Here is a 111,440-nt window from a genome sequence, read left to right as displayed (position 1 = left end):
CCTACCCACCCTTACTCTTAAGCAGCATCTACTAGACTGCATCCTAAACTGGACCACTGAATAAAAAAACCCTGCTACCCGAAGGGCTTAGTGCTAGTCCATGAGATAAGCTTCCTGAGAATTCCCTACCCTCAGCCCCCAACAGGGGTCAGTGTGTTAGCTTTTACTTCCAGTACATCACCACAACAAGCAGCATCTGAGAAAGCTACTGCTTAGAAGCTATCTACAACCAAGAAACACATACAGAAATAGGGCCCCCCAAAAGCACCCAGAAATGAAGCCAAACAATCATACACAACACATATCACAGTCATACCATCAAGAAAAAAAAAGAATAAAAAAATTAAAAATCCTCATCCAAACAATACCAAATTCAAAAATAAGAAGCAACAGCTTCCTCAGATGAGAAGGAATCAGTGCAAGAACTCCAATGTACTCGGAGTATTTACACACTTCCAAAGGATTGTACTAGTTCCTAGCAATGGATCCTAGCCAGACTGAAATGTCAGAAATGACAGACAAGAATTCCAAATACATATTGCAAGGAAACTCAATGAGATCCAAGAAAAAATTGAAGTCCAATGCAAAGAAACCAGAAAAACAATACAGAATATGAAAGACAAGAAAACTATATTAAGAAAAAAACAAATACAACGTCTATAATTGAAAAATTCACTAAAGGAATTTCAAAACACATTGAAAGCTTTAATAATAGACTACAAAAGCAGAAGAATGAATTTCAGAGCTTGAAGGTTGGTCTTTCAAATTCACCTAGTCAGACAAAAATAAAGAAAAAATAATTTTTAAAAATGAACAAAGCTTTTGAGAATTATGAGGTTATGTAAAGCGATCAAGCCTATGACTTATTGGCATTCTGGAGAGAGAAAAAGAAAAAGTAAGCAACCTGGAAAACATATTTGAAGGAATAATTCAGGAAAGAATTTTCCTAGTCTTACTAGAGAGATTGATATTGAGATACAAGAAATTCAGACAACTTCTGCAAGATACTACACAAGATAACCATTGCAAAGCATACAGTCATCAGACTTTCCAAGATCAATGTGAAAGAAAAAATCTTAAAGGCAGCTGAAGAAAAGGACCAAATTATCTCTAAAGGAAATCCCATCAGACTAACAGCAAACTTCTCAACCAAAATCTTACAAGTCAGAAGAGACTGGGGCCTATTTTTAGCCACCTAAAAGAAAAAAAAAAAAAGTGCTTGTCAAAGTTTCATACTCTGCCAAACTAAGCTTCATAAATGAAGGAGAAATAGTTTTTCCCAGACAGAGAAATGCTAAGGGAATTCATTAACACCAGACAGGCTCTAAATAAATGTCCAAAGGCGTTCTAAACATGGATGGTACTTGCTACCATAAAAGCACATGTAATTACAAAGCTCATAGACCCTATAAAGCAGTACATAATTGGGGCTACAAAGCAACTAGCTTAACACTATGACAAAAATAACACCTCACACATGAATATTAACCTTGAATGTAAATGGCCTAAAAGCTCCACTTAACAGGCATAGAGTAGTCCAGGCATGATGGCTCATACCTGTAATCTCAGCACTTTGGGAGGTCAAGGCAGGCAGATCACTTGAGGTCAGGAGTTCGAAACGAGCCTGGCCAACAGAGTGAAACTTCATCTCCACTAAAATACAAAAATTAGCTGGGCGTGGTGGTGGGTGCCTGTAACGCCAGCTACTCGGGAAGCTGAGGCAGGAGAACCACTTGAACCCAGGAAGCAGAGGCTGCAGTGAGCCAAGATCGCACCACTAAACTCAGCCTGGGTGACAGAGTGAGACTCCATTTAAAAAAAAAAAAAAAGGCATAAGGTGGCAAATTGGGGAAAAAAAAAAATCAAACTTTCTGTGGCCTTTAAGAGAGATCTATCTTACATGTTATAGCGCCCAGAGGCTCAAAGTAAAGGGATAGAGAGAGATCTGTTATGCAAATGGAAAACAAAAAAGATCAGGAGTTGCTATTCTTTTTTTTTTTTTTTTTTTTGAGACGGAGTCTCGCTCTGTCGCCCAGGCTGGAGTGCAGTGGCCTGATCTCAGCTCACTGCAAGCTCCGCCTCCCGGGTTCACGCCATTCTCCTGCCTCAGCCTCCCGAGTAGCTGGGACCACAGGCGCCCGCCAGCTAGCCCGGCTAGTTTTTTGTATTTTTTAGTAGAGACGGGGTTTCACCGTGTTAGCCAGGCGGGTCTCGATCTCCTGACCTTGTGATCCACCCGTCTCGGCCTCCCAAAGTGCTGGGATTACAGGCTTGAGCCACCGCGCCCGGCCCAAGAGTTGCTATTCTTGTATCAGGTAAAACAGACTAAACCAACAACGGCTAAAAAAAAAAAAAAAAAAAAAAAAAAGACAAGGAAGGGCATTATGTAATCAGAAAGCATTCAATTCAACAAAAAGATTTAACTATCCTAAATATATATGCACCTAACACTGAAGCACCCAAATTTATAAAACAAATACTACTAGACCTAAGCAAAGAAATAGCCATACTATAATAGTGGAGGACTTCAACATCCCACTGACAGCACTAGACAGATCACTGAGGCAGAAACCTAATAAAGAAACTTTGGACTTAAATTGGACTCTTGACCAAATGAATCTAATAGATGTCTATAGAATACTCTATCCAACAACCACAGAATATACGTTCTTCTCTTCTGTACACAGAACATTCTCTAAGATTGACCACATACTCAGTCATAAAGCAAGTCTCAATAAATTTTTTTAAATGAAATTATATCAAGTATCTTCTCAGACAACAGCAAATAAAAGCAGAAATCAATGCCAAGAGGAACTCTCAAAACCACACAAATACATGGAAACTAAACAACAGAATCATTTTTGGGTAAACAATAAAATTAAGGCAGAAATAAAAAAATTGAAACAAATGAAAGTAGAGACACAATGTGTCAAAAACTCTGGAATACAGCAAAAGCAGTGTTAAGAGGAAAGTTTATAGCACTCAATATCTACCTTGAAAAGATAGAAAGATCTCAAATTAACAACATAATACCACACCTACAGAACTAGAAAAAGAAGAAGAAACAAAACCCAAAGCTAGGAGAAGGAAAGAAATAACTAAGATCAGAGCAGAACGAAATGAAACAGAGACCAAAAAAAAAAAAAAAAAAAACACACACACACAAAGGATCAATGAAATGAAGAGTTGGTTATTTGAATGATTGATAGACCACTAGCTAGATTAACCAGAAAAAAAAAGATCCAAATAAACACAATCAGAAATTACAAAGGTGACATTACAACTCATACCACAGAAATACAAAAGATCCTCAGCGACTACTATGAGCATCTCTATATGCACAAACTACAAAACCTAGAGGAAATAGTTAAATTCCTGGAAGCACACAACTTCTTAAGATTGAACCAGGAGAAACTGAAATCCTGAACAGATCAATAATGAGTTATGTAATTGAATCAGTAATAAAAATTCTACTAATCTGAAAGAGCCCTGGACCAGACAGAATTTTACAACTGAATTCTACCAGATATGCAAAGAAGAGCTGGTACCAATCTTACTAAAACTATTCCAAAAAATTGAGGATGAGGGATTCCTAACTCATTCTATGAAACCAGTATCATCCTGATACAAAAATCTGGCAGGGACACAATAAAAAAAGAAAACTACAGGCCAATATCCCTGATAAACATAGATGCAAAAATTCTCAACAAAATACTAGCAAACTGAATCCAGCAGCACATCAAAAAGATAATTCATCATGATCAAGTGGGCTTTATGCCTAGGATGCAAAGATGATTCAACAGATGCAAAAAAAAGATGCTATTCACTGCATAAACAGAATTTTTAAAAACCATATGATTATCTCAATAGATGCATAAAAAGCATTCAATAAAATCTTACATCCCTTGCATGATACACACCTTCAACAAACCAGCCATCAAAGGAACATAACTCAAAATAATAAGAGCCATCTATGACAAACCCATAGCCAACATCATGCTGAATAGGCAAAAGTTGGAAGCATTGCCCCTTATAACTGGAACAAGACAAGGACGTCCACTCTCACCACTCCTATTCAACACAGTACTGGAAATCCTGGCCAGAGCAATCAGTCAGGAGAAATAAAAATAAAAATAAAAAAGCAATCATCCAAATAGGAAAAGGGGAAGTCAAATTATCTCTGTTCACCAAAGACATGATCCTGTATCTAGAAACCTCTAAAGTTTCCTCCAAGATACCCCTAGACTTGATAAACAAGTTCAGTAAAGTTTCAGGTTACAACATCAGCATACAAAAAATCAGTAGCATTTCTATACACTAAAAATGCTCGAGCTGAGACCCAAATCAAGAACTTAATCCCATTTACAATAGCCACACACACACACACACAGATAAAATAAACAAAATACCTAGGAATATATTTAACCAAGGAGGTCAAAGATCTGTACTGGGAGAACTACAAAACACTGATGAAAGAAATAATAGACAACACAAACAAATGGGAAAACATTCCATGCTTGTGGACTAGAAGAATCAATATTGTTAAAATGAGCATTCTGTGCAAGGCAATCTAAAGATTCAACGCAATTCCTATCAAGTTACCAATGTCATTTTTTACAGAATTAGGAAAAACATTATAAAATTCTTATGGGGCTGGACATGGTGGGTCACACCTGTAATCCCAGCACTTTGGGAGGCTGAGGCAGGAGGATCACTTGAGGTCAGGAGTTCGAGGGCAGCCTGGCCAGTATGGTGAAACCTCATCTCTATCAAAACACACAAAAATTAGTAGGCGTGGTGGCATACACCTATAGTCCCAGCTACTTCAAGAGACTGAGGTGGGAGAATCACTTGAACCCAGAGGCAGAGGTTGTAGTGAGCCGAGCTTATGCCACTACACTCTAGCCTGGGTGACAGAGTGAGACCCTGTCTCAAAAAAAAAAAAAAAAAAAAAAAAAATCCCCATGGAACCAAAAAAGAGCCCGAATGATTAAGGAATCCAAAGCAAAAAGAACAAATCCAGAGGCATCACATTACCTAACTACAAACTATACTACAAGGCTATAGCAACATAAACAGCATGGTACTGGTACAAAAATAGACACATAAATCAGTGGATAAGAATAGAGAACCCAGAAATAAAGTCACACACCTACAGCCAACTGATCTTTAACTAAGTTGACAAAAATAAACAATGGGGAAAATGATACCCTATTCAATAAATGGTGCTGGGAAAACTGGCTAGCCAAATGCACAAGAATAAAACTGGACCCTCACCTCCCACCATATACAAAAATTAATTCGAGATGGTTTACAGACTTAAATATAGGATGTCAAACTATAAAAATGCTAGAAGAAAACCTAGGAAAATCTCTTCTCAACATTGGCCTATGACTAAGACCTCAAAAGCAAATGCAACAAAAACGAAAATTGACAAATGGGACTTAAATGTAAAAAGCTTCTGCACTGCAAAAGAAATAATCAACAGAGTATACAGTCAACCTACAGAATGGGAGAAAATATTTGAAAACTATGCATCTGACAAAGGACTAATATCCAGACTCTATAAGAAACTTAAATCAACAAGAGAAAACCAAATAACCCTATTTTAAAAATGGGCAAAGGACATGGGTAGACACTTATCAAAGAAAGACATACAAGCAGTCAACAAATATATGAAAAAATGCACAACATCACTAATCATCAGAGAAATGCAAATTAAAACTACAGTGAGATATCATCTCACAGTAGTCAGAATGGCTATATTCCAGGCATAAGGCAACTGTGCTCTTCACGACTTCTCAATGTTTATTCACATTGAGAAGTAGGTTCTGTCATTCTCTTGAATGAAGCTCACCTGATATGGTAAGTTATCCTCATTTTAAAACATTCAGATTTTATCCTACAATCTTTTCACATGTGACAGTTTTTCTGTTCTTTCTAAGCATGTAATGGAAGTCAAGGAATTCTACATCCTCACGATCTATTAATATTTCTTACCTTCCCACAGCAGTGAAATTCTCATTCTAGTCTTCTGAAACAGAGATAGCTAATAAAGAAAACTCATTTCTTCTTTAACCTTTTCCATGAATTTCAGACCATTCTGGTTTTATTCTTTTCTACACAAAGTTTACTCTTTATAGGTGTTCAATAAATAAAATATAAACACTAATTTTAAAAATAATTTATTAATTTGATCTCTTCATTTAAAGATAATATCCAATGCCTCCAAGTTCCCACCCAAGAATTCTGTTGCACAGGGCTGGAAAAGTTCTGGAGAACATTCTTCTAGACCCTCTAGGCATCATGTCACAGGATGTCCTCGCCACAGCTGGAAGAGTGACTCTGAGTATATGAACGAGGGGCTACAGTGGACTGTGCAGTACCTAGGGAGGGAGAGACAGGGTTGCAATGAAGTCTGGAGGGATTAGGGAATTCACTGATTGTACCAAACAAAAACTTATATTTCTTCTCTCCTATTCCATACCCAGGTGAAAGTGGGAAAGACAGGAAGAGAGACCCCAAGCTGCTTTCTAGTCGACAGCTAGTGACTCTCTGATTATCTGCAAAGATTGGGAAAGGAACTTAAACATGACATGTAGATTTTCCAGAACTATTTACTCCTGGAGCTAGGAGTCTGTGAACACGTAGGTGGGATCTTGTAAGAAGCAGCCTTATCTAGATTGGGAATAAGCTATGATAGTTTTAGGCTGTGTGGATCTGGTCAATTTTTGTGCTGCCTACTTCTCTTTGCTTCTATGACTGGGCATTGCTGCAGAAAGGAAGAAATATGGAAATGACTTCATCTTTGATTTTTTTCCTTCTGGAAGCCAGAAAACTCCAGTTTTCTTCCCTGAGCCCTTTTTCTGTTGCAGAACTACGGTGTGGACTACAGGTCCTACCTATGGAAGATGGAGGTAGATACTTCACAGGGAATAAAAGCAACCCAGACAAGTCGCATCTTTAGGTAACAGATACTTTCAAAAATGTACTTTCCTGCACCCATTAAAATTTTAGTCTCAGCCAGTCAGAAAACCTGGTGTCCTCATGCACTGGGATAACAGTGCAGTATGGCTCAGGCTCAGGTTTTGCTGGGCACACCACAGTAGGCCACACACTCTCACATGCAATGGCTTCAGGTATGGACCAGGGTCTTTCCCCCTAACTGGCTTTGGTTATGATGTTGTACGTCATCATTCTTCTGGCCTTAATATGAGAGAAGAAGGGGTGTAGAATAATTGGTCTCCAAGTGAGAGCATCCAGGGTGAAGAGTGTGGGAATAAAGGTCGTTAGCACAAGAGAAGAGGCAGGTGATATCCAAGGCATATAGTAATGGCATAAAGGTGGAATGTTGCTCTCATTCTGCTGAAGTGGGCACCATGGAAACCTTGGTGCTACCAGTCGCCAGTCAGGCCACAAGCCCAAGAACAGCACCAGGCAGTATAAGGACATATAAGAATGGCATCACTTCAGATAGTCCTGAGAATGAGACCTAGCCCTGTTTGGGGCAAACCACTCGCTGGGAGCAATAGTACCCTTCCTGCTTCCCTATCTGGGCTGATTGTAAGGAACAAATGAAATCATGCACACCAATGTGCTTTACACCTGTAACACTCTGCCCCAAGAAGCGATATGCCCTTTTGAGACTCCCTAGATGTGGACAGAAACATAAACTTTCTGCCTTTCTACCTTTTCCTTGGTCACCATTGCTGAGCACATGCTCCAGCCTCTCCCTCAGGCGGTCATTGAGGCTGACAGACTCCTCCAGGCGCTGGCGCAGTTTCTGGATCTCAGCAAGATTCTTTTCCAGCAGGTCAGCCGGTACTGCAAACCACCAAGACATAGGAGAGGTAGGAGGTGGGGAAGCCTGATCATCCCTGGGCAGCTGTGGGGCCTGCCTGGCATCTGTCTGCAAGATCTCTACCTATCTCTATCCTTCCGTCAGCTTCTTCCTCTCTCCTTGGCATTGAGGAAGCACCAGGCAACTTTAGTTAAAGCTCCTGGGCTTTCAACCACAAGGTGGCCCCTGTGAGGAAACACCACAGGCCTCCTCCCAGACAGAGATCACCAAGTACATCTAAGGGAGATGGACACGGGGTGAGAAACTACTAAAGGCCTCTAGGCAGAACTGGCCTAGTAATGGGTAAGGCTGTCTACCTCCTGGGCATGGATAGCAATCCAGAGAATCTCTCTCTCCATCTCATCCCTCTCTCCCATGATGATCCCAACTCAACAGCCTTTGAGATTCACTCACTTACAGAGAGAAAGACCAAGGTAAGTGCATATGAAATTAAACCAGGCTGTGAATAATGAGTAATAGCGAATGTTCTCCTTTAACCAGCTTTGGCAAAAAAGGAACATGAAAGAGCCTGGGGAGGTGTCAGGATCTGAAGTGGGAACAGGAGAGAAGGGAACAATCTCCAAGGAAGGAAAAAGATGCACAGAGGGAGGAGGCTGAGAATAGGCTTTACCCACTGGGAGATTTTGCGTAGGGTCAGGTTTTTCTCTGAGAATTTAAAATGTCATATTGTTATATTACCCGGGACACAGAAATGGAGCTACTTCAAGCCATTCCTCTAAATAGCTGCACTCCTAGCTGCTGGGTGCCAGGATGCTTGGCTCCAAATCCAAAAGCAATGTTTATGGGGGCAGGATTGGCTCGTGGTTGTATGCATGGTGTGTGTCAAAGAGTGGAAAGAGTGTGTAGGGGTGGGTGACTCTGTAGAAATAGTTTTCCATCCTACAGTAGCTCTTGACCTAAGGAAGACCTTCCCCATGGAATCTGAGCTTAGCATTCCAGGGCAGTCTTAATCTAGGCTTAAGAAGGTTGTAGTACAGAGAGAAGCCAGCATTTAAATGTGAGGTAACTTATCCTCCTTGTAGAGCACCTCAGAATGTCCCTGACTTCTCCTACTCTCCTGCCCAGAGTGAGTTCCTAGGTAGGATGACTAGGAGAAGGCACTTACAAAGAACCAGCACTGAGCTGGTTCTCACTGTCTGGCTTATCCACATATTGTCCCATCATTTTTTATGAGCCAAGTTCTAACAGAGGAATCAAAAAATCCTCTGGCCAGGAAAGGAATGTGTCATTCCTATCAATGGGCTCGATTTCACCAAGTGCACCTTTGTGTTTTACCAGAGGTTTCGGAGTTGGGCTGGTACAAACAGGAGAAGGAGGCTAGGTCTCCAGATGCATTCATTTTTTGAGGCCTCATCTCTTCCCATGGGCCACTGCTACCGTGTTCTAGTGTCCTGCTCAGCTGGCCAGTGCCGCTTGAAGGATGGAAGGGCTGAGCAGACCTGGCTCCTTGGTTGCTGGGCAAAGCAGCTGAATCAGCAGAAGTGGCAGCGCTGGCATCTGTCCAGAAAGGAATGTGAGTGAGAAACCAACAGGGAAGTCATAAATGAGTGTTTTAAAGGTAATTATAGTGAGTTGAATAGTGTCCTCCAAAAATTCATTCAGTGAATGAATTCATTCAGTTCACTTGGAACTTCAGAATGTGATCTTATTTGTAAATGGGGTTTTTGCAGATGTAATAAGCTAAGATGAGATGACACTCAATTGGGGGTATGTCTTAAATCCAACATGACTGATGTCCTTATGAGAAGAGAGGAGACACAGATAAAGAGACACATAGAGAAGAAGACCATGTAACAACAGAGGTAGAGATTGGGGTGATGTGTCTACAAGCCAGGGGAACACCCCCAGAAACCACCAGAAGCTAGGAAGAGGCAAGGAAGGATCCTTCCCTGGAGCCTTCAGAGGGAGCATGACCCTGCTGACTTCCTGATTTCAGACGTTTTCACTTCCAGAACTGTGAAAGAATACATTTCTGTTTTAAAACGCCCAGTTTGTGTTTCTTTGTGTTGGAAGCCCTCGAAAACTAATAAAGCAATCCATGGAATGAAGGCTAAGGCAGATGTCATCAGATTCATTTTCCAAGGACTCCCCATTTCACTCTAAAGTCACTGGTATTTCTCATCCTATGACATAAGCAGTAGTGGTTAGATATGATATCTGAGCATCACAGCACACACAGGAAAAATATGGGGCCCCTCTCCTAGCTCCTTTTATGATTCCCAATGCTGGAAAGATCCTGGGGAAGTACTTCAGAAATGTTTCTTCTAATAGCAGGACTCACACCCAGTCCTAGGAGTTCAGACAGTGAGGGATGAAGCATTTTGTTGGTCTGTAAACAGGTGACTATTTATTCAACATTCTATGCCCTTGCCAGAAACACACCAGCTACTCCTTCCTGGGATTGTTTTACATTGAGGCTATTGGAGGAGGAGGGGAAAATGGCCTCCACTTCTGGACAATGTGCAGAGAACCGAGACAGTGTTGCTTCCACTCCTAGTGGTTCTCGTTCTGGCCTCGGCTGACTCTGGACCTGCAGTGAAGCTGAGCGGGTGTCTAAGGCAAGTGGTGATTTGGATTCTACCTAGAATGGCTTTTGACACTGCAAAAATAATTCTTATGTACAGCTCACATTGTCTGGCTCCTATCCAAAGGACAGCTAGTGTACTGTTGCATAGGGGATTGTAGAAGCAGAAAACACGTGGCATCTTACAGCTCAGTGATGCCATGACAACATGGCCAGATCCTCTGGGCCCTTCATTACTGTCTCCCTTTAAGAGAAAAAACCCAGCTGGGGTGGCAGGGCCATAATTCAGAGAAAAGTTTGAGTCTTTCCCCTTTCAAGGATTATTATCAAGGGCTAAAGAATAGACAAGTTTCTCCTCTGAGCAGGTGGGAGTGAGGTTTCTGTTTGCCCTCAAAACATCATGTTCTTTTAGGAACTGTATATTTAAATCAGTATCCAGTAGGTCTCTCCTTCTCCAGTTGATAAAATATCAGATACTAATTAGAATCACTCTGAAATAAGGAGTAAGGACAACTATGTTAAGTCTTTAATACAATGCCTGACTTAAAGTAGGAACTCAATCAAAATGTGATTCCCACCCCCTTTCAAACCTCCTTTATCTCAGAAAATCAGTTTACTCTCAACCATGGCCATAGGAAGTTCTAAGTTTTATCAGTAACAGTGATCAGTGTTTTAACATTCCCTGGCCATACCACATGGGGAACATGCCCTACACTGCAGATGGAAAGCAACAGAGACTAGACTTTTGTGAGGGAAATTTAGCCTCACAGTGTAGTTGTCATGCCAGTGCACTACAGGTTGACTGTTCTAGAAATTCTGATTGAAAAAGCAAAGAGGAAGTGGTGATAAACAGTTGCCCCTCTGAAAGGACAGTGACTTCCAATGGGAAAGAGAAGGGCTTCAATCTCCCTCAGGAAAGATATTCGCAGCAAAAAGTAAGGCTAGTGCTCTCCAGATGCATCACTCCAGAGGCCACACCTCACTGCAGGCAGTGGCAGGGATTGCAGGTAAGGGAAACATGGGCTTGCCCTTCTGCCATCTCTTGGGGCAGTGCTGAGGTTGAAACAAGTGCCTCTGGGCAACTGAATCAAGGATGCACGTAAAAGTCCCATTGGCCCCTTGAAATAGGTGATGTACACATCAGGGGCAGCTCATCTATTTACAAATGGTTAGATAGAAGTGTAATATGTATAAGGTCTTGTCCCATCTTCAGAGGCCAGAACTCTGTGCTGGGTACACAGAGCAGAAAAAGTGAAATGAGAAAAACACTGGCTCCAGAAGCCTAGCAAAAGAGGTGCTGAGGAGTGAGCACCCTCCGTATGCAGCCCCTGACTTTTCGGACTTCAGAGTGAAATACTCAGAACCTGAGCTTTGAGTCAGGTAGACTCAAAGCTGCTTTGTCTTCAGTAAGTTCCTCAACTTTGCTGAGCCTCAGTGTCCTCCACTAGAAAAGCAGAACACCACTACCTACTTGAGGGGATCACTGTGTCAATTAAATGAGGCAACATATGTATAGTGGTCAATAATGTGAGCATAATAGGTGCTCAATCAATGAGAAGTTCTTGTCTTTCTTTGGCTGCTATAATCTTAGAGGAAACATTTTGCTGCTTTGCTCCTCATTGTGAAATGAGAAACGGGAGTAGTACCAGATCAAAACCCATTACGGGCTGGGCATGGTGGCTCATGCCTGTAAGCCCAGCACTTTGGGAGGCTGAGGCAGTTGGATCTCCTGAGGTCAGGAGTTCGAGACCAGCCTGGCCAACATGGTCAAACCCTGTCTCTACTAAAAATATAAAAATTAACCGAGCGTGGTATCAAGCACCTGTAATCCCAGCTACTTGGGAGGCTGAGGCTGGAGAATCACTTGAACGCAGGAGGCAGAGGTTGCAGTGAGCTGAGATCGCACCACTGCACTCCAGCCTGGGCGACAACAGCAAAACTCCATCTCAAAAACAACAACAACAACAACAAAAAACCATTATGGCTCATTCATTACCTAAAATAGCCACTTTAGAAAAAAACATCAGCTACAGCCAGGGACTAAAAATAATTTCCTGGTATTGTCCACATTAGGATTTGATTCATACTGGCTTAAACTTCAAACACTTTTCTCAGGAGGAAAATTAAAGAGAAAACTGAGCAGAAGAAAAAAACTCAATCTCTTCTTCCCATCTCTACCAAGGCTACCCCAAGGACCCTCTCAGGGAAATTCTCAGGAGGGACATGCTATGCTGGTTGGTGATATACTCAGCTTGAACCTCACAGAATGTCCCCATTTACTGATGGTTTAGAGGGTGTTATAGCAAACTTATTAGGATGATGGATGGGGTCTGTAAATTCACAAATGATAAAGGTGATTTTAGTGGTGAACAAAAAGTAGGAACTGTGGCTGTTTACCCCAGGGATTCCAGGATCAGGTGCACAATGTTAGCAACACTCATGTCCTTAGTTTGAAAGATGACATAATTGTGTGCAGTGAAGAGGAACTATTTGCCCCCTTTCTCCCCTTCCCAACTCATGCCCCCCAAGTCCAACACCATGTATGTGTCAGAGAGGATCTAGTGACTGATGACATGTGAGACTGGGAATGGAGAAAAGCTACCAGAAACCTTTGGGGCTTATGCTGAGCACTGAGTCCCATAGCTATGTCCGACTAGGTGCATCACGGTGGATCTATAGGGCCCAGCTGCAAAGATGCCACCTCTTGGCCTAGATAATGTGTGAGCACCGAAAAACTGGAACCATGTGGGTACTCACTGACTACAGTCACTGAAGGACGCACTTCCTGCTTGTCAAGCTGTGGAGACGTGCTGCTCAGGGAGTGATGTGGGGCAGACCGGGTGTGGTTGTTGCACCAGATCTGGGGCTGAGTCTGGGACTGGGCATCCCGCTTGGTCTCTAGGACTTCTGTCACTTTACTCATATTATGCATCTTCCTCAAGATACTAGTGCGGTAAGAAGGAAGAAAAAATAAAGGCCACCTAATGCCACAGCTGTACTAATCTGGAGGCTCACAGGAGAAGTAAAGGGGAGGTCAAGAGGATCATTCCTTCAGAGGAGAAGCCAAACAATTCATCTCTGTTTAGGGATAGAGTATGGAGGGAAGGCAGGGGGCAGGGAGAGCAGCAGTTGTCTGGTGCATTGGCTACAAACATCCTGAGGAAAAGAGAAGCCTTAACGGGCCCTTTAAATAACACTCATGCTTCCTTCACAAGACACCCAGAGACCCATAAGAGTTCAACTCCAGGTATGGGCATGGTGGCGCATGCCTGTAATCCCAGCAATCTGGGAGGCCAAGGCAGGAGAATTGCTTGAGCCCAGGAATTCAAGACCAAATTGAGAAACATAGTAGAGACCCTCTGTCTACAAAAAATAAAAATAAAAAATGAGCTGGGTGTAGTGGTGTGCACCTGTAGTCCCAGCTACTCAGGAGGCTGAGGAGGATCACTTGAGCCCAGGAGGTCAAGGATGCAGTGAGCAGTGATCGTACCACTGCATTCCAGCCTGAGCAACAGAGCAAGACCTCATCTCAAAAATAAATTTTAAAAAATGTAAAAAGAAAAAAAAAGTTCAACTCACTCTGTGAACATAGTTTTTTAAATAGTATTTGCCGTAGGCCGTTTAAAACAGATTCCCCGGGCAATGTAGCCTCACTGGTGTCGCAGTTTCTAGATCTCCTTCCCTAAGTATAGAGACACAGTATAAACTTTTGTTTGCAAGGAAAATTTGTAGCTGTTTAACATCTTCCAGCACTCCTTGGGTCACCCTTGAAGAAATCAGATATAATCTTACTCTGGTCTTTAAATAAGGGAAATCCCTGGAGGTTCAGAAGACTCCTAAGACCCAGATAGGTTAGAGCAGCTCTATATTACTAAACTGGTGAATTAATTGGTGAAAATAAAAGAATAATACATTTTTAAAAAATTTTTAAAAGTGAGACTGCCTTATCACTAAGGATACATAATGGTTTAATGAATAAATAAGCTATTTGTTTTTTTACTGGCCGTGTATGCTACTATTTCTTTGAGCTTCTGGCTCTTGCTTCTGGATCCTTCACCAGATTACATCTTCGATAGTCCCTGAAAATTTGGAGTTACCTGAGAGTCGAAGGCACCTGTCCTACTTGATTCTTCTTAGTTGTACAGTCATCTGAGAACAAAATTCAAAAGGACCAGTCATGCTTTAAGTGGGTCTCATTTCCCAGACTGCAGACAAACACGGAGTTCTATCTGGGACCAGAGACCTAACTACCTGATGCTTGCCTTGATTCCAGGATACTCTGAATTTTCCCAGATCTTGGGTTGAGTCTTTAGAGAGCTTGCCTGGCAGGCTTTCCTGAGCCCACCATGAAGGTCATCATCTCTACTTGCTTTGCCCTGAGTCACAGCAAAAAGCTAAAAATGTCTTTATTCCCACAGATCATGGGACACGTATCCAGCTGCCCTCTGGACCACTCCAGTCAAAGCCTCCAAGTCCTGGCACAAGGCCAGCACCCAAACGCCTGGCTGTGTGTTCCACCATAGATTTCATGCAGAACCTTCTCCCTTCTCCAAGATGATAGACATCCCTGTCCCACCTGCCATGAGGAGACAGCACAGTGAACTCGCCCTCTGCTACTATGTGCCCTTGGGTCCTCAGGGAGAAATTTCATGTAAAAGGCTCCTGAAACAGCTAATTATCTCAACACCTTGTACTAGTACACACAGCGCCTAAACCATGCCAAAGTCAACATGATTCTTTTTCATTTTTTTGAAGTGCGCTGATTAATGTTACTTATTTAATCCCTAGAACAATAATGCAACATTCAAGGACTGGTATTATTTGACTTAATTTTTTAGGTAGAGAAATAGAAATCAAAATAAATATTAACCTGTCCAGAGCTAGTAAGGAACACACATAAGCTAGAGGTAGGGTCTTTGGATTCCCAGTTCAGGGCCCTTCCCAGTTCAGCTGCCCTTGATCCTTCTGTCTTTCTGCCAATTAGTTTCAAATAAATACCATCATCCCCGGGGATGCCTCCTGCCCTCACAGTCATATTCCATGAGGGATGGAGGTGCTGGTGGTCATCATGGCATCCTCAACCCTTCTTCTTGGAGCTCCTCACCAGCCAGTCCTGACTCTGTCATGGTCTTAAGGTGGTAATTACAAAGCAGGACACCAGTTGAAAAGTGACTTGTGAATGGGGGTGGGATCCTGTGAACTTAGGACCTTGGGAAAGACCGAAAATCTTCCTAAGCTCTGCAGCCAACTTACCCGTGCTGAATTTTCTGGCAAGGCTCTCTGCCAGCTGGCTTCCTTTGGCCAGCTGCTCGCGGAAGTGCTGCTCCATATAGTGGTCAATGTTATTGCTGTGGAGTAGCTCCTCAAAGGCCTTTACTGTGTTCTTGACATGCTGAATGAGAAGCTCAGAGGCCACTCTGCCAAGCTTCATCTTCTGCCGTAGATGGGTTAACTCTCGAGCCTGATCCTGAATCAAGGAATGATACTTCCTAAAGTAGAAAAAAAGAAGTAAAGTTGGATAGGAATAACTGATAGGTTATAGCAATTTAGGAGAAGGGACTTGAGAGTATCACCAAAGGAGGCCACACACTGAATTCTAGCATATGTTTAGTGTCCTGAATATGGTAAAAGGAATGAAGGAAATGAAAACAATCTTTATGTGAAAGATCCCTTCTGAGATTGTCATTTTCCCTGCCACTTGCTAAAGAAGAAAAATCACATGATCATATTAATAGATGAAGAAAAAGCATTTGACAAAATTCAACACTCATTCATCATAAAAACTCTCAACAAAGTGGGAATAGAGGAGAACTTCCTCAACTTGATAAAGAACATCTATAGAAACTCTACACTAATGTCATACTAGAAACTAGAAGCTTTCTCACTAACATCAACAATAAGGCAAGGATTTCCTCTCTTACCACTCCTTTTCAACATCATACTGGAAATCCTAGCTAATGCAGTAAGATAAGCAAAGGAAATAAATGGTATACAGATTAGAAAAGACGAACTAAAACTGTATTTGTTCACACATGATGCAGTTATCTATGTATTATACAAAATCTCCAACATGGTGAAACCTATCTTTACTGAAAATACAAAAATTAGCCGGGGGTGGTGACATGCACTTGTAATCCTTGGGAGGCTGAGGCAGGAGAAGTGCTTGAACCCAGGAAGCGGAGGTTGCAGTGAGCTGAGATCATGCCACTCTGCACTCCACCCTGAGCGACAAAGCGAGACACTGATTCAAAAAAAGAAAAGAAAGAAAAGAAAAAGAAAAAGAAAAGAAAGAAAATATGAAAGAATTGTCAACAAAAATCTCCTGAAACTAGTAAGTGATTATGTCAAGGTAAAATCTAACAAAACATGTACAAGATCTGTATGAGGAAAACTACAAAACTCTGTTGAGATCACAGAAGCACTAAATACACAGAGAGATATTCTGTGTTCATGAACAGGAAGACTAAATATTGTCAAGACGTCAGTTCTTCCCAACTTGATCTGAAGATTCAATGCAATACCAATCAAAATCTCAGCAAATAAATCTTGTGAATATCAACTAATAGATGCTAAGGTTTACATAGAGAGGCAAAAGACCCAGAATGGCCAACACAATATTGAAAAGGAACAGAGGGCTGATTTGACCTGGTTTCAAGACTTACTGTAAAGCTACAGTAATCAGGACAGTATGAGATTTGTGAAAGAATAGACAAATAAGTCAGTGGAACAGAATAGAGATTCCAGAAGACTCCAAAATATAGCAGATTGATCTTTGACAAAGGGACAAGGGCAATGGACAAAAGATGGTATTTTCAACAAATGGTGCTGGAACAACTGGACATCCACATGCAAAAAAAGTGAATCTAGACACAGACTTCACATTCTTCATGAAAACTTACTCAAAATGGATCATAGGCTTAAATGTAAAACAGAAAATGATTATAAACCCCTAAAAGATAACAACAGCAGAAAATCTAGATGACCTTGTGTTTGGTGATGACTTTTTATTTATTTTATTTATTGATCTAAAGATTCAATGCAATACCAATTTTAATTTAGAGACAGTCTCTAAATAAATAAATTATTTTATTTATTTGTTGGAGGGCATGATCATGGCTCACTGCAGCATAATCACACCATGGTGTGATCATGGTGTGATTATGGCTTACTGCAGCCAAACCCTTGGGCTCAAGTGATCCTCTTGCCTCAGCCTTCCAAAGCCTGTGATTATAGGTGTGAGCCACTGAGCCCAGTTATATGATTACTTTTCAGATATAACACAAAAGGCATGATCCATAAAAGAAATAACTGATAATCTGGACTTCATTAAAATTAAAAACTTCTGCTCTGCAAAAGACACATCGAGAGAATGAGAAGACAACACACTGGGAGAAAATAATTGCAAAAGACATATCTGGTAAAGGACTATTATCCCAAATACACAAAGAACTCTTAAACTCAACAATAAGAAAATGAACAACACCATAAAAAATGAGCAAAAAACCCTGAACAGACACCTCACCAAAGATGATGGTAAATAAGAATATGAAAGGATGCTCAACATCATGTCATTAGGGAAATGCAAATTAAAACAATGAGATACCACTCTACACCTATTAGAATGGCAAAATCCAGTACACTGATAACACCAAATGCTGGTAAGGATGTGGAACAACAGGTATCTTCATTCATTGCTGGTGGGAATGCAAAATAGTACAGCCACTTTGGAAGACAGTTTGGCATTTTCTTGTGAAACTAAACATACTGTTACCAAATGACCTAGCAATCTGCTCCTTAGTATTTACCCAAATGAGGTAAAAACTTAACTTCACACAAAAACCTGCACATGATGTTTATAGCAGCTTTATTCATAACTGCAAAAACTTGGAAGCAACCAAGATGTCCTTCAGTAGGTGAATGGATTCATTTTGGTACATGCAGTCAATGGAATATTATTTGGTACTAAAAAGAAATGAGTTATGAAGCCATGATGACATGAAAGAAACTTAAGTGTGTATTACTAAGTGAAAGAAGCCAATCTAAAAAAGCTACATACTGTATGACTCTGACTATATGACACTATGGAATAGGTAAAACAGTGGAGACAGTAAAAAGATCAGTGGTTGCCAGGTGTTAGGGTGAAAAGGAGAACGAATAAGCAGAGCACAGAGGATTTTTAGGGCAGAGAGTAGTCATTCATTATAATAGTGGATACATGTCATTATACATTTATACTTGTGTCATAACCTATAGGATATACACCACCAAGAATGAACCCCACTGTAAACTGTGGACTTTGGGTGATGATGAGTTAACATAGGTTCATCAATTGTAACAAATGTTATCACTCGGGGGCAAGATGTGGATAGTGAGGGAGGCTATGTCTGTGCATGGGTAAGGGGCATATGGGAACTCTGTTACTTTCCACTCAATTTTGCTGTGAACTTAAAACTGCTCTTAAAAAGTCTATTAAAAAAAGAATGATCACAGGAGTATAATTTTTAAAAATATATTTGATAAAGTAGGTGTAGTGTAGGCTTTGTGAGAGCACAGGATTCTAATGTTATCTCTGCCAGAGGCTATTATGCAACTTTGATCAAATGACTGTCTCTTAGGGCCTAAGTGTTCTCGTTCTAAAATGATGAAATGAGACTAACTGACTCTTGAGTTTTTTGGGTGTTTTGTTTTGTTTGAGATGGAATCTCGCTCTGTCATCCAGGCTGGAGTGCAGTGGTGCGATCTTGGCTCACTGCAATTTCCACCTCCCGGGTTCAAGTAATTCTTCTGCCTCAGCCTTCTGAGTAGCTGGGATTACAGGAGCCCACCACCATGCCCAGCTAATTTTTGTATTTTTAGTAGAGAAGGGATTTCACAATATTGGCCAGGCTGTCTCCAACTCCTGACCTCAAGTGATCCGCCCACCTCAACCTCCCAAAGCGCTGAGATTACAGGCGTGAGCCACTGCACCTGGCCTAGAGTTATTTTACCTCTAACTAACATTATTCTCTGGGTCAGTGAAATTTAAGTGGAATATATTGGGCAGTGACCTAATGGAGCATGAAGCAGGATTTGAATCACTTCCAAAGCTGTGCACCAACCACTTAGACAAATTAGTGATTTCAGTAACTTAGTATTTCAGTAACTGGTGCTCACAGGCAAATGTGTAATGGATTAACCCCATATTATTTAAATGCTTCCAAAAAGCTATAGGAAAATGGCCATTAAAAACTAACTGACAAATCTAGCCAATGGGCCTCTATTTGACAATTCTGCAAGCTTATTTTTAAAATTGAGCTTATCAAAATTGCCATTCCAGAAGCCAGGACCTGAGTTTCCATAGGGGATGGAGTAGAATGGAGGGGCCTCTGTATAAATCTACCTCCTCGGGAACTGGGATGGTTCAGCATTCACCGGAGCAACATATGAAGAAATAGGAGATTCCTACATGCTCCTGGGGATCCAGAAGAGAGACCACTCACGTGACTGGAAGATTTCCAGCTCAGGTAACCATGAAGACCATATATTTGGTGAATACATGCAATGTTAGTTAGAATAAAACCAAATTTCTCTGAATAATATAAAGTCATTACTAATAAAACTGTAATAGATTTTTCTCTAAAGAAATTTCCAGGAAGGTGTTAAGAGAAAGTCCTACAATTAAGGTATGGAGGCTGGCTGCGGGCCCTGAAAGCTACTCTGACGATCGATGACTTAATGCTGATAGTGGGAAGTCTCTTACCCACTGCGGGATACAGAGGAGAATTCTGCTTCCTCAGGCTGAGGCTTCTGCTCACTCACTTCCTTCTCAGCAGGTCCCTTCTTCTCTGAGGGCTGATGCATCCCAGCCTTCAGCTGGGACATTTTCTCATGAAGAGTTCTCTTACAGCCGTCTTTGAAAGGAAGGACAGAGAAGAAAGATGTCTACGTCTCCACAATGGCCAGGCTTTTCTCCAAAGCTACCTAAAGAATTGAAACAAAATTACGGCTTACAGAGATTAGATTATTAGTGAAGATCCTGTAGGAGGATAGAATCTCAAGAGCAGAGCCTACCAGGAAGTAAAGAGTGAAGCATACAACTTCCTCAGCCATGAGGACCCAACAATCCACTGGGTAAAGGAAAGATGCAGCAAGTGCGGGGAGTGGGGTGGGGGGTGTTGTTACGAGGAGGATGTGGAGGTCCCACAAGTGTTTAGAAAAAACAGGCAAATGATGAAATAAATGAATGATAACAAATGGGGTTTAAACTGAGCTAAGGGGTAAGTATTTTTGTTTCTTATAGTTGAGATAAGGTTCTTATAAAGTTCCCAGGGAATATTCCTTCAGAAGTCAGGAAGCAATTTTGCTTCCACAAGTTTTGAGAGTCATGAAGGCAGGAACATGGCAGAGCTCAAATGCCAGAGCTCAAATCCCATGTCACTGGGACATCAACAATAGTGCTATGGAGAAGACTCAGGTTGCCGGCTCTTGAGTCACAATCACAGAATTAGAATGTGGAAGTAGCTACAGAACCCAAGGAAGCCCTGCTTTCTGATAGCCACACTCAATGCAAGGCTGCCTGTTTCACCCTGGAGGTCTCTATATCAGTGGAGGCCACCCCTCAACAGCCAGCTCTAATGTTTGTGTACCCTTTTGCTTATATTGTCAACCAATTTCTAACCACAGTAAAATAACCTAAGTATACCTCTCCTTGAAAACATCAAAACATTTTCTCAGCAGACAATTTCAATAAAAACAATTCTTGTGGATTTCCTTAATTTTTTTTTTTAACTTCTACTGATTCTTACTGTTCCTTTTTAGGAACTCTCCAGGTTTTCACTTCCTACATTCTTTCAAGAGTATAGTGCCTACAACTGGAGAATGATCATCTAAGTATGACTAATAAATTTAGTATCATGTTGTATTACCTTTTAATACATAATAAATAATATATCTCAATGCAATACTTGCTTCCTTTCCCTTGCAGTAGCAATGTGTAGGGGTTTCATTTAATATGAAGTCAATTTTTACCTTCCAAACTCCCATCCCACCCACCTTTGCTTGCACTGATGGGAAGACTCAGTCTATATCTGGTTTGCCCACATTCCTAGGCTATAGACTTCTGGGGCTCCCAATCTGAGAGGCACCATTTTTTTAGAAGGTACTGAATTTTAATTTCTGTCTCCTTTGCATCCTTACCAATGCAAACTGCTTTCAGCCACTCTCTGCTAGCCTCTCACCAGCACAGAGCTGAATTCACAAATGCCTTGAGGGGAAAACGTTTACCAAATGTTCAGTTCACATCTCAATTCACTCTAGAATCTTGGCTTTTCAAGTCAGAATACCAGGACAGCTTCACATGTCTACCCATTCCCCAACCCCATGAGGTTACTTAAAGTGCTGCTGTTTTCTCTGATTCCTAACCACTGCCCTCTCCCCAGCTTCTCAGCCTCTTGTCCCTTGCCAAGAACTAGCAAATGCCCTGAGGGGAAAAATTATTTAATTCCAATGATCTTCTCTCTTTCTCTCTCTCTCTCTCCCTCTCTCTCTCCACCCCCGTTCTGTAGCTGGCCCTGTGGGTCCTAGCTTTTCAAAGACTTCAAACAGTATTCCTTTAAACAAGATTTTATCTACTTCTTTTCAAAGGGAGTGCTGGTTTGCTACAAAACTCTATTGTAACTGAAAGAGGAAATCTACAAATTCCAGGTAAATCAAATTTTCTTACCTTGATTTCTGAAGAAAAAAAAAAAAGAGAAGAGGCCACTGGTAGGTACATACTTGCATTTTTCTTGTAATACTTAGGTAAGTCTGAATGGGTATTAAAGGCTCTTGCTAGAATCAAGTGCAAAAGATTGTCTACCATGAACTAAACAATCATGCCTGCCCAAGGTCCAAGAATTTGATAAGGTTGGATCCAGTCCCCTGGTGCAATAACAGAGATCCTGTAGGGGATAGAATCCTCCTATAGAATTCTATGTCTGCACTTTGAGTAGATCCTTCAAGTAACCAGTTTTTCAGACACCTGGCCATTAATGTGGGGAGAAGAGGTCAACTAAACCATTGAACATTTCTAATTTATTTTAGGGAATGTTGAAAGTTCTCACTGGCACAGTTAGAAATGAAAACAAAGACATAATAATAATAATAATAATAACTGTTTGAAGAGCATTATCATATGACTGGCATGGTTCCTAAGTGTTTTACTGTCTAGTAACTTATTTAGTCCAAGTAACAACCCTACAAGATAGTGTTGATTTTTTTGTTTGGTTGTTGTTGTTGTTGCTGCTGTTGTTTGAGATGGAGTCTCTCTCTGTCACCCAGGCTGGAGTGTAGTGGCGTGATCTTGGCTCACTGCAACCTCTGCCTCCCGGGTTCAAGCGATTCTCCTACCTCAGCCTCCTGAACAGCTGGCTGACAGGCCCCCACCATCCTGCCCAGCTAATTATTGTATTTTTAGTAGAGATGGGATTTGACCATGTTGGCCAGGCTGGTCTCAAACTCCTGATCTCAGGAGATCTGCCTACCTTGGCCTCCCAAAGTGCTGGGATTACAGGCTGAGCCACCGCGCCCAGTCGATAGTGTCGATTATTATAACCCCTTGTTGCAGGTGAGAACATTGCACTGAAAGACTGAACTTACCTTTCCAAGGGTCCCATCATCTCTATGAGATTGAGAGCCAGGACTCATCCAGACCCTTGCTCTGAGCCATTAGGCTTGGTGGGAACTAAGAAGATCTCACTAAGACGCACATTCCCTCCTTCTTGCTCAGTGTGCAAGATTTCGAGGAGAAAATGGAAATTAAAAGTAAGACCTACAAGATGGCTATTATTTTAAAAAGAGGGAAAGAAAATTACCAGTGTTGGTGATGATGTGGAAAAATTGAAACCCCTGTGCACTGTTGTTGGGAATGTATTAGGTTGGTGCAAAAGTAACTGTGGTTTTTGTCATTACTTTTAATAGCAAAAATTGCAATTACTTTTGCACCAACCTAATAAAATGGTACAGCTACTGTGGAAAACCATATGGTGGTTACTCAAAATATTAAAAATAATATCACATGATCCAACAATTTTACTTCTGAATATATACTCAAAAGAACTGAAAGCAAGGAATCAAAGAGATATTTGTTCACCTACATCAATAGCAGTATTACAATAGCTAAAGAATGGAAACAACCCCAGTGTCCAACAACAGGTAAATGAATAAACAAAATGTGGCAAATACCTGCAATGGAATATTATTCAGCCTTAAAAAAGAAAAGAAATTCGGACACATGCTACAACAGAGATGAACCTGAAGACATTATGCTAAGTGAAATAAACCAATCACAAAGGGAAAAATACTACATAATTCTGCTTATATGAAGTACCTAGAGTAGTTAAATTCGTTAGAGATGAAATAGAAAGGTGGTTGTGCCAGGGGATAGGGAGGGAAGAATGGGAAATTAATGGGTATAGGGTTTAGGAACTTTAGTCTAAGAAAGTAGAATATTGGATGCCAGAAATTCAGTTTTCTTTCTGTTCCAAGATCCCCTTTAGCTAGAGCAATATATTGAAGTCAGAGTTCTTAGGGAAAATCATTGTGTATGGAGATCATCCTGTGGATCAAATGTGACTCAATAGTAGATCAAAAGATATTCCACTTTTGCAGATATTGACACCTGTTGGACTCACAGGATTTTATCTAGTATTAGATAGATAAGATGTGAACCACTTCCCAACACTGCAGACTCAAATACTAGGAAATACTAAGAACCTCAAGACAAACAAATAGCCAATCCAAAAAGACTCACAGACTAGATAAGCTGTCAGCTACCACCTAACAGATAATGTATTCCTGTTAACCACTATCCCCAGATGTTCATTTCATAAAATCAAAAACAGAATTCCATATTGATCACTGATGGGAAAAAATAGTCAACAATGTACAAATGGGAGAGAGAAAAAATACTTGTCTAAGAATTACATTTAGTGTCTAAAAGTCAAATAGCTCAATTTCTGCTCATGAGATTCAACAGATGAACTGAGGGAACATATGCCAATAACTCTGAGATTACAGGTCTACATGGAATGCCCGTAAGGTGCAGGATTCTATTAGCTGTGATGATATGTCTCACGTGGGCAAATCTTTGTGGAAATAGCAGGAAAAAAGAAAAACTGTCAAGGAATAATATAGAGACAGTGTGATGGTTAATTTTATGTGTTAACTTGGCTAGACCACAGTGCCCAGGTATGTGGTCAAATATGATTTCAGAGGTTTCTGAGAAAGGGTCTTTTGGATGAGAGTAACATTTACATTAGTAGACTTTGAGTAGAGCAGGTTGTCCTATGTCATGTGGGTGGACCTCATCCAATCAGGTGAAGGCCTGAATGGAATGAGATTGACCTTCCTAGAAGAAGAGGAAATTCTACCAACAGAATATTTTAGGACTTGCATAACAACTCTTCCCTGGGTCTCCAGCCTCCCTGCCTCGAACTTTCACAATCATGTGAGCGAATTCTTTAAAATAAATCAATAAAAATAGATAATAGATAGATGATTCTGTTTCTCTGGAGAACCTTGACTAATATAGATAGCATACTAATTCACCCTTGCCATTTACAGAGGAAAGAGTGGAGTAATAAATATCAGACACCAATAACGTTTTTCTTCCCTTGTGAAAGCTGCTTGGCACAAAGCTATTACGGGCGCGGTGGCTCAAGCCTGTAATCCCAGCATTTTGGGAGGCCGAGGCGGGTGAATCACGAGGTCAGGAATCGACACCATCCTGGCTAACCCGGTGAAACCCCGTCTCTACTAAAAAATACAAAAAATTAGCAGGGCGAGGTAGCGGGCGCCTGTAGTCCCAGTTACTCGGGAGGCTGAAGCGGGAGAATGGCATAAATCCAGGAGGCGGAGCTTGGAATGAGCTGAGATCCGGCCACTGCCCTCCAGCCTGGGCGACAGAGCGAGACTCCGTCTCAAAAAAAAAAAAAAAAAAAAGAGGTGACTCTAGCCTGGTCTTCTCCAGACCTACTCACCACAGAAACAAATTATAGCTATACAAAATATCTTGAAGGTTTAGCTGAAGAGATGGGGAGATACCCTACTGCTCAATGTCCCTCATGTCACCTGTTGTACCTCCCCTTAGTTAAGTCAGGAGGGCAACACTCCTTTTATTTTTTATTTTATTTTGTATGTTTGTGCGTATGAGATGGAGTCTCGCTCTGTGGCCCAGGCTGGAGTACAGTGGCATGATCTTGGCTCACTGCAACCCTGCTTCCCAGGTTCAAGTGATTCTTGTGCCTCAGCCTCCTGAGTAGATAAGATTACAGGAAAATCAGCCGGGCGCGGTGGCTCAAGCCTGTAATCCCAGCACTTTGGGAGGCCGAGACGGGCGGATCACGAGGTCAGGAGATCGAGACCATCCTGGCTAACACGGTGAAACCCCATCTCTACTAAAAAATACAAAAAACTAGCCGGGCGCGGTGGCGGGCGCCTGTAGTCCCAACTACTCGGGAGGCTGAGCCAGGAGAATGGCGTGAACCCGGGAGGCGGAGTTTGCAGTGAGCTGAGATCCGGCCACTGCACTCCAGCCTGGGCGGCAGAGCGAGACTCCGTCTCAAAAAAAAAAAAAAAAAAAAAAGATTACAGGAAAATCATGGAACCAACTTAATTTCAAAAACAACATGTAAAGGATTAGATGATGGAATAAACAAAAGAAGAAATGCCTTCATCAAAAATAATGCAGGGGGCAATAATAATCTTGATTCTACTGATAACATTATTGATCGAGCAATTATTAAATCTAGGCACATCCTGCAAATGAGGTATTATTACCATCCTCATATTACAGTTGAAAAAATATTGAGGTACAAATAGCTTGTCAACAGCCCAAGGGCACAGACAAACAGAAACAAGATTTCACCCAGAAGCCCTGAACAGATCACACACAGTTTCTCTTGTTCCCTAGTCCAAGGAACTTCTGTACCCTCCAACTACATTCCTTCCCAGGCAGAGACCTTCTTGGAGGATGAGAAGCAGCCACTAGATGACAGGAGGGGAAGTGAGGTATGTAGTCTTCAAGGGAGCAGACCACCTTGGGAGTTATAAAAGGGTACAGACGCCTCTGGGTGGGGTCGAACCACCAGCCTTTTGGTTAACAGCCAAACGCGCTAACCGATTGCGCCACAGAGACACAGCTAAGCTTTTGCTTTCATTCGAAAAGAGAGTAAGCTGTCACTAAACGCTAGCTAACACCATGCACCTTTTGCAAAATGACTGGGTAATCTCCAAAGCCTCGGAAAGCCTGAGCAGTCAGAGCGACGAATCCACTTGTTTGTCAAGTTTGAAACCTGTGCGTTGGGTGATTCCGAAACGCCCTGCGCCCCGTCTTGTCCCCTCACCTAACTCAGAAGCCAGCGCCTCCGGAGACGCGGGGACCGCGACTCCTGTTAGAGCGACTTGGGCCCCAGGGAAGCTGAAACGCCCAGGGCGCTCAATTAGGACTAGTTGAATTAATAATACATTTGAGAGACTGAATATACAATCGGACAGTGGCCGGATTATACGTAAAAATAGAACTCTGATCCACTACCAGGGGCCACCTGTACAGGAAATCAACTTCCTTATCTACAAACAACCGGGGAAGCCAGCCTGCTATTATATAAGTCAGACTCACGGGGAGCAGTTATCTGTAGTAACAAACAATAACTTCCATAACAATCGGCTCCAAATGGCCAGAGCTTGGTTAGCAACTGACACTTTCCCTAATTTATCTTCCCACTTGCAACTTAGGACGAACCAGGGAAAGCCAAATATGCACCCATAACCAAGCACACAGGATGTCCCCCTTCTAGTTAGCCTCCCTCCCCCACACCAACAGCCTCCAATCAGGGCACACCTGAAGCCTTCCCTTTCCTCAGCTCTAAAGCTGTCCCACTCCTCTGCCTGCCTTCTAGGCTCCGTCGAAATGCAAGTGCCGCTGGCTGATGCCCTAGTGTCAGAATAAATAACCATTGCTTTTTCATTTGATTGGCCTTCATTTTCACACTTTGTCATCTTTAAGCTTTTAGTCCTTTGGAAAATTCTGAGAGTGGAAAATAAATGAAAGGTTTTTTTCAAAGTGGGGAGTTCTTTTTTTAAAGGCTTTATGCTGGTCAACAGATTTCCAAGTGTGCAATGTCCCATGGGGTAGGCCACAAAGGGGCCTAGAGTGCGCCATCTGCGCTGCTCCAGCTCCTGGCTCTCAACAGATCTGAGATCTAAGGGGTCTGTGGGGTCAGTGGGCAAGATCAGGAAAGGGGCAGGGACCAAAGGAGACATGAAGAGGGAAACAGCAGGGACAATGAGACCTCCCAGGAGACTTGTGCAGAGGCAAAGCCTGGATCCTGAGAGATAAGAATTGTTTTTGTCATGTATTTGAATGGGAAGAAATAGAAAAAGGACATGAAAGAGAAAAAAAACACAAGAACTTGTAGCTATCCAAGAGCAAAACAGGAAAATATTGTGGATGTTTTTGCATCAAAAATATTAAAAGCAGCCCACTGGCAACCCCAGGTTTATGATGCACCATGATAGTATAACAGTTAGCACTCTTCGTTGTGGCCGAAGCAACCTTGGCTGGAATTGGAGCCGCAGTAGCATCTGGCTTCCTTCTTGGCAAGATTTGGTATGTGTTACAGTTTCACTTTTTAAATCCCCTTACCAACTGCACCCAGTAGCTGTGGTCAGAGAGTAGGGCTGTGTCTCCCTGCAACACAGTCAGGACAAGAGAAGGAAACCCCCACAGTGCACTGACCTAGGGCAGAGTCTTTGGGGAAGGTTAGAAGGGGCCGTGTGTCTGAGCATGTGCAGGAACCATCTCAAAAGGTAAAGAGCCCTGACTCTCCAGGAGCCTTGTCTGTAGCTTCAACTGATGTAATGGTGTGGTAATAACCATTTTTCTGGCTGAGATATTTCAAAGGTCAGTAAGGCCTTTTTAGATGCAATGACAATGAGCTTGGTATGAGTTCTCATTCAACAGGGTACTTTACAATAAAATCTGATAATGTAAAACCCAATAAATGTAATAGAACCTAAACTGGATGCCATCCTCCACTTCCCCCACCCCATTTTTTGGTAGTTTAATGTAATTATACTACATTACTGAAGTATAATTCACAAACAGTAAAATGCACAAATCTTAAGGGCATAGAAATGTAACCATCACCTAGATCAAGTTATAGAAAATTTCCATCAGCCCAGAAAGGTCAATAACCTCCTGTAGATTCCCACCTACCTTCCTTTCACTTAGGCAAACCATTCTGATTTCTATCTTCACAGATGAATGTTGACTGTTTCTGAAATTCACATAAATGAATATACATTTTTGTGTCTGACTTCTAATTTCATGCAGCATAATGTTTTTGATATGCATCCATGTTTTGAGTATATTATTTTGGTGTTATTAATGACAATTAATTCTGTGTGGTTGACTGGGTTATTTCCAATTCTGGCTCTCATGAGCAAAGCTGCTATATTCTAGTACTATTCTTTTTGTAGACATGTGCACTCATTTTTCTTGAGTTTGTTTATACTTTGAAGTGGAGTGGCTAGGTCATGGAGTAGGTCTAAATTTAACTTCATTATAAACTGCCAAACAGTTGTCCAAAGTGGTTGTGCTATTTTACCTTCTCACCAGCAACGAGAGTTATAGTTACTCCACATTCTTGTCAGTACTTCTTGTCTTTCAAGATTCTTCCATTCAAGCTGTTAAAATACCTTAAACCAAGTAGCTTACAAACAAGAGAAATTTATTTCTCACAGTTCTGGAGGCTGAGAAGTCCAAGTTCAAGGTGCCAGCAGATTTTGTGTCTGATGAGGGCTCACTCTCTGGTTTATAGGCTGTGCCTTCTCCATGTGTCCTCACACGGTGGAAGGGCAAACAAGCTCCCTCCAGCCTCTTTTATAAAGATACTAATCCTATGCATGAAGGCAGAGTCCTCATGATCTGATCAGCTTCCAAGGGCCTAAACTTCCTATTACCACCAACTTGGGGATTAGGAGTTCAACAAATAAATTTGGTGGGGGGATGCAGACACACAAACATTCAGACCATAGCATTGCATAAAAGTAGCTCATCACTGAAGTTTTAATTTGTGTTTCCCTAATAAGTAATGATTTTGAACATTTTTTCTTATGTCTTTTGGCCATTTAGAAATTTTGTGTGTGTGAAGAAAGCCTATTCATGTATTTTGCTCATTTTTAAATAGCTTGGCTTTTATTATTAATGTCTAAAAGTTCTCTCTAAATATTCAATATCTGAGTTATTTTTCAAATAAGCATACTGCAAATATCTTCTCCCAGTCTTAAGAAGGCTTGCCTTCTTTCTTGTGGTAATTTTTTGATGAGTAGCAGTTTTTAATTTTGATGAAATCCAATTTTATTTTTTTGTGACCTCTAAGACACCTTTCCTACCCTACAATTGTGCATATATTTTCCTGCATTTTCTTCCAGAAACGTGTGTTTTTATTTTTATTTTTAAATCTATAATTCTTCTTAATTTCATTTTCTGATCTCAGCACGATGCTTAACCACTATAAAATCCACAACTTGCAGACCAACAGTTCAGTCTCCCGGAAACTTGTATAACCCTTGATGTAACAACATTTACAGTAGTTTCCTGCTGTGCTCTTTGACAGCTATAGATCCTTGTGCTTCCACCTCTCACTCCCTCCCTCTCTTGCCTTCTCCCTTCTTCTCTCTCCTTTTCTCACCCCTACAAGGTGAGAAAACCAGAAAGACCTAAAACTGAGGAGAAGAAAGACCTGGTCTAATCTGCGCTCAAGATATTAGAGCACAAGAAGAAGAAAGACTGGGTCTGATCTGTGCTCAAATCACACCTGTATTCTGGTTTGTAAATCTAGTTCTGCCCCTGTGTGGCCTTGGATAAATAACTTAAACTTTATGTGCCTCCATTCTTTCTTCTATAAAATGGAGCTAATAAGAGTAGTCTTAGGCCAGGTGTGGTGGCTCATGCCTATAATCCCAGCACTTTGGGAGGCCAAGGCAGGCAGATCACTTGAGGTCAGGAGTTCAAGATCAGCCTGGCCAACATGGTGAAACCCCATCTCTACTAAAAATACCAAAATTAGCTGGGCATGGTGGCAGGCACCTGTAATCTCAGCTACTCAGGAAGCTGAGGCAGGAGAACTGCTTGAACCCAGGAGTTGGAGGTTGCAGTGAGGTGAGATTGCACCACTGCACTCCAGCCTGGGCAACAAAGCAAAACTCCATCTCAAAAAAAAAAAAGAAAGAAAGAAAGAAAGAAAGAAAGAAAGAAAGAAAGAAAGCAAAGAAAAAAGTAGTCTAATTCATTTTGCCATTGTTAGCTGTGTCTGGATATGGTTGATGATTAATTAATAATCAAGCAGAATGATCTTCCTCATTGTCATTTTCCTTTGCATTATTTTTGAAAGCCACTGTGCTGATGTTTTGCATCTTAAATTAGTTTTGCTTCTAAGAATTCCTGTAGATGGACTCATGGAGAATGCCCACTGTTATGTCCAGTTCTTTCTTTCTGCGTAATGTCTCTGAGTTTTATTCACATTGTTGAGTATATCAGATGTTCATTCCTTTTTATTGCTGAGCAGTATTCCATTGAATTAGTATACCACACTTTATTTACCAGTGTCCTGATAATAGACACTTAGGTTGTTTGTAGTTTTGGGTATTGTGAATAAAGCTGCTATGAACGTTCCTGTTAAAATTTGTGTGTGTGTGTGTGTGTGTGTGTACATGTTTTAAAGTCTCTTGGAAGAATATCTAGATGAAGAATTGCTAGGAAAAAAAAAGATGTTTATGTTTAAATTTATAGGAGACTGTCAAACCAAAGTGATTATAACATGTTACATTCCCTCTAAAAATGTATGAGTTCTAGGTTTTCCACATCTTCACCAAGATTTGGTGTTTTCTGACTTTATAATTTTGCCATGCTAAAATGGTGGAGTGGTATCTCAATCTTGTTTATTTTTCTCACAACTAATGATATTGAGTACTCTTTTATGAACTGACTGGCCACTAGTATATTTTCCTGTCTGAAATGTCTGTTTAAGCTTTTGCCCATTTTTAAGATGAGTGTTTCCATTTCTAATACTGAATTGCAGGAGCTAATTATATACTCTGGATACAGGTTCTTGGTTAAATACGTTTTGTGAATATTTTCTCCTAGTCCATGGCTTGCTTTTTCATTTACTTAATGGTGTCTTTGGATGAAAAGACATTTCATATCGATAAAGTCTAATTTATCATTTTTCTGTTTTACCTATTTCTCTGTGTAATATTTAGAAAATACTTGCTTTCTGCCAAGTCATAATAACATTTTCATGCATTTTCTTCTAAAACTTTATAGATTGCATGGTTTGTTCTGTGATAAAACTCAAATTAGCTTTTGTGTATGTTGTGAGGTAGGGATTGAGATTTTTTTCCTCACTAGGAGATATCTAGTTGGTCCAGCACTATTTGCTGAAATGACTCTTCTTCCCCATTGTACTGCTTTGGTGCCTTTTTTGAAAAAAAAAAAATCAATTGGGCATATAACAAGGATCTGTTTTAGGTGTCTCACTTCAGTTTCATTGATCAATATGTGTATCCTTTTGCCATGTTCACACTGTTTTGTTTATAGTAATAAATAGCTTAATAGTAAGTCTTCCAGGTTTGACAACTCAATAAACCTGAAATGTGTACATCCTGTGGTGCCACCATGAAAATCAAGACATGCTGTCACTTAATCTCCCTCATTTCACTAGAGGACACATCTCTCATAAACAATGGTTGACCCCTTAGCCAAAGATCCTCTGTTGCACTCTCTGGAGAAAATAAATCTCCAGTTGCCTTAAGAGCTGATCTAGAGGTGATCTAGATACCTGCAACATTCAGCAATGAATTTAGATTTTCCTTGGAAAAAAGTTCATTTTCAATGTGTTGTTTTTTTTTTTTTTTTTTTTGCCACAGAATTTTTTTTTTTCCTGTTACTTACTAGCATGAAGTACAACATTTGGTTTGCAATTTCTGTTCTGTGTAGGAAGAAAAACTTTAGTGGAAACAACCAGTACTTAAAGACCATTTTATGAGGCTGTCATTCACATATTATCTCTTTTGCCGTTTTTGCTAAAATGGTATAAGGTGGGCTTTATATGCTTTCTGTATATTCTTTGGAATGTGTATTTAAATTAAAAACAAAAAAAAATAAATAAATAAATAAATAAATAAATTAAAAACAAAATTAAAATATTCATCCTAGACTCAGGTTAAAGTCCACCAACAATACACTTAAAATAGGATGGGCCCAACCTAAGTGTACAACCTACCTGCTTGAAGTGTGTAGTTGGTGTGTGTGTGAGACATTCTCAACAGTATTTGTGTTCCCTGATGTAGTGATTTTCGTTTTCTTCCCACCCTTGAAAGTCCTCGACTTAAAACCCATCTAGAACATTTCCTTTGCTAAGACTTTAAAGTATTCTTTCTTCAGGTAAGGGCAGTTTTTAAATAGTTATCAGTTACATGCTTGGAATTCATAGAAAGCTTGGGGAGAAACAATCCAACGGCACAAGTTCAAGCGCCCGACGGGGCGGAGAAGGGACTGTATACTCACTGATTGCCAAGCCGAAATTGTCCGACTTGCCTGCTTTGGCTGAGACTAGAGACGGAAACTCCATTCAACAGCGACTAGAGGGCTGAAACAGGGCGCAAGAGTGCGGCTGCCCTTCGCCTACCGGTCCCTCCTGCCTTGGCGCCTTCGGAGTTCGAACTGACCCGGGACGTTGCTGGAGCCGGCAGGAACTGCAGACTCACCACGCGCGTCCCCGCACACCCGCACCTGCGCCTGGAGAACTCCTCGCCAATTGAACACCCGGTCCCCCGCCGAGCTTCGCTGCAGGTTACAGGAAAGAGGTGCAGGGTTGCGGACCCGAGGAGAGAAGCCGCACGGAGAGGACCGGGTCCTGCCACTGGTCCCCAAGAAGACAGGCCTAGAAAGGCCGATTTTGACCTGCAGGGCCACAGTCCAATGGCCGCTTAAAACCCTAATGTCTGGTAGCGAGTTGAAGCGATCTCTGTGCCTTGCTTGTCGTTTGCCAAAATTCAGAGACCAAGAAAGACAATAGCTGTGGGGATCAAAATCTGCAATTAACCAGAAAAGAAACATGATCCTGTGTTAGCTTGTTTAGGAAAAAAGGAAGAAGGAAGGAAAGAAGGAAGGAAGGGAGGAAAGAATGGAGGCAGGGAAGAAAGATGAAAAAATCAACCAAAAAAAGAAACATGGTTTACTAACTAATCGGATGTGGGTCGTGAGAGAAAGACCTGCGTCCAGTTTTTGGCCTGAAAGTGTGGAGGGTGGAGTTGCCATTAACTAACGTGGGAAAAGGCAGGTGTAGTAAGTTGTAGAGAAAATATCCGGAATTCCGTTCAGGGCTCTGGGGTCTTCCTTGAAAGAGTTTTCCATCCAGGCCGTCTCGGTTTCCGCATCCGTCTGAGTTGTTTATGATGTCGGGAATGCAGGAGTCTGAGTCCTTTATGATATTGAGGGTGCCACGGTCTCACCCCAGGCGCCTCCCAGCTCCAGCCTCCTCCCGGGAACCTGGTGCGCTCCGGCCCCGACAACCGGCGACAGTCTCTCCACGCGCTGCGGCCTAGCAAAGGTGCATCTCTAGGTAGGTGGTGAGGTGCGGCCGGGACGCTGCAACTCGCTCCGGGACTTGTAGACCTGGCAAATGTTCCGGGAGCGCCACTGGCTGGACGGAAAGGAGAGCGCCACTGGCTGGACACGTCGCGTGTGGGCTCGCAACTTGCAGAAAGCAGGGAGAGGACGGCCTTTTGGGACTATTCCTTGGATGTGCAGGTGGCGCCAGGAAGGGTAGATGGAGCTTTCTAGAGGTCAATGTCAGCGTAGTTTCTGCTGGAACAATTGAAGGAGAAAAGAAAAAAAAAAATGTGCGTTGTGGTTTCCTGGTAGTCTATTGGCTAAAGTTGGGCGCTTTCACCGCTTAGACGAGTTGATTCCAGATTAGGGTACGACGAGGTCTTGGCCTCACTGTGTGATATTGTTCTTTCCTGTGTTTGCCATCTACCACCGCTGTGGCTCAACTATTCCAAGGCTGCTGGAGAAATGGAGTTAATTTCGATCCTAAAATTTAAGCTATTTATCTAGGATAAACTCCAAATAGTGGAACTGCTAGGTGAAATTTAGTGTGAATTTAAGATTCCGATTTATACAGTCCACCAACGTATAAGCACCAATTACATGCCCCAAAGTGTGTGACACTGTATCTTTTCCCCAGCATTTAAAACCAATGCTAGAAAGTATTAATCCTTTAGACATAATGTTAAGCTATATTTATCATCAAAGGATTTCTTCATAGTTTCCCCTTAAACTATAAATCCGCAAGAGATGGCAAAGCTGGAAGAACTTCCCAGAATTTCAGTAAACTTGAATTCAATAGTCTCTCTGTTCTCTCCTGTTTTGGCATCTATCCTTTTCTTCCAGGTAAGATTCGTCATAATAGAAAAATAATTTAATAAATGTAATAAAAATGTAAGCCTGGACTTTTTGCTCACAGTGTTCTCCCTGGGTCTAAATTTTGTGAATGTGGTGCTGTTCCTTGGATAGTCTCATGGTTTTGCTTGAGACTTTAGGCCCTTGGGACACCTGGTGCACAGAAGGGTCCCAAAACCCATCTTTGGGTGTGCTGGCAGAGCAAATAATAAAGTAATAAAGTAATAAACCAGTAATAAACCAGTAATAAAGGCAAGGGCACCTGAAGACCTAAGGCTGGTTGGAACCAAAGCAGAGTTTTCAAAACCAGAGAGGGCTTGTGTTCATAATTTAATAATTTAATTTTTATTTTGATGAAATTTAAATTTGATTTAAATTTTCATAATTTAATTTTCATTTTGATGGCCACTTTATTTTGAAAAAGACACTAGTGGAGGAAAGTCTCTTTATTGGACCATCAATTTCCCTAAAATCTTTGTCTCAGAAAAATTTAATAATAATTTAATAATAAATTATAATAAAATAATGTTTCACATCTTACATTATTCACATTTGATTTAGTTGGCTTATGCTGTCAATGTGTTGCCCACTGTATAACACTCCTGAAGAGTTACATTCAACTATGTAGTAATACATATTACTATACATACACACACGTATACATGTGTATACGTATACGTGTGTGTGTATATATGTATATAACCATATGTGATTTCAAAAGGTAAATTAAAGATAATGGGAAGGTGTTGGTAACCTCTCAGATAGTGTAGCACTAGGATAACTGAATTTATGGCGTGGTGTCACATACTTCAGATATCTATGCTGTAATATTAAAATGGCATTTCATTGGCCAACTAACTTGTCCATTTCCTGGCCCAGCATGATACATGAAAGGAGTGAAAATGGGAAGAAAATAGACTTTTGAAAGACTTGCCTAATAAACTTCTCCCTTAGCATTACTTGGAGTGACATCAGAAAATTGGAATGAAATAATTGTGTAAAAAAGGCAAATTCTCTGCTCTCTTTCTCCCCCAATCCTTAATAACAAGGAGGAAACCTAGACTCAGGTTAGGTTTTCTCTTCTTATTCTTCACGTACCAGGACAGGTACTGAGCTTGTTTGTTACTATTTGGGGACTTAGTATATTGTACAAAGGGATGTGGCTATTACTGCCCCTTTTCTACCAGAGCATCAAAACTGGCAACCTGGCTGGTGTTAAGGGGAGCTTCTAACCTTGAATCCCCACTCCATGTGACTTCTTTCTGGTTCTCTCTTCTCAGAACTTGCAGTCATCAGATTCATTTGGAGAAGTTTGATAAAGGTTGCTTTATGCTTAGACAGAAGAAAAAGCCCTAAGGCCTTGAACTGAGCCTTATCCTCTGATAGGGTTTACTGGAATTCCCTCCACTGTGGCACAAGCCCTGCCGTAAATTGTGATTATCTATACCTTGTCAGTTTTATCTATGTATATATCTTTTATAGTAGTCCCCACATCCACCAGAGAATCTAGGTTATTGGCAGAATGAGATTTGGCAATTTTTTGGTCCTCTGGCCAGACATTATCAGTTAGTATTCTGATTCCACCATTTTTGAAATTATATACAACAAATTATAAGTACCGTTTATTTTGGAGAGTTCAGGTTAAAGGAAATGAAGGTTATTGTTGAGTATTATTTCTGTGATTTTCTAATTGTAACCATAACATAGGTTTCTTATCAAAAAGTATGGAAGCCAGAAAGCAGTGAAGCAATAATACTTTCTCCAAAACAAACAGGCCAAACTTTGGCAGGAGTTACAAATCTGACATGTAATCGTGGCTTCTATATCAGAAATCGAGTCTTTTACTTTGTGAGAGGCAGTAGCTTTTAGTTTTTTGTCTTCCTTTCGGCTGCCAGAGGAACTGAACATTGTGAATTCACTGGCATAGTCCCAAGAACCTTTACTTGGCAAGCAAGCTATTGATTTTGGTGGGGTTTATCAGTCACTCCTACCAGCAGAGATGTGATAACACTGCAGTCAGAGAAGTTGAGTTTTAAAATTTTGACTTGCCAACCAACAGGACACTATTTATACGGTGAAACTTAGACATCAGAGGCTACAGGCACTCAGGCTAAATTCTGACCCGTTCATTGGTGGCAAATATTAAGGGATTTTTGCCCCATTAGCCCTTTTTTTACTCATGATGGTACTCTGAACAGAAGAATCTCCTCTAACAGTTTAAGACCATTCATTGTAGAAGCATGTAACTCATCAATCTCAAGGACACATTTTCACAACTATACATTGAATTGGCTCAGAGGCTTCACTCATAACTTTAACTTTTTTTCCCCCCTTTACTGAAAGTTTTACCCAAACTCTGTCAGTTGAACTCACACTCTGCAGGAACACATACCAAGAGGTTTAACACATGCACTTTAGTTACAACAGCACCTGCCAGGAGAACATCTTACCGCCTTGACTGAGAGTTCAACGAGTGCAGGGAGGTGTGACCGGCCATCAAGAAGCAGTGGCAAGACTTCTTTCCTTAAAGTACCTGAGTCAGGTAGAGGGGAAGAGAAGAATTAGGAGCACAAAGAGAGCAGGCACACAACAGGAAGCACAACTCTGCAATTGCTTATGGTTTTAAGAGGCTGTCCATTCAGTTTTTTGGGTTTTTGTTTGTTTGTTTGTTTGTTTGTTTTTTCTTTTTTCTGAGATGGAGTTGCCCAGGCTGCAGTGCAGTAGTGTGATCTCAGCTCACTACAACCTCCACTTTCTGGGTTCAAGCGATTCTCCTGCCTCAGCCTCCCAAGTAACTGAGATTACAAGCTCCTGCCACCATGTCTGGCTAAGTTTTCTATTTTTAGTAGAGACGAGGTTTAACCATGTTGGCCAAGCTGGTCTCGAACTCCTGACCTCAGGTGATCCGCCTGCCTCGGCCTCCCAAAGTGCTGGGATTACAGACATGAGCCACCATGCCCAGCCTGTCCATTCAGTTTCAATGAATTTTAAACAACAAAAAATGCCATTTGGGTGGCTGGTTTCAAGTCCTCCTTGTCAATGCTCAGCCTCCAAATATTCACTAACACATAGGACAGTAGGAGGACTGTTACTCTCCTCTCACACCTACTACTTGAGAGAGAACATCTGCTACCAAATCCTGGAGGCCCTTCTCAAGCCTGCTAACCTGGCCCCATGCAGTTCTTTCTGTTTTTTCTCCTAGAAGGCATTGTGACCTTACTGGTCCCATGTTGGGCATCAAATCTGTGAATGGCTCACACTTGGACTTATGCACACAGCATAAGTAATAGGGGATATCTATGCATAAGAAAGATTAGTATGTTGTCAGCTCCCCACATCCATAATTCCAGAGCATGACACCAAACTGGGTTACTAGATGACAACCCAAGTGGTGGGTTGCTCTGTCAAGAAGGGGCCAATTTTATATTGCAGCTAGGCAGTTATAGTCTGTAGTTGTACCACTGAGGGAATTGGAGCAAGATGGAAATTTCCATGGCTTACCAGAAACAGGTGAGAAACTGCCTGCTGGTAGCCTGTTGCAAGACAAGGAGGCCCCCACAAGAGATGAGTAAGAAAGAGTCTTACGATAACGCCTCCGAAGACTACCTATCTTACCATGGCCCAGGAGGGCATTTGGTCAAGGTTTGAGTCATAGTTTGGTTGAGCCTTGCCTATGAGAAGTTTAAGCAAAGCTATTCCCTTGTACCTTGTACCTTGAACCTTGAACCTTGAAGAGAGCTTCATTGGATATAATATCCTTAATTTATACTTTCTTCTTTTTAATGAGTAAATTGCATTTTATTTTATTTTATTTCATTTTTTGAGATGGAGTCTCCCTCTGTCGCCCAGGCTGGAGTGCAGTGGCACGATCTCGGCTCACTGCAAGCTCCGCCTCCCGGGTCCACGCCATTCTCCTGCTTCAGCCTCCCAAGTAGCTGGGACTACAGGTACCCGCTACCACCCCTGGCTAATTTTTTGTATTTTTAGTAGAGATGGAGTTTCACCATGTTAGCCAGGATGTCTTGATCTCCTGACCTCATGATCCCCCCAAGGAGTCTCTCTCCCTCCTTGTGTTCTAGTCTGTGAATGGTTCAGACTTGAACTTAGTGTAGGCTCCTAGTGGGAGGAGCAAGGGTGGTGAAAATCCTCATCATATGGAAAAATGTAACCCAAACCTCTAGAGGTTTCATAATTTTCCTCTTGCCTCTAAAAACATAGTTATGTCTTATGGGGTGTTATGTGCTTTATATCTTAACATTTTCCACTTGCTGCTTCTTTGTTTGAGGGGAGAAATGCCAGCATGTGGCAAATGGAGAATAAGACTGGTGGAAGCTGCAGGGCAAGGCCTTTACTTCCAGTGACACTGTTCCCAACTCCCTCCAGCATGAGCTGAGCCTCCTCAGGCTGTGGTTGTGCAGCAGACAGGGTGTGAGGAAATCCTGCTTTGCCCTGGTTACCCAGGATGGCACTGAATTCTAAAAGGCAAAGGGTATGTGGTGAGGGGCCAGGCTGAAGACCTGGTGTGGTACTTTTGTGAGCAGTGGCACAATTTGAGGCTGGGTTGAAGAGAGGTGCAGGGCCTAGCTCCCCAAAAGACCAGCAGATAAACTGGGGCAGAGAGAGAGATTCCAGTGTAACCAGGAAGGCTGCAGATCATAACAACTATGGCTGCTGATTTGGCATCAAAAATGTGGCATAGTCTAAGCCATAATTGTTGAGAATGGCACCAACATGCTGCAGCTGCAGAGAGTGGGTGACCAACATTTTGAAGTGGCATCGTTGTCTGGGGTAAATATCCAAGGTTCATTGCCTCACACCAAGGGAATTGAGGACGTGGACACACAAGAAGTGGGTTTAGGAGTGGAGGTTTAATAGGCAAAAGAAAGAGAAAGGAAAATAGCTGTCTCTCCTGAGAGAGAGGGTTGCCAGACTGGAACTTCTGGTTTTGTGGTGAAGTGCACAGGGTTTTATAGGCTGGCTTGAGGAGGCAGTGTCTGATTTACACAGGACCCAAAGATTGGTTGGACCAGATGTGACATTTACTTAGTGCTGGAAGAAGCTGGCCACCCCGCCCTAATCTTCTTATTACGCAAATGTGTTTTCTACTTGACCTGTGCCATGTTGTTTGCTCCTTACTGTACACGTGGTTACAAAGGAAAAGGGAAGATGGAGCCACCATGTTGAACATGCCTAGCCCCCAGGTAGCCTTGTCCTATTGGCACAGCTGCCAGTATTCACCCGTGCAAGCTTCCAGCTTGCTTATCTATGTCTGCAGCTTGATTTTAGAGGCTGCTCTTTGTTAGAAAAGAAATTATTTGGGGGCTGCTTCTCATTAAAAGGGAAACCTTACCGAGGACTTCCTTACCCTAGTGCCTAAATAATTTCTTTTTAACTCCTATATCAATTTGTTTGAAGAACAGATAACATTTTGAATGGCCCAGCCTACAGCCCAGAATTTCAAGGGAAGACCTGTCTGCTAGCTTCTCTTGGATGATGTCTTCCATAAAACCGCCTAGGCACTTACATAGCATATTTTTCTGTCCACTGTCTTGCTAGTCTGTTGTACTTCTCTCTGTTGGCCTTGTAGGTATGGGCTATCTCTAGAACTAGAGGGTCATTGAGGTTGGGGACGCTGGGCAGTGAGCAGATGGACAAGAGAAATTTTGACACAGTCAATGCTAGAGACCACTGAGACCATAGGATGTCGAAGCAGATGCTGCCATTGCTATTGATATTGGGGTGATAAATTTTGGTTGTGAAAGCAACCTTTGGGGGCTTGAACAGGTAATCCATAGGAAAGTGGATGGTCAGGAAGAAAACACCTCCTTGGCAAGGACTGTCATTAATTATCACCCAGAGGCCCCGTGGAGCACTGGGCAGGAGGATCCCTCTGCAAGTTGGTTAATTCATTCTGGATTCACTTTAGTGTCATCCTACCCCATTGCTGGGGGCTGGGGCGGCCCAGCCACACTGCACTTTCTATATACATGTTTTTTGAAATTGATGCTTCACTGTTACCTTGCCTTGTATGTTAGTGCCCACCTAATTCAGTTGCTTTTGTAATTTGTTCCACAGTGATGCCTGGAGACCTGAGTATGTTTTATCTTTAAAATCTAATAATTTTACTAGGATATTGTCTTGAAGTTGATCATCCTGGTTTAATTTTTGCTGCCACTTGATGGGCCATTTCAATGTGCTTCATCATGTAAGTAATCTGTCATTTTCATTTTTGTAAATCAAGTCTCCTAGATCGTTTGCCTGAAAGCCTGATTCCTCTTTAGAGAACAGAAAACAAAAAACAAAAACAAGAAACTGTATATCGCATTACAATTTTTATTCAACAAATACAGAGATTCTCAAAATAGTTAAAACAAAGTAGAAAACAACTCTGGTGTTATAGAAGCAGTAGGTTCATATGCCCACTGTGCGGTAATAAACCAATACGCTGAGAGAACAGTTTGCAACAAATAATTTAATGATCACAGGGCAGCCAAGGGGAAAGATACAAGTAGACCTCAAATCCATCTCCTCAAGAACTTCTGCATTAGGGCTTTTAAGGGGATTGTGGAGGGTGAGGGGTTGGAATATTAAGGTTGTTGATTGGTCAGGGGAAGGGGGATGAAATCATTAGGATGTGGAAACTGCATTCTGAGTCAGTTCCTCAGTGGGGTCCTTCAGATCAGCTGACATCAGTAGTTTCACTGGTACACAGGATCTGAAAGAATATCTCTAACGGAAAACTTAACATTTCATAATGTTCAGGTTGTTATCTATAGAACAGTTCAGGAGAACTATAATCTAGGGCTTGCCTGATTCTAGCACGAGCACCAAACAACTGTGAGGAAGCAGGTCCAAGAGCAGGCTGCCCTCAAGAGTAATGCAAATGTGCAGCAAGCTTATTTATTTTTGTTTCTCCACTTCCCTTCTTCCCTGATTAATTTTATAAAGTTTATAGGGACAGTTTCAATGGCTTCAACACAGTATTGCCAAGTAAGGATTTGAACCTGAGAGGTGGAAGTTGAAGTGAGTTGAGACCAAGCCACTGTTGCACTGCTCCAACTCAAAAAAAAAAAAAAAAAAAAAAAAAAGAAAAGGTCAACACCTGTTGACACACATTGCTAGAAATCCCTTTGGGAAAGTGAATGGGCTTACGGAACACGCGGAGGCCATGATAGGTGACAACGTTAACTAATTCTGTTCATGGCGTCCAGGGTACAGGCCTGAGGGTCCACTTGCCACCTCTGCCCAAAGCCACGACTCCGCCACTCCCCTCATCTCCACACGGATTCCTCCCCACATGCCTCCCCTTTCCTTGGGTTGCTGACACCTGACACCACCAAGGTGACTGCTCCTCCCCACAGCTTCTCTCCTTCTGGGACTTCACTTCTTGATCCTTGCTCCATAGTGAGGCATGACCCAGCGGTCAGCCCAAGGTCTAGCATGCGAATCAGGGATGTGATGGTTCTTCGGGATTCCAGGGATCTACCTGGAGAATAGATGAAAGTAACAAAAGTTTTACATACCAATATTCAAAACTGCATCGAACTACCAGAAACACTTGCCACTGTCAAAGATAAACTATGCTAAGTAGTTCCAGGCGTGCACCACCATGCCTGGCAAATTTTTGTATTTTTAGTAGAGACTGGGTTTCATCATGTTGGCCAGGCTGGTCTTGAACTCCTGACTTCAGGTGATCCACCTGCCTTGACCTCCCAAAATGCTGGGATTACAGGAATGGCTTTTGACTCTAATTGCAAGGTCACTAGATCATTAGTTCATTTCCTGAACATCTTATGCTTCAGGCATTGGCCATTACTTGGGTTACCATTGTCATCGGTCAAAAGCCTCTACAACCAAGGCCCTTAAACACGGGATAGCTGTGTAGGGCAGAAGTATAAAGAATATAGAGAAGTGAAGGACAAAACTTGTTGCATTGCCAGGAATTGAACCAGGGTCTCCTATGCAGGAGGTGAAAAGTTTACCACTGGACCACCAATCCAGCTCCTATGTGTGGTCCTGGAGGAACAATTGAAATACAATACTGAAAAAGACAGAAATTGTTCCAAAAGAAGCTTTTTACAATATTGACTAAAAGCTAACAAAGACATCCAGAACCAAGGTTTTCATAGAAGACTTTTACCAGACAAAATTATAAATATTAAAATAGACAGAGTTTGTCTGCTCAAACTCTAATTCCAAAAAAAGCTCTTTCCAACTGCATAACAGACTCCTATATAAAAATGAATCAGAAATTCAAACAGGTTCCTTGTTTTTGATCCTAAATCTTCAATTTAGGACCTCAACCTCAAACTGTTGCTTCAGTGACTCTGAGAAGGGAGCACTAACTGGTAGCATAGGTAAGTAAAATTTTAATCTAGGGAAGAAATAAGAAGCAGAATCAGAATTAGAATTAGAAGAAAGAGGAAATATGTTATACCAGAATATCAGAGGCAAAAAAAGAAGATTAAGAAAGAGGAAATAAAAGGCCAGAATCAAGGTAATGCCAATGGAGTTAGTTCTTTACAGTTGTAAAAGAGTAATGATCAGTCTTGTAATCATTATAATACTATTATTTGTCTGCTTTCTAAAATGTATAAAATATTTGAAGGAATATATGATATAAAAAGATTAATAATGCTTGCAGTCAATGTTTCATTGTTTGGGAGAATTCAGTTTCCTCAGTTAATACACTTTCGTGTAATAGCTGGTTTAAAGACATATTAATGGCTGAAATATTAACATATTGGTCTTTTGACGAAGTTCAAATAGTAGAGATATTTCTTTCCCCAATTTTCCCTAGAAAGATTAAACAGAAGAGAAAAATCTGGAGAGTTTGCCCCACATGTTGGGTCTAGGAGTCATTATGACTTTTTCAAAGACAGGAGTTGTGTGTGACATGGAATCATGCTTCTTCTCTAGTTGAGAAGCCAAGCTAGGTCCAGGTTGAATCATAAACTTGAACCCAACAAGGAAATCACCCTTCACATTGACCTTGCAGAGCTTTGGCTCTATCTGTTCTCTGCCCAACACGCAAGACACATACTAGCTCTTGCCAACAAACCTTCACATATTGTCTATGTCAACCAGAGCTACATTTATTCTCAAATCTCTCTCTAAAATACAAACCTGTACTTTCTACTCTCAACTCCAAAATTTACAAGAGACCTCATATGCATCTCAGAGTCACAGATGCTAAAACTCAACATACCAGTGAGTTCCCTGTCAGCATCATGTACCACCCTCTACCTCAAAACTCAGTGGTCAGCCCCAAGCCAGCATCTCCCAAAGAGTAGTGCACTGTCCTGGGTGTTTCAACAGATCACTAAAACCTGCTTCTACCCCTGCCTAGACACTTACCCTCACTGCTATGCATCCTGCTGCTCAAATCAGATGTTGATATCTTCTTTAAACACTCCCAGTCTCCCAACACAACAATTTATTTCCAAAGAATAACAGTATTTAAATTTATTGGACTCTCTACAGACTCATTCCCACTTTGCTACTACGCTGGTCCATCCATCACCTCCATTAACATAAGCAGATCAAAAACTGGCCTCTCTACAGCCAGTCTTGTCTATTCTGACACATTTGCCACACTGTATCCTGAGTCACCTTTCCACAGTGTAAATCTGGACATAACTGTAGCCTTAAATCATATTTACCAACATAGTAGCCAAGCAACAGCAATCCCCTTTCCTTTGGTCATTAGAGTCCTAGAGACCAAGGGGATGTTAGGAAAAGAATTGCCATGGATCAGCTCTCAGGGGCAGTGGATTCTGGACTTGTGCTGGCTTTGATGTATGTACATTGGAAAAGCTCAAGTACCTGGCAATGCTTGGAGATTAGGAAGTAAGGATGAAAATAAATCACTGCACTAAATAACATGACAATAATCACTTATGCAAAAATTTTAAAGATAAGGAATATTTAAAGATTTATTAGTTTATCATAGCTTTATAGTTGGAGAGTGAAGAAGAAAATACCAAAGCTCTTTGTCTAAACAAAATGGTGCAGAGAGATTAACATATATTGTTACCTATAATAACCAGTCAGCACAAAAAGTATTTAGAAAGGAATGGCTATATTCTCTAAGAGGTATATTCTGATGTCATGTTTTTTTGCCTTAGAGTCTATTAATGTAGCCAGCTTTTTGTTAATGTTTTCAGTCAAGCTCCTTTTCTCGCCTTCCATTTCCAACGTTTCTCTCACTTTCTAGTTTAGATACAACTCCTAAATACAGCACATAGTTAATTTTAAAATCCAGTCTAGCAATATTTTAGGATTTTTTTTTACTGGATAATTTGGTCCACTTACATTTAATGTAATTGTTGACATATATTAATTTTAAATCTACCATCTTTATTTTTTCTCTATCTATTCTCCTTATTCTGTTTCTATTTCTTTTCTTGTCTGTTTTGGATTGGTTATTTTTAACTATTATAATAGTATATCTTTTTACTTTTTTACATACTTTGCTTTACTTTTTTCCTTATATATTTTTAATTGTATTTAAGTTGCTTCTATTCTTTTGCAGTTACTTTAAAAATTACAGTCTTAATCCTTAATTTTTTTTTTTTTTTTGTTTTTTTTTTTGTTTTTTTTTTTGGAGACAGAGTTTTACTCTGTCTCCAGGCTGGAGTGCAGTACCTCCATCTTGGCTCACGGCAACCTCTGCTTCTTCGGTTCAAGCGATTCTCCTGCCTCAGCCTACAGAGTAGCTGGGACTACAGGCATAGCTAATTTTTGTATTTTTTTAGTAGAGATGGGGTTTCACTGTGTTGGCCAGGATGGTCTCCATCTCTTGACCTCATGATCCACCCAGCTTGGCCTCCCAAAGTGCTGGGATTACAGGTGTGAGCCACCATGTCTAGCTAATCCTTAATTTATTAAGCATAGTAATAGTTGATACCCTTATCCTCATCCTGGACAATATATGGATGTTGGAATACTTTTATTCCATTTAATCTCACTCTATATGTATGCTGTTCTCATTTATTAGGTCTAAGTATTAATATTTTTAAACCCCAGAAGACTAGACATATTTTATGTAGTTAATGTTAATTTAGATTTGCAACATATGTGCTACTATCTTGCTCTTTATTTCTGCCATGTCTCTGAATTTCCATATGTAATCATGGTCCTTCTACCTGAGAAACATCATTTAGAATTTCCTTTTGTGTTGGTCTGCTTGTGAAAAACTGTTTCAGCTATTTTTCTTTGAACATGTCTTTGTTTTGCTTTAATTATTGGAGATTATTTTTACTAAGTATGTAATTCAGGAGGCAGTTATTTTCTTTCAGCATATTGAAGATATTTGCATTTGATTATTGCTTTTCAGAAGGCAGCCAATTGTCTAGCTGCTGCTTATTTGAACGTAATCTTCCTTTCTTTCCTGTTTTTTGTCTTTACTATTTTTGTCTTTTTTTTTTTTTATTGTCTGCAGTTTTACCATTCTGTCTTTAGGTATGGAGTTCCCTTTATTTATCTTGTTTGATTGTTAGGCCTTCTAGAATCTGTTGACTTTTGAGTTTCATTTTGTCTGGAAAACTCTCAAATATTATCTATTCAGTTATTGCCTCTATTTTCTCTCTCTTCTACTTTTGAGCCCCTAACTAAAAATAAAATACTTTCTCATTCTATTTGTTATATTTTTGTGTTTGTGTATTAAATATTATTTTTTCTCCTTGTTATATATTCTGAATTTTTTTCTTCTTCCCCATCTCCCACTTTACTAGTTCTCTTTTCACCTGTGACTGCTCTCCTGTTAAACTCTTCCATTGAGCTCTTAATTTTTTTTTTCTGAATTTCATTTGCCTCTCTCTAAATCTATTCTGTCATTTTTTTTGTTGTTTCCAATTGGTGTGTAAATTGTTAACAAAACCCTTTTCTACTTCTGCATGATAATTTGACCTTTAATTAACTTTCTAGCTCTGACCACCTAGAGCCTTCTAATGACAAAATGTCAACTATTTTACTAAGCAAACGCTGCATATCATAAAAAAGAAAGACTCCTAAATGATGGACTACGCTTGGACTGGGAAAACTAAGTATCTGGAAGAAGCCAGGCTTCGAGCTTCTCTGAATGCAGTGACTCCTATAACTTGCATACACCTGGCATGAGCATTGGAAACTGCTCCATTAAATTCTTACAAGAGATAATGGCTCCAGGATGGTGCCACATGCACCTTGGCTGTCCCCAAGTAGAGAGTGAGGGGTGGAGAGCCAAGAGACTATCTCCTAGTTACTGTGTGGACTGGTGCTGCAGGGACTGCTCCTATAGAAATATCATGCCTGATGCAGTCCTGCTAGCAAGCTATAGTTCTTATCCTATGTCTTTCTGATTAGACTGGTGCCAAGTATGGCCTCTGAGATTCTTGTGAGCCTGAATGTTAAGTTGAAGCTAAGAAAACATCCGAGTGGGCAGAATTCTTCCAAATTTTTGTTTCATGAATAATGCAGGCATCATTGTTTTGCAGTCTTTCTAATATATCTAATATTTGGGGGCTTGATTTCAACTGCCTGATGTGTCTGCTGGTTTTCACACCTGGTTTAGTTTCTTTGTGTTCATTATTATTTTTGAGTATGTGCCATATCTTGTGTTTGGAAAAATACTTTTGGAATAATTTGAGATCTATGACGAAAGCTTTCTTGCCCAGCACCTGGGGGCACTTCCAGCCCAGAACCACCTTTAACCAAGTAAAAGATGTGAAAGATGCTCTGAACTTAAACTGCGTAACATAAGGGATGTTTCTTTTATAGCTCATTTTCATCCCAAGATTATAGAAATTTAAGGTCCTACCTTACTGTAGGATTATTCTCCTGGTAAAATCCCCAACTTGGGAAGACTCTGGTCTGTCCCATTAGTCACAGAAGGCTGTCAAAACCTAATATGCAGGTCAAGAAATGCCCTTAGCTAAAAAATGATTTATCTGCTTGCTTATGGCTCTGGGTTCCAGTTTTTCCTTTACTTCAGGCCTCGTAATTCTTCAGTGTTAATCATCATCTTGATGCTTTTAAGAATATTTGTTTTCTATATTTTATCTAAATAGCTTAGTTACTGTTACCAGAAATGTATCATCAACTTTTTTTTTTTTTTTTTTTTTTTTGAGATGGAGTCTAGCTCTGTTGCCCAGGCTGGAGTGCAGTGGCACAATCTCGGCTCACTGCAAGCTCCGCCTCCCGGGTTCACGCCATTCTCCTGCCTCAGCCTCCCGAGTAGCTGGGACTACAGGCACCCGCCACCACGCCCGGGTAATTTTTTCGTATTTTTAGTAGAGGCGGGGTTTCACCATGTTAGCCAGGATGATCTTGATCTCCTGACCTCATGATCCGCCCGCCTCGGCCTCCCAAAGTGCTGGGACTATAGGCATGAGCCACCGCACCTGGCCGATCAACTTTTAAAATATACTAAATGCTTAAAAAAATATAAAGTCATATTTTACTGCTATGGCTCTGACTGAAACTAAGTTGATGAGGCCATGAGCTGGAGCACAAATCAGTCCCCCCACTGTGAAACTGTCAGGTCACTACAAATACATATTTTATTAGCAATGCAGAATTTTTCTTTTCCGTCTTAAGTCATCCAGTGACCAGTTGGTTCTAGGCCACAAGATCAAAAACTCCAGTCTCAAAATCTAACAGCCCCCAGCTGGTAATCTCATGCATGCTCAGATTTTACTTTGTAAAGAATCAAGCCGCATCATATAAAATTAAACATTTATTATTTTTCTTCATAGTGTAATAGAGAAATGCATTTGTGTATATTGGCCAGAAAGTGGGCTAAAATTTTCACAAATGGAAATCAAGAATGTTACCATAAAACTGTCAATGCCAACTTTAACTATCTGAATCAGATGGCATAGCCTACTTTCCTCCACAACTGACAGCACACTCTTTGGTATCTGGTAGTTTTCAGTGTCCTTGAAATGTTTAACTACCCATGAAAGAACAGGTCATATGGAATTAATAAACAAAGGGCTTCAGTTTCCATCAAGAACCTTCAAGTGAAAGGAAATGGATTTAAATAAAAGAATCTGAGTGAGCACAGGAAAGTGACTCTGCTGCCAAAGTGACTCAAACTCAAAAGGACAGGATGAGACTTACTCAGGACTTTAAGGAAGTGTAGAGAAATTCTCCACCACTTTTTATCCGAGAGATGCCTTCGTGGTTGTGACTCTACAGTGTAATGATTTGGGGATCCTTTCCAACTGGAATGACATCTTAGACTGAGGGGACCCAAGAAGCCTGATTTCTATCACCCCTGACCGTCACAAAGCCCATGCAACAGGTCCATGCATTATCTAATGTTGACTCTGGGAATGGTCATTGTCATTGTTTCCTATTTGAATGGTTGTCACATTTCCTGCTTCAAATGATATCCAGAAATGATGGCTTGGGACCACATTCTCAATTTTTAGGTGGCAAGTAAACTCCAGAGACATCTGGCCGGCCGCGGTGGCTCAAGCCTTTAATCCCAGCACTTTGGGAGGCCGAGGCGGGTGGATCACGAGGTCAGGACATCGAGACCATCCTGGCTAGCATGGTGAAACCCCGTCTCTACTAAAAATACAAAAGACTAGCCAGGCGAGGTGGCGGGCGCCTGTAGTCCCAGCTACTCGGAGGCTGAGGCAGAAGAATGGCGTGAACCCGGGAGGCGGAGCTTGCAGTGAGCTGAAATCGCGCCACTGCACTCCAGCCTGGGCGACACAGCGAGACTCCGTCTCAAAAAAAAAAAAAAAAAAAAACTCCAGAGACATCACACAAAATAAAATACTTGAACATTGAAAAGAAACAGTCAAGTCTATGACTTACAAGCTTGTAAAGATCCCTCAGATTAGTTATGTACATGGATTGAGAATCAGAAAAGGAAGGATGCTCTCTCAGGAGATAGAAAACCAGATAAAAGGAGCAACTGAAATTATCTGACCCACCCCTTCATCGCCTATGTAGAAGGGAAATTCTTACTTTATCTAACCAGTAGATAACAGACAGCCGCTTTCATTTCGGAGCTACCAGAAAGTAAAATAAACTGTGGTTTAGTTCAGTTCCCTCTTCCCTGTTCTTGAAATTTTGAAAACATTTTACTCTTTTTTCTTTTAGTGTTTCAGTGTGGATAATATAATTTGATCTATTTTCAAGTTCATTTTTTAGGCCGAAATTTGTCAAATATTGGCAATTTCATATGATTCAACTTAATATATTAACCTAATGTGCAAAATTCAAATTTGTTTCTATACTACTAAGTAATATCCCCCTGAAATGCTTTGCCAGGTTACTCCTATTGACAATGTATGAAAATATCCATTTTATTTCATCCTTTACAAGGTGCTATTATCAATAATTTATACTTTTCCCAATTTGGGAAGTGAAAAAGATGTTTAATTGTCTTGACTTGCATCTCCCTTATCACTGGTTAGTTTAAATTTCTATTCTCTGTTCATTTTTCTGTTTATTTTCTTTTGTAGTACCTATTACTTCTTGATATCTTTATTTAAGCTTTATATATTTACTTTTTACCTGTTAATTGTTGTAATCACCCACTAAAGAGTTAATACTGTCTGGGCACAGTAGCTCACACCTATAATCCCAGCACTTTGGAAGGCCCCGGTGAATGGATCACTTGAGGCCAGGAGTTTGAGACCAGCCTGGCCAACATGGTGAAACCCCATCCCTACTAGAAATAAAAAAATCAGCTGGGCATGGTAATGCACACCTGTGATCCCAGCTACGGAGGAGACTGAGACACAATAATCGCTTGAACCCGGGAGGCAGAGGTTGCAATAAGCCAAGATCGCACCACTGCACTCCAACCTGGGCAAGGAAAAAGAAAAAGAGTCAGTTCCATCAGAGCACGGATTAAGTCTCATTCACCACTGTATCTCTAGTGCCTAGAATATTTTATGTACTCAATATATAATAGTTAAATGAATGAATGAAAGTTAGACTGTAGGGGTGTCCATGAAAGTAGATATTAGCTAAGGTCCCAGAGATTGACTCCTCTTTTCCTGGTTCTCACACTTCAAGCTCTGTTAAGCCTGGAGAAGGGTGTTTCGTCTTTAAAAAGATACAGCTCCAGATTACCCCTTTGGACTAGTTCCTGTTGTTAGGTCTCAGACTTCCTCTATTCATGAATGGTGGACAGATATGATTTCCTGTGAAGTTTCTTTACATTATGGCCATAATGAGTGTCGATTTTTAGTTTCTGATAACCTCACGTAATGACTGTTCAAGTAATGACTTTTTGCCATAAGGGCTATTAAAAAGTTATGTCACTTTTTGGACAACTCCTTTTTTTATTGTAATGATTTGTCACCCCAAAATAAATAAACATGCTATAAGAAATTATATTTTGATGTCATAGTTTCAAGCAGACATTATATAGAAGGATGTGTATGAATGAGTGTGTAGGGAAGTGGCCAAAGATGGGCCCACCCTCTGTAATCTGCTTTTTGATGCTAAGGTGAGGACTCTGCAAACCACATCTTTTTTGGCTTGCTGGATTTGTTGGTTTCTGTCAATAAGGGGTGTTAAAAGGAGACTGAAAGGCTGGAGGAGGGATATAGGTCTTGCTGCTTCCTATTTTGTTTCTTGTTTCTATTAGCATCATCTCAGCCATAATTTTTTACTCTGAAAGTGGTTGTTGTTTCCAGTTTCATTTCTTTTCTTTTCTTACAGTCTCAGAGCCAGTCTCGTGGCCCCCTCTCAAAGGCATGAGCATCAATCACCCAGTGGATACCTCTTATTCAGAGGTCTGAGTCCCCACTACACTAGGTACTTCCTCTGAGTTCTGGGGGCACCAGCAACCTCCTTCTCAGAAGCCAGTCTCCCAGTTAAGTGTGACCCTTCATCCAACTTACTGAGTTCTAACATCCCAACACTTTTACCTTTGTTTCTACAACCCTAGGGTTGATCACTGCTTTGCTTTCTACACTTACTATCTCTGTGTCACATCAGTTCCCCATTTTGGCTTCTTAGACCTCCAATACCTGTTTCATTCCTTGTATTAAATTCTCTCTGGTATACTGTTAATTTTCTTTTCTTTTATTTATTTATTTTTATTTTTTTGAGACAGGGTCTTGTTCTGTCACCCAGACTGGAGTGCAGTGGTGCAATCATAGCTCACTGAAGCCTTAAACTCCTGGGCTCAAGTAAGTGTGCCACCATGCCCAGCTAATTTTTATTTTTTTTAGACACAGTGTTTCACTGTTTTTCCCAGGCTAATCTTAAATTACTAGATTCAAGTGATCCTCCCATTTTGGCATCTCAAAGTGTTGAGATTACAGGCATGAGCCACCATGCCCAGCCCATTTTCCTTTTAGACCCTGAATGACACACAGTACTACTCACCAATTTACCTGACATGACCATATGTAGTCAGAGAATATTGTGTGAAACAACTTTGAATTGCATGACTGTATTAGTCTGTTCTCACACTGCTAATAAAGACATATCTGAGACTAAGTAATTTATAAAGAAAAGAGACTTAATTAACTCACAGTTCAGCATGGCTGGGGAGCCCTCAGGAAACTTACAATCATGACAGAAGGAGATGCAAACACATCCCTCTTCACATGGCAGCAGCAAGGAGAAGTACAGAGTGAAAGCGGGGAAAAGCCCCTTATAAAACCATCAGATCTCATGAGAACTCACTATCACGAGAACAGCATGGGGGAACCACCCCCAAGATTCAATTACCTCCCACTGGGTCCCTCCCATTATGTGGGGTTTATGGGAACTACAATTCAAAGCATGATTTGGGTGGGGATAGAGCAAGACCATATCATTCTGCCCCAGCTCCTCCCAAATCTCATGTCCTCACATTTCAAAACACAGTCATACCTTCCCAACAGTCCCCCCAAATTTTAACTCATTCCATCATTAACTCAAAAGTCCAAGTCCAAAACCTCATCCAAAGGCGAGTCCCTTCTGTCTATGAGCTTGTAAAATCCCAAGTTAGTTACTTCCTAGATACAATGAAGGTACAGGCATTGGGTAAATAAAGCCATTGTAAATGGGAGAAATTGGCAAAAACAAAGGAGTTACAGGCCCCAGGCAAGTACGAAACGCAATAGGGCAGTAATTAAATATTTAAGCTCCAAAATAATATCTCTTGACTCCATGTCTCAAATCCAGATCACACTGATGCAAGAGGTGGGCTCCCATGATGTTGGGCAGCTCCGCCCCTGTGACTTTGCAAGGTACAGCCCCCTTCCTGGTAGCTTTCACAGCTGGCAATGAGTGTCTGAGTCTTTTCCAGGTGCATGGTGCAAGCTGTCAGTGGTTCTACTATCTTGGGGTCTAGAGGATGGTGGCCCTCTTCTATAGTTTTACTAGGAAGTATCCCAGTGGGGACTCTGTGTGGGGGCTCCAACCTCACATATCCCTTCTGCACTGCCCTAGCAGAGGTTCTTCATGAGGGCTCTGTCCTTGCAGCACACCTCTGCCTGGACATCCAGGCATTTCCGCACATCCTCTGAAATCTAGGTGGAGGTTCCCAAACCTCAGTTCTTGTCCTCTGCACACATGCAGGACCAACACCATGTGAAAGCTGCCAAGGCTTGGGGCTTGCACCTTCTGAAGTCATGACTCAAGCTGTACCTTGGTCCCTTGTAGCCATGGTTGGAGTGGCTGGGACACAGGGCACCAAGTTCCTAGGCTGCACACAGCAGGGAAGTCTCTGACATGCCTTGAAGACCTTTTTCCCATTGTCTTGGCGATTAACATTTGGCTCCTCATTACTTATGCAAATTTCTGCAGCCAGCTTGAATGTCTCCCCAGAAAATGGGTTTTTCTTTTCTACCACATAGGCTGCAAATTTTCCAAACTTTTATGCTCTGTCACCTCTTGAATGCTTTGCTGCTTAGAAATTTCTTCTACCAGATACCCTAAATCATCTCTCTCAAGTTCAGAATTCCACAGATCTCTAGAGCAGGGGTAAAATGCTGCCAGTCTCTTTGCTAAAGCATAACAAGAGACCTTTCCTCCAGTTTCCAACTAATTACCATTTCCATCTGAGACCACCTCAGCCTGGACTTTATTGTCCATATCACTATCAGCATTTTGGTCAAAGCCATTCAACAAGTCTCTAGGAAGTTCCAAACGTTCCCACATCCTCCTGTCTTTCTGAGCCCCTCCAAACTCTTTCAACCTCTGCCTGTTACCCAGTTCCAAAGTTGCTTCTACATTTTCAGATATGTTTACAGCAGTGCCCCACTACCCAGTGCCAATTTACTGTATTAGTCCATTCTCACACTGCTAATAAAGACATACCTGAGACTGGGTAATTTATAAAGGAAAAAGGTTTAATTGACTCACAGTTCTGCATAGGTGGGGATGCCCCAGGAAACTTACAGTCATGGTGGAATGGGAAGCAAACACATCCTTCTTCACATGGCAACAGCAAGAAGAAGTACAGAGCGAAGTAGGGGGAAAGTCCCTTATAATACCATCAGATCTTGTGAGAACTCACTGTCATGAGAACAGTATGAAGGTAACTGGCCCCATGATTCAACTGCCTCCCACTGGGTCCCTCCCCATGACACGTGGGGATTATGGAAGCTATAATTCAAGATGAGATTTGGGTGAGGACACAGCCAAAACAAATCAATGACATATTAAGATGAACCCAAAACACTGTTTTTCATATACATGCCAAGCAAAGTGAATGAGAGGGTTGCATCTTCTATGACTGTTCAATCTGCTGTACATGTTCACCATTTCAATGTTCTATAAAGCCTTTTGGTGTTTAACTTTTATTTGGTCAAAGCCTTAAGGTAAAGGAAATTATTAATCACATAAAATTTGATACTGAATGCTGGTCTGGCACTGAATCTTCACTGACTCTGAAAGAATAATCCCTTCCCAGTCCTCTTCCATTGACCATCACTTACAACCAAGTCTTCTCTTCCTCCTTTGATGAATACAGTAAAAATTCATATGTGAAAACTGTATTTATTTTTATTTATCATTTACATAAATTTAGTTTGTTTAATCTATATGTTTTCTATCTATTGGATATCTTGGGTTAATTTTTCTCTTTAGAATAACAAAAACTTTTTCTTCACTTCACATATTTTCACTTAGTTGTAAGATTTTCAAGCATAAATTAAAGTCATTAAGTAAATGTTTGTGTACAAGACACACGGATCCAGAAACTGCCAGGAAAGGCTCTAGTAACTTCCATACTTCTAATTTTGCATATAAGCTGTCTTCAGGATACACAAAGACTGACGGAAGAGAAGATGCTAATCAGTTATGTGTTTATGTATTCATTATCAAGCATGTATTATCTGAATGTCTTTGTAAGGCAATATACAAATAGAATAGGAACGTGATATATTTACTTCTCCAATTGTGATGTAAACATCCTCTAAAAATGCTTACACCACAATTGGGGAAGTAAATATGTCATGTATATAATGAATAGACTATAAAAAAGAACACATGGGCCAGGTTCGATGGCTCATACCCGTAATCCAGAACTTTGAGAGGCCAAGGCAGACGGATCACTTGAGGTCAGGAGTTTGAGACTAGCCTGGTCAATGTGATGAAACCCCATCTCTATTAAAAATATGAAAATTAGCCCAGTGTGGTGGCACAGGCCTGTAATCACAGCTTGTTGGGAGGCTGAGGCAGAGGATCCCCTGAACCTGGGAGGCGGAGGTTGCCGCGAACTGAGATCACACCACTGCACTCCAGCCTGGGTGACAGAGTGAGACTCTATCTCAAAAAAAAAAAAAAAAAAAAAAAGAAAGAAAGAAATGAAAAAGCAGGAACACGTGATAAAGTAGTCTGAGTCCTGTACAAATAGGAACAGTAACATAGACAAGGAGTAATTAGAGTAGGCTGAAAACAAATCAAAAGGTCTTCCTGAACAAGATCCTGAAGTAATTTATGAAACTGAGTTGACTAAGGGAATAAGGAAACACATGAGTAAATACAGCAACATTACCTAAATTCCCTTTCCATCATCTCTCTGTCATCTTCTCCCACTTTTCCTAACCAACCCACAGAGATTTAAAATCATCATTGAATTTTTATCTACATCTGATGGAGGATGGACAGGAAGAGAATTACTGATTACTCTTTCAGTTAGGATTCATCCTAGCAGCAATTATTTGTAACTTAACAGAAATAAGTCCATTTGACTAAAGAGATGGCCTGGAAATCACTAAAATGAGAAAGGAGATGTTTTAGACAGTATGACTTATATATGTGAATGAAAGAGAAATCACCCTTAAACTCCCTGGTTTGGGGAAGTGAAGGTCCCACAAATCTGACACACAGGAAATTGCCTTTCCGTATGTGAGTTTTCTGAACTGAACCAACTGCCATCGATCTGCACTAGTAAGACAGTATTCCTAATCAAAGCAGGGAAAACAATGATATGATCCCAGGAAGTCCTTGCACTCCCAGACTTCTAGCCTCATCTGTTTAATTTGTCATTGTAGGGACCAAGAAAAAGCTTTCCCTTCTACCCTCTGAAAGTTTTTTGAAAATGGACTATAGACAAATTAATAGGAGAAAAAGCCATACAAAATGTATTTAACATGTATAGCTCAGGGGAATTAAAGGAGGATGATTACCCAACAACCCAACAAGGTCTAAATGGTTATATACCCTTCCTTACAGAGAAAGGGGAGATGAAAGGTGTAGCAGTAAATAGTTTTCAGGGGGAATGAATGAACCCAAAGAATAGTGGTCTGGGACAAAGTTCCTCTGAGCTCTGGGGTCAGTGGCCAGAAGGTGAAGGACAGAACTTTACTGTGAACAAAGGTTGTTTTATTATGCAGATAAATCCTCTCGGATACTCTCTCTGAGCTGCACTCAGAGTAATACATGAAAAGTCTGTCAGGGCAAGGTAAGGATTCCTAGTTTCTTCTTTTGTAGTTAATCTTTTGTGGTTATTTGATGAGATTCCCAGGGAGAGAGTTTTAAGACAATTGCATTTTTATTTTATTTTATTTTATTTCATTTCATTTCATTTTTATTTTATTTTATTTTATTTTTTGAGATGGAGTCTTGCTCTGTCACCCAGGCTGGAGTGCAGTGGCATAATCTCAGCTCACTGCAACCTCCACCTCCCATGTTTAAGCAATTCTCCTGCCTCAGCCTCCTGAGTAGCTGGGAGTACAGACGCATGCCACCACAATCAGCTAATTTTTTGTATTTCTAATAGAGATGTGATTTCACCATGTTGGCCAGCCTGGTCTCGAACTCCTGGTCTCAAGTAATCCTCCTGCCTCAGCCTCCCAAAGTGCTAGGATTACAGGCATTAGCCACCGTGCCCAGCAATTCTTTTGGAAAGAATCTTAGTCAGGTAAGGAAGTTCCACAGAGAGTCCCTGCTGGTGCTTCAGGAAAGTAAGAGGATGGGGTGAGGTGTGGGTAAGGGTGGGGAGAGGTCAGAGAGAGATACTTTGAGGCTGCTTCTTTAGTTCAGCATGTCAAAGTGCCATATTTTGGGATATTGTTTTCTGAGCCCCAGCAGCATCAAAGGTGAAACTGCAGAGACAGCACTGAAGACTGCCATGTAGGAAACAGGATGTCTCTAAAGTGAAAGAGCCAAGACTTGGATCTAGGAGTAGTAGAATGGGAAAGAATCTAGTTGTAACTTAGAAAGCACCTCAATCCTTCCTGGGGTAGCATTTGCCATCGTTTACTTAGGCTGCTGCTAAGGGATTCGATTCAAGCCTCTGTGACTCAGCAGTGGGCACAAACATCGCTATCCCCCTTTTTTCTAGGATAATGTTCAAAAGAAAACCTTGACACAAACTGTGCATTAACCCTATATTACAACATCTTCATAGAGTCAGGTGAGAAGAAGGAAGGCCAGAGGATCCAGTCTGGAATGCTAACAGTATCTTGAACAGGGTCTTGATTGAGTTCTACCCTAGTATTGTAAATTATAGTTGTAAGGAGAATGGTCTCCCCTTGTCCCTTTTGACTACAAGAAGCCTGTACCCGCCCTCTGAAAAGTCAGAAGATGTACAACATCTGCTACTCCTACCAAATGCTAAGCCACTGTGAGGATATAATGCTTTATTTTTATTTATTTATTTATTTACTTACTTATTTATTTAGAGACAGAGTCTTACTCTGTCACCCAGGCTGGAATGCAGTGGTGCAATCATGGCTCACTATAGCCTCAAACTCCTGGGCGCAAGTGGTCCTCCTGCCTCAGCCTCCCAAGTAGCTGGGATCATAGGCATGAGCCACCAGGCCCAGCAATGCTTTAATTTCTTTTCGTGCATATGTGAGACAGAGTCTCGCTCTGTTGCCCAGGCTAGAGTGCGGTGGCACAATCTCAGCTCACTGCAACCGCTGCCTCCCGGGTTCAAGCAATTCTCCTGCCTCAGCCTACCGAGTAGCTAGGACTACAGGCACACACCACCACGCCTGGCTAAGTTTTGTATTTTTTTTTAGTAGAGACGGGGTTTCTCCATATTGGCTGGTCTTGAACTTCTGACCTCCAGATCCACCCGCCTCAGCCTCCCAAAGTGCTGGGATTACAGGCGTGAACCACTGCGCCCAGTCAACAGTGCTTTATTTCTTGACTCTCTTTCTACATCCCTACTGCACAGGACTACTTTTCTGCAAAGAGGACCTGATTTTGACTGAATTTTAGCCTCTTCCTCTTTCACATGATAAAGCTGCTAATTGCCTGAGAGAAGATTGCTGGGTTACAGTGTAGAGGGAAGCATACTCAGCGACAATTAGCAATAATTCTGTTTCTGTTAAACCTTATAATTCTTATATCAGCACTGCACAGAACTAGACATGGAGCTAGTTTGTGTCTCACTGTACCATTTACTAATTTTTTGACCCTGAGGAAGTAACTTGACCTCTTGTAGCTTTACCTGATGTACAAAATTGAGACAACGGTAAGATGTTATCATCTAAATAAAATGTTGAAATGTTGGAGTGTTCCAGGCTTGTTGAGATGGATGGAAAACACACACACACACACACACACACACACACACGTTCTCTCTCTGTTTCTCTCTTTCTCTTTGTTACTCTGTCTTTCCAATAAGTCTTGTTTTCACTTCCTGCTAAGAATCAGCCTAAAGGTGACTGGAGGAAGAGAAACTAAGTTGTGGTAACAAAGAACAAGACTATGAGTAAGGATCAGTCTTACCCTTACAGACCGGATAAAACCCTAAGAAACAAAATCATTGGGCAAAACCTTTCAGGCCAGGCTTGGTGGCTCATACCTGTAATCCCAGCACTTTGGGAGGCCAAGGCAAGAGGATCATTTGAGCCCAAGGGTTCAATGTCAGCCTGGGCAATATAAGAAGACCTTGACTCTACAAAAAATATAAAAATTACCCGAGCGTGGTCTTGCATGCATGTAGCTCCAGCCACTCAAGAGCTAAGGTGGGACGATCACTTGAGCATGGGAGGTCAAGGCTGCAGTGAGCCATGATCATGCCACTGCACTCCAGCCTGAGAGCCAAAGCAAGACCCTATCTCAAAAAAAATTTTTTTCAAGGAATAGAACCACTGCACATGCTCCTCCTGATCCCCCAAAGTGTAAGATTTTCATGCAAATAGCTATCTTACTAAATAGCTACTTAAGTATCTGGATATAAAAATCAATGCTCCCTAAATCAGCTGCATTTCCATTATGTCAAAAATAAACATATTCAATGTAAATCTGATCTAAATCCCAACAAATACTAAGAAATCTGACAACTTGATTCAATGTGTACATTAATGAGCAAAAATCCAAGAATAACTATGAAAATCCTGAGATGAATAAGGAGATGTGCACTACCATATATAAGGATGTATTATAAAGCTATAGTATTAAGACAATGTGGTATTGAGACAAAGATAAGCAAATTGCTGGTGAAATAGCCTAAGCTCTAGAAAGAGAAACACATATATATGAAACTTTGTGACAGAATTGTCAGTTCATATCAAAAAGAGGATGATTAGGTTTTTTAAATGGTACTGAGACAACTGGTTATACATATGGGGAAAAAAAAGAAATTAGATACTTGCCTCACATCACCTACAGACATGGATTTAAGGCTTAAATGTAAAAGGCAAAACTTTAATACTTCTAGAAGAAAATACTTTGGAATCGGCAAAGATTTCATAAGCAAGACAAAAATATTAATAGTAAAATAAAATACTGACAGAGTAAACCACATCAAAATTAAGAACTTTTGTACATGAAAAGACAAGATAAAGAAAGTCAGGAGATGAGCTGCCAATCAGGAAAAAAATAATTTCAACAGAAGTAAGCCATGAGGATTTGTATCAGGCTAAATTTTTAAACATTTATAAACCAATAAGAAATAGACAAAAGTACACACAATGAACAAAATAAAAGCCACAAACAGATATTTCATGGAAGAAACTACATAAATGGTAACATATGAAAAAGGACTCAACCTCATTAGTAATCAGGGAAATCTAAATTAAGACTACCATAGAGTACTATTTTATAACTAGAAAAATGGAGATGGGGACTAAGACGTCTTCTTACAACATATAAACCAAAAATAAAATTTTAAGGTCCCCCAAGCATCTGAATGGACCCCTCCTCTTGGCCAAGGGCATTCCAAAGTTAACCTGAAAAGCTAGTTCAGGCCATGATGGGAAGAGGGAGCTGAACATGCCTCATCATACCCTCCTCCCTTTTGGAATTACTGATAGAACAGATTCTTTAAATCTGATAAAAAAAAATAAATTACAATCTGTTCTCTCTGAAGTCTGCTGCCTGGATACCTGGAGGCTTCATCTGAATGATAAAACGTTGGTCTCCACAACCCCTTATCACAAGCCAGACATTCCTTTCTATTGATAATAACCAATTGCCAATCAGAAAATCTTTGAATCTGCCTATGACTTGGAAGCCACCCCACCCCTGCCTGCTACTTCCAGTTGTCCTGCCTTCCCAAACTGAACCAATGTACATTTTACATGTATTGACTGATGCCTTATGTCTCTGTAAAATGTATAAAACCAAGCTGCATCCTGACCACCTTGAGTACATGTACTCAGGATCTCCTGAGGGCTGTGTCACAGGCCATTGGTCACTCATATTTGGCTCAAGATAAATCTCTTCAAATATTTTACAGAGTTTGACTTTTTTGTTGACAAATACTAAGTGTTGACAAGGGATTTAGTGGCATGGAAATCCTTATATCCTATTAATGGCAGGGCAAAGTAGTATAACCATATAGAAATTAGCATGGCATCATCTTATAAAATTAAAAATTTATACATTTATAACACCTTCTTTTTCTTTCAGTACCTTTTAAAGATGTTGTTGCTACATTGACTTCTTACTTGCATTATTTCCAACAAGAAATCTGTTTCCTTTGTTCCTCTGTGTGTAGCATGTCTTTTCATCTCTGATCACTTTTGAGATTTTCTCTTCATCATTAATTTTCAGTAATTTGATTATTAAATCCTTATGCTGTTTTCTTCATGGTTTTTGTTGTTTGGGGGGTGTTTTTATTTGTTTTTGTGCTTGAGTTTCATTGAGAATCTTGGATTTATAAATTTATGATGTAGAGGAGAAAAAATAATTTTTCTTCTACCCTTCTGAGTTCTCAGCTGGGACTTTTATAACAAAAGACAGATTAGCAAGAGAAAAACAGATAATCAGGGAAAAATGAGTAACTCCCAAAGAGGTGGCCTAGAATTGTGGCTTATGTAGCATCTTCAACTAAAAGAAAGAAAGGTATTGGGAAAGCAAGCTATGGGAAAGTGTTCAGGAAAATCAAACAAGAGTAAGGTTTATTATGCAGATTTAAATTGGTGCTTCTCCATGGATAAGAGCCTTTTGTGATTTAGTCCTCCTTCTTTTCCCAGCACAGAGAGGGAGATAGCCTAACAAATGGAGATTTCTTTTAAAAATGTAAATTTCTCTTACAGAAAGGTAACTTCTGTGTTTTTAGAATTCTCCTGTGTCTACTGTTTCTCAAAATAATCAGCTCAAAATAATCCTTATGCCAAAAAGTCATATTTTAGGGTGGCACATTCCTGTCTCCTATAAGTTTTCATCAAGTTTGAAAATTTTTTGGTCATTCTTTGTTCAAATATTTTTTCTCTCTGTTACCAGAAAGGGGTCCCAATCCAGACTCCATGAGAGGGTTCTTGGATCTCATGCAAGGAAGAATTTGGAGTAAGTCCATAGAGTAAAGTGAAAGCAAGTTTATTTAAGAAAGTAAAGAAATAAAGAATGACTACTCCATAGGCAGAGCAGCCCCAGGGGTTACTGGTTGGCTATTTTTGTGGTTATTTCTTGATTATATGCTAAACAAGGGGTGGATTATTATTCCTTTCCAGGAAAGGGAGGGCAATTCCAGGAACTGACAGTTCCTCCCCTTTTTAGACCATATAGTGTAATTTCCTGATGTTGCCATGGAACTTGTAAACTGTCATGGTGCTGGTGGGAGTGTCTTTTAACATGCTAATAGTTATAATTAGCATAAAATAAGCAGTAAGGACGATCAAAGGTCACTTTCATCACCATCTTGGTTTTAATGGGTTTTGGCCAACTTCTTTACCATATCCTTCTATCAGCAAGGTCTTTGTGACCAGTTCCTTGTGCTGACCTCCTATCTCATCCTGTGACTAAGAATGCCTTAACCTCCTGGGAATGCGGCCCAGTAGATCTCAGCCTTATTTCACCCAGCCCCTATTCAAGGTGGAGTTGCTCTAGTTCAAACACTTTTGACATATCCACCTTCCTCTTTTTTCAAGGACTCCAATTGTAACGCTAAAGGTTTTTGCCTTAGCCATGCCAAAGAATTGGTGTGGCGGCTGCCTGTGGCGATGGAGACACGGACCAAGAGAAGAAAAGCTGTAGGCTTTATTGAGCAGAGTGACAGTACAAAACTTTTACAGCGTGGAAGGGATTTCGAGCAGGTAGTCAGAGTTCGATTACGCAGTTGCTTTTTAAACTCTTTAAGGCGGGAAATACGTGTAGAGGGAAGATGTTACCAGAGCGAGAAACAAAGGCAGTAAATTATTTTGTGACATGTCTTAGATTTTGAGGAAAACCAGAATTGTAACTTAGGTTTTATTTATTTTATGACCTTGCAGCGGCATGGCAAAGGAAACAGGATCTTACAGGACTTTATAAAGTATGTTTATGAGGAATTGGAATTGGGAGCATAGATAGGGTTCGCTGGTCATAGAAAAATGGGCATTAAATATTCCTTTTAGTTTTGGGGGAGGGGGAAGGGAGAGAGGCAGAGAGGACACGGGGAAGCTTACAGCAAAATTTTTGCTGTTTATAGCTTTTTTGGGGAAGAAAACAGATGCACAAATCCTGGTGTTAGGAATATTTTAAGCGTATATCTTTAATATTATTCATTCAGGACCAAAGTAAGTTCTGATGCAGGAAATGGGTGAGTTTTACAGCTTTCTGAGCCCCTATTTGACCCAGGAAGCCCAGCTGGCCCCTCCTTTCACAATTACACATGTATTAGGCCACTTGAAGTTGTCCCGCACCTCACTGATGCTCTTCTCATTTTCTTTTTAACCCTGTGTTTCATTTTGGATTGTTTTTATTGCTCTGTCTTTGCATTCATTAATCTTCTTTTCTGTGATCTAATGTGCTCTTAATCCCATCCAGCATACTGGTTTTCATCTCTAGAAGTTGGATTTTAGTCTTTTTCTATTTTCCATGTCTTTACTGAGGTAAGTCCCTTCTGGGTTCTCTATCACAGGTCTTGTGAATTGTGCTCTCCTTTTTTGGGAACTGGCCCTATTTCCAGCAGCCCTGTGTGAGTGTAGGGTACTGTTCTAGCTAATGCTTTCAAGTGGTTCTTTCCCGGGGTAGTTTTTTCACATACATGCACCTGTGAAATAAAAAAAAAAAAAAGAAAGAAGAAGAAGAAACCTTTTATCTGAGGAATGTGAGCCCCTTTAAATTATCAGGCTCAGAGAGGCACTGGAATGAAACTGCAGTCACATCACTCCCCCTTGAGCTAAATAATTATCTCACAAAGCCACTTGCTATATGGGCTCCAGACTAACTGATGCCAAACAGCCATAAAATGCCATATGCTGGACACCATAACTCATACCCTACAGTTCAACAATGTAGAGCCAATAACTAATCAATGTCATCTCTGTAAGCCAATGAACATTTCTATCAAAGAACTTTGTATCCACCCACTCCTTCTTATCTTTGCCTTTAAAAACCTGCTTGTAACAAAGGCTGACTGAGCACTCCCTGAGTTAACTTGGAAGTGTGTTCTGGGCAACTGTCTTCACTTTGGCTCAAGTAAACTCTTTAAAGTATATCTTGTGCTTCAGCCTCTTCCTTCTAGATCAACACACTGATTACTACTCTGCTGAATACTTGGTGGGGACCTCAGCAGATCTCTGGAATTCTCTCTGTGTGCAGCTTTTTCATTTCCATTTCTCTGGTCCACGAGCTCTCTAGCCACCTTGATCTCTCCAGACTCAGCTCTGTCTCCTCAATTCTGGGACTCCACTGGGATCTGCCGAGTTCCCCTCCCTGTACCACAGCCTGGAGACCCTCTCAATGCAGTAGGTGAGGCAATTGCAGGGTTCATCTTTTTTCTTCCCTCTCTCTCAGAGATGACTGTCTTTTGTTGCCTGATGTCCACAGTTTCAAAAAAACATTGTTTCATGTATTTTGTTCTTTTGTTTAGTTTAATTTTGTTTCAGGTGAGAGGATAAATCCAGTCTCTGCTACTCCATGTTGGCTGGAAATCTGGCATGTGATTAATAATATTCTAGTTGTTAATTTGGGTTGTGGGTTTATAAATGTTCATTTTCTTATTTTGCATCATTAACCATATACACATATATATTACACATTTTTTTCATTTGTGTAAAATATTAGTCGACTTTTTCAAGTTCTAAAAGAAAGTGAAGAGCCCTGGGCAGGACAAGGGCAAAGAAGTAGGAAGAGTCCGTGGCCAACCTCTTACCTCATGTACCTTTCTGACCCTTCTATCTCTTCTACCTAGAGCACTCCATCTCAGCCAATTTCCCCCGTCCTTGTCACCATGACTCTGAAGGTGCTTTTCGGACACACCAAGATGGTCAAGGAAAAGTGGTGCTGGGTTAGGGGACAGGGAAGATCCTGAGCTTTCATACTTTATGATCTAACAAGCCACTATAGTCTGTGACACTTATGTACTAAATGAGGGTCTTTCAGAATAGTGCTGCAGTGTCTGCACCTGACTCACATTATCAGGCAGTTAAAAGCTGGGGAAGGAGCACACATGAAGAGTTTTTCCATTTCGGATGATAGCTATTTTTAGGAACACAAGCTACATAAATGTTTTAACCCTTTTCCCATCCTTCTCCGCTTGCTGCTGTGATAAAGGAACAAAATCAAAATGGAGTGCCCTTGCTATCTGGGGAAAGATGAAAACTGCATATGCAAAAGCAAACAGACTGAGATTTATAATGAGTTGATCCCTTAAAAGCTTAGGAAAGAATCTCAAGGGCACATAGGAAAATAGGCAAAGGACTTGTTAGACATATTCATGACAACACAAAAAGGTGAAGTCAGGGGAAGAGGAAATGGACAAGGTCATCCCAAATTGAAACAACTTATAAAAGATAAATTATAATATCTCCAGAAATTAACTGTAAACGTCCCTATAAAATCATAGATGAGAATTTTTGAAAATAAAAGATTGAGTAGTAAGAATAACTAAGAATAAAAAATTAATGAGTTCCTAATGGAAACTTAAAATTGAACCACTGGGGGACTTTTTATAACGAACGGCAGTTGAAGAAAAACATCAGGTAAACTTTATGTGAATCTTTGAAAAACACCTCAAGCATTAGCAACTACATAAAAGTTATATATTTCACCTGTCTGAGAGCTGTTACAACAGTATACAAAACATATTAAGCAAAATTGTGCTATAGACAATTACTTATACTCAATTCTTTACTTAAAATTTAGCAGATACACTTGAATAGTTTCTAAAACACATGATCATCAGAGAAGGAATTGAGCAGGAAATAAAGCATTACTGTTTTTTACTCATAAAGAGATGAAAATAAAATAAATTATTGGTCAATTATTTATGAGATTTAAATTATCTTAGCATTTATTTGTTTGCTTTTGAGACGGTCTTGCTCTGTCACTCAGGCTAGAGTGCAGTGACACAATCACAGTGCACTGCAGCCTTAACCTCCCAGACTCAAGCAATCCTCCTGCCTCGGCCTCCCAAGTAGCTGGGACCACAGGCATGAACTACCATGCCCAGCATATGCTTTTTATTTTTAGTAGAGACGGGATCTCACTATATTACCTAGGTCAGTTTCAAATTCCTGGGCTCAAGCAATCCACACACCTTGGCCTCCCAAAATGTTGGGATTACAGGCGTGAGCCACTGCATCCAGTCCGTCCTATCTTTTAAAAAATATATCAAATAATTGTTCATAAATCATTTTCTGTAGTAGAGAAGAGAGCAATTTTTCTTAAAATTGGCAAATAAGATTTTGCATCTACCTTTGAGAAAATCGTATTTGTAAAGTGATTTTAAAAGAATGAAGTCTATGAGTATAATGGCATTATAAAAGTATCAGTGGCCAGGCACAGTGGCTCATGCCTGTAATCCCAGCACTTTGGGAGGCTGAGGCAGGAGGATCCCAAGGTCAAGAGATTGAGACCATCCTGGCCAACATAGTAAAACCCCGTCTCTACTGAAAATATAAAAATTAGCTGGGCGTGGTGGCATGCACCTGTGGTCCCAGCTACTGGGGAGGCTGAGGCAGGAGAATCGCTTGAACCTGAGGGGTGGAGGTTGCAGTGAGCCAAGATCATGCCACTGCACTCCAGCCTGGGCGACAGAGCAAGATTCCACCTCAAAAAAAAAAAAAAAGTATTAATATATGGAAATACAAATGTCATATATAGATGTAAATTCTCCTAATGGTTCTCCTGAGCATCATGATTTTTTTCCACGAATTTTTATTTTAAGTTCCGGGGTACATGTGCAGGATGTGCAGGTTTGTTACATAGATAAACGTGTGCCATAGTGATTTGCTGCACAGGTCAACCCGTCACCTAGGTATTAAGCCCAGCATTTATTAGCTGTTCTTCCTGACACTCTCCTTCCCCCAACCCCACCCGACTGGCCGCAGTGTGTGTTTTTCCCCCACCATGTGTCCGTGTCTTCTCATCGTTCAGCTCCCACTTATAAGTGAGAACAGAGCATCATAATTTTCATTGTCTATCAAATGCTAGAAGCCTACTCTGTCTGCGTTTGTTACTATGTTTGCCCCATTTTTCTAGCTGTTCTTACATGAATTTAAACCTACATCAATGGCTATTTCCTCAACATTTGGAAACAACAGATACTTATTAGAAAGAAAGTATTTTATCCTTCCTGGCTATAGATCTTACATTCCTCTTATATAACAATCCTAATTCCCTCATGTTATCCTAATCAATGAAATGATTTCACTTATTTTTCAAAGAAGTAGCTATTTTACTACAAAGCAGAAATCGCAAGGCATGGGGTGGGCACTGTTATACTCCATCAGTCAGTATGTAAGGGAAATCAAACTGTCTGATTTTGAATCCTGCTTCTACTTTTTACAACCTTGGACAAATTACCGATCTCCTCTTTCACTAGATTTATTATTTATAAAATGGAGATACTAACATCTACTCATAGATTACTGTGAGGTTTAAATAAGAAAATATGTATCAAGCATATTTTTCTGGCATGTAATAAGCACTCTAAAATTTATGCAGTGATGAGGATAATGATCATAGACAATCTGACAGCATCTTATCCGAAGGAAAAAATGCCCATTTCCTTTGAGTAAGTGCTACTGATTCTAGGAATGTGTCCTAAGGAAACAATAAGTCAAATGTTTAAAGGTAGGCACAAGACTACTTATGGTAGTAAGCAATATTTTTTACTAGTCATACAGCAAAAAATTAGAAATAACCTACCTGTTCATGAAGAGAAGTTGGTGAAATAAATTATGGGACACGCATACAGTGGAAAACTTTGGAGACAAAATAGTAAAATAGTTACAAATATAGGCTTTGAATATAAATTTTGACAAACTGAGACTTCTCTCATCTCTTCAGAACACCCTGAGTTCTTCCTGGCCTTTCTTCCTTGCTTTTCATTTGTGTCAGTCAGCTCTTGCTCATATAGCAATCTTAAAATCTCAGTGGCATATAATGGTGAGCGTTTCGTTCTCACTGTTGCAGGGCAGGTGAGGCAGTTCCGCCTCAAACCACAATGTCTAGGACAGCTCTGTTTTGCACTGTGGCCGACTAGCTAAAAAATGTTCTTGTGTCAGCAGTCACAGGAGAACAAGAGGATGAGAGATAATGTGTGAAGCTTCCTAAGTGCTAAGTTTGAAATGAGCACCATGTCATTTCCATTCACATTTCTCTGGCCAGTGAAAGTTGCATCATGAGCCACAGTCAAGAGTCAGAGAGGTACCCTCATGAGGCTGTGGAGAGAGTGTAGATTCAGGGAGCGGTGAGAAACTGGGGCCAGTACGTCAATCTACAGCATGATTTGTCATTTTTCATTCTCTGCCAGTAAGATTGCCAGTCTCTCTGCACTCATTGAATTCATCCTAGTTTCTGTTTAGCTCTCTTTCTCTCTTACCACAATACCTAAAAATCTTTTTGTAGGGTTACAACTCTGTCTCAGGAGCCACCTCAGTTTGGTGGCACAGAGCTCACCACTGGTACTCTGAAACTCTTTTCTTGAAGACATTCCTATCCATGGGCATGGGTTATTTTTCGTCTCCATGGCATCCACATTAAACATTTAATTACCTTGGATTTAGCCAAAATAAACACTCCAAATTTATGACGTCTTTCAGGAAGAGAGTGTGTTTACTTTTTTAACCACAATGGGAGATTGATCCTGTCTGTGTCCCCAGAGGAGCAGAGGCTGGTTTGCGTGAGGGCAGCTCTTGTAGATGTGTGACTTTTCCCATGGCCTCATAGAGGCTGATATAGAAACTTCTGGATCCAAAGGATCGTTTGGAGGCATTAGCCAGGCATTGAACCAATGATAAGAGTGAGGTTTTGCCATATTCTAACCCTAAGAAACAGAAATGGTAGAGGGAAAAACTAATCAGAATGGAATATCAATACAACTTTAGCCTTTCCCTGGATTCTGAGAGTTCATAACCTAAAAATTAGAACTTCAAAGTGGGAGAGATGGGCTAAGAGGTATGAGCATGGGGAAAGCATGTTTCAGAATTCAAGATGTATTTCCCAGAAAAGGAACAGTCAGAAAAGGCAACTTCCTTCCTCTTTTCTAATTTGGCTCTGGAGCCCCAGCAGAACCTCTTCAATATCTTGCATGTTACAGATTTCGCTGCTCCCACCAGCTTGGAGACAACATGTGGTTCTTGACAGCTCTGCTCCTTTGGGGTAAGTTGGACTCAGAGGGGTAGTTAGAAGGGTACAGGCTGTGGCTGTGGGGAGTCAAGAGTTTTGTCTTCCTGTGGTAACTTTGGGTAGAACTCATGAGTGTGGAGACAACTTGTATCTGTGCTTCCATGGTTTATTAGAGTTTATTTTATCAAAAGGATGGGAAGGGGGACCCTGAGGTAGCATTAAGCCTGGAAACACCACAGTAAAGTTTCATTGATAACCACCTGTAGCTTGTTCAGTTCTGTTAGTACTGGATTTTGAGAGACAGAAATAGAAACTCAAGAGACCTGAGTTGATCTCTCACAGTCTACATTAATTCTGTGTCCCCAGTTCTCTCTTCCTCATCATTTTCCCTGGACCAACTGATATCTTTATTCTCTGATCTCTTGCAGTTCCAGTTGATGGGCAAGTGGGTGAGTGACCTCTAACTCAGCTTCTTCTCCTATGCCACTTTCCTACTTCCAAAGGTTGGATCCTATTAACCTGAAGAAGAGCATATAGGGAAAGCAGAGAAAGAAGAAAGATTCATAAATTATGTAAAATCTCCCATATTCAGAGCATGATTTTCATAAAAACCATGTTTTGTAAGCTTTCTTTCTAAAGTTCCCTGAATGAGCTCTTCCCTCTGAACGAAATGCCTAAATATATCTATAATAGCAGGAAAGGGCCAGAATTGCACAAACACTGAAGAAGTCTGCTGGGTTTCCCAACATCCCCTAAACCAGTCCCTTTGCAAGAAAGCAGAGTGGGTTTTTTTCTCCTCAGAAAGATCCAGGCAAATACTGAAAGCTTCAAAGAGAGGAGTTTGAACCTCTGTTTCCAACGCACAAGCTGCGGAAGCCCTGCTCTGTACCTTCAGAGACTGTAGCTCAGAGGACAAGGAACACAGCTCCGCTCGGCTTGCCCAAGTCTAAAACCCTGCTTCATTGCTCCCAACGGGAAAACCTACATCAGTAATTTAATCCTCAGCAGCCCCAAATTCCCAACACCCAGACGAGGATTTCATAACATGAACAGAGGTCTCTGCAGCAGGAATTGGACACTCATAAAGGCTGGCTTTTGTAGGTGTCCACTTGCTTATTTTTCAAGTAAATCTAAATATGTATTTTTCCCTTGTGCTATCCACAAAAGCCTTACCAGTCACTCAGAGCCCTCCCCTTTACTCCACTTGATCTTTTTCTTTTTCTTCTTGTAACCTCCAAGTAGATACCACAAAGGCAGTGATCACTTTGCAGCCTCCATGGGTCAGCGTGTTCCAAGAGGAAACTGTAACCTTACAGTGTGAGGTGCCCCGTCTGCCTGGGAGCAGCTCCACACAGTGGTTTCTCAATGGCACAGCCACTCAGACCTCGACTCCCAGCTACAGAATCACCTCTGCCAGTGTCAAGGACAGTGGTGAATACAGGTGCCAGAGAGGTCCCTCAGGGCGAAGTGACCCCATACAGCTGGAAATCCACAGAGGTAATTATGACTTGGACCAGGAGGGCCAGAAACCACAAGGTCTTCCTCTGCGTTCTCTCCTTTCTGGACACCAGATGTGTGTGTGTCAATTTATCTGATGCAGGTCTCAGCACTATGTACCTACCAGGTGAAACTAAATCAATATACTCAAAACATCACAGCAGGGTCCTTAAACTATGTACCAACAGAACCTCAGCTGGGCCAGCTGTAAGTAGGATGTCTAGAGTGAGACTTAGGCCCTAAGATTGTATCATTATTCCAAATGTATGCCTGCACATAGTACATGATAATAATTCAAACAAATGGGCAATAATGAACAATGAAATATCTTCCTCCCACCCAGTACCCTAGGTCTGCAGTCACCTTCCACAGAAACAAAACTGCATATATATATATATACACACACACATATTATGTGTATATATACATATTATGCATATATATTAGCATTATGATATATAAACTACATATATATACACACTCATATACATAGTTTTAAAGCTGTGGTTGGTAAGAACACTTTTTAAGTATTGTCCTACATCTTACTTTTATCACTTAATAGAAATCTACTTTAAAATGTCTGCTGCACAGCTGTAGCAGAATTAATTTAACCATTCTGCCTATTAGCAAATTTTTAAGATGTTTCCACTCTTTTGATTTTGTAAGCACTGCTGCAATAATCATCTTTATACATACATTCCTGGGGCACATTTCATAGTATATCTGTAAGATAATCTGGACATGGACTTATTGTCATATTTTAATAAATGGAAGCAGAAAAGCCCACCACCCAAAGAAACCTGTAAGGAGTTTCTATTCATCAAGAGATGGAGACTGCAATCTTCAGGGAAAAATGCTTCATTCAATATGCAAGACAAAATAACCAAATGTATTATTTAGTTATTCAGAAGTACTGAGTTTAAACTTCTTTGAAAGTGATCATGCAAAAGTTAATCCACACTAGAGGCAAAATTACCTTTATGCAGACATGGTTGCTGTTAGAGGAAATGTGTTTTAGCCAAGGAAATGTTGAGAATGTCTGAGGGAAGGCTTGATATTTCTTGTGTGTCCCTTAGGTCTCTGTAAATAAGTTCTTAGGATGGAGAGGTGAGGGAAGCTGACAGAGCTGTTTCCTTTTTTTTTTTTTTTTTTTTTTTTTTTTTTTTTTTTTTTTTGAGACAGAGTCTCACTCTGTCGCCCAGGCTGGAATGCAGTGGTGCGATCTTGGTTCACTGCAACCTCTGACAGAGCTGTTTCAACAAGACACTTTGGACAGTTCAAGCAGAAGTGTCTCATGATTCAAGTGACAACAAAAGGACTAGGGCTGGGAAGAGGCAATTTTCTTCACCTCTAAATAGACTCTAGGACACCCACATCAGTGACTTATTGAAAATCATATCTTTTTTACATCACATTTTCATGTGAATTTTCATTGAAATGTAACTTATGTACAGCAAGCCATAAATGTACACCACAGTAAATTTTTGCAAAGTAAACAACATCCCGATCTATTTTAGACATTTCCAACACCTCAGAAACTCCTTCTTGCCCATTTCTAGTCCACCTCCTGACACTGACTTCCAGCACCATAGTTTTTTTTGCCTCTTTTTGAACTTCATATAAAGGGCTACAGTATGGGACAGGATGTACTCTTTTGTGTCTGGTTTATTTTTCTCAACATTATGATTGTGAACTGTATACGGTATAAATTGAAGTTCATTTGTTCTTATTACTGTATATTTCATATTTTCCCGTTCTGCTGAGGGACTCGGGCTGTTTCTGGTTTTGACCTCTTACAAATAGTAATGCTGTGGACATTTTTTAAACATGATTCAAATATTTTCTACCATTACTAGTGTTTGACAGTTTCTGATGGAGGTATGTTACAATTTCCCACTCTTGGATACACAAATGCAAATTAAGCATTTCCTTAATGACTATGATATTGATCATTTTTCACATGTTTATTACCTATTTGAGTATCCTTTTTTGTAAGGTCTTTTTGACAATTTTTCTATTGTCTGTCTTTTACTGACTTATAGGAGTTATTTATATATTCTGGATATAAGTCCTTTTTCAAGTGTTTTAAATATCTTCTCCCACTCTGTGGCTTTTCTTTTCACTATCATATTATAGTTTTGTTTGTTTTCAATGAACAAGACTTGTTAATTTTACTACAGTACAATACACCAAAAATTTTGGTTGGTGCTGTCTATGCCCTATTTTAAAATGTTTTGCCGCAGTCAGCCACGGGGAATTCAATTGCAGCTCACTGACTCTGAGTCATTTCAATTTAATCAGTATATGCTAAGACCAAGAAAATGAAGCTGGTTGGTGGACCCGGGTCCTAATCATATGGCTGACTCCAAAGTCGTGAAGATGGGGGAATGATTGCTGAGTAGGAAATTAGTAATGTCTGCTAAAAGCTGCATCTCGTGAATTTTGATATATAATACTCCCACTACCATTTAAGGTTAAAAATTTATAAATTTCCATTATACATTATTTTATTCATGAGTTATTTAGATGTTTTTTGGAGGGTGGTTTTTTGTTATTTTTTGTTATTTTTTTTTTGTTATTGATTTCTCATGTTATGGCACTTTGGTTAGAATTTGTGTTAAATATGGTATCAGTTCATTAGTATTTGTTGAAAATTGCTTTGTGGCCTAATTCACACTTAATTTTTCTAACATTGCATGTGTGTTTGGAAAGCATATGAATTTTCTTTCTAAAGGAGAGCATCCCACAAGATCAAGCCTATTAATTGTGTCATTCAAATATTTTCTACCATGACTAGTGTTTGACAGTTTCTGATGGAGATGTGATACCATTTCCTACTCTTTTGGACATATGAAGCAAAGATGGCAGTGTTTGGGCAGTGCAGTCTTTCAGCGCCTCCTGGCTGTGGGTGGGAATAAGGGAGGGAAGATAATTAATTATATTTGGAAGCATTATATCCGTATCCATGACTGTAAAATTCATGCTACGTACGGCATAGAAACACTTGCCTTCCAGTCTTAGATAAGTTCTGGAGGGGGGAAAAGCACTATTGTCTCTTCTCCTTCTTGGTCTCCTAAGAGCCCCATTTTTATTTAGCCAAACCAACTGCCTCTGGAGAAAAGAAAAGTAGTTGAAACATTTTTGGTTATGTGTAGAGGTGTACGTCAAAAGGAAGAACTCATTGACTTGGAGCTTGTTTTGCTGGTGGTATCATTGATCTTACATATGTGAGTATTCATATCAATGTAGTGGGATGTTTATATCTGGATGTTTGCCCTTCTGTGTGTTTGTCTTAGGATGTGTAGTCCTGTTAACAAATTTGTCAAGAGTTGGAGTGTATTTGTTTTATATTGCTGTGTAACAAGTTTAGCAGCTTGCAACAACATACATTTATGATCTTCCTGTTTCCATGGGTCAGGACTCCCATCACAGCTTAGCTGAGTGCTCTGCTGAGGGTCTTCCAAGGCTGCAGTCAGGGTGTTGACTTTGCTGTGTTTCTTTTTTCAGCTCTTCTACGCTCACAAGGTCACTGGCAGAATTCAGTTCTTTGTGGTTCTAGGACTGAGGTTCCTACTTTCTTGCTGCACGTCAGTAGGGGGCCACTCTCAGCTCCTAGAGGCCCTTGACTTGTGGTGCTCTCATAGGTCCTCTCCTGGCATGGCAGCTTACTTCTTCAAGTTCAGCAGGAGACCTTCTCCATCCAGACTGCTAAGATAGAGTCTTACATAATGTAGCAATCCCAAGAGTGACATTTCATCACCCTTGTCATATTCTCAAGGGGATTATACAAGGGAGTGGGTCATTGGGATCATTTTAGAATTCTGTCTACCATGCTGTATGAACTGTTTTTGTTTCAATCAACTTCTGAGATCTGGAAAGGGAAGATAAGAAAGGGCCGTGTGCACAGTTGCCAGTAAAGATTGCTTTTCTTTCCACCGAAGCTAAAGATATTTGAGGAACTGGATATAGGCCTGAGATTTAGCAGAGCTCTGAGGCTGGATGTTGCAAGGAGAAGAAACAGAAAGCCCACAGGGCCAAGCTTGGGCCTCCTTGTACCTCCTCCACTGTATACATACATTTTGGGTTCACTTTTTTCAGACTGGCTACTACTGCAGGTATCCAGCAGAGTCTTCACAGAAGGAGAACCTCTGGCCTTGAGGTGTCATGCATGGAAGGATAAGCTGGTGTACAATGTGCTTTACTATCAAAATGGCAAAGCCTTTAAGTTTTTCTACCGGAATTCTAAACTCACCATTCTGAAAACCAACATAAGTCACAACGGCGCCTACCACTGCTCAGGCATGGGAAAGCATCGCTACACATCAGCAGGAGTATCTGTCACTGTGAAAGGTATCGTATAGGAACAGTCATAAAACTGATAGTCCCTCCCCCTGAGGAACCATCATAAATAATCTAAACTCCTCACTTTAATCTACAAGCGAAGAAACGGGGCTCCAGAGAAGTCAACTGCCTTACTAAAGGCCACACCATGACCAGTAGCTGGAACCAGAACTGAGGTCTCTGGGTCCCAGTCCATTACTCTTTCCGGTGTACCGCAGCCCCCATCAATAATCACAGGAGCTAATGTCAGTGTCAGGGCATAATGGTGGTCCATTTCATCCATCTTATTTTAGTTGTAAGGAATAGAGACTCACTCTAGGTAGCTAGGAGAGTTAGAAAATAATGCCATGGAATCTCATGAAAGCTCCATAGAAAGAGAAACCTGGAAAACATGAGGAACAGGTTATACTGTCCATCTACCTCTCAGGGACAAAGCAGCCTCGGTGGCACCACTTCTTCCTGAGCATCTGCAAGCTAAGCAGTTTGCATATGGCCTTGCTCTGACCCTTTCACAGCCTTTCCTCCTAATACAATCACTAGCAATTTTCTCTGTCTGAAAAAAAAGAAGTTCACTCCTGTGGGAAAGAAATTATTGTTCCAGATTATCCTTCTAAGTCAGGAACACAAGTAATGAGTCACTGAAATGGCAAATGTGTGAGTCAGGGTCTACTCCTAGTTGACCACTGCCAGAAGGGCACGGTTATCTACCAGATGACATAGCCATTCAGGGAAGGATGGACCATGTAGAGCAGGGGTTCTCAACCCTTACTGGTCCGTGGCCTATTAGGAACTGGGCTGCCCAGCAGGAGATGAGCTTCCTCATGAGCCAGCAGTACAGCCTGAGCTCCTCCTCCTGTCCAATCAGTGGTGGTATTAGATTCTCATAGAAACATGAACCCTATTGTGAACTGCGCATGCCTGATGATCTGAGGTGGAATAGTTTCCTTCCAAAACCATCCCCACCCCACCCCCCGGCTGTGGAAAAATTGCCTTGCACAAAACCCAGCCCTAGTGCCAAAAAGGTTGGGGACCACTGGTGTAGAGGTATCCTCGGTAGGACTGAGCAAGCTGGCAACCCTAATTATGTTTATTAGGACACCCCAAGAATGGCTTTCTGCTGGAAGTAAGAAGGGTTAATGCCTTATGGATGCATTTTCTAGGGCCAGGTTTCCCAAGGGGGTAAAGCATGTGTCTTTTGTGAAAAGGACCTGGATGCTAAACAGGTAACCCTGTCCCCCATCAACTTTCTCCTTAGAGCTATTTCCAGCTCCAGTGCTGAATGCATCCGTGACATCCCCGCTCCTGGAGGGGAATCTGGTCACCCTGAGCTGTGAAACAAAGTTGCTTCTGCAGAGGCCTGGTTTGCAGCTTTACTTCTCCTTCTACATGGGCAGCAAGACCCTGCGAGGCAGGAACACGTCCTCTGAATACCAAATACTAACTGCTAGAAGAGAAGACTCTGGGTTTTACTGGTGCGAGGCCACCACAGAAGACGGAAATGTCCTTAAGCGCAGCCCTGAGTTGGAGCTTCAAGTGCTTGGTGAGTGAGAATGATGAGAGGCCACCAGCGCAGGAGAAGGGACTCCCTTATCTCCCATGGGACTGAGGTTTGTTCAAGGGTTTCATGGCCCAAAGAGGAGGGGTAAGTCTCTTCAGGAAAAGCCCACAAGCAGACCTTTCCTTCCTTGATTCAGAACATCACTCTTCTCCTCGCAAAGTTTATTAAATTTCCTTTCCTTTCTTTTTCTTTTTCCTTTGCCTTTCCGTCCTCCATTTCTTTCCTTCATTTTCTCCTCTGTCCTTCTTTTCTTCTCCTTCTTTATTTTATTTTCCCCTCCCTCCCACTCTTTCCGCCACCCCATAACCCCCCTTCTCACTCTCTCTTCCTGCTTCCCTGTCTCCCTCCCCCTCACCAACAATCTCACCAACAATTTATCAAGTTCCTCCTATCTATTTTCGTAGGTCTGGAGATATAAAAATGTTTGAGCATAGTTTTTGCTTCAAGGAGCTCACAAGGTGGATTTATCAGACACTGATTTTGTAAACTGCAAATCACCACCTCCCCAAGTGTCTCTATGTAACTGAGGCAGAGGGATTGTGAGCTCCAGAACAAAGGCTTCTTGGGGGTGAAAAAAGTTAATCTTCAACCCAAATTCATTTCAAGTATTAAATGGCATAGAGATACCAGTTGTTTCTGGAACTAGGGAGTAAGTCCACTGACAGGGCCCAGCAATTAAGCTCTTCCAAGGAGCCTGTCCCCATCTATACACCATATAGCCAGTTAGAGCTACTGCCAGTTCCTTCCTGCTCCCTAAAATGATCAGTGCCTCCTTGAGGACAGGCACATCAGGTCTCAGTCAACCTTCCCCTCCAAACATAATTCAGCCAGACCCCTCTGGTCTCTAAATAGTATGTCTTCTCTTTGTCTTTTTCTGTTTCAGGCCTCCAGTTACCAACTCCTGTCTGGCTTCATGTCCTTTTCTATCTGGTAGTGGGAATAATGTTTTTAGTGAACACTGTTCTCTGGGTGACAATACGTAAAGAACTGAAAAGAAAGAAAAAGTGGAATTTAGAAATATCTTTGGATTCTGCTCATGAGAAGAAGGTAACTTCCAGCCTTCAAGAAGACAGACATTTAGAAGAAGAGCTGAAGAGTCAGGAACAAGAATAAAGAACAGCTGCAGGAAGGGGTGCACCGGAAGGAGCCTGAGGAGGCCAAGCAGCAGCAGCTCAGTGGGTGGCCATCGATCTGGACCGTCCCCTGCCCACTTCCTCCCTGTGAGCACTGCACACAAACATCCAAAAGTTCAACAACACCAGAACTATGTATCTCATGGCATATAACTCTTAAATAAAGCAAATAAATGAACTGACTTCAACTGGGATACATTTGGAAATTTGGTCATCAAAGATGACTTTAAATGAGGCCTACTCTAAAGAAATCTTGAAAAACTTACAAATCAAGCCTAGCCTGATAATAATCCTATTACATAGTTTGAAAAATAGTACTTCATTTCTCAGAACAAGGTAAAAAGGTGAGTGGGTGCATATGTACAGAAGATTAAGATAGAGAAAGAGACAAAATGAGAGAGAGGGAGACAAAGAGACACACACACAGCCAGGAGTGGGCAGATTTCAGGGAGACAAGAGGGAATAGTATAGACGATAAGGAAGGAGATAGAACTTACAAATGACTCCTAAGGGACTGTGAGACTGAGAGGGCTGACGCCTCTGTGTTCAGGACACTTAGTTCATGGCTTTTCTCTTTGACTTTACTAAAAGAGAATGTCCCCATGTATGTTCTAGGCATACAAGGGGGTAACTCATGATGACAGATGGATATATTATTCTTGCCCTCTCTTTTGAGGCTTTCTCATAACCCCTGTATTTCTAGAGACAACAGAAATGCTGCCAGTCCTAGGCCCTTGTCCTGTAGGAAGGCAGAATGTAACTGTTCTTTTTGTTTAACAATTAAGTCCAAATCTCCAAGTGCGGCACTGCAAGGAGAAACTTCAAGTAGGTAGAAGCGGCGATATCACAGAGTCCAGACCTTGCCTCCAGAGGTTTGCTTTACCTTCCTGATTTTCTGGTTGATTACTAACTAGCTTCAGGATACGCTGCTCACACTTGGGCTGTAATTTGGAGACAAAATATTTTCCTGCCACTCTGTAACATAGCTGAGATAAAAACTGAACTATGTAAATGACTCTACTAAAAGTTTAGGGAAAAAACAGGAGGAGTATGACACACGTAGCAACTTGATTCTAGATTATTTGACCCGTAAATGATGGGTTGGAGCGTCGCGCGCCGAGCGTGTCCCACGGCAGGGCGCTTGCGCCACACTGTGGCCGCCTGTGCATATTGCAGCCTCCGCCCCCATCTGAGGGCCCCAGCCGCCGGCGCCCGGGAACCCAGCTGCGGCGAAAGCTGTTGGGCTCGCGCTTCTCCGCAGCTCCGCCCTCACCAAAACCCAGTGAGAAATTATTTGCATTCCAGGAGGCTGCAGAAGCGACAAATGAGCTCTAGGAGTCGGTGGGTGGGAGCAGCGGCAGGCGGATGGAAGAGAGCAAGGGGTCGGCCGTTCGTGTCTGATTCGCCCGAGTCAAGGGGCAGTCCCCCAAAATCCCAACGTCATTGTTTCTTCTGGGCCGGCAGATGTGAAAATCCGGCGGCAGGATGCATGTTCCGTAGTCCGCGAGGGCCCGCGGCCTTCCCAGGCGCGTAGCTTTGAGTCGCTCCCACCCCGCCCCGGGCCCTGCCTGCTCTCGGGCCCCGGTACGGCGCCACCTGGCGGCCGTCTATGGAGGTTGCAGCTGCCGTCTGTGGAGGTTGCAGCTGCCGCCAAGCCTTGGTTCTGCTGCGGGCCTGAGGTGCGCCAGGCCGAGCCTCCGCGAAGAGTAGGACTGATAGATCACAGCAAGCGGGAGGACGGCGCTGGGTTCCCAGCAGCCGTCCCAGCTTCTTGGACTGGCGCTAGAGCGGCCAGAGGCGGCGGCGGTAGGGAGAGAGCGGGTGAGGAGTGCGAACGGCCGCCCGCCTCCCCGTCCAGCTCGGAGGACCTCCCAGCTGGTTCCCTCGCCGTCAGAAGCAGGAAGGGAGCTGGCTGGCTCCGCGGGATCAGCAAGCCCGCAGGCAAGAAGGCTCCAGGCTCCGCAGGGGCCAACCCACATGGACTCGGAAACCGCCGAGCTTCACCCACAAGGGTCCACGGCCCATCCTATCACGGATGAAAAGATTACAGGACTGACAATGAGGCCCTGGAGGGATCTGATGCATCTGGTGGGGAGGAGGGTGGGTCGGACTTTTGGGGGATCGCAGGGTGGAAGAATGTCTTTCTTCTCCCTGGGACCTACCGAGGCTTCACCTGTGAGGGTCTTGGGCCCATCCTTCAATCCGAGGGCTTCCAAGTCAAAGCACAACTCCCCAGAGTGGACAGGCGGAGTAGAACGGCATTAGGTTGGGAGGGTGGGTCGTTGTGGGTCGTTAGCGGTCGTTCCTCACCTTCCAGGCTCGGTATGGAGACCCCTAAATTCATTGTAGGACCACAAGAGCTTCTGTAAGAGTCCGGGCCGTTTCAGAACACTCAGAGGGTCCTAACCTGAGAAGTAATCCCCAAAGCAGACCAACCTGGTTTGGGGTAAAACAGGAATAGCTTGGTCCATTCTGGATCTTTCCTAGCTAAATGCCTTCAGGATTTAGGAATCTTTTCCTAGGAGGGCCAAGGATTAGCTAGACCTGCCCAGCGATTCCAGCCCTGAGAACCAGACAGAACGGAGGCATAGCTGACAGCTGGCTGGGAGGGGGCTGACGGTCCTCACTGCCACCAGGCTTAGTTGAGACAGATCCCCCAAGCTGTAGAGAAGACAACAGAAGCAAGGAGACCAGTTAGGAATCTAGGTGAGAGGCAGTGGCAGCCTGGACTAACATGGTAACAGTGGAGCTATTGAGAGTGGTCACATTTGGAAGATGTTTTGTAGGAAGAGTCAACAAAGTTTCTTATTGATTAGATGTAGGGAATGTGAGAAAGAGAAGAATGGGAGGGAAAACACCTAGATTTTGGGCCAAAGCAATAAATAGTCCATTGACAGAATTGAGAAAGCAAGTTGGAGGAGGGGAACAGGGTAGCAAGAAGCAAAAGTTTCATATTGGACATGTTAAGATTCCTATTTGACATTTAAGTGTAACTATTGAAAAAGCAAGGGATATATGAAGAATCCTGGACTAGAGATACAAATTTGCCAATCATCATATAGATGTGGTATTTAGAGTCAGAGGACTAGAAAGGACAATGTGAGGGGGAAGTACAGATAGAAAAAGGTCTAAGCCTGAACCGTGAAACATGCCACATTTTAGAGGTTGCGTAGAAGAGGTGACAGCAGAGGATACTGATAAGGAGTAGCCAGTGAGGTAGGAGGAAAAACAGAGAAGAAAATGCCTCAAGAAAGAGAGATCAACTATGTCAAATTCTCCTGAGAAAACGATTGGATTTGGAGTGGGACTGCACTAAATCTGTAGATCTTTTGGGGGCGGGAGGGAGAGGGTTAGGGAGGATTGATATCATTCCAACATTGACTTTCCAATCCATGAACTCTCCATTTATTTATTTATGTCACTGTTACTGTCTCACAACAATATTATAATATTCTCTCTAGATGTGTTAGATGTATTCTTAGGTCCTTCATTTTTGTGTCATTGTAAATGGTATTGTTAGAATCTTCAGAAGTAATTATTGGCCACATGCGTGTAATCCTAGCACTTTGGGAGGCGGAGGCAGGCAGACGCTTGAGTCAGGTGTTGGAGACCAGCCTGGGCAACATGGCAAACCCCATCTCTACAAAAAATGCAAAAATTAGCCAGTGGCACACGCCTGTAGTCCCAGCGACTCGGGAGACTGAGGTAGGAGGATCAATTGAGCCCAGGAGGTGGAGGCTGCAGTAAGCCAAGATCGCACCACTGCACTTCAGCCTGGGTGGCAGAGGGAAATCCTGTCTCAAATAATAATAATAATAATAAAAATTGATTATTACCAGTCTCATAGCTGAGGTAGAAATTTTTTAAAAAAAAATAAGTACTGCATTTATTCACTCCAAGAAAAGTAAAAGCTAAGGCCCAGAATGTGGCAAGTCAAGGGTTAAAAGAAGAGAACAAGTTTTCCTCTGCCTAGCAAGCTCACTTCAAGGACAATTATAAGATAACGCTGTATGAATAGCCAAGGCCAAAGGAATAGGCTCCAGACACCTCTCCCTTCCAGAGCAAGGTTGAAGGAAAAAAAAGAGAAAGACAGATTCTTTTACTGTTACTCTTTCCCCAGGCTTCTTAAACATTATTATTTACAAATGTCTGTATTTAGCCAGTTTTTGTTTTTCTTTCAATGCAACTACAGGGTCACTAGCTATGCAAGGTCCCAAGTTATGTTATGCTATAGATTACATAACCTGTCACTGTATGATTAACTGCTTTTGTTTTGCTTCTGTAAGGCCGCTTCTAAAAACCCCACTCTGTCTTTGTCCAATGCTCAGCTTTTTAGATGCAAATCTAAAAACTGAAAGACCAAATATAAAAACTGAAAGACCTTAAGACACATATATCTTAAGCTTGGCAATGGAAAGCAGGATGTCACACACACACAAAGCTAGTAATGTGAAAATCTGGTCTTGCATAAGGTCTTTTAGGTTTAGACTTCTTTGTTAATGCACATTGGCAGGAAAATGGGAACCAATAAAATTGTTTGCTGTCCTTCTCCCTCCATTCTCCACTTCTGGTTTTGTTTCTCAATGTGGGGTCAAAACTTCCAAAGGGTAAGAAGCTCATTTTTCTGCCTTTCCCCTTCATCTCCCTATCGCACTAGGTACATACTACTCCTTAACACTTAGAGAAGATAAAAAAAGAATAAATTGTGGAGAGGGAGCATATGTGAAAGTAAAAGATTCCCAGACATAAAATGGGAGTTAATGGAGAAAGAAAATCTCTAAGGAAGACTGGAAATAATTGGGTTAGGGATTCTCGAGAAGTAAACTAAATTCCCCAAATGTGGTATTCTCTGAGAAGATAATTTAATTTTGAAGAAGAAATGGCATGCTATCCAGTGAAACAGCGGTCCTCTGGAGCCTGGCTGTGACTTCAAGGCCCACTTCTGGAAGGTCAGAAAAAGACCTCAAAGAGGAGAAATGGGCATTTACGTAGGTTTATAAGTACCATCTTTATTTTAGAAAATAATCATTTTCTACCTTGAATTCTAGTTTATTGTGACGAAAGATTATAAAATTTCGGGACATGACTGAATTGAAATCTTGGTCCTGCACTTCTATAGCTCCTTGAATTGCAATTTCTTATCCCATTTTATCCTTTCATTCTACTATGAAATCTATATCATGGCACATAATAGTCAACTTTATTATTTTAATTTACCGAATGCTTATTTACCTTTCATGGGTTATTTCATTTAGCCTTCATAATATCTGTTGTCATTGCCTCACACTCAGTAGGTGGCTTTTAATACTATTCTATTATTTTGATCAATTTGTATGATATGAATGTTCTCTCCTCAGTGTTTGGTAATGCTGCCTGGGCTTGCTTTTGTTTGTTTTTTGAGACAGAGTCTTGTTGTGTCACCCAGGCTGGAGTACAGTGGCGCAATCTCAGCTCACTGCAATCTCTGCCTCCTGGGTTCAAGTGATTCTCCTGCCTCAGACTGCCAAGTAGCCAGGATTATAGGCACACGCCACCACACCTGACTAATTTTTGTATTTTTAGTAGAGACGAGGTTTCACCATGTTGGCTAGGCTGGTCTCAAACTCCTGACCTCAAGTGATCCACCCACCTCGCTCTCCCAAAGTGCTGGGATTACAGGTGTTGAGGTGCCACACCCAGCCTTGGTACTATTTTTAAGGATATGTATATCTGATTTTTTTTCTGTTTATCTTATAGTTATTCTTTATTCAGGTATTTTACTTTTCTTAGCTCAACTTTGGTAATGTGTATGGAAAAGTCACCATTTTGTCTACAATTGCAAATATATTTATATCAAAAATACACATCACTTTAGTATCTTCTATATCTAATATTACTTATGTGCTTTTTCAATAGTAAGCTTATGGAAGGATTAACTCTAATTTTCTTTTCAGAGAACAGCCTTTGGTTTTATAAATTCCATTTTGGTGGAATAGGAAGGTGTGATCTGTTTCATTGACTATGCTTTCATCTTAGTTTGTGCCTTCTACTTTACACAGGTTTTTGTTGTGTTCCTTTATTAGTGTTTGAGTTAAAAACTTAATGCTCTTTCTGTTGCTCAGGCTGGAGTGCAGTGGCATGATCTCAACTCACTGTAACCTCCGCCTCCCAGGCTCAACGATCCTCCTGTCTCAGCCTCCCTAGTAGCTGGGACTATAGCCATGCACCAGCACATCCAGCTAATTTTTGTATCTATTGGAGACACAGGGTCCTGCCATGTTGTCCAGGCTGGTCTCCAACTCCTGAGGCAATAATTGGGAGTCCAAGGCGATCTGCCCACCAATTATTTTCTCTTAAATGCATTTTAAAGCTACGAATTTTCTCCTGACTGCTTCACATAGGTTTTAATATTATTTGCCATGAAATATATTCCACAGTGGAATGACAGATAATTGGGTTAAGAAATAGCAATTCAATGAGTTATTTAAATATAGGGCTAAGATTTGAATTCTAGCTTACTGGGACCAAAGCTTGTGAAGTCTCAGGGTATGGTTGAATTATAGTGCTCTTGTTATTTCTAAAGAGTGTGTAATTTTTATTCTGATATCCCTTTTAACCCATGTGCTTTTTCCTAAGAGTACATCTTAAGGAGAGCATGTTTGATTATTTTATTGTTTTATAATCAGTTAACTATGCCCTGGTCCTATATGGTTTCAGCTTTTCAACACTTGAGACTTAATTTGCCATCTCACTTATGGTCAATTTTTGTCAATAGTCCATGTGAATCTGAAAATAAGGTAACTTTCCTATTTTGAATATAAGATGGCATAGGCATAATTATAGTTATGATTAATCTTATTAACCATGTTCTTCAAATTCTCCATATCCTCAATAAGTTTCAATCAACTGGATCTGTCAATTCCTAAGAAAGGTGTATTAAACTTATCACTGTGATTGTTGACTTACATGCACATATGTGTGTGTATCCTTGTTAAATGCAAATAATTCATGGTCATTCCTTAATGGAGCACTACCTTTATGAATATGAGATACCCTCCTAGTACCATATATAAATGTATTTTTAAACGTTTTTTTTTTTTTTTTGAGACAGGAACTTGCTCTGTCACCCAGGCCAGAGTGCAAAGGTGCAATCATAGCTAACTGCAGCCTCGACCACCTAGGCTCAAGCAATCCTCCTCCTTCAGCCTCCTAAGTAGCTGGGACTACAGGTGCATGTAACCATGCCTGGCTAATATTTTTACTTTTTATAGAGACAGGGGTCTTGTTTTGTTGCCCAGGCTGATCTCGAACTCTTGGCTTCAAATGATCCTCCTGCCTCAGCCTCCCAAAGTGCCAGGATTACGTGTGACCCACCATGTAAGCCCATATTTTTCTAACTTCTACAGTAATAGTATCTGTATCCTATTTATTTATAACATAAATCTTAGCCTGTTTTACTTCTCTTCACTCTTGCTCTCCCTACCTCCCTCCTATATCACCTGGAATTGGAATTCCAGGTTTTCTTTTTAACTTTCTAGAACCTAAATTCACTTTGTTTAGCAATATCTTTTACCAAATACATTACCACCGTTGCTTCTGTTATCTCACATCTTCCCTTATGATTTTTTAAATTATTGCTGGAATAGAATTCTGAAAAGTCACCCACACTTAAGTGATAGTTTAATTGAATTCAAAATTGTTTTCCCTCGATTTTAAAAAATAATGCTTCGTGTCTTCTTATATCCAGTGGAGCCCAAATGAGAAGTTGGATGTAAATTTAACTTCCATTTCTTCATAAGCATTTTCTCTGAATATGTTTAGAAATTTCTTTGTTCTCAAATTTTGTCACTGTGAATCTAGGTGAGAGTCCTTCTCATCCTGTATGCTCAGAATTTAATAGGACCTTGCAGTCGAAGGATGTATGTATGCATTTAGATCCTGTGAAATATCCTCCTTTTCTCATGACTGTGGTTGCATACTACACAATAGTAGGTTGTACACTACACATTGGCAAATCTTATTCAAATGGCATCCCCTGAAATTGTGCAGTGCACAATCAGCAAATATTATTTGGTAGATCTGTATTTTATTTCTTACATGTTCTCAATTCTCCCCTCCTCTCTAACTCCTCATCCTACTAGATGAGTTTAGAACATCTGGATCTATTTTTCATATCATTTAACTTTTCTTTCATTTCTGCATGCATCTTTTTATATGGCTTTGTGGAGGAATTTCTGGCTTATCTTGATCATTGTGAGTGGGGAGAAACTCAAACTATGTGTTTCCTGTGCTTTCACACCACAACACTCAACACAGAAGACTGACCAAATGTGACGGGGGGGGGGGGGTGGGTGGGGAAAGGGTCTCCACACAGCAAGCAAGCAGTCAGTTCTGCAGTGGACAGCAGCTGAGTATAACTCCAATTCAATTTTTACACTATTTGTCAGGAGATCCCACAGGTTGAGGGCTGAGTCTACCAGACTGCCCCCACTTTAAATGCCAGTTGCAAGTCTGGGCCTCCAGAACTTCTGACCAACTATTTCCAGGTTGGGATTCCCATGGCTTCCTCGTTTGCATTGGATTAATTTGCTAGAGCAGCTCCTGAAATTCAGAGAAACACTTGTGTTTACTGATTTATAACAAAAAATACAGATGAAAAGATGCATAAGGGCTCAGCCTCCCAAAGTGCCAGGATTACATGTGTACTGGCACATGGAGCTTCCGTGCACCCCCACTGGGTGCGCCGCCCTTCAGGAACCTCTACATGTTCAGCTATCCAGAAGCTCTCCAAGCCCTGTCCCTTTGGGTCTTTACAGAGGCTCCGTTACATAGGCATCACTGATTAAACCATTGGCCATTGGTGATCAGCTTAACCTTCAGCCCCTCTCCCGTCCCAGGAAGTTGGAGGTGGGCTGAAAGTCCAGACTCTCTAATCCTCCCTTGTTCTTTCTGGTCATCAACCCCCATCCTGAAGCTACCCAGGGGCTGCCAGACATCAGTCAACTCATTAATAAACAAAAAGACATCACTTTAGTGTTTCTAAGGATTTTAGGAGTTGTATGTCAGGAAATGGGGTTGAAGACCAAATATATATTTCATAATAGCACAATCTTTCAGCTTATTTATGTTCTCTTGGCTATATCTATCCTGTTCTGGATTTATCCCTTGTTGAATTTTTACATAAATAACAAAATTTTAAATTTCCAAGGCGTGGGAGCGCCCAGTTACTTGGTACATTTTCCTGCCTCCTTGAATCAAATGACCGCACTCATTGCTGGTGTCAAAGATGTCAGTCACCAGCCAGGCATGGTGATTCACACCTGTAATCCCAGCACTTTGGGAGGCCAAGGTGGGTGGATCCCTTGAGCCCAGGAGTTTGAGACCAGCCTGGGCAAAATGGTGAAACCCTGTCTCTACAAAAAATACAAAAATTAGCTGGTTGTGGTGGTGCATGCCTGTGGTCCCAACTACTCAGGAGGCTGAGGTGGGAGGAGAGCTTGAGCCCAGGAGGTTGGGGCTGCAGTAAGCTGAGATCGTGCCACTGCACTCCAGCGTGGGCAATAGAACAAAACCCGGTCTCTATAAAACAAATAAAAAGACTTCAGTCACCAAGGTAGGAGACGGGCAGATACTCCTACTGAAGTACCTGAACTGTCATCCTGTCAGCTGCCCCAAGACCAACTTTTGTCTCCTGGTTCCAAAACATGTGGATCATTTTTTGGTCCACTCCTGTCTTCTGCAGAAGTCCTCCTTGGCACTCTTCACTGTTACCCCATCTGCCATCTTTGTCCATTTTTTATCATTTCTAGGAATTTGGGGTAGAATATGAGAAGAAAGCAACATATCTTCAGTACACAATCTTGAATCCGTAGCTATTTTTCACCTGTGCATTAGAGACGGGAAACTTGCAGAGCCCTCGACAGGACTTCCCTACGACCATCAACTAATATTTATTGAATTGGTTATTAGTAGGAAACATTAAGCAATTATCCTTCATAAAAACATTATGAAGTAAGCATTACTATATTCCCAGTTTTAAGATGAGAAAACACAGATTAAAAACACCCTAAAGAGCAGAGCCAGGTTACACACCACGTGGTCCGTCTCAGGAGCCTGCACTCTTTACTAATACACTATACGATGGCATATCCGGATGATTTTGGGAACACATTATACTTCTAACCTGCCAGGAGGGCCAAATATATTTACTTTGTCATCTCTGTGCTGTAAGGGGCCACATTTCTACCCATCAACTCAATCTACATTACTCAAGCCTGCTTGTAATTCATATATTTCCTTATGCCAGGAACAATAGTCACAGTTCTGTTTTGCTACTCTTTTATCTTTGTGACTCAAATTCCCCCCTCCCCACTATAAATGATTTGCACATACTAGTCTAGAAAGATTTATCTAATATGCCACTTTCCCCCACAGACACATCTCCACAATCATAAACACCATGAAATAAACTTCTCTTAGACAAATGAAAAATTTTCTTACTTTTTTTCTCCAGGCTAAGGATCAGAATTCAAGTTTTACTTGGTTAACTCTCCAGCTAATCCGAAAGCTGTCTTCTTCTCTATAGATGCTTGCTCTTTCAGGGGGGCAGGTGGGAGTTAAGAATAATTTCCATTACCTAATTCCTTGATACTAATGTGAAAAAATTATGAAAATCAGAGGTCAAACACTTAAAAAGATCCAGGAAAAATCTCCTACAAAGACACTTAAATAAGCAAAATCATCAAATTTTCATAATGCGACAGGGAGAAGATTGAAGAAACCAAAAAAAGCAAGTATGTTCCTTTGCTGGAACTAATCCTATGGCTGATATATACATGTAAGTTAATCAGCATACCTTTCTCCTGCTCATTATTCTACATATATAATATGGGTCTTAAGTAACTAAACATTCCAAACTAGATGAAATATAGTTCCAGAGAGAAATTATAAGTAGTTTAAGACTTAACCCTTTGTATTAATCAGTTCTCCAGAGGGATAAAACTAATAGGGGAGACATACACCTATATCTATAGATGATAATAGATTAGATATAGATATATTAAAGGGAGTTTATTAAGGAGAATTGGCTCACATGATTACAAGGCAAAGTCCCACAGTGGGCCGTCTGCAAGCTGAGGAAGAAGCCAGTAGTGGCTCAGTCTGAGTCCAAAAGCCTCAAGAGTGGGGAAGCCCACAGTGCAGACTTCAGTCTGTGGCTGAAAGCCCAAAAGCCTCAGGCCAGCCACTGGTGTTAAGTCCAAGAGTCCAAAGAACCTGGAGTCTCATGTCCAAAGGCAGGAGGAATGGATGGAGGCATCCAGCACAGGAGAGAAATGAAAGCCAGAAGACTCTGCAAGCCAGCTTAGCCCACTTCTTTCTCCTGCTTTGTTCTAGCCACGCTGGCAGCCAACTGGATGGTCCCAACCCACATTGAGGGTGAGTCTTCTTCTCCCAGTCCACTGACTCGAATGTTAATCTCCTCTGGCAACACCCTCTCAGACACACCCAGAAACAATACTTAGCTATCTAGGCATCCTTTAATCCTATCAAATTTATACCTAATATTAACCATCACATCCTAGAATTTAGAATTTTCTTAAGAACACTGAATGACCCTTGCCTAGGGTTGTATCTGTGCTGTGGCTGAAGTCTGTTTTAGACTCCCTCCTGGCCTAAAGAATTTTCCTTCAATGCATTGAAAAATGTTAATCCCACAAACCAGAAACCAAGACTTTTGCAAAATCAAAACATCATTGAGAAGGCAGGTGTGAGGAAATCAAGCCTTTATCTTTAGATATATTCTATTCCTAGGTGTTAAAAACACTAATATTAAAAAGTGGTATGGATCTCCACCTACCCTCTGGTAATTTGCAGTCATTGCCCTTTGATCATGTAAAGCAACTGAGATCATTTGCTCCTGACTTCACGTCACTAATCTGTATCCTTCATTTTTTGCTCCAAGTGTTGCTTTTTCTGAGTGCCGAGTGCTGCCCAGTACCTAGATTGATCTCTCTCTCTCTCTCTCTCTCTCTCTCTCTCTCTCTCTCTCTCTGTCTCTCAGTATCCAACCAATCCCAAGCTGTATTACCTCTTTACCATCTTTGGGAAAGTGGACCAGTATCCAGGCTTGGATAAGCCAAGGAAAAATACTAAGGAACTGCTTAAAGCTCTAGTAGTTCTTCTACTTTGCTGTTTTTGGCTTTGGCCATCTAAAGCAAAGTTCCTTGGACTGGTTGACAGTGAGATACTCTCTAGATTCTTGTGTCTCTTTTTAGTAGGACCACCTAAAATGTGTCATCCATTGTGTAACGAGTTCTTGACCAAAGAAAAGAAATCTGAAGGTCTTCAGACTCTGTCATCTTCCTTGTTTGCCACTCTTTGGATTGTAATTTGAAGAGAAAAAATCTTCCTTGTTTTCTTGCAAAAATGTTGGATGCTGAGTAGTTGGCAAGAATAGTAACTTCAGCTAGAAAATGCTGGAAACAATTTAACAAGCAGAAATGATTAACTCAGAAATCATCGACAGAACTCCACCAACCCCATTTTTAAATTTCTGTTTAAACATTTCCCAAATTATTTGCACATTCTTCTTTTGGCTGTAAGACATTATTTTCTCTATGCTAGCTAATAGTTTTCCAGATAATTTCTATTCCTTTGACTTGTTCTTATGTTAAATCCTCAAAATTAAGGGCTTTCCGCTCAAAAATCAGAAATAGGAAAGAAGTGTTTAATGAAATGATTTCACTTTTTTCTGAAAGTATTGACGTGAAGTATTAAAAGCATCATCTGATAGATAAAGAAGGTACTTGCCAAATATTATATCGGCCTTTATAGAGCACTAGTAACAGACACTAGTAACTCAAAGTCTTTTGTTTCCTAATTTATTCTTTTCCTAATAGGCCACGTAGCAGACACTGAAGGTTCTACGTAACAAAGGTCCTACAAGTAAATTGTGAAAATGCCTTACTGGATGGTGTTTCTAGAATACAGAAGGTCTTATTTCCTTAATGCAAGATGCTTAGGGAAGTCACTCTCAAGTCACCAGAAATCTACTAAAGCACCACTTGCTGGAAAATGGAATGTGCTTTGGAAGTACAACAGTGCTCTTGCAAGCGCCTTCCTAACCATAACAATAATAAGAGCAACACTGATCAAATATGTACCATGTTTCAGCCACTGTACTAAGTGCTTTGGGTACATTACCTCATTTAATCTTCATATCAAGCCTAGAAGATAGTTTCCACTATTTTTCCCATTTTACAGGGGAATAACTTGAGGATCAATTTGCTGTAAGGAAGTTTATTTATCACAAGTAGTAAAGAAACTTTTCCAAGGTCATACAGTCCTTACGTGGGGAAGCTATACTCAAAGCTGATGTTCATCACCACTACAGGATAGTGCCTTCTCAGCAAGAACTACTCTAACAGTGCTAAGAGGAGAAATGGGCAAGGTGGTAAGAGCCAGAATATCTGTTGTTGATGTGGCAGATTCAGCTCTGAACTTATGACCCTAAAATGATCTCCAACCTCAGCTGCCTGAGATGCCTTCAGCATGATATGTGATCATGTGAAAGCTATGTTATATGTATTATTTTTACTACCTCTTCTGCATCCAGATAGGTAGATTGTTTTTTTCCTCTAGAAAAAAAAAAAAAAAAAAAAAAAAAACCCAGAAAAGAACTAAGACAAAAAAACAGGGAGATCTTAGGAGAACCAAGGCAGATTAGATTATATTAGCCTTGAAAACGGTGATAGCAATCAGTGATGTTGAACCTGAAATAATTTAAATAATTATCAGCAACTTACCAGAGCTACGTTAGTGGACCACTGGGATCTCTCTTATTTGGGTCTCAGTCTTCCATAAAGTGAAGGGACTATAATTGTCCATCTTCAAGGTTCCTTCTAATTGTGACTCAAGTATAACCCCTTGACTCTTTTAGGAGATTTCTGGCAGTTAATGTCAATACTACCCTTCATATTGCCTCTGAGTTAGTTTAGGTAAGGTCCTTAAATACCCAATGACTTATACTCTGAGGCTTCTAACCTGGTATGTGGACCTTGGTGGTTGCAACTTCACCCAAATCCTCATTCTGTGTTGTGCTGTCCCTAATTTAGAGGGCAAAAGATTTCAAACTCAATTGTTTCTTGTTAAATTCAACTCTTGGAGCTCCACCTGTCATAAATACAACCCCATTTCCCACGTACTCAATTACTTCTGTTTCTCGAATCCATCATTCATCCCAGATATTTAGTGCCTAATGTATTTCAGATATAGTTCTACATAATAGGGATAGAGCAGTGTATGAAACAAAGTACCTACCTTCGTAGGACTTATTCTGAGGAGGTAGGAGGGGAGACAAATGATGTATTACTCAGATATAGTCTAAGTTATTATAACAAATAAGTCTTTTAAAACAGTGGCTTGAATAAGATACAAGTTTATTTATCTCTAATGTAACAGTCCAGGGCTAACAAAGCAGTTCTGCCATCTTCATCGCAGGGCTTCTGCCTCTGGGTCCAAAGTAGTTGCCCCAATTCCTGCCATCACATCTGCACCCCAGCCAGTGCAGAGGGTAAGAGGGCAAGGGCAACATATACATATTCTTTTTTACGGCACAAACTAGAAGTAATATATACAACTTCCATTCACATCTCATTGGCCCCAAACTTTGAACAAACCCAGATGCAAGAGAAGCTGGTAAATTAGCCTTTAATTGAGAAGCCATGCGCCCAGAAAGCAGGGAGTTAAAGTATACAAGGAAAGATCATTTTTATGGATATCAGTCTCATTCAGAAATAAACAAGTAAATAAATACATTAGTATTCAGATGGCATATGGAGAAAAATTAAGAAAGTTATGAGAGGCCGGGCACAGTGGCTAACACCTATAATCCCAGCACGTTGGGAGGTCAAGGGGGGTGGATCACAAGGTCAGGAGATCGAGACCATCCTGACTAACACAGTGAAACCCCATCTCTTCTAAAAATACAAAAAATTATCCGGGTCTGGTGGCAAACACCTGTAGTCCCAGCTACTCGGGAGCGGAGGTTGCAGTGAGCTGAGATTGCACCACTGCACTCCAGCCTGGGCAAGAGTGAGACTCCATCTCAGAAAAAAAAAAAAAAAAAAGTTATGAGATAAGGAATACCAACAACTGAGGAAAGAAGAGGAGGGGGCTTGTTATCTTACCTAAGATGTTCAGGGAAGACCTCAATGATAGTTGGTAAGGTAACTTCTGGGAAGAGCCTTTTGAGAAGAGGAAATAGCAAGTGCAAACATCCTGAGATAGAAGGGCCTTGATGTATTCAAGGAAGTACAAAGAGAAAATTATGATGAAATGGAGCAAACTAGGGAGTAGTAAGAGAGAAGGTCAGAGAAGTGAATGTGGGCCTTGATGCTGAAGCCATCGGAGGGTTTTCTGTTGGGGAGGAGTAAGGGAATGATATGATCTGACTTATGTTTCAAAAAGTGTACTCTAGCTGCTTTGTGGGAAATACAGGAGGGAGAGAGCAGAATCAAGGAGGCCATTTAAAAAGCCACTGCAAATATTCGACATGTGGAAGCTTGGAGCAGGGAAACAGTGGTGAAGGTGGTGAGATGTGGTTAGATGCTGGACATATTTTGAGTCAAGAGGATTTTCTGATAAATTGCATATGGAAAATAAGAAAAAGCTTATTCACTCACCACTCTAATAGTCACACCAGTCTATAATCCCAGCACTTTGGGAAGCCAAGGCAGGTGGATCACTTGAGCCCATGAGTTCAAGACCAACCTGGGCAACATAATGAGACCCCATCTCTACCAAAAAACTCTAAAAATTAGCCAGGCATGGTGGCATGCACCTGTAGTCCCAGCTACTCTGGAAGCTGAGGTGGAATGATCACCTGAGCCTGGGAGGTCAAGGCTGCAATGAACTGTAATCATGCCACTGCACTCCAGACTGGGTGACAGAGCAAGACCCTGTCTGGAAGAAAAAAAAAGGGGCGGGCATGGTGGTTCACACCTATAATCCCAGCACTTTGGGAGGCAGAGGCAGGCAGGTCACCTGAGATTGGGAGTTCGAGACCAGCCTGGCCAAAATGTGAAACCCCACTTCTACAAAAATATAAAAATTAGCTGGGCATGATGGCTGCCATGTGTAATCCCAGCTACTCGGGGGGTTGAGGCAGGAGAATCACTTGAACCCGAGAGACAAAGGATGCAGTGAGCCAAGATTATGCCACTGTACTCCAGCCTGGGTGACAGAGTGAGACTCCATCTCAAAAAAAAGAAGGAAGAGGGAGAGAGAGAGAAAAGAAATAATAATCACACCCCAAGAAAAGACAGCCTCAAGAAAATCAAGCTACGACCATGGTGAACAATGCTCCAAGGGTTTTGTGATGCTGTAAGCTGAGTATGATGGGCATAAATTGTTTTGCACTCTGCAGGTAGGAAGGTGGGATAGCCAAAGCTGTTCAATATAATATTAAAAAATAAAATCTCGATTGAAGTAAAATAAAAGTTTTCTTAAGAGATATATTAAAGTAAATGGAAATGTTACAACCTGGATGAGGGGTAAGGAATTAATAACCTCTAATCACAGAATAAAAATGGAATGATTGAGAATTCCATCTACCCAAATCAGACAACTAAAAAGTTGAAAGAGGTTACAGTAAAAATTGGGTAAAACTAAATCTTAAAAAAAAAAAAAAAATTCCAGAGGATACGTGATATACTTGTCACAAAGAAAATTCCAGTTGAATCTTATGGACTTGAGGAATGGATACCTTTGTGTCTCCATCACTTAGCACAATAACTGGTACCATGTAAGTTCTCACAGAATTTTCCTGAACTCTCCAACCAGAGGCAACCTTTCACTCTCAATTCACATAACATTTCCCTCTTACTCCTCTTTTGGGAATAACACATCTTGCTTTAATTGTATTTATCTTTATGCCAGTTTAATTCTCTCTTTTAAATTCATTTACATCTTTGTATCCTCTAGCTCATTATTTTTTCAAAATAAAATGGATTCAAATAAAAAATTATTAAAGAGGTAAAGTAAAAGAAGATATTACAACCTGGCTGAGGGGCAAAAATTATATGTTCAACGTATATTTGATAATACATACTGAGAAAACACAGCCTACTTTTACTTTTCAAAAGTTTGTTCATGTTGACATTGTGGGACCTAGAAGATTTTTATCAAGTTTTCTATTTTTGCCAAGTCATATGATCTGTTACAGTTCAGCTGGAGTTAACCAAATGTAGAAAAAAAAAAACAAAAAACTTCCATAATATCTAGTAATTCTCCAAAACAAGCTTGTTCCTTCCTTGTTGAACACTGACATTCTTTGATAACTCTAACTTTATCCCACAGAGGTCATGTACTTATTTCCCATATGTTGTCCTATGCTTAAATTCCAAATTCAGTTGCATTGACTTTTAGAACAGCTTTAGGAACTGCACCTAGTTTTAAAAGACGTTATTTGTCTACAAATTATGACAAAAGATTAAACTGTCATCTTTGTAGGTTTCTACACATACTCCAACTCATTCACTAATCCTTGAAAAGATTATGTAACCAATCTCAATGCCCTGACCCAGGTCAAGCCCATTTCTACATGTGCAGTGTTCTCTGGATCTGATATTTAAAGCCCCTTATCCTGATACTACATACCTTTTTTGTCTTCTGGAATGTGCCTCTCTTCTCATCCTTTTTCAAGGCACTAGAAAAGCAGACCATTTCTCCAGCACCTCAAACCACGGTGAGAAAGCTCCACTCGAATCTCATCATTCTGGCTACGTAGATACATTGGCTCAAGGGAAGATGCCAAGTGTAGTACTCTACCATTCTGAGGATTTTTGAATCTGTAACAGTTGTGTCAACTGGGCAAATAATTATGAAGGGCAATAATCAAGAGTATCCATACTGGCCGGGCACAGTGGCTCATGCCTGTAATCCCAGCACTTTGGGAGGATGAGGTGGGCAGATCACGACCGTGGTCAGGAGATCAAGACCATCCTAGCTAACATAGTGAAACCCCGTCTCTACTAAAAATACAAAAACAAAATTAGCCGGGCATGGTGGTGGGCACCTGTAGTCCCAGATACTCGGGAGGCTGAGGCGGGAGAATGGCGGGAACCCAGGAGGCAGAGCTTGCAGTGAGCTGAGATCATCCACTGCGCTGCACTCCAGCTGGGGCGACAGAGTAAGACTCCATCTCAAAAAAAAAAAAAAAAAGTATCCATGCTAAAGAAGAAAAAAGTTAGAAAAAAGGTAGAGAAAAATATTTACTGGAGTATTTGAACCCACCACTCTCAGATCAATTTTCTAGTGTTCTGTTGACTGAGCAACCAGTCAACAAACTTTCACTGAGAAGCTACTTTATAGTAGGCATTGGGATAGCCTTTGTGGACTACCAAGCAGCATATGTCTCTAACAGAAGACAAACAAGAAAATGTAAAAACAAGAAAAAGAAATTGGCCGGGCGCGGTGGCTCAAGCCTGTAATCCCAGCACTTTGGGAGGCCGAGACGGGCGGATCACAAGGTCAGGAGATCGAGACCATCCTGGCTAACATGGTGAAACCCCGTCTCTACTAAAAATACAAAAAAACTAGCCGGGCGAGGTGGCGGGCGCCTGTAGTCCCAGCTACTCGGGAGGCTGAGGCAGGAGAATGGCGTAAACCCGGGAGGCGGAGCTTGCAGTGAGCTGAGATCCGGCCACTGCACTCCAGCCTGGGCGACAGAGCGAGACTCCGTCTCAAAAAAAAAAAAAAAAAAAAAAAAAGAAATTGAGGAATAAGGCTACAGTTTACAAAGCTACACAATTGTTCATTGTGCAAGGAGTGAGGCCTTAAGAAAAGACTTCCCTGTGAACTACAATGAGATGAAAAGGTTTCTCAGAGTGAGATTTGAACAAGAGTTTAAAGAACTGACAGACTGATAATAAGTTTCAAGTAGTCTAGAGGACTGAGTACTAAAACTCAGAACAATGTAATAAAAGCACAGAAGAGAAAGTTAGGATGTTTTACATGACGGTAGAACATTTAGGCTAAGCTGGAGGACTTGGGAGAACAAGTGAAGAAGGTAAGTTTTGGTTAAATAATAGGTGGCCTTTAGTTTCAGGATGAGGATTTGGAAGTTAATCTTTTGGTCAATGGGTAATAAATGATGGTATTTGTGTAGTTGAGCCAGTTGACAATGCTTTAACAACTTCAAAAGGCCCTGAAAGACATGGTCCTAATCCATAGGAAAAAATGAACTCCTGACTTCAGGACCCTAAGCTAGGAGGAGATTGGATAGACTCTCTTATGGCCCAACTGTATAGAAAATAGACCACTTCGGCCATCTCACTTATTGAGTAACCTTTCCTACCAGAAAATGTGCTATATATTATTTATTTTCTTTCAATGGAAATTTTGGATTCTCAGTTATCTTTCCCTGACCTCTTGTCTGGTGATCAGAAAAAGATGACTAAACTGGGAATCTTAATTTTCTAGTGGAAAAAAAATCATGTATACCACATCTTATATAACTTTTAATTGGGTGTAAATTTGAACTCCAACATCATAAAAATTATTAGTAAAATTCATTTTAAGCACAAAGTTGTTAATTCCCCCAAGATTTATCAAGAATGGCTTAATTTCAAAGGCTGTCAAGTTAATTATAAACTAAGATTTTCCAGTTGCACCAAGGGCATATTTTATTCGGCAAAAGAAGCATCCACTGGCTTTTGTCAGGATGAGTTATACAAGTTTTGAACTGAGAGGTCTTCAGAAATTCATCCCACATATTAACTGTGGCCTTCTCTACACCACAAATTCCCCTCCACTCATCCTCAAATTGTTTCCTTTCTCAGAACATCTGTGACACAAAGACTGTGACACACCCACAGGTCGATTAACCTGAGTACCCAACACCTATTAAAACATCCACACTCCTGAGAACACTAAAAACCAACCACCTCCTCAGGTCCCACCTCCAGTCTAGCTGAATCAGGAAACCTCAGGATAAGCACCTGGAAGCGGGTTTAACAAGCGCAAAGGTGATTCTTATAATTGGGAAAGTTTGTTACAGAACCAAGACACGGTCCTTGCCCTGGAGGAGGTATTTTCCTGTGGAGAAGGACCTGTAAACAGCCTATGAAGTGCTCAGCTTTCACCAAGAACAAAAACATGGACTGGTAGGGTTAAGGAAAAGTTTGATTGATATGAGGATTAAATCCTGAAGATTAGGGATGTCTTTGGGCGCTGGGGTCTCTCAATCACCAAAGATCAACATTATAGGCTAGGTAGCTTTGTCCCCCCAGACTGTCCTGTGCCTTATGCTTAGCACTCCCGGCCTCTGCCCATTGGATACTTGTAGCACCCCACCTGACAACCCAAAACATCTGTAGATATTGCCAAATACTCCACAGGGGGTGGGGGCGGTGGCAATATATCTCCCTGATTGAAGTCACTGGAATGGAAGTTAGGGGAGGATGGCTAAGTCAGGACCTGCAAAAAGGCTAAGGGACGAAAGCACATGGCTATATTCAACAAAGTTTGTGACAGACGCCTCTAGGTATATGGTTAAGGAAAACAGATTAAAACACTAAGAAATAAAAAGAGGTTGGACTGAGGGTTTCTCATCTGTATAGGAAATCTCATCTCGTTCATTACTTTCAGAAACGAAAAGGAAAACGACCTTCGAGATACAGGTTAAAGGTTGAAGGGGTGGGAAACCACCCCCCGTGCCTCCCTCCCTCCCTCCCTCCCTCCCTCCCTCCCTCCCTCCAAAACATCCCAGAACGATAGTCAAACCTTTCTAATCTCTTAGTACAGGTAACCAGCAACTCAGTGTAAGACTGGGCGAGGATGACGGAGGGCCACCTCATTTCAGGATTACAAGAAACTCCTTAGTCCTAAACCCGAATGCATCCGTGACCATGGTCACAATCCCCACCTGACCAAAAGCTATCCAACGCTCTGACAAGTGTTTACAGCTGCTATCTCGATTACTGAAGTGGCTCTGAAAAGAGCCTTTGGGGTAAGGTGGTTGATCTATTGCGTCCCTTGCACACCCTTACTTCGAGCTGGTGTACTTGGTGACCGCCTTGGTGCCCTCGGACACGGCGTGCTTGGCCAGCTCGCCGGGCAGCAGCAGGCGCACGGCCGTCTGGATCTCGCGGGACGTGATGGTGGAGCGCTTGTTGTAGTGCGCCAGGCGGGACGCCTCTCCTGCGATGCGTTCGAAGATGTCGTTGACGAAGGAGTTCATGATGCCCATGGCCTTGGACGAGATGCCGGTGTCGGGGTGGACCTGCTTCAGCACCTTGTACACGTAAACGGAGTAGCTCTCCTTGCGGCTGCGCTTGCGCTTCTTGCCGTCCTTCTTCTGCACTTTCGTAACAGCCTTTTTGGAGCCCTTCTTGGGAGCAGGAGCGGATTTTGCTGGATCCGGCATTTTTGCGCGAAAAATGCAACAGAGACTGAAAGAAGTAATTCCCGACTACCACAAAACGGGCTGGTTACGCGCTACTTATAGAGCTTGTATGCAAATGAGGACTCACAAAGTGCTGCGTTTTTATTGGTTAACTTACAATGGTGTCGTCAGAGGGGTGGAGTCTATGTAAATAATAGATTCTGGTCGTGCTTCCTTAGTGGTCACTGGAACAAAAGTCTTGTTATCCAATCAGAATGGTCCATTTCACACTAGCCAGTTTTAAGCTAGGTGAAGCGATAGTTTCAACGGCTAGGGGTTTTTTCTTGGTTTTCACTTTCCATCACAGACTTGCATACGGAAGAAATCTTAACGCCAGCTAGACAAGTTAACTCTTCCCTTGTTTTTGCATTTTTATTCTATACTTTGTGGAAATTTTGTTCTCTTCCTTGAAATAATACCTCAGCCCATATATTTTTAAAAATCGCCAGGTATTTACTCCCGCCCGCTTAAATTACTATTCTGGCTTGGGCACCGCCTGTAGTATGCAATGAGGAAGATGCTGAGCTTTAATTAAACTTATACACTTCTTAAATAAACCTGGAAACGGGTTTATAATTTTTAAGGGACTCGCCCCACCCTTACACTTAGAATCTTCCACATCTCGAAACTCCCCACATTGTCTCTTGCCGCCATGCAAAACTTGACCCACAGAATTGGGAGCCAGAGCTCTGGCCTTAAACCAGCGTGAAAAGGCAGGCTCGGCCGGAACCACAAGGACCATGCCTCTGTGGCTTTTTCTACCGCCAGCCGACTCGCGGCTGGGCTTTGGGTTCTGTAACGTCACCCACCACTACGAGTGCCCCTGGCCCCTGACCGGTGCGCAAGGCAGACGCACGCCAGATGGAGAGCCACTACAGCTGCTCTTGATGAAAACGGCAGTGGCTCTGAAAAGAGCCTTTAGATCGACCACTTAAAAACATGCCTTAGGCCCGCTCCCCGCGGATGCGGCGGGCCAACTGGATGTCCTTGGGCATGATGGTCACGCGCTTGGCGTGGATGGCGCACAGGTTCGTGTCTTCGAACAGCCCCACCAGGTAGGCCTCGCTGGCCTCCTGCAGCGCCATCACGGCAGAACTCTGGAAGCGCAGGTCCGTCTTAAAGTCCTGCGCGATCTCGCGTACCAGCCGCTGGAAGGGCAGCTTGCGGATCAGCAGTTCCGTGGACTTCTGGTAGCGCCGGATCTCCCGCAGGGCCACGGTGCCGGGCCGGTAGCGGTGCGGCTTCTTCACCCCGCCCGTGGCCGGCGCGCTCTTGCGGGCAGCTTTGGTGGCCAGCTGCTTCCTTGGGGCCTTGCCGCCGGTCGACTTGCGGGCAGTCTGCTTAGTACGGGCCATGCTGTATCATTGTTATGAGAGAGGCCAGGCAGTCTTATTTATAGACATAGCTTCGTCTTGATTGGGCATGAAAAGGAAATTTTCAAACTTGTTATCTCATTGGTTAAAATTCAATCCTATTTACCGGGGTGGAAGATTGTTCTGCTAATCTTTCTTCCCTTATTATTTCCCCCTTTCCCGATTCTTTTCTGTAATTTTATCTATCACGGGTTGTTTTTGAAACGTTTCCGTTAAATTGGTGTAACTTTTGTAAAAGCAATGTGTAAAGCGTTTTGCATCCCATTTTAACAGATTTTTTTTTCTCAGAATTCAACTATGGCCTTCTATGAGCTATTAGCCTATGTTTCAGGTTACCTGTTACTGTAGCTCTTCTACCATAGCTAACATTTATTTCATGTCTGGCATTTTGCTCAGCAAGTTAGATGCATTATGTACCATGGATGACCAAAGCTTAGCAAAAAAAATATGTAACTGAAGAAATGAAAAGATTGAACTTATTTATTTGACCTCCCAACCCAGCCAAAGCCACTTCATCTGGGTAGTGTGCTGACCTATATTGACCTGATATTAGAGTCTCTGCCTTCCTTTAGTCTTTTCTGCCTGCGATGTGGTTCCCTCTTCCTCATCCTCACATCAATGACCAGTTAGGTCTTGCAGATGATAAACTTCTAAATCGAAGAAGGACAACACCAGAAATATTCATTTCTCCTTTACAATGTAGAATAGTTTGTAAATAAGTGCTTATTAGCCAGATTAAAAGTTAAAGTTTCAAAGCAAATTATTCATCAGTTGCTGACTTGCAAACATTTTATTCAGTAAAGTGTTTTATAATGCTTAAAAGTTTAATATTTTTTTCTGTTCTCTATGAAGAGAGTAAAGATGCTTTGCTTTTTCAATTTCATGTGCTTTGAAGTATGTATTGTTCAGAACAGTAAATATCATAATGGTTATATAGAAGTAACTGATAGTTAAAAGTTGTAGTAGTTAATATAAAACTTTTAATCATATGCTTATTTTACTTAAAAATCATTACAAGCTATAAAAACTCAAACCTGAGAAAAGCAGGCCCGAAAAGCTTAAAACTTACTTTGATGGTGTCATTATGAACTATCTTCCTACTGAAGTAAAAGTAAAGTAAAAGTGATTTTAAGGGGACTTCCTGAACACTAAACACAATGTAGAAGTCTGTTAGCTTAATTAATATCTTCAAGAGTCTTTCATGGGCAAAAGCATCTTCCTCTCAAGAGATCTAAAATGTACAAAAGTGTAACTGATGTGAACAAATGTTATTGCTCTCTGTGGTCGTTTTGTAATAATGCCTTACAGACAGCAGGTACTACTCAGTGTTTAAAGTTCTTCTGCATATACTTTATCATTTAATCCCTACTCTGTGAAATAGGTGTTACTTTTCTCACTTTACAGATAAGAAAACTGAGTCTCAGAGAAATTATGGCTTGTCCTGGGTAAGTAACAAAGCCTGTGTAATATTCTAAAGCAAAAGAATGAAACTGTAATGATGAAACTTTCTATTTCATTAGGCTTAGAGGATACCTTTTTTTTTTTTTTTCTTTTGAGACAAAGTCTCACTCTGTCACCCAGGCTGGAGTACAGTGGTGGGATCTCTGCTCACTGCAACCTCTGCCTCCTGGGTTCAAGCGATTCTCCTGTCTCAGCCTCCTGAATAGCTGGGACTACAGGCGCAAGCCAACACCCCCAGCTTATTTATTTATTTATTTATTTATATTTTTACTAGAGACAGGGTTTCACCATATTGGTCAGGCTGGTCTCAAACTCCTGACCTCAGGTGATCCACCCTCCTTAGCCTCCCAAAGTGCTTGGGTTACAGGCGTGAGCCCCACGTACCCAGCCAGTACATTTTAAAGCACAAAAGCGTTTTCCCACCATGCAATCACACCATCTAGTATTTCTCAAACATCTACACCCAACTCTTCCCATCAGAAGGGAACACTACCCCATGGAATCTGGATGATAGCCCAAAGCAGCCCACCCAAGCATCCCATTTCTTTGCAATATACTTTCTCTATGATGTATGCACTCTTGACCATAATGTATAGATGTGTTCATTTAAATAAGAAAAGGGCATTCAATCAGAAGAGTAAACTTCTAATGGCTATAGGTATCATTTCTCAGAATAAAACAATCAGATGTATAGTTGCCTTAGAAGTCATCTTTAAGAACAGAATTCCGATCAATTGTTAGTTCAATTTCACCTAGTCCCCACATTGGACACCAGAGTGACATTTCTGTGAAGGGTCTCAACCCACCACTATATCAGAAGCAGCTTTATGGTGCAAAAGAAGCTCTGCTTTTCTGGAGTTGTAACATAGAGGGAATATTCCTCCTAAAATTTTTGAACTGTCCTTCAGCAGAAATTATAAGGGTGTGCAGCTTGAATACTGAGAACTGGAATTTCATTAGGTAGCACGGGGGAATAGACAAGAGAAGATTAAAATTTACCTAACAAGAAATAAACAGGCAAAAGAAAATATTAATAAATGAATTATTAGGTACATAATATTTTGTATGTACATGTGTTTACTTTTAATACAAAAGTAATGGACTAAGTTAAGATAGATGTTCCAATAAGATAGTTTATGTTTCATTTTTGGCTTCAAGTACCCTCAGGGTTACAAGTATCATAAGCTGAGACCAGCTGAATTGTTGGTTTGTGGGTTGGTGAGGCCCTGTGCCTGATTTGATTTTTCTCTTGAATGGTCTGCAGCCCTGGACCAAGTTGAGGAAGACTTGAGAGTGTCAGCTTTTTTCCTTACCCCATTATAAGTTAAACGCATTCCTTAAATATCCTGCTCATTTGATAAAACTTGGCACAGCACCCTTCTCCTTTCTACTGGTCCCTAATACTACCTGTACTCTACAACTCAAATTTTTTACAATTTCTGCCTTTATTATCTAACATATTCCACTGGAATATGTGTTACAGGAAAGGCGTCCCAATCCAGACCCCTAGAGAGGGTTATTTGATATCCGGCAAGAAGGAATTCAGGACCAGTCCATAAAGTGAAAGCAAGTTTATTAGGAAAGTAAAGGAATAAAAGAATGCTACTCCATAGAGAGAACAACCCTGAGGGCTGCTGGTTGCCCATTTTTATGGTTATTTCTTGATTATATGGTAAACAGCGGTGGGGTGGTGGGCCACGCCTTTAATCCCAGCTACTCCGGAGGCTGAGACAAGATCACTTGAACCCAGGAGGCAGAGGTTGCAGTGAGCTGACATCGCGCCACTGCACTCCAGCCTGGACCGAGAATCCGTCCCCCGCACCCCGCCACCCGCAAAAAATCACTGCCAGTAAGGAACAAACAGCCAAGACGAAGTACTGAGATGTAAAGAGATGTAAAACAGGCCGGGTGCGGCGGCTCACGTCCGTAATCCCAGCAATTTGGGAGGCCGAGGCGAGCGGATTACGAGGTCAGGAAATCGAGACCATCCTGGCTAACACGGTGAAATCTCGTCTCTACTAAAAATATAAAAGAAAAGAAACTAGCCGGGCGTGGTGGCAGGTGCCTGTAGTCCCAGCTACTTGGGAGGCTGAGGCAGGAGAATGGCGTGAACCCGGGAGGCGGAGCTTGAAGTGAGCCGAGATCTCGCCACTGCACTCCAGCCTGGGTGACACTATGAGACTCCGTCTCAAAAAAAAAAAAAGATGTAAAATAATGTGATACATTCTGCGAGAGTTACTAGAGAGTCAGAAAAGGGCAAGAGTGTTTCTTCTCTGCCCTGAAGCAGCCAAGGGGGAAGAAGATATCTGTTGCCAACGCTGGGGTGTTACAGGTGCACACTGCCATGCCCGGCTAATTTTTTGTATTTTAGTAGACACAAGGTTTCACGATGTTACCCAGGCTGGTCTCAAACTCCTGAGCTCAGGCAATCCACCCGCCTTGCCTCACAAAGTGCTAGGATTACAGGCGTGAGCCACCACGCCCGGCCTATATATGTATTTTTTTCTAACACATACTTTTTCTTGGTGCCAACAATGTTTTAAACACTTTACATGTATTAACTCATTTTATCTTCACAAAACCCTATCAAGTAGGTAGTATAAGTATGTCCATTTACAGATCGGGACATGGAGGAATCACAGAGAGGTTAAGAAACTTTCTCATAGTCACACAGTCGGTGCCAAACCAGGTTTCAACTCCAGAGTCTGCCTTTAGTCACTATTCAACACTACTAACATCAAAGAAGTAAGATGTTGATGCAGCATTTATAGTAATTTAAAAGATTAGAAATAACCAACAGCCGGGGTATAGTGGCCCATGCTTGTAATTCTAGCAGCTTGGGAGCCCGAGGTGGGCAAGTTTGTTGGGAGCTGGAGACCAGCCTGATGACATGGCAAAACCCTGTTTCTACAAAAAATATAAAAATTAGCTGGACGTGGTGGTGCGTGCACTTGTAGTCTGAGCTACTTGGGAGGCTGAGGTGTGAGGATCGCTGGAGCCTGGGAGATTGAGGCTGCAGGCTGCAGTGAGTTATGATCACACCACTGCACTCCAGCCTGGGCGACAGAGACCCAAAAACAAAACAAAACAACCTCTGACAATGTAGGAATGCTGAAATGAATATTAATTCTAAGTAAAAACTCAACCTATCCCAATTAGCCCAAGACCACTACTTAGTCCACCTAAGCCAAGTTTGTTGACTTGTTACAATGAGGGAGAACACACAACAGAGAAACTGGTGGCAGGGTGATGGGAGGAGGGTGCTCACCAAACAAGAGGAAAATTGGAGTTATCATTGATTTTGGGAGAAGAGTGGAGTGTAGTTTTCATAGGCTCAAAGCAAAGCAGGGCTGTGTGAAAGGGTTGGCATAGGATGGGACTTTGAAGTGGATCCAGGGTCTTGTTTCCTTGGAAACTACGAAGTTGAGATAGAGGTGGAATGCTGTGTTCAGAAATCCCTTACTTGAAGTTTTGCACCTGGGTTGAAAATTACTGTGTTTTTTTGTGTCAAGGTGGCTTAGGTCCTTCACTGGAGAAGGGGGATGCTTCATTGTTGCTTGATATGATTTCAAGCAGCCAAAGTTCTGATGGTCTTGATTTTGAGCACAAGTTTCTCAGTGAATAAGAAAGGAGTGGTCACTCAAAGAGGGGAGTTAAGAGCCTTTATAGCTGTAGCATGCCCTTGGGAGAAGAATGTTTTCTGTTATTTCTAGGCCGGCTTTATCTCTGTTAGTGCAGCCTAATGAATGGCAGAACAGGTTTTGATTTTCTCAGTCCTAGCGAATTTCTGCTTCTCGAAGTGCATGTTAGTGGTAATGTGTTTTATATCTTACTATCTTATTTTCCCTCCCTTTAATCTATATTTTATTTTATTTAGTTTTTTGAGACAGAGTCTCGCTCTGTCCCCAGGGTAGAGTGCAGTGGTGCGATCTCAGCTCACTGCAACCTCTGCCTCCCGGGTTCAAGCGATTCTCCTGCCTCAGCCTCCTGAGTAACTGGGACTATAGGCGCGTGCCACCACACCTGGCTAATTTTTGTATTTTTAGGAGAGACAAGGTTTCACTATGTTGGCCAGGCTGGTCTCGATCTCCTGACCTCGTGATCCACCGGCCTCGACCTTCCAAAGTGCTGGGATTACAGGCATAAGCCACCACACCTGGCCTAACTTATATTTAAAAAATTGAACTTTTCCATGTACTCCTGAACATTAAATAAACATTAAAAACAAACAAACATACAAAACAACAACAACAACCAAAAAGAAAAAAAAACAGGCTGGGCATGGTGGCTCACGCTTGTAATCACAGCACTTTGGAAGGCCGAGGCGGGCAGATCATGAGGTCAGGAGTTCGAGACCAGCCTGACTAACATGGTGAAATCCCATCTGTACTCAAACTACAAAAATTAGCCAGGCATGGTGGTGCGCGCCTGTAATCCCAGCTACTCAGGAGGCTGAGGCAGGAGAATCTCTTGAACCATGAGGCGGAGGTTGCAGTGAGCCGAGATCATGCCACTGCACTCCAGCCAGGACGACAGAGCGAGACTCCATCTCAAAAACAAAACAAAAACAAACAAACAAAAACCAGAAAAACAAAAACAAAAGAACCTCCCAAAAAAACCACAACTATAAGTTATAATCCATAGTACAATTAATTTACTTGGTAGAGATCATCTTTTCCTTTCATTTTGCCCTTTTAAAAGAATAATAAAACGAGAAAATATCACCAATAGTAACTATCATTATGTGAAACTTGTTGCAATTTTTATTTTCCTGTAAATGTGACTGGGAGGCCATGTAATGTATTTCTTTTTTTTCTTTTTATTTTTTTTTCTGAGACAGAGAAAGGCTGTTGCCCAGGCTGGAGTGCAGTGGAGGATCTTGACTCACGGCAAGCTCCGCCTTCCAGGTTCATGCCATTCTCCTGCCTCAGCCTCCCGAGTAGCTGGGACTACAGGTGCCCGCCACCCATGTCCGGCTAAATTTTTTTTTTTTTTTTTTTTTTTTTTTTAGTAGAGATGGGTTTTCACCATGTTAACCAGGATGGTCTTGATCTCCTGACCTGTGATCCACCCGCCTCAGCCTCCCAGAATGCTGGGATTACGGGCATGAGCCACAGCGCCTGGCCAATGTAAATGTATTTCTTACTGTAGACTGAGGTCAGGAGAGTGGGCTGTACTGTACACATATTGATATTATTTGTGTCTATTCCATGTATCACTCTCCTGAAGCATCTAATCTAATACAAAAAAAAAAGCAAAACACAAAACCTAGGCCCAAATTCCACCTTGGCCATGTTTTAGCCCAGTAACTCACATTCCCCAGTGTCTAATCTTTACCAGAAACTTACTTATCTGTAAAATAGGGTAAAAGCCTTTTCTTCATTCCAGGGTTGTTGTGGACTCAAACAAGAGGCTGTTAGTGAAAGGTTTCTGTGAATTATAAAGCTCCTAGGAACCCAATTATTCCTGCTGGCTTGGCCACATAGTCTAGAAGAATCTCTACATAATTAGCATCTAGAGATTAGATAATTTACCCATTATTTTCCACGTGCTTGTCTATTTCCCAGCATGATGGTAACATTTCCCAGGGAAAGATTTAGAATATATATTCTATGAATTAATGTTTATCATAAAAATAATGAAATTGCTAATAACTATTGATTTATTGTCACGTTGAGACTCTGCTCTAAGTACTTTGTATGGACTGTATAGCAATTTATCCCTTCACTAATCCTATGAGGTATGTGTATTTATTGTTACTGTTTTACAGATATTGAAACTAAGACACTGAGCCTCTATTTTAGCCTCATGTCTTCTTTCCTTCCAGCTTTCCCCAGGCAAGTAAAGGCAGGCCACAGTCTGCCAGCCGCCCAACCATTCAGGCTTTTCATTATTATAGGAGGTATCTGGTCAAGGACCACCACCATCTTCCTGTCCTGCCCCGTGAGTTCCCCAAGTGGAGACACAGCCTGTTCCCCAACACCTACACTCATGAACACAGGAGGGTTGGTCAAAATTGCACAGCTTTCATGCTTAGTTTTATACTCAGGTGTCAGTGACTGATAGAAGGGCCTTTTGGAGGTAGAGAGTGCACAGGCTCTGAAGAGGCAAGACCAGGGGAAGTCTGGACCTGCTTCCAGAGTGTCCTCCCACAAGGCTTAGTGCTCAGGACCTGTAGTGGGTTGAATATGTTCCCTAAAGTCTAGAGCCTTTAGAGGGAGCATGGTACTTTATTTCAGACTTCCGGTCTCCAGAACTGTGGAAGAATACAGTTCTGTTGTTTTAAGCTACCAAGTTTGTGGTCATTTATTATGGCAGGCCTAGGAAACTAACACAGGTTGAGTATCCCTTATCTGAAATACTTGGGACTGGGAGTGTTTCAGGTCTCAGATTTTGGAATATTTGCATATATATAATGAGATGTATTGGGGATGGGACCCAAGACTGAACACGAAATCCATCTATGTTTCACGAATACCTTAATAACACTTACACTGTGCTCCATTTTCTCCAGCAACTTGACTTTCTGTACTATAGATAAACATAAATGTTTTCTCTCCCCACCTCCGCTTTTTTTTTTTTGAGACAGAGACTTGCTCTGTCGCCCAGGCTGGAGTGCAATGGCACAATCTCAGGTCACTGCAACCTCCACCTCCTGGATTCAAGTGATTCTTCTGCCTCAGCCTTCCGAGTTGCTGGGACTACAGGCATGTGCCGCCAGGCCTGGCTAAATTTTGTATTTTTAGTAGAGATGGGGTTTCACCATGTTGGTCAGGCTGGTCTCGAACTCCTCACCTCAAGTGATCCAGCCGCCTCGGCCTTGCAAAGTGCTGGGATCACAGGCATGAGTCACCGTGCCTGGCCTTGCTTATTCTCTTTTAAAATCACTGTAACTCATGGGGTATCTGCAGGCCTCTTTCATATTGTCAACAATATCTTTATACCACAGAGCAGAGAATAAACAAACAAACAAACAAAACCCCACAGTGAGTAAGGCACGTAGGTCTTGGCTCCTACGTGGGGCATTATGGGGAACGTGCTGTTGATGACACTGGCCTGCACACATGCCATTTTATGACCCTTTGTGAGTGTGTGCACGTTGGGGAAACCGGGCATGTGCAAAAAAGGTACATCTCAGTGGAAAGGGGCTGAGAGGGCCTTTTTTTTTTTCCTTGGGAACCCTGAATAAGCTATACATTGTATGACCCATTGTGTGAGATCAGGTGTGGCATTTTCCACTGAGACACCACATTAGTGCACAAAATTGTTCAGATTTTGGAGCACAGGGTTTCGGATTTTCAGATTAGGGATGCTCAACATGTACAACATCCTTGCAACAATCTAGGTGTGAGTTTTCCTCAAGAGCAAGAAGAGCTTGCCACTTCCGCTATATGACCACGGTGAAGCCAGCCTGTCACCCTCCTGCCCTGGATGACCCCAGGGAGCTCTACAGAGGTCCATGGCTGTGGGAGGCCAGTAATTGTCTAGGAGAGCTCAGTGCCACTTGCAAAGACCACAGATCTCTCTAGAAATTCTGGGCTGAGCAGGTGAAGGCGGCTGGTCAGGCCCATGAAGGAGCCTAGTCAGCCTTAAGGAAAGGTTCACTGTGGGGCCCCCGACTTCCCATTCCTGATCTCCTTTTCACCTCTGCTGCCCACTTCCTTTTCTCTTTCCCTCCAAGTACACCTCATACTCTGCTCCTGATGACACTCAAATCTCACCCCTCCCCGCCCCCCCGTCAAATAAAAAGAGCCTAGCGGCTCTTGTAAGAACGGTGTATTCATTTCCTAGTGTTGCATTAATAAGTTATCATAGACTTAGTGGTTTAAAACAACACAAATTTGCCGGGCGTGGTGGCTCACGCCTGTAATCCCAGCACTTTGGGAGGCCAAGGCAAGTGGATCACCTGAGGTCAGGAGTTCGAGACCAGCCTGACCAACATGGTGAAAACCCGTCTCTCCTAAAAATACCGCCAAGGCGGGTGTCTCACTTGAGGTCAGGAGTTCGAGACCAGCACGTGCCTGTAATCTCAGCTACTCAGGAGGCTAAGGCAGGAGAATTGCTTGAACCTGGGAGGCGGAGGATGCAGTGAGCTGACATCACGCCATTGCACTCCAGATTAGGCAACCAGAGCGAAACTACGTCTCAAAAAAAAAAAAGAAAGAAAGAAACAAAACAACAACAACAAAAAAACCCATACAAATTTATTCTGTTATCATTCTAGAGGTCAGAAGCCCAACATAAGTTTCAAGGGGCTAAAACAAATGTCTGAAGGACTGGTTTATTCTGGAGGCTCCAGGTATATAATCCATTTTTTTTAATCTTCCAGCTTCTAGAAACTGGCATTTTTTATCCCCTCGACAGATCACTCTAATGTCTGCGTCTGTCATCACACCCTCTTCTCCCTGATTGACCCTCTCGTCTCTCTAAGGACTCATGTGATTATATGAGGGGCTCATCTCAATAATCCAGGATAAGTTCTTTATCTCAAGGTCCTTAATTTATTCACATCTGCAGAGTTCCTCTGCTATATAAGGTAACATATTCACAGATTCCAAGGATTGGGATGCGGATATCTCTGTGGGGCTATTATTCAGTCTACCCCAAATGTGCACTCCTCCCCAAAGTATTTATCTTTGAGCACCAAGGGGAGCTCTGCCTTCGGCTAAGGCTACACAACTAGCCTGATGGTGGACTGTAGCAACTTGTAGGCAAGGGGTACAGCTCAGGGCAGCTACCCCTTCCTCTTCTGGGGCCAGCCTGGAGGAAGTTCCTTCCAGAGTCCAGGTTATATTGCTTCTGGCCTGCAAATTCCTGAGAATTCTTTGAAACCTAGGAGGGGCCTGGGTATTATGCCCTTTTGAGTGAGAATTCAGAGGCCAGTGGAATCAGGGCAATCAGGCATTTCCTGATCATCTACTATGCTCCAGGATGCTGACTTGGAGAGATGAACAAGGCAAAAGAATTTTGCACTCAGAATTTTGCAGGGAACTGGAAGGATAAATGAATCTGGGAGGAACTGCTAAACCAGAGGAGAGGGTAAGCTTGTTAGAACCTGAGAAGAATGCCGTCTGAAAAGGTAGAGAAGTCAGGAGAAGCAGTGAGGCCCTCAACCGTGTGTATCACAATGCCTCCTGTCACTTCCTTTCTGAGCTTCCAGTACAAGCTTCTCCGTGGGTGTTTTCTGCCCGAGCACCTGAACTTTGGACACCTCGCACTTTGGACAAAGTCCCTGGCCCTGACACTTAATAGTTTTGGGAACTTGGGCAAAATACTCAAAGCTTCCTAGTCTGTAAAATGAGAATGATAAAACATCTGCCTTCCTTGCAGGATTGTTGTGGTGATGTATAAGACGTAAAATATGAAGCACAGTCAGCAGTCACTGAGCTTAAGGAATGTTAAGTTATAACCATTATTTCTGAACTTTG

General features: G+C 41.5%; 4 protein-coding genes, 1 non-coding gene and 1 pseudogene across 7 annotated transcripts; 1 reads left to right on the top strand and 5 right to left on the bottom strand.

The window, feature by feature from the left end:
* Positions 1–6,172: 6,172 nt before the first annotated feature.
* On the bottom strand, positions 6,173–34,050 carry LOC102145711 (NBPF family member NBPF6-like protein). Of its 2 annotated transcripts, XM_045377545.3 has the most exons (7): positions 32,974–34,050; positions 20,125–20,345; positions 15,639–15,874; positions 14,483–14,534; positions 9,137–9,358; positions 7,690–7,824; positions 6,173–6,386 (listed from the first exon to the last, which is right to left on the bottom strand). In XM_045377545.3, the coding sequence occupies exons 2-5, from the start codon at positions 20,244–20,246 to the stop codon at positions 9,334–9,336; spliced, it is 435 nt and encodes a 144-aa protein (XP_045233480.1). In that variant the 5' UTR covers positions 20,247–20,345; positions 32,974–34,050; the 3' UTR covers positions 6,173–6,386; positions 7,690–7,824; positions 9,137–9,333. The 2 variants fall into 2 exon arrangements, with proteins under 2 accessions (XP_045233480.1, XP_045233361.1); XM_045377426.3 differs by lacking the exons at positions 14,483–14,534; positions 15,639–15,874; positions 20,125–20,345; positions 32,974–34,050 and adding an exon at positions 13,143–13,475.
* Positions 26,465–26,538, bottom strand: TRNAN-GUU (transfer RNA asparagine (anticodon GUU)). Its single transcript has one exon. It is a non-coding gene; the product is annotated as a tRNA-Asn (tRNA).
* Positions 27,904–77,942, top strand: FCGR1A (Fc gamma receptor Ia). The gene is given in 8 exon segments (XM_045377340.3): positions 27,904–28,011; positions 69,197–69,258; positions 69,654–69,674; positions 70,468–70,722; positions 74,821–75,072; positions 76,319–76,603; positions 77,505–77,731; positions 77,733–77,942. Coding segments are annotated over 7 exon segments (1,257 nt in total). The 5' UTR covers positions 27,904–28,011; positions 69,197–69,227; the 3' UTR covers positions 77,919–77,942.
* On the bottom strand, positions 40,393–40,804 carry LOC102146842 (ubiquitin-conjugating enzyme E2 D4 pseudogene; annotated as a pseudogene).
* A 7,456-nt stretch (positions 77,943–85,398) lies between the features above and the next one.
* LOC102116553 (histone H2B type 2-F-like) lies at positions 85,399–99,210 on the bottom strand. 2 transcript variants are annotated; one of them, XM_065546756.2, is made up of 2 exons: positions 98,784–99,210; positions 85,399–86,334 (listed from the first exon to the last, which is right to left on the bottom strand). In XM_065546756.2, exons 1-2 carry the CDS (start codon positions 99,158–99,160, stop codon positions 86,226–86,228), a joined length of 486 nt encoding a protein of 161 aa, XP_065402828.1. In that variant the 5' UTR covers positions 99,161–99,210; the 3' UTR covers positions 85,399–86,225. The 2 variants fall into 2 exon arrangements, with proteins under 2 accessions (XP_065402828.1, XP_065402829.1); XM_065546757.1 differs by lacking the exon at positions 85,399–86,334 and adding an exon at positions 88,785–90,209.
* On the bottom strand, positions 97,237–100,544 carry LOC102117187 (histone H3). Its single transcript, XM_073996818.1, has one exon. The coding sequence runs from the start codon at positions 100,531–100,533 to the stop codon at positions 100,123–100,125; it is 411 nt and encodes a 136-aa protein (XP_073852919.1). The 5' UTR covers positions 100,534–100,544; the 3' UTR covers positions 97,237–100,122.
* Between the last annotated feature and the right edge of the window lie 10,896 nt (positions 100,545–111,440).

Source organism: Macaca fascicularis, chromosome 1, assembly GCF_037993035.2.
Source record: "Macaca fascicularis isolate 582-1 chromosome 1, T2T-MFA8v1.1".
Classification (NCBI taxonomy): domain Eukaryota; kingdom Metazoa; phylum Chordata; class Mammalia; order Primates; family Cercopithecidae; genus Macaca; species Macaca fascicularis.
Note: the sequence above shows the minus strand (reverse complement) of the source record. Positions and strands in the feature narration are given on the sequence as shown.

Excerpts from the sequence above, each read along its gene's own strand:
- LOC102145711 (XM_045377426.3), bottom strand. The coding sequence starts at position 13,317 with ATGCATAATATGAGTAAAGTGACAGAAGTCCTAGAGACCAAGCGGGAT. Across the intron at positions 7,825-9,136 it reads GCCCAACTCCGAAACCTCTG|TACCGGCTGACCTGCTGGAA; the intron begins GTAAAACACAAA and ends GGTGGTTTGCAG. Across the intron at positions 6,387-7,689 it reads CAATGGTGACCAAGGAAAAG|GTACTGCACAGTCCACTGTA; the intron begins GTAGAAAGGCAG and ends CTCCCTCCCTAG.
- LOC102116553 (XM_065546756.2), bottom strand. The coding sequence starts at position 99,160 with ATGCCGGATCCAGCAAAATCCGCTCCTGCTCCCAAGAAGGGCTCCAAA. Across the intron at positions 86,335-98,783 it reads ACCAAGTACACCAGCTCGAA|GAGCTGCTCTAGCAAATTAA; the intron begins GTAAGGGTGTGC and ends TCTGAATTTCAG.
- LOC102117187 (XM_073996818.1), bottom strand. The coding sequence starts at position 100,533 with ATGGCCCGTACTAAGCAGACTGCCCGCAAGTCGACCGGCGGCAAGGCC.